Source organism: Polyodon spathula, chromosome 2 (assembly GCF_017654505.1).
Source record: "Polyodon spathula isolate WHYD16114869_AA chromosome 2, ASM1765450v1, whole genome shotgun sequence".
Lineage (NCBI taxonomy): Eukaryota > Metazoa > Chordata > Actinopteri > Acipenseriformes > Polyodontidae > Polyodon > Polyodon spathula.
In genome coordinates this window covers 81,820,933-81,965,111 of record NC_054535.1, presented here as the reverse complement: position 1 = coordinate 81,965,111, position 144,179 = coordinate 81,820,933, and the positions used below count along the sequence as shown (strand labels likewise).

Genomic DNA, 144,179 nt, shown 5'->3' with positions numbered 1-144,179 from the left:
GTGGCACAGGATATGTTTGCTTTGCACAGGTAAATGTATTACTGTTTTGGTTTTTATATCTGATTTCAAGTGTTTTCTAATGCATCAGTCTTCTTTTAGTTAGAGGGTAAACGCTGAGGCAGTGCTCTGGAATGGAAGGAGTCAAGGGGTTCGCTTTGAACACACATGCTGCACTCCATCTCCTAACAAAAAAAAGTTATCCTTCTTGTAATTATACTTAGCACCCCCAGCAGTGTAATGTGTATTTAGTGTTGAATTTCAAGTTCTAAACTACCAGAAAGATATCAGTGCATATACGTAATGATAATGCCCCATCCATCGAAGGGTAAGCAACCTTTCTAGGCCAAATCACTACCAAATTGAGACCCCTTAATAATCCCTTTTGCCATTAACATCTCTGTGTCAGGCACCCATTCTGTAAAACACTGGAAGTCTTCTATTACAAAATTATTCATGTTTTAGCTAGAGAAGGGGACCTGTGGTGCTACTGGTGATAACCACTGGGGTTACAAGACTTAATTCCAAAAAGTGGTTGATGAACAGGTTTTAATCAGATTCCTGTATTTCTCTCTGTGTGTCTAAAACATGACAAGGGATTGAAATAGAAATGTGTGTTCTTAAGTACCTTCTATATCTGATTAACCCACACACAATCCCAGCTATTCTCCTAACTACCAGGCATGGCACGTGACTCCATATTATTTATTTATAATATGACCATCTTTTCTCTTTGAAAAGACAATGTACACTAGTGGCCTGTGATGATGAACTATTTTTGCCTTTAATGGAGACCTATTTTCAATGACATGCTGAAGTGGTAGTGGGAATGCAGGTTTATTTTAGGACAGCACGGCTTTTACTGATCTTCGTGTCCATAAAAAAAGACAATTCAAACACAGGCATAATGAATAAACATCCTCCCTGCCACTAGGGGCTGTACCTCTCGGTAATGCATGTAAGGAATGGAGTCGGGATATAAAAGGTATTGTGTTTTCAAAGATAATAATTTTTTTCAAGACTGCAGCTTTAACCGAGAATAAGAAACCCAGTCCTAGTGTAAATTGTGTGTGTCAAAAACAAACTTATCTTATACCATGTTTTTGTGATTTCTATAAGAAAATGTCTGATCTACAAAATTCAGACAGTACGTATTAGATAAGATTTACTGGATCTAGTTTGTGTGCTCTAAGCAGTTATAATGATAACAACCCACGTCAGGACCACTAAGCACTTAAATTACAACATCAGTATGCAAGTTAAAATTCAACCAGAGTGAAGGAAGATTTAATTTAGAACCATCATCATCATCATCATCATCATAATAATAATAATAATAATAATAATAATAGCTTTGGAGGATTATGTTTATTTATTAATTTTAATATATTTAATTGTTTCTGCATATGATGTAACACCAGTCCAGATCCATTGCAATTTAAACCCACTTAAGTATGCCACGCCCCTATAAATAAGACTCAGATAATCTTTACTACAGTAAATAAACAAAAACTGAGTTTGAAATAAAAAACAAAAAACAGCAGTTAAAATTGGAAGAACTCTGTGTAAACTTAGATTTTGCTCCAGTAGTGTAACACTGCAGTCTGTATTAAGCATCAATGATATAAAAGTCTTAAAGTTGCATTTATGACACATCATTGAGCTTAAAAAGTACCACTTTGATGATTATTTGAATGTTCAAAGTATGAAAGAAAATCCCCATATGTTTCTTGTATTCAGTGCCTATTCAGTGTATAGGAGATAAGAACAAAAAGGAAACTCCTTCTTATGAAGGTGGCTAATGAAAACATTTTAACTGAATGCCCTGTTAGCAAACACAGCATATTCTCGGTCGCAGCTGTATTAGCTAAGTAAAAGGTTTAAACTAAAAAGATTAAACAACCTGCCTGCCCAGCTGAGTCAGCTCTACTCTAGCCCTTTTGCATTCAAACCACAAAAAGGCGGCCCTCTGAATGCTTGTTTTCCTTAATGCAGTAAATGGAGTTTGGAGTAATAACAAAGTTTAAGCTTACCAGTTTTTCAAACTTCTGTGAAACAAAGGTTTGAAGATCAAGTACCTTTCAAGTAAAAGAGGGACAGGGACTATATAAGCTGATCAAAGACTACGCTCTAAAGAACTATTTGAAGGGTAAGAAGCTTCAAATGCCATTTTTATTGATTTTGACATCCCATTACTTTTCTATGGTGTTTGGCTCGGCTTCCTTTGCTCCATTACTGAGTTACAGTACTATCATTTTCTATAAGTCTGCCTTGGGGATTGTTGCTTATCTGGGGTATTCTAAGTAGCTGGACTGAACAGCCCACCTCAATCCATTCAAACCATGCAACAATTTGACCTTTAAACTCTGCCTCAGTACATTTCCTTTTTGTTTATGAAAATACAGTTTTTGCAATGCTGTGTATTAACTGAGGTATGGTATACTATTAGTTATCATGATCTGAAATGGGTGTTTACTTTGGATAAGGGCCAGGCAATACAAATAATCTTAATGGTAACTCAATGTTGTCATACACGAAAATGTAAAAACATATTATGCTTTGAATTATTTGAAAGGTGGTAGTAGCTGAGTCTTTAGTGGTTTGTACATAGTGCTGGTTCTGCCTCCACCATCGTTCTGAGTTGACATAACAAACTGCTGTTTACAGAAGACAGGCACATTCCCTTCAGTAAAACAAAACAATACCTTATTGACTGGTTAATTGTTGACCCCAGCAGTTACACTGCATCTGAACTGGTAACGATATCTTTCACAAGAATTCAAAAACATATTATGACAAAAACAACAACAACCAAATGCAGTTTTGACACATTATTAATCTAAGGAATGCACAACCTTACCAGACAACATTCTTGTTAATATTGTCCTTCTGGGGCAAATTTATGTTTAAAACAAATGAACATTGGCAGGATTCTGTGAACACAAAACTGTTTTAATTTAATTAATGTGATGTGATAAACTTACTTTCTAATCACCCTCAATATCAACTTGTCCCTTTTCATTTTTCAGTTTGAATAAAGTGAACCCATTTATCCTACCTAGTGTAGAGACTTTGGCGTCTCAATTAACCATTTTCATCCACCGTCAGTATAATGACTTTGTTAATGGATGCTGTCAATTGCAGTCTTTCATTTGATTAACAGTACCTACTGCTAATAACTGTTGATGGACTGTGGAGGTAGATAACAAGGGACTGACAATGGTTGAGAGGGTAACAGGATAGGGGCTGTATATGTGCTACGCATGTAGTGAAAGAACTGATGTTTGAACTTTATGAAACCACAGAATATTACATTTGAAGTGGACTCTGAAGTTGTGTGATTGTAGCGCAAGGAAGTATAGAAAGAGAATCTCCGCTGGAGTTGAAATCAAGGAACACCGATTCTGATTTGTTGAACTCTATTGCTGCTAAGCTGAAAGCTTGTTAAATCACTTTATGTTCTATATACCAGATTGGTAACGTTGAACTTCCTTATCACTCTACCTGCAGTGTCCTGAAACAACTGGTTTGCAATATCTTGTATACTGTATCCTGTCCTATATTATTGTATGCTTTCTAACTGGGGGAGGGGCTGGTTTTAGCTATATACTGTGGGTGGATCACCTATACTCTGGAGGGAGGGATAACGTACGACAGTGTAACCCTAAACTACGTGTTTCAGTGGGAGGCTGTATGCTTTATTATTTGACTGTTGATTTGCCACATTTGATATCTGTCTTTATTGATTGAATTGAGTTTTGTTTGTGTTATTAATTAGAGTTTTGTTGTCACATTTATTTTGCACAAGTCACTTTAATCACCCCAATGAAAATACCTACTCTAGGGAAATCTGGCTGAGCTCGAGTGCCCCACCCCACTAATTGCAATTGTAATAACATTTCTTGTTGGATTTTAGTCTGTGGTATTTTGCTTATTTATTGGGTTTTTAACTATTTATTGTAATTTAATAAAAGCTTTGAATTATTACTTCTGCTTCCAGACTGCTATAGCCATAGGACAATCTATCTACCTATTGTTAATAGTTGCACAAGCGCACCTAACTCTATTCCGGACCTTACCGTATAACAAAAATGGTGGCAGCGGTCACGCTACTTGGACCCCAACGTGGCACTCACACTGATTTAGATGGGTTTGTTACACTAGATTCACACTCTCTGAAGCAGGTAATAGGATCTCACCTAAAGTCCTGCTGTACGTGTATGTGCAGCAAAAGGAGTTTCATGTTTCTGGTGGGTTGCTAATTCATGTTTAAAGGAGCCATACAGTAGTCTCCGCATATAGGAACACCTTCTAAGAGAACACTTCGGCTAAGAGAACAGCCTTGTGGTGAAACAGATTTGTTCCCATTGTAAATACTCTGCTTAAAGGATCACAGACTTCACTTAAAAGAACACCTTTTTGGCACTGACAGCGATTGGTTCACAGTTGATACAGTACTGTTTTGTAACCTGATACATCATTAAACTTAAATTCAAATGGTTTATTCAATCTTTTCAAAAGTGTCTTGAGGCACACTGATTGGTCTTTCTGCTGAGCTGCTTTACCATTCTTTTAAATAATTGTATGCATGTTTTGAATATTGATCCTGTACAGGTATTAATAATCTAGAGTTGTTGCTGCATTTATTAACATGCGTAGCAGTGCAGTTGCAACCCCTGTACTCAGTCACAGTTACATTTACACATGTATTCCCCCCCACCCCTCCAGGATTGCTACAATATTGAGTCTGGTGGTCAACTCTGTCACATTTCGCTTGCTTCCCGAGTGTACTGTACTACAGTGTGTTTGCAGGTTAAATGGGATTCACTAGAGATAATATCTGAAAAATGAAATGATCTGCAGAAGAATGATATACAAACTGTAAGAAAGTTGTTATGCTAATGTAACGCACAGTGTTGTGTGCTACACTGCCGTTACAGAAGGAGGTGTTGTGTGCTACACTGCCGTTACAGAGGGCAGTGTTGTGTGCTACACTGCTGTTATGGATTATGTCCCATGGCTCTTTTGCGTGATTTAGACGTTTGTTTGCGGTGTGCAGGGTCACCGGTTCACTGAGGTATGACACAGCCTCGGTTTTTGGGATGGAACCACATAACAGTCTAGCGTTTTGATTGGTCCATGTCTGTCATATGAATATGTTGTCACACGAGTGGAAAAGCTCTCAGGCATTTTTAAGATTGCGATCAGAGAGAGAAAGAGAGTGAGAGATCTGCTTTCCACAACCTTTCAATTAAAATATAATGTATGTATATTATTATATGTATTTTAATATCAGATATATACACTATTTTGATAATGTCCCAAATTCAGGGCCGATTTGGTTTGCAGATAACGTCCCAAATTCTGGGCCGCTCTGATAACGTCCCAAATTCTGGGTTGCTCTGGGGTGGGGTTCGAGCAAAACTGTGTATGTTACATTTAGGCTGGTCCCCTGAGTCTAGAACCATTTGTATAGTGGTTCTAGGTGCTTCTGTTTCAGAAATATGCACTAAAAGTGATGACTTTAAGCATAAGGCAATCGTGTGATTTGTACCACCTAAGGACAGGTGCTTCTGGAGTCATTATCTTCATGTACTACAGGTGCTCTGTAGCAATTTTCAGCCTCGCGCATGTGTTTGTTACTTAAATAATTTAGGGTACAGTTGTGTGTGCGTGCAGGGGTTGCATGGTGGGTGCATGCATGCAGGGTTTGCAAGGTGGGTGTATGCATGCAGGGTTTGCACGGTGGTGTGTGGGTGCAGGGGTTGCATGATGGGTGTATGTGTGCAGAGGTTGCATGATAGTGTGTGCGTGCAGGGGTTGCATGGTGGTGTGTGCATGCAGGGGTTGCATGGTGGTGTGTGCGTGCAGAGGTTGCATGGTGGGTGTATGCATGCAGGGGTAGCACGGTGGTGTTTACGTACAGGGGTTGCATGGTGGTGTGAGTGTGCAGGGGTTGCATGGTGGGTGTATGCCTGCTGGGTTTGCATGGTGGTGTGTGCATGCAGGGGTTGCGTGTTGATGTGTGCGGTGGGAAAGTGCAGGTTTGGCGGAAAAGAGGGTACGGGAGGCGAGGGCATATAAGGGGGTGCAAGGAAAAGACTGGGAAGGGTAGGGTAAAAGAAAAGCTACTACAATCATTTATTTTCACTTTTGACTCCCAGTCCCCTTTTCTCACTTTATGATTTTATTTTGTGTTTATTTAATTATTGTCAAAATAAACAGCCTTCATTGCAGTCTCACTTCTGTCCCAAAAAGAACCCGAAATGCTATAATATATTGATGGACATTACATAAGCAAATGTGATGTCCTTTTTTTGGAATACCATGTTCCTTCTCAAAAATGTGTTTTAATATTAGCCTTTAATAAAGCAAAACAACTGCTTTAATTAACATGTATCTTTTTCAGTGCAATGTAGTTTCTTCATTGTAATAAGAAATAAACTTTTTTAACATTTACATTTTATTTTAGTTTTTTCATAAAAAAAAAAAAAAGTTTTCTGGGCCGAGTAAAAAATACATTAACTCTGATTCATGTACTAAAGGTTACTCTTTACTTCGAGATCCAGTTTTTTGTAAACTGTGCATGCATGACTTAAAAACTTGGTTGTTTGCTGAGTCCCAAAAACTCGGCTGAATTCGAAAATTATCTAAAAAGCAAAGTGGCCCAGAATTTGCGACGTAAATGAAAACAGGGGCAGTGTGATTGGATTAGAGATAAACTACTGTATCCTGTAACAAAACTGCAATAGTGTATATATTTGATATTAAAAGACATTGCACAAACGATTATAGATATATAGTATTTGGAAGACAAAAGTACACCACTACAGAAAAAAAATATTCTTACATTCGTGTATAACATGATAATTCATATAAAGTAATAACCCATAGTTTGTTATATTAGTACAGCCATGCGACTCTGATCGCAATGTTAAAAATGCCTGCAAGCTTTTCCACTCGTGTGACGACATATTCATGTGACAGACATGGACCAATCAAAACAAGAGACTGTTATGTGGTTCCATCCCAAAAACCGGACCTGTGTCATACTTCGGTTCACTCCCAGCCTCCACCCTGCTACACTAATTAGAGGTAAGAATATGTTTGAAAAAGCTTTGGTTATACAGTTTTAAAGATAAAGCTTAATATCTACATTGCTATCAGTTAAAACATCCAAAGTTTTACTTGATGACAACTATCTTTTATTTTGTCTGGTACCAAGGAAGGCATGCCATAACTTCAAGAGTGTAGTAAATAGAAAAACCAGCATAGATAATATACATATAGTGGCTTCCCCAGTAGCATGTAAAAGCTTATAAAACTGATGTCAGAAAAACTGTGTGGTGGTTTAAACAAACAAAAAAAAAGATTATAAAATGGCTTGGATAAATTAAATGGTGTGATTGGCTGAACAAGATCACATGACCATGCAATATGAATTTTCTTATGAACGGCAAGGAGTGAATCACCGCTGAAGATGAAAGCTGCCATTCTGGTAGTTAAGGCTAAATAGATATTCAGCATTTTCATGTTGTTGTTTTTTTTTGTTGTTTTTTTTTTTTTATAAAATAAACATAGCGCCATTTCCTGACGTGTGTTAGCTTACTTATTCAACACATCAAGGGCAATTCAGCAGGCTTTCAACTCTGACCTCAACCTGTACTATAGCATAGTAGGATCACTCATAGAAAAGAACCCTTGCTATTTTATAAGATTCATTTAAATCAACAATTTGAAACAACTGCAGATGCATCTATTCTCTGCAGGAAACTTTCAATAAACATTCTATCACCCTGCATGGGTGTGTCCAGGATATCTCAATAGTATGTAGATCAGATCAAAAAACAGATCTAGTGTTTCAGAACAAGAATTAACAAGAGATAAAACAATATGATGTTGTGAAGTTCCTAACTTTCAAGTCGGAAAAGACAGAGGTAGGTGATTTTTTTTTTTTTTTCTGAAGTGTAATGTATATTGTACATAGTTATCTGTGTAAATATATATCTTTATTTGTATGGCCACACACTAGTGTCTGTAGATAAAAAAAAAAAAAAAAGTATTTTTTTGCCTTAAAGGAATTCTTCTGCTCGCCATACCCTATGGTGAATCTTTTGTCATTACTGTGGTAAACCCAAATAGACTGAAACAAACACAGTAGTTTGTGGTTACAACTTACAAGTAGTAGAATACCACCTGCACCTCCATAGAGTGCTATGAGACACATTTTACCCCAGTGAAGAGTGCTCTCCTTTGCAAATGTGCCAGAACTAACTGAGAACGTTACTGTTTGCTTTTGTCATCTGTAACAACTGTACTGAAATGTCAGTGTCTTTTACACGTACAGGTAAGAAATATAACTTCTGTATTGCCGTATAGAAATTTGGACTGTGCTGTTCACACATGCATGATTCATTTCAAATAAGACACTTCACTGTTAAGGTGTGTATATATATATATATATATATATATATATATATATATATATATATATATATATATATTTTTTTTTTTAATATAAAATGTAGTCGTCTCCAATTTTTTACCCCTTTTTTTTCTCCAATTTTAGTGTGCCCAATTGTTGTTATCTGTATCCTCGACTCAACGCGCGCAAACCCTTCTGACCCCCCCTACCCCCCCTGCCAACTCAGGGAACAGACTCTGGAGCACGCGTCCCCGGAAAGGTGCTCCTGCCAAACTGTTATTTTTCCACAGCGAGGCCACCAGACCTATAGTGCCAGAGGACAACATAGATCTGGAGGCTCCACTGCAGAACCCCAGGCACCCTATCTCCCTGTCGGCCGTTGATGCGTGGTGAGCCGTGGATTCCCCTGCCGATGTAGGCCCTCCCTACCTGGGCAGTGCTCGGCCAATTATGCGCTGCCCCCTGGGAACTCCCAGTCACGGTCGGCTATAGGGCACATCCACGTGGAGCTCCTTTGCCTGATGCCCCTATAGTGTCAAGGTATTTTAGCAGGTTTGCAGTTAACAAAGGAGTTGACACATCTTAATGCTGTGTGAATGTGTTCAGGTTGCCCACTTACACGTAGTCAACAAAATGCAAGTATTGCTAAGCACACACTTCACCCAGTGAGCAAAACAATCTACCTCTATTTACAAATAATTAACTTTTTTTTTGTTTTGTAAAATTCACATCAGTATTTATTTATTGTCATTACCTCATTTGATATAGTCATCTGTAAGCTCATGCTTATGCCCTAAAGCCATTATTGTTTAAACAGAGAAGAGACAAACGTCTCCTTGTGTTTTACTATATCGAGCATTGTTTCCACAGACCCTGAAACACTTTAACATTGTCTAGTGGTATCAAAGCAAGGCATTCATTGAAATAATAGATGCACTGTACTCCAGACAGCGTAACTTGACTGACAGTTACATTAGCTCACACAACAGGCAATTTCAAAAAAGGAAACTTGCTGCAAAATAATCGTTTACATAAACTGACCCAGATGATAAAATTTCAGCTGCTCCTAAACAAGCTAAACAGCAGACACAACAAAGTCATCTCAAACAATCAAAGGGTTTCTTCTCTCTTTCTTAGTTCTCCTTGGCTACTTTGACAATTGCTGTAGTGCTAAACGTACAGTAGAATGATTGTTTATTGTTTTCTTTCTGATCCAATCTAGCTTGTGTTATCAGTCAACTGAAAAGTTCTGTTGTGCAACATAAACCTGTCCAATGAAGGTTCCATTTCAATAAACAAAGCTCCTTCTTTCTGCCAGTGCTGTCAGTGTTTCCTTCCCTACATGAGGACTTCCAGTGTGATGTCATCCACCAACCATCAGGTGGTTTTGGTCAAAGGGTTGATTACTTTACTGCCTTAAAAGGCTACAGTATTAGGAGATGAATGTACATTAGCACCTGTTTAGAATAGTGAACCCATTAGGGGAAAGCAAATATATATATATATATATATATATATATATATATATATATATATATATATATATATATATATATATATATATATCTGGTAAAAGTTTCAACAACTGATTAATAATGATAGAGGAACAGCTTATTTCTTGTCTGTTACCTAAAACTTCATTTTTTACACCTGGGTACAACTGATCACGCTGGCTGAATGTCATGTATTTTGATTAAACTGAAGTGGTGCAACTGGCCTCCATCAAGGCAATTCCTGGACTTAAGTAGTGTGGTACTCAAATCCTCCACTCACAAAAAGAAATGCTAGCAATCTGAAATATCAAATATAAAAATACTTATTTCTCTCACTTGTCAAATATACCACATTAACTACCTTCTTTGATAAATATTCCTATAACTGAATATTTCACATGGTTGATATATTTCACATTTAGCCATTGATTTTAAGTGATAATAGGCATTGGTATGGGGAATGTAGCCCAGTCATTGTTTATTCCTGGTGTGTCAACAAAATCTTCACATGTGTTTCAGTTTCATGTGAAGGATGACAAGCCTGGCTTGTCTATCATTACATTATAAAATTAAGTGAAATTCAAACTCCTTATAGCAGCTGTGGATGATCAACTGGTAATGTTAGAAAAGCAACTGCACTTATTGAACATGGCTTTAGAAATGCTGGGGAAAGACAGCTGCCTTAGCTTACAGTCACTCTATGGCTCACATATGGTGCACACTGCCAGCAAAAAAGGAAGCAAAGAAGCTATCTGCTGTGGAAATTTGTTTTCAATTACCGTTATGTGAAACTTGGGACCTTGTGACTATACCGCATTGGAAATCGAAGAAAGAGGCTGCAAATATGTATGGAATGCTTGTGGGTGGGATATGTGTATGCTGGACAGCAACACATCCCTACCTCTTTCATGTGGAACAGTGTTCAGAACATTTAATATTTCTTCATTTATCATTGCTTCATTTTTTTTTGCATTTCAAATAAAAAAGAACCAAGTGCTATATGTACACAGCTGGCAGTATAATATGTGCATTGATGTTGCCCGATTCAAAAGAAACTGGATTTCCCCAGAGAAGGTGAGAATTAAGTCTTCAAGGTGCACAGGTGGAGTCCCCACGAGATTTAATATCCTGTTGAACATAAAAGGGCAGTTCAACTAAATACAGAATAGAGATAGGAATTTAAAGCTGAAGTGCCATATTTTAGAAGATTGTTGGCATAGTGGCAAGCAGGTTTGATGGTTAGTTGAAGCTGGTGTTCTGGGGATGTCAAGGTCTACTTTTTATTAAAGGAGAGAGCACCGAAGGCTATACTTTGCACAAATTCAGTAAACAGACTTGTTTATCTGTAGCCAGGTGATGAGCAACTTAGTAAATGAAAGTTTATTTTTGTGTTTGTTTGTCTGAAGTACATATTACCATGGAATACCATGCTACACTGTTTCTGACTTTCCTAAACTGTTTCAGTATGTTCCTCCAGTATGAGTAGAATTCATAATCCGATATGGATCTTTTGTATAGTTACCCATGTGGCAATTTGCCTACAAGATGAGAATTCTGCCTATAAGTAATGGCCAAAAAGGGAACATTTACTATGGAAGTGGTTTCAGTTTTAATAGAACTAAAATACGATATATTGGCAGAAATGCACCTGCCACATTCTTATCTGTCTTTGTGTATAGAATCCTACAGTGTGTAGGCCCAACTGTGCAATTCTTTTAAACTTTGCCTCCATTTCTTTCATGTGGGCAACATCTTTCAATATTTTCACCTTTTAATAATGATCACTTCTCATAACCCTAAACAACAAACACTACTGGTCAAAAGTTTTAGAACACCCCAACTTTTCCAGTTTTTATTGAAATTTATGCAGTTCAAGTCCAGTGAGTAACCTGAAATGGTACAAAGGTTAAAAAAAAAAGGTTTATGTTACCAAAAACTGAAAAATGATGTACATTTCAGAGTTATACAAAAAGGCCTTTTTCAGGGAACAAGTAATGGGTTAACAACTTACAACTGTTCTGCAGCAATGGAAGTAAATTAAGCCTTGAAAGTTGGTGCTAACAATTCCTACAGTTGTCCCAACTTTTGTTGATTACTTTCAAACCCTCTGTCTGTAAAAAAGCAGTGTTGGAAAAGACTGTGTTACTACACCCTCTTAAGCATTATTTGGACAGTATTGTACTGCAGGAAGTAGTATATTGCTATCATAATGGTGAGAAAAAGGCAATTAACAAAGGAAAACAGACAGACCATTATAACCCTTAAAAGTGTAGGTCTTTCCTTTAGAGAAATTGCAAAAAAAGCCAAGGTGTCAGTGAGTACAGTTTCCTACACCATCAAAAGGCACTTGGAAACTGGAGGAAACTCTGACAGGAAGAGGTCTGGCAGACCCAAAGCCACAACAGAATCAAAAGACAAGTTTCTGAGAGTCAACAGCTTGCGTGATAGGTGGCTCACAGGACAACAGCTTCAAGCACAGCTTAACACTGGTCGAAGTAAGCAAGTCTCAGTTTCAACTGTGAAGAGAAGACTTCGAGCTGCAGGTTTGACAGGTCGAGAGGCAATAAGAAAGCCAATGCCAAGATGGCAAAATAAGAAAAAGAGGCTTGCTTGGGCCATGAAGCACTGCCAGTGGACTACTGAAGACTGGAAGAAGGTCTTATGGACCGATGAATCAAAATTTTAAACCTTCGGTTCATCACGCAGGGTTTTTGTACGCCGTCGAGTAGGCGAAAGGATGGTTCCTCGGTGTGTGACACCAACTGTCAAACATGGAGGAGGAAGCGTGATGGTCTGGGGCTCTTTTGCTGTGTCCAGAGTAGGCGACTTGCACAGAGTGAGTGGCACCCTGAACCAAAATGGCTATCACAGCATTTTGCAGCGCCATGCAATACCCTCTGGTATACGCCTAGTTGGTCAGGGGTTCATCCTACAGCAAGATAATGACCCAAAACATACCTCCAGGCTATGTCAGAACTACCTTAGAAGAAAAGAACAAGACGGTAGGCTTCAAACCATGGAATGGCCAGCACAGTCTCCAGACTTAAACCCCATCGAGGTGGTTTGGGATGAACTGGACAGAAGGGTGAAAGCAAAGCAACCTACAAGTGCAACACATTTGTGGGAACTTCTGCAACAGTGTTGGGAAGAACTTTCCGATCTATATTTGATTTTCATTATAGAAAGAATGCCACGAGTGTATTTGGGTGTTATATCTGCAAAAGGTGGCTACTTTGAGTAAAAAATTTAGATAAAATTTTGTTAAACAAAATGATTCCATGATTTCTTTTTTATCTCCAATTGTTTATTTGTTCTATGCTTTAATTTCAGAGTACACTGAGACATTAAACTGCATAAATTTCAAGTATTTTACTTGGTACAGTATCATATTACAAGGCAGGGTTCACTGATGATTTTGCAAAGGTGCTTAGGCTGCTGTTCTAGTTTTCTTTTCGTGTTTCGATGCATGTTTTAGAACAGTGATTTCATGTGTTTTTTTTTTTTATCTGATCTGTCATTATTACCAATTGAGCAAATTGGGCTAGTAGCATGAATAAAAAAATTAAAAAAAGATGTATTTCATTCAAAATCCTGGCCCTTGGTTACTGTAAGTGTATGGAATGTTTAAAAATCGGGAGATGCAACAGCCTGCAATTGGTGTCTCGTACTGTACCAAATAATGTCTCAGTCTCTACTGTCTCAGTCAATGATGCTTACGGCTGAGACATGTAAACAACTGTGAAAGCAGTGGTATAAAATTAATTTAAAAGTTATTATTCCCAGTATTCATTTTAATCATTAGTACTACCTTAGAAACTCCACAATTTTCTTCATTATTATAATACTGTCACGGCACCAATGTAAAGTCATCTCTGTCTGAGAGTTGGTGACTATTTCACAAGATTTGGTTGTTAGCACCAAAAGAAAATTCAATTTTAGAACGCTTGAGCAGTGACAGCCAGACAGACACCTCAGCAATGAATAATCAAACACAATGCAAAGTGAAAAACACACCAGTTACACATAGATAAAGATAAAGCTGTCAGAAAGTGTTTTTCGTAAACTAAACATACTTGTTTTATGTTAATTATAGAAATAGTCACTCCTATCATTATTTAAAGGGTTTTTTCCTTTAATACTTTGAAAATCATTACGCCTCCATGAAAAAACTAAATCCAAACTGGTGTGTTTGGATTTACATGATACATTGCTTTTAATTAGACCTTATTCAATTCTGGTTTAGATGGCTATACTTGTATTCTCAAAACAGTGGCAGCAAGCATGACACATTTTTCAGTGATTTATTAACATGATACCTGATTTACGACTGACTGCCTATTAAGTCAAATCACACACCCAGCTATTGCTCTTTTAGAACAGACCTGTAATGCTGACAAAAAATGTATTGAAGTTGTATTAGCTTAAGTGATTTTGTCACCCCAGGTGTCCTTTGCATCAGCAATGCCACAGATCCAGAGCATTAGCAGTAAACATCTAGATTAAATAAGCTGTGTTTCGACTGACAAGCTTTAACCAGTTCAAAAGTTCAAAACTGAAAGGTGCAAACTGGTATTAGGCTATCGTTGTAGTTCACTGAAGCTGGCCCTGCCCTATAACATGAAAGAAGCATCAAAGACAATTTCAAAGTGGGATTTTTCAGTCAGCTTATTTTATTGGTATCACTCCAGCTTTTGCAGATGAAGGGTAACTGAGCATGTATGTGCAACACCTAAATAAACAGAAAACCACAGTACAGGAAAAGATTTGCTATACTGAACTTCATTTCCTGAAGAAAGACCATTGTTAGCTTTAGGAAAGGTTAAAAAGATGAAAAGCGGAGTATCCTTTGTAAAACCATAATGCTGAGCATCTGAACAAATTGATAATACTGCTGACCTGGTGCTTTAAATGAGCTTTACAATTAGTCTTTATTTAATATAATGGTAATGTGGTGCTATGAAAATTAACTTAACGAAGACTTCTTTTGAAGAATATTATTGTAATCCTTATGACTGTTTCTTACTATCTTGTATTAAGTAAATGCAACTGTAAAAATAGCTCAATGTTAATTATTCCCATAGTTTCTTTTACCAAAAAAAAAAAAGTTTTCCTGCAAGATTGCATGTCCCCTGGCAGCTAACATATTCAAATATATTTCATTAGTTACGCATGGTTTCATGTTGAATTTCCAAGCACTTTTTCAAGCATCGTTTATTCATGTGCATCTAATGGAACTCTTTAAAGCATTACCATCTGCCATTATAACATGTTGACAATAGTGGTGTTGATCATATTGTTTATTCATAGCATACCTGTCATGTTTGGTGCATCACATTGTATGGTTTTGAAATGTGCAAGCTTAATGTTTTGAGACAAACAGCAAGATGTTTGATTTTCTGTTTAGATATTGGAGTTTGTGGCACAATGTACAAAGTATGCGTAAGCAGGCTTCTTATCAATCTAGGATCATTAACTACTTATGCACAGAGGTAGTGTTGTTGTTTCACGTTTTAGAGAACTATTAAGTTGCCTTCAATTGACAGAATAATAAGACAGCATTATTATTAATGCAAGTTTGCAATAGCAATAAAAACATCAACAGCACTGTAGCATGGACAGCAGTCAGTCAAATACATTATGAATCATGATTGAGATTTTATTATAATGCCACTCAAAAACAAACAGGTAAAATAGGTCAATACAACATTAGAAGAGCTAGTACAGTAGTTTAAAATGTCATTTCAATGTCTGTTTTTTTTTTTTCATTTCCATTACTATTTTATGATTTTTGCAATCATTCAGAGTGATTCTGGATTTTGTTGATACAATAGCCCCAACTACCCTATACCCACACACAATATCTATCTATCTACACACACACACACACACACACACACACACACACACACACACACACACACACACACACACTCCAGCCTCACTCCCATGTCATTCTGGGGGATGTAGTCCTGAATTTCAAGGACTAGACCTTTCTTCCCCATACTCTGCCACATATATACATACATACATACATATACTGCACAACTTATTCATGTTTTGTCAAACAAGAATTTGCAATTCCTATTATCTTTACAATATTTTTGCATAGCAATCCTATTATGAACAGGTTATTTTTTGTTGTTTGTAGGCAAACAACACTTCCTTCAGCCTTGATCTGTGTCACGGATAGCTTCATGGTGACGTCAGACCTGAAAGAGAATGGACGAAGGCAGTCAGTACTGCAGGGTATGAAAGCGCTGATGCGCACGTTTAATTATAAATTAATTTTAAAAAAGGTTTGAACAAACAGGAAACAACACACTAAACACACACAAAATGGCACGATGGCCAAAACAGACATGGAACAAAACAAACAAGTATCATGCTTGTGTCTAACCAGCACTCATAGCAATTGTTATTTTCAAATTCTCTTGCTCCTTACCTCCTGACTCTCGTTCCGCCTCTGAACGCACCAACCCCCAAGTGAGACATTCGTGCTGCTTTTATCTACAGCTGTGCCGAGACTCGATTGCTAATTAACCATTCACTTGAATCCCAGCACAGTCTGCACGTGAACTCATTTGTGCAATCTCTGTGCCCACATACAAATACACACTTTACTCTGTATGTGAATTGATTGTTGAATCCCATGCTTAAATACAAATTTACATTTTAAATTACCCATGCTACATAACCCACACTCCGCGCACCACTAAATACATACATATAACATCAAATACACAGGGGCAGGTGTACTCCGCCAGTTTGTCAGTGTCCAGAGTGGGCAGCCTTCAGTCCAAAGTTACATACATTAACCCACACAACACAACTGTGCTTATTCTTTTTCATAACCAAGATAAACTTAATTTTCTTTTCAAAAGTTAAAAATTACAGAAAATATTTGTGATTACATCTGGTATGAATTGTAGAAATTAAGCCTTTTTTTACCTTAGCTGCTGTATAGACAACTTATCCAATCTCTATTGTTGTCTTATATGAAAATGTGAAGTGGTCAACATCACTAGCCATGTAGCATTTGAAAATGGACATCTACACCCCAACCCTCAAACTTTAAGACACACTTTGCATTTTGATTATCATCACCAGGCAAAGATTGTAATTATTGGAATGGACTACTTTGGAAGAGCTAGTACATCACATACTCAGTCAAAGTATCCCTTCACAGAGACCCCTTCAAAGGATAAGTAGGAGCATCTGTGTGTACATCAACAAAAGTAGGCCAAGCTTGACAATGCAATTAACTAGCCTAAATGAATATGTGTGTTTTTTTTTTCTTCTGTTTACTGTCTTGTGTCTTGTAATAGCCAGTATCCAGAAATAGGCAATTCTCTGTGAATCAGTTCCTTGGGTTTGCTGCTGACCTATAAAACGAATACATTGTTTTGTTATAATGTCAAATAAATAGACCTCTTTTCATAATTACTAGATTGGGGTTTAATGTCATTTTTTTTTTAAATGATGGAAAAGGTTATGTAACTTCCAAAATCCGTGTCAGATAAACACAGCAGGGCAAATGTTTGCTGACATTCAGATATTAAAAGTGAAAGGAAAACATGCTAAATCTATCTATCTGTTTGCAAAATAAAGAGATTACATACATTCTAAGAGAAAAGATTTATCAAGGGCCATTGTTTGATGCCTATACTTACAACAAGCTGTTTAAATATATATATATATATATATATATATATATATATATATATATATATATATATATATATATATATATATATAGGATCCATTCCTAATCCATTTCTGTTTGCATTCATAACACAAAGCTAAAGACAGATTGAAATCTGCATGACTAGTACAGACTGGAGCCCTGTTCATTTTTATTTCCTGAATCTTTTTGCTTGTTGCTAAATCACACTGGCAGACTTCTTGCTGGAAGCACTGCCAACAGAAGCCATTCTGGTTTGTGCTAGAGAACTGGGTTTTGGTAGTCAATAACTCTCCAGCCTCAGTCTAGCAGCAGCTATCATCATGATATTGATCAGGATGAAAAGGAATTCTTCACATTAAACACAGTGTGTTTTGGAAAATCTGTCATCTTCAAACGAAAAACATAAAATAAGTTTTTTTTTTTTTTTTTTTTTTTTTTTTTTTGTTGCTTCTAATTATAACAGCCAGCTACTATAGCTGTGCAGTGTGGTTCTGGTAAATAGCTTCAATAAAATAAACATCAATCGTTTTCAAAGGAGAGCACCTACTAATCAGCAATGTTTCATTTATTAAACATTTTAAATTTCTACTAAATAATAACCTTGAGGACATTTGGTTTGTATCTGCAAACCTTATATTAGTTTACTGTGGTATACTATATAGTAATACACTGACATACACTGAGTGTACAAAACATTAGGAACACCTTCCTAATATTGAGTTGCACCCCCTTTGCCCTCAGAACAGCCTCAATTCGTCGGGGTATGGACTCTACAAGGTATCGAAAGCGTTCCACAGGGATGTTGGCCAATGTTGACTCCAATACTTCCCACAGTTGTGTCAAGTTGGCTGGTAGTGGATCTCTACTCCAAATAGCCTGTTCCATCTCACCCCACAAATGCTAAATTGAATTGAGATCTGGTGATTGGGCAGGCCACTGCAGTAAGTTGAATTCACTGTCATGTTCAAGGAACCATTTCTGGGCAATCCTAGCCTTATGGCACGGGGCATTATCCTGCTGAAAAAATCCATAAGCAGATGGATACACTCCTGCCATGAAGGGATGCACCTGATTGGCACTGATGTTCAGATATCCTGTGGCATTCAAACTTTGCTCCACTTTTATCAAGGGGCCTAATGTGTGCCATGAAAACACGCCCCACACCATCACACCACCACCACCAGCCTGCAGTGTTGACACGCAGCATGATGTATGCATGTACTCATGTGGTTTTCTCCATACCCTAGTCCTCCCATCAGCATTAAACAGCAGGAAGCGGGATTCATCAGACCAGGCAATGTTTTTTCAATCCTCCAGTGTCCAGTGTTTTCGTTCCTTAGCCCACTGCAACCACAGTTTCTTGTGTTTGTTGAAAGAAGTGGAACTCTGTTACGTCGTCGGCTGCCATACCCCATTCGTGTCAAAGTACAACGAGTTGTGGGAAACTGGGAAACTGTTGAGCATGACAAACCCAGCAGCGTTGCAGTTCTTGACACACTCAAACCAGCGGCGCCTGGCACCTACTACCATATCCCGTTCAAAGGCACTTAAATCTTTCGTCTTGCCCATTTACCCTCTGAATGGCACACATGCACAATCCATGTCTCAATTGTGTCAAGGCTTAAAAATCCTTCTTTAACCTGTTTCCCCTTCATCTACACTGATTGAAGTGGATTTAACAGGTTACATCAATAAGGGATCATAGCTTTCACCTGGATTCACCACATCAGTCTATTTCATGGAAAGAGCAGGTGTTCCTAATGTTTTGTACACTCAGTGCAGTCACCTACTGTATCCCAGGCTTTCATTCCAAAAAGATGACCAGGCAATATTTACCACCAATATTTATGATTGCTATGGTTAATATATTATACCATTTTGTGATTTGTCATGCTTACACTAAGGATTGAAGTGCTTCACTTTGGTTAAACACCATCTTAACATACTTTATCTATTGTTAAGCATTCTTGACAATGGTTCAACACACTTTGTTTTTTTACTGTTTTTAATGTGCTTTACTACACAGTGCTTTATATCACAGTGATGACACAGAGAAAGCAATCATTAAGCAAAATTATAGGTACGCATTCATAGCATACCTATCATGTTTGGAGCATCACATTGAATGGTTTTGAAATGTGCATGCTTAATATTTTCAGACAAACAGACAAGATGTTTGATTTTCTGTTTAAATATTTGAGTCTGGGACACAGTGTACATTGTTCCATTGAAATGTGTATGAAGAATGAGACGTTCTAATGACACAGCAACCTATGGGACTAAGAGTCATATCTTGTGTTGAATCCCCATTTTCAGATAATAGTTGCATTAATTTCCTTGCTGTGCAGCCTTATTAAGAAAGTCTGCAAACTATATTCATGCTTCTTGGCACGCATGCCTCCATTTACAGAGTTAAACTGCTGAACTACAAGACCCTGCCTTTGCCTGCACTGCCCTATGAGCAGTTTAAAAAACAATGCAGATCGAATTACTTTCTTTAGTAACACCAAAAACATCAAATGCTTTGAACTCCAGAAAGCTAGTATACCTGTAGTTTAGTGGTTGGGCAAGTTTGACAATTTCTTCAGAATATATGTTCTTTTTCTTTGCCTTAGCATCTTGGATCAAAATGGTGGAAAAGAGGGGCTGAGTTGGTTAGACTTCATACAGCTACTGCACAGCTGATCATGTGGTATGTTTACAAACTGTTTAATTTCAGCATATAATCCCTTCAGTGTTTTAGAACCTTATTTATTGGCTATGTGTTTATTTTATTTTTGTGCTAATACTGAATGCCGTTGTGTGATGTTTAAGTGATTTGTTTGTCAACAGGACACGCTTTAACTGCTAGACCTAATAATTCTTAATGTTTCATTTGTTTTGGAGAATATGATGAAGTCCTTGACAACGAATGTAACCAAAGCCTATCATGTATCTGTGCTGACATACCAAGAAAGGGATATTAGTTCAGTTCAGGGAAACCCCCTCTTGGTTCCCAGGAAAAAAAGTGGATTCACATGGGGTGGGGGGCTATTGCTGGCAACCAGGGAGACTTATGGGAACCCTGCGGGGTGAAAATGTGACCATGGCCTATGTCAGGACCATTTAGCACTTAAATTACAACATCAGTATGCAAATGAAAATTCGACCAGTGAGACAAACCCAGAAATCAGAGACAAACCCAGAAACCCAGAGTCCAGCCATTTCTAGTAAGGGTGCACTTCAGTTAGAGCTGTTGCAGTGTGCATTCAGGACTGAGGCAGGACTGAGATGACTTCACACACTTTATTGTCAGTCAGGAGAATAGTTATATATGCTGCTAATCTTTCCTGCCTTGTTTGGATACCCTGTCGACGGAATCCTAGGGGCTTGACTGACACTTAAAAGTGGTGTACTGGTGCACAGTATTGAACTTTAATCTCTGACTGAGTTGTATGTCCATTTTATTACATCAAGGATCTTGGAAAGCACGAGTGGTTGCCCCCCTTTGCATTTGCATTAAACTGTTCCAGATGGATGATTATGTATTAGCCTAAAGAGTTTCAGGGGACATTTTTACATCCTTTTTACAAAGTGAAACAATATTTATTAAAAATCCCACATTCAACTAGTTGCTTAAACAGAACAGCTAAGGGGAAACTATACTGAAATGAAAGACCACAGACTGTGTTTCAACAACATATATACAATAGGCAATTTCAACATGTATGCGTTGAACAGATTTGTTATATTTCATAAATACAGCATGTGTCTGGTTTGAATTAGTCTTCCCTGCCTTTAGGAAGGAACATCAACTGTGTAGCCTTACAATTCATCATACTAGATAAGATTCTGTATGTATGGGTTCCACTGCCAGACTACACCCCACACGCAGGGGGGCAACAAGGGACCTTGTGGTGTGACGTAGATGTTAACACCGGTTGGGGAAAATTGTTTCCTTCAGTGTGTTTGTGGTTACTCGCATACAAACCACAGGGGCTGACCAGGACTGTTCTGTAAATTCTGTGTGTAAATTCTGTCAAACCCATTTGATTTTGTAGAAATATTCGCTGTTCATGATACCCAATCTTGTATAAATCTTGTGTTAAATGTTTTCATATTTACATCATCCAGATTTCAAAGAGCTTTACAAAAGTTTCACTGTTTTGTTCTAAAATGAGAAAATGCTGGTTTATGTCACAAATCTAGAAATGGACAACCCTGAGGCTAGTTGAGTATAAAAAAAGATCATGTTTCACAGACAAAACTATCCACATTAGTTAAACTTTGGTCCAGTTTCCCATCAGTTTGTGTCAGGAAGTGGGCTTTTTTTGTGTATAGTGGCAGCAACACTACCTGAGTCTGTGAGGCTGACAGTCCTATAACCCCTGGTCGCTTTCACAAAACAAGAATAAGGGTGGTATAAATCCCTTTAAGCTATCTCTCTGCCCTAATAACATTTTATATTAACCCCATTCCCTACCTATAATAAAATCTGGGTGAGAATCTACTTGCCAGATACTATATTTCTTAAAATCCTCAGTCCCTGTTAACCCCCCGACCCCCTTGTGGCTAATAGTAGCAGGAACACAGAATGCCATCTGTTTGTTACTGTAATCCTGACCATGTTCACAGTTATTGCAGTTTGTGCATTTTTTTGTGAATGTAAAGAAAAGTGATAATGTTATAATGACTATTAATGAGAACGTTTGCAAATTTAACATAAGGACCCTGAGGCCCTCTGTATTTGTTTCATGTACCAAAACTGATCTGCTTTTCATTTACCAAAACATCACTGATCATTAGGGTCCATATGGATGAACATATAATAAACTATGTTAAGTAGACGCACATTTCAGCTAATGCCTTCATCACTGTTGTGCATTCCCTTAACATTCGATTTAGTCAGTGCCGCCCACAGAGACTGTGGGGCCCGGGACAAGTTTTTAAGACAGCCTCCCCTAACTAACATTATAGAGTTACTGTTACTTAAAATACTTCTCGTCCTTTGAAAACCCTAGGGGATATGTATACTCGGAAATGTACGTGTAAATCGCTGTGTACCTCTAACTATCAATAGTTTCTGAGAAAGAGAAAGTGTATATTAACATACAGTAACAGCTAAAAGTTTTAAATAGAAACAGTATTACAAGGGACTGTACTATTTACATTATAAATGTATAAATGCACAGGCCATAAGAATAAATTATGTTATCTGTTATTTCATGAATGAAATGTACATCCAGTAAGACGACGTGCAGTGAAGACAGTTCATATAAAAAAGTACAAACGCATGTGCAATTCATAGGGGAGGCATGGTCCTGTGCCTGGGACATAATTCCGTGTTGCAACCCCCCCACCCCACCCCCGGGGTTCGGCACTGGATTTTGTTACTAACAATCAATTCACATTTGAAAGGTTTCATTTATGGTATTTGAAAGTCGAATGCCTTTCAGCGTGATCCACTGCCAAAACTGCTCTTTTACAAAGAAAATGTGTTTTATAGCATTTTAATTGGTTTAATTATTTGGCCTTGCTAATTAATGATTGAAGCGGGTGAACAAATACTCCTGCCATGCTTCATCACTGTCTGCAAGGCTGATATTTGTTCTTCAGCCTAGCCTTGCATTGAATGGCTGTCTGGATCTCTAGCAGATGCAGATGGTATGAGTTCACCTGCTCACTGCAGCCAGAGTCTACAAGAAACAAAGGAGCCCAGTCTCAGAGAGACGGATACTATCAGGCTGTCTCACTCCTGCTTTCTACCCACTCGGTGACAGGACATGCTAACTCTCCAGCGATAAACGACATGCATCTACATTAACATTGGGAATAATTGCCTCCTTTCCACTGATCCTGTCTGGGAGGAGTCTGTGGTTGAGCTTGTGACTGCAGCATATACAAAGAAGGCTTTATAAGCAGTGATAATAAAAATAAAAATACTGTGTTATACCAAAGATAGATCACCTAAAAACAGCTTGTCAGCCACCACCAGTGATCAGACACTTGCTCTAAAAATAAAAGTTTTTTATCAATATCATCATCTCTCTGTTTGACATTTCTCTTGCTGTGTGTAGTTAATTGATTCACTATTTAAAATAACAACTTGGTGGTAAACTAATCTGTTTTGTGGTATCTTCTGCAGCTTTCTTCTAATAGTGCAAAGTTGTTATGGTGGCTTCTCTAACAAGTATTAATGGTTACAAAGTGGGCAATACTTCATGGTACCTACCCCTAGAAAGGAAACATAAAACCCAAAACTCACATGGCCTGGTTGCCTCCCCAGGCACTGGAGTGCCAATTGCCATCAACCCGCTGCCAGCATTGACATGCATGCTATCGTCACCTACTGGCCTGTTGTAACATTTTAGAAACATAGCTTAAATAGTTTTTTTTTTCATTTATCTACACATCCCTCTCCACAACTTCCAAGTGAAAAAAATATTCTAGAAATTTGCTGAATATTAAATAAGAATAAAAACTGAAATAGCTTGGTTGGATAAGTGTCAACAACCCCTTGTAATAGCAATCTTAAATTAGCTCAGGTGTAACCAATCGCCTTCAAAATCACGCACCAAGTTATGTGGCCTCCATCTGTGTTAAATTGTAGTGATTCACATGTTTTCAGGATAAATTCAGCAGTTTCTGTAGGTTCCCTCTGCTGGGTAGTGCCCTTCAAAGCAAAGACTCAAACATGAGCACCAAGGCGCTTTCAAAAGAACTCTGGGACAAAGTTGTTGAAAGGCACAGATCAGGGGATGAGTATAAAAAAATATCAAAGGCCTTGAATATCACTTGGAGCACAGTCAAGACAATTATTAAAAAGTGGAAAGTGTATAGAACCACCAAGAACCTGCCTAGATCAGGCCGTCCCTCCAAACTGGATGACCGAGCAAGAAGGAGACTGCTCAGAGAGGCTGCCAAGAGGCCAATGGCAACTTTGCTAGAGCTACAGGCTTTTATGGCCAAGACTGGTCAAAGTGTGCATGTGACAGCAATATCCCAAACACTCCACAAATCTAGCCTGTATGGTAGGGTGGCAAAATGGAAGCCATTACTCAAGAAAGCCCACCTTGAATCCTGTTTGAAGTATGCAAAAAAACACTCAGGAGATTCTGTAGCCATGTGGCAAAACTAAAATGGTATTTTTTGGCCTAAATGCAAAGCATTATGTTTGGCACAAACCCAACACAGCGCATCACCCAAAGAACACCATCCCTACTGTGAAGCATGGTGGTGGCAGGTGGGATGTTTCTCATTGGCAGGGACTGGAGTACTTATCAGGATAGAAGGGAGAATGAATGGAGCAAAGTACAGAAAAGTCATTGAGGAAAACCTGCTCCCCTCTTCAAGAAAGCTGAAATTGGGATGGATGCTCACTTTTCAGCATGAAAACGACCCAAAGCACACAGCCAAAGCTACACTGGAGTGGCTATGGAACAAAAAGGTAAATGTCCTTGAGTGGCCCAGTCAGTGCCCCGACCTAAATCCAATCAAAAATTTGTGCCATGACTTGAAGATTGTTGTCCATCAACGCTCCCCAAGGAACTTGACAGAGCTTGAACAGTTTTATAAAGAAGAACGGTCAAATATTGTCAAATCTAGGTGTGCAAAGTTGATAGAGCCCTGTCCCAACAGACTCACAACTGTAATTGCTGCCAAAGTGCTTCCACCAAGTATTAACTCAGGGGGGTGGAGACTTATCCAATTATGATCATCATTTAAATGTATGAAACTCTGAGGCACTGACACAACAAAATGTGAAAAAAGTTCAAGGGGGTGTGGACTTTCTATAGGCACTGTATATATATAATATATATATATATATATAATAATTATATATATATATATATATATATATATCATATCATGATTTTAACTAAAGAAGTACAAATATTTTATAAGACAGCTTACATGCAAGTAGTTGAAACCATATAAAATTACTACCACCAATGCCATTTTAACACCTGGGGAATACATTTAAATTTAACGTGCCACTATACTGTGATAAAGATAATTGCAAAGATGCTACAATAAAAAAAGAAAATTACCAAAGCAGGAATGATTTTATTTGTTTGTTTGTTTATTTGTTTGTTTTTTATTTTTTATTTTATTTTGGAACATCTTTCAAGTTGCTATGAGTATACAGAACCCAAATCTACAAAGGGCCAGAACTGCAGGAAAGAGTCCAGCTGTTGACATTACATATCTCTTCATTCTTAAAATAAAAGAGACACTTCTATGTGGGATATGTGTACTGAGATTCCCTCTGGTGGTGGTCAACAAACACACCCCCAGGTATTGAGATGTTTCACTGTCATCCTTCTAGTTTAGATGGATGGTCCAAAAACACATCCATGCATTTATACTATCACACTGTTGGGGAACTGTAAGAAAATTCAATACGTTGCTGATTCCAGGCATATTGCTAAAAGCCGCCTGTCGTGCTTCGTATCTGTAAGCTTTCAACAGTATCCTGAATGTTGTTGACAGCAATTTACTCACCATGAACAAGAGATCTTTGATTTCAACCCATTAAGAAATGTAAGTAACCGATTTAAAAGGAAAGCTAATGAAAGCAATTTGTATTGTTTCTTTACCCTGTTGGACATGGATTTGCATTCCTGAAGTTTGTTAAATCACAAAGTAAATGTTGAAAATTTGAACAACAAATAAAACAGCCAGGTCCATATGGGTTATGATTAAATTCCACTGTGCTGTGATAGAGCCACACACATAAATTGTTGTGTCTGTTAAGTCAAAATCTATGCAAAGCACGGCACCCCCCATCCTCCTTTTCAATTGCAAAGCAGGCATCAGGCAAAGTGTGCCCCCCACCAACATATACACCCCCTCCTCTCTCCACACACACCATTCGTATCTAAACTGTTGTGTTTGTGAAAGGGAGCGCCTCAAATTTCTTTTGCAGGAGCAGCTGCTGCTGGGCTGAGCTGGGCCTCTTTAGACAGCGCTCCCCTGCTTATTCCTTTGTCTCGGCCTCACTGAGAGCCCCCTCCCCTTTAACCCCATCTCTGCAATGGGCCTGCTTCCTTTGTCAGCCACTGCAGACAAGCTCCACTGTGATTCAGGCATTGTTCAGGTCTCAAGCAGTTAGCACGTGCCCACATCCTACTAATCTTTTTCATTTCACCCCAGGATGAGGCAGCTGTCAGTGACACAGGCATAGCACAGCTGTCGAGCTTGGCCCCTTGCCCACCAGACTCCCTTATTCAAGAGAAAATGTCTTGGTGAAGGTGTGTGGAGGGGGGGGCAGGGGGTCGTTGAGGGACTACAGAATTGATATATCTTTTTTATGTAACAGTTGGCAGCACGTGGCATGTGGAAACGATGGCTCCAGCTACCATAACACAGGATAATTAATCAAAGTGATATGACCATTGATTAAACTACTTTCTAACATTATTATATTGAGTGTAAAGAATGGTACTGATTAATTCATCATTGATATAGCAAAACATGTATCAAAACTCTTAAAACTGTACTTAAAACCAGGGGTTAATTTATCTCTATGGTTATAGGACCTGTCACCTGTAAAAAAAAAAAATTAAAAAAAATGCATTGCATATGATAAATACAATGAAGTTAACATCTGCTCAAAACAACATGCTTCGACATATAATGTTATCGTCAAAATGAGTTTCTGCTTTCTGCAGAGGTAGACTGAGCCTTTTTGTTGGCATTGACACCTCCTGTTGAACAGGAGCCCCGCGGGTTGCTTTCGTCTCACCTGGCTTGTTATATACAGAAATCAAAAGAAACTCTATACTTATGTGGAGCATATGGTAAGTGGTACACCTGACTTGTGACTAGCACCTGCCGTGCAGGCTGAGTTTGTTTTCTCTAGTTTTACAGACTAGAGGGCAAAAGCACTTACACAATTTGCATACTGAGCTGCAGCCACGTGCCTAAGCTGAAGCTCAAACTGAGATCAAGGCACCGGCTTTTGCATATGAATACTTGTAGAGGGAAGCCAAAATGTCATGGGTCTGCATGACAGAGCAGAGCAGGAAGACCTATTGACCCTATGAAGGATGACAGCAGGCCAGCATTTAATGAAGAATCTGAAACTGATAGTTCACTGAACACAACTGGAATTGAAAAAAAAGACCATAACTTGGAATAGTTGGTTAAAAGAATAAAGGGAACATTTTATTTAGAAACTTTTTTTTTTTTTTTATGACACAGGCATTTTGATACAATATATTTATTAGCTACACAGATATATTAATCTAAAACTCAGCTGATACTGTTCTGACTTGGTTTCTTAATTTGTACCTGACAGATACAATACTTTATTTTATTTGTTTTGCCAGATGATTTAGTTTGCTATAGTTGTGTCAAAAGATTAACTGCAGCTTCTAAGCCAAAAGTGTTTGTGCCTGGTCGTGCACCCATAATGCAATCTGAGGTGAATGGAGTTGTCAGTGGTAGCCTCAGGCAGTAGCCTTAGCCTCCCAATAACCTAGCTCCATCTGCCACAGTTACTGGGGCATCTTTGCTGCATGAATGGCGCTGCAGGCTTGAAAAGACAGCTTGAGAAGGGGCCATGTGGCAGGCAGCCCTGAGTTCGGGGAGGGGTGCGTAGATAATGAAATATTGTGACAGCACTTTTAAAGCCCCAGCTAATCAAAGCAGCTGCTGGCTGGAGAGGACTATACATCCTCTTATATCAATCAGTGCATTCCAGCCTGCCTACTCTTCCATCACTAATTTAGAGGAGCCTCTGTAATTTTATGCAGGGATTAAGGTCCTCCCTGTTTGGCCTATTGTGATCCTCCAGGCAACAGGCAGACCCTTTGTTTGGCCATTAGCATGCAACAATAGAAAGTTAAAAGGGTGATCCAAAGTGAATGGAAGAATGAAAGTCGGCTTGTGCCAGGCCTGTTGCCCCCTCCCTGACTCGTTATGTGAAACAGCAGATGGAGGAGTGTGGCCTGGTTGCTGGGCAGAAATCTGGAGACCTTGGCTCTGCTGCCACTGCTCTTGCTTAAAGTTTTACTTTGACAACAATGGAGCAACACATGCTGTCGGCATTGTTTTGTGTTTTCTTAGACCTACCAATCACAAATGCAATGAAGGTCTCTGGGTTAATTGAGTCCTACACTACTTTCCAAATAACTGCATGCAAACGCACACATCCATATTCCTCCTCAGACAGACATTGGAACATCTGTTCAAATGATGGATTTGTAGTACAACTATTAAGATCAAATGAAAAGACAACAAAACAAAACAAAAAGATTTGTTAATCTATTTTTTATGTGCAGCTACGTTATTGGCATAAACTCATAAACTTGTTATTTAATGCCTGATTTTACCTACCTATACCACTCATTCAGCTAAAGGATAAACATTTTGTTTGCACAAGAAGACTTACCAAATGTTAAAATGATTTGTGTTTATTGTTAAAGAGAGCACACCATTATAGTAATTATTGAGGAAAAGGCACAATTCAGTTATTCAGTGTAATGTTCTACTAAATTCGAAAGCCCACAACACATATAGTAAAAGAGTATATAAAGCATAAACACGTGGCCAAACACTATAAAATGCTACCCACCCATGAATGGATGTTACTCCAGTCAAAGACAGCTATGTTGCTTTCTGTTTCAAGGTAGCAAGTGAGCTGAGACAGCTTGCTTTGATGAGCAATGATGAGTAAAATTGACTGTTGAATAAATAGTGGTAATTTCGGAAAATTACACACACTTCTGGGATGACTGTAAAAATAATTATAATAATGAAAACAAGGTGGCTGAGCTGGCTAACCCACAAGTGCTATGCAACTAGTAGTAAAATAGTTTACTATATAATATAGCGTGGAATTGTAAATTGCAATACTTCAGTGATTTATTTACCTGGCAAACTGCATACAGTAAGTACAAATGGGTTATTGAGGTTTTCTATGTGTGTAAATTAAAAAACAACAATAATGCACAGTTGCAGCATTTTATTCGATTTGAATCCTTTCAATATTCCAGCAATTCAAATGAGGAAATATGCTGGACATGAAATAAAAGTGTGAAGGAAAGTATCACCGGGATTGTGCTTTAACTTTGTTGCTTTTATCTTATCTCTTGTAGATACACTTTTAATAGTAGTGGCACTTATGTACAGCTACAGCTGCATAATCACACCGGAAAACATTGTAAATGAATGCTATCTACGATTGAAGAATTTCAAGGTTGAGGGAGCTCGAGGCTATGACTGCTGAATGACTTCACATCCTAATATAGTGTGGCTGAATTATTTTGTTTTACAACTCTGTGTAAAACAGCTTCAGGTATGCACAACAACCTTAAAACAGAGTGCAGACATTAAAGATCAGCTATTTTTTCTGCATTTGTTTCATTTATAAAGTATTTGTAATATTATTATCATTTGTTGTTAGTGTTTTTTTTTAATTTTGACTGTAGTTTGTAAGTTCAGTTCTTCTAGTCACTGCATAAGGTTTTATATTCATGGTCTTTTCTAAGCACATAATAATAATAATAATAATAATAATAATAATAATAATAATAATAATAATAATAATAATAATCATCATCATCATCATCATCATCATCATCATCATCATTATCATCATCAACGACAACAACAAAAGACCTGTTTTGCACGTGTTGCAAGTCATAGTCTGACTTCCACTTGTTGTTACTATGGGTAACAGTCAAAATTCACCACATTTGACCCCCATCTCTCTTCTTATTGGCTGCATCTGAGGTCATTCTCTTATCACCCAGAGTGATGTCATTCAATCTCCTGAGATTAAAGATATCCAAACTAATGTGGCTTATGTTTTTTTTTTTTTTTTTTTTTTCTGGTAGATTCTGGGACAAAAATAAACACAACAGACACACATATGCTACCATTTCTATTTGGAGCATAAACATTGTGACACAGAGACAGAGAACTAAAGGTATTTCATTTAGGCCTACTGATAGAGGATTGTCTCAGTAAACACTGTTTCTGGTGTATTTTCATTCATTCCGTACGTCACAGTATGAAAGCGCATCTGATCGTAACCATGCACAGTTTGGTGAACTTGAGCAAGTAATGTTTTACAACAGTAGTTGTAATATTATGTTTCCCAACAACTTTTTTCCTGAATGGCAGAGCACTATCAGCATACAATTTCCTAAGTTTGTCACCAATACATTCTTTAAAATAAAGAAAGAAAGGAAGCTTTAAACATAATTTAGATGTGCACATCATATAATACAAGTATGTAAATCCAATGTCTGCTGTGAAGCTTTTGTGTATTGCTGTTAAATAAAATGCATTCCTAAGTGACATAAATAGCCACCTATTGTCTGTTTCAAATATCCTCTGTGTTCTTTTCCAACAGCTCATTTTATTTACAAGTCAGCCTGTGCTGCTTTAACCAGTAACAGAATGCTCTGTGCCCCAAATTCCCATGCACTGTAAGAACTCCTGTGAGGTATGCCTATTGTTTGTATAGCGCAAAAAATATGTCCTGGAACCCATTACAAACAAGCACTAAAAACATTATTTCAGAAACTCCACAAACAGCTCCTTACCTCCCTTTCTTGAACCCCCTGCATTGCCACATACAATCTATCAGCTAGGTTGTAAAGCAGCGTGCTGAAACAACAATGTGCCATTCAATGGGTTATTATGGGTCACTGTAGACCAATACACTAGTGTTTTACTTCTGGGGGCCAAGGTTCAAATCCTGGCTTGAGAAGATGACATTTGGTGTATTTTTAATTTGTCTAAATCACAAAACCATCACATATTCCATCACAAATTGTAGCCCTGGTTAAGGTGCCTAGGACAGAGTAGCTGGGTTGGAGGAATACTGTAGAGATCCAGTAGTATCCTCCTGCACTCTGACAGTAACTTAGGGTTTTACTGACATTCCCTTTATAAGCACTAACATCAAAGGGACAGTGCTTTGAAGAAAAAGTGTAACAGAGAGGAGAGTCATAACCACTGTTCAAACTCTTTAGGTTATGAATGTGTTTCTGGCTGCAGTGCATAAATCATTTTGCAGTACAATATTAAAATGTTACATTATTACATTTGTAACACATAGTCAGTGGTGGAAATGGGAGAATAATTTATAAAACATTGTAGACTGACTACGCCACAGGGGAATTGCACCCCAGAAATTATTTGGGCCAGAGGAGAACATACAATACTAATGCCAGGGATGCAAAATAATCACATGTTTATTTAAAACACAATTTTGTTTCAGTTCTCATATATTGTACATTTCCAGGCAGCAGTTTACTTTAAAACTAGAACACATGTGATTACGGTTTCCTTTCAGTTCGAAGATGGCCACCAAGACATCATTTATGGGATATACACCTGCTTATTGGTAGGTGTCACCGAGCTCTTTCTGTCAAAGCTGCCAATAGGCCCCCTTCCCTTGATGACCTCCTCGGTCCCTCCTACCAAGGGTATATAACGGTCACACAGGGAAGGATCTGTCTTTTTTCGCTTCTCAAGATTGGTACGGTAAGATCTTTCTGTGTTGCATTGAGCCCTTTTTCTTACTTAAAAAGCACTGCGTTGAGCTTGCTGCTAGTTCCCCTGTACTTCATGCGGAAAGCTGGCTTGCCACTTTTCCCGGAATCAGTAGCTCCTACATCATATCCTTTTTTCTATTTCTTTACTGTCTTCAGCACCTGCTCGCTACGCGTGTCAGGCTGCTTCTCTCCTATCTGTTTTCTGTGAGTCGACTGCCGGTAAGCAGTATTGTTAAGAGCGAGTGTGTGTTTTTCACCCTTTCTCGAAAAGGTCCAGTCAGAAAAGGCGTCAGTTCTCCTAGTGGCCCCCAGGTGGCGCAGAAGAATCTGGTTCTTGACCCTGTGCCAGCTATTGAACAGCCCACCCTGGGAGATCCCGCTTCGCCTGGATCTCTTCAGTCAGGTAAGAGGCACGCTTTGGCACCTGGAGCCGGGCAGGCTCTAGCTATCTGTCTGGCCCCTGAAAGGGACTGCTGGTCAGCCTTATGGCTGACAGCCTGAGTTGTGGGTACCTTGCAGAATGCTAGGGCGCATTCCACTAGGTCTCTATATGCCTATAACTGGAAATAGTTCCAGGATTGGTGCCATACTAATGGTCATGACCCAATCTTTTGTCCCATGACTGTTATCTTGCAGTTTCTGCAAGATCTGCTTGAGACTGGTAGATCATCTTCCACACTGAAGGTATACCATAGTGGCTATTTCTGCTTGCCATGCCCCCTTTGACTCAATGTTCCCATGCGGGAATTTTCTGGCTACCCAGTTATTCCGAGATGTTCAGTGGTTGTGCCCTCCTAGGAGGGCTACTCTCTCCGAGTGGAGCCTTGAGGTTGTACTGGAGGCTCTCACGCAGGCCTCGTTTAAGCCTATATACTCCATTGAGTTGAAGTATCTATTTATGAAAACAGCCTTCCTCTTGGCTATTACCTCTGCAAAGCGGGTTAGTGAGCTGCAGGCTCTGTCTGTGCATAGCTCCTGCATGCGTATTTGGGATGATCGTAGCAGAGTGTCACTGCGTGCAAACCCTGCTTTCCTCCCCAAGGTGGTTACAGCCTTCCACATAAATCAGTCTGTGGAGCTGGAGTCCTTTCATCCTCCACCATTTACTTCGGAGGAGGATAAGTTGTTGAATTTCCTCTGCTAGGTTCGGGCAATGAGATGTTATGTGGATAGGAAGAGAGCACTGCGTCATTCTGACCAGCTCTTCGTCTGCCACAGGACATGAATCCTGGGACAGCCCCTTTCGTAGCAGCGACTGTCGCCTTGGATTGCAGACACAGTCTCGACTGCGTATGATGGTACTGGTTTACCCCCGCCTGGACAGGTAGCCGCACATTCCACGAGAGGTGTGGCTACGTCATGGGCCCTCTTTAGATGTGCCTCCATGGCTGAGATTTGTGATGTGGCTAGCTGGACTACCCTGCATATTTTCCAGGTTCTATCGTCTTAACGTGATAGGTCCCTCATTGCCTTCAATGGGCACAAGGGTCCTTGAGGTTGCACGCTCGCACCGCTGACCGTTGGTCAGGCAAGGCTAAGGCGTCCCTCGTGTGCTGCCATCCTCCTCTCTCTTGCAGACTCTGGTATTTGTTTTCCCATAAACAATGTTTTGGTGGCCATCTTTGAATTGAAAGGGAAAGTTAGTTTACCTACCGTAAACCTGGATCCCTGAAAGAGAAGATGACCACCAACCATGAGGTTGCGTCGGTCGTCATCATTGTCTGGTCACGAAAAGAGACAGATCCTTCCCTGCGTGGCGGTTATATACCGTCGGTAGACGAGACAGAGGAGGTCACCGAGGGAAGGGGGCCTATCGGCAGCTTTGATGGAAAGAGCTCAGTGACACCTACCAATAAGCAGGTATATATCACATAAAACTATGTTTCGGTGGACATCTTCTCTTTCAGGGAACCAGGTATATGGCAGATAAAATAATGTTCTGTAAAACTAGTGCTGTTCGTGTTGTCCTTAGTTACAGTTCTTTTTCAGTCAAATACTTCAATTCGTTACATTGTTTCAAGTGTTCCATCATTCTTTCTCAGGCATCAAAATGGTTACATAGTTTCAGTAACAGCAACTTGTTTACAGTGTTCAACATAAAAGTGACGACAAAAAGATAAGCTTGCCCTTGGAGTCAGGGAGCAGAGCTTTCTCTCAAAACCGAGTTTCTCAGAAAAAGGGCTGTCTGCTACAGACATCTCACCGCTATGGATACCCAAAATGCACAACATCTCGCAAACGGGTGCTTTACAACTCAGCGCATACATTACTTCTTAATCACTCAGTTGATTCTCTGCAGCTGATCCGCTCCAACCGTGACTCCCAGGGCGAGTCTAAAACACAAAAGGGGACCACAAATCTTTTCCCTGCCAGCTTTTAAAAGAAAGAATAAAGGAAGTTACGACAAACATTGATAAAATCACCCAATCACTGAGGACTACCAAACAGTCTGGAGAACAGGCTTTTCCCACAACACACCCACTCCTGATTCATCTTAAAAGGAAATATAATTTCAGCAAATATGCAGGGGAGGGAAGGATGTACATACACAGAAATAAGGTGCTAAATTATAAATCATAAAACGTAAATGAACAAATAATAAACTAAAGTGCAAAATAATATAAATATGCATAAGTGAAAATTCAAATCAAACATGCTTACAAATAAAAAGAAATCCACTCTGTTACACATTCTTACCAACCAGTATTGCTGACATAATCTTATAAGCTAGATAATGCATTGTTTTCCAAGTGGCCATTTCTCACTGTGTTGAGGAGTTAGCTGCATTTGGTACATATATTTGATATAAGACTAAGCCTTTGAAATATATTATGATATACATGCTGTATATCTGTGGCACTTGCAGTCTTGTGGTAATCATTAATGTATTTTTTATTTTATTTTATTTTGATGCATGTGACTTGTAGCCTAATATAATTTTAACATACCGTAACAAATAAAGAAATAATAAATACTACAGGATAACTTCAAATCCTATAGCATCAAAGATCAACCCTTATCAAATTATCTGAATGGTCTCTAAAGGGCTACTACACATGATAGGTCTGCTGATATTATAATGTAGCCCAAAGGTACTGTATTTTGCATTTTTAAAGCTTTCCTGTAATAAGAATTTTATTTAGTAATAGACTTCACTTCTATCTGCTTTGCAAGTCAAAAATTCAAAATAAATTCCAGTTTACAAAAAAAAACCTTTGGTGTCAGACCACAAAAAGTTAATTTGAAAACGGAATTTAGCACACAACGAATCCTATATTACAAAATGAATAATTAGGGAACCTATTTAGTCAATGCATTACCCATTTGTTCAAATGATTACCAACAAGAAAATAAATCATGTACATTTTTTGTCATATACGTATCTGAGAATGAGACTGCTTCGACCAACAATGAAACTTTCACATTACTGAGTGTGAAAACAGTAGTATCAGGTTAAGCTTTTGTGGGTCCTTGCATGTAGCTCTCATAATACAAAGTTTCCCTTTTTTAAACAGCAATTTAACAATGTAAATAACAATTGAAAACATTAATTATACAAGTAGACAAAAATAACACATCATGCAGCCAACTGCTAAAATAATAAACATGTTTTCCATGGTGTTGTGTGTAGACACCCCTCAGGCCCTTATCTAACCAGTATCACAAACAAGAATACATTTCACCCTTCTGTACTCACTGTACCAGATCACAAGTGCAGAGAAAAATAACACTTGTTTGTGAAGTTTGCAGTTATGAAACACTCAAGCACAAGTCGCAAGACCCTGCAGTATCAAAACATAAGTAATGTGCACACACAAACAAGGCCCTGTCACTGGGGATCAAATAGCATTGCCACATATCACTTCCAACTGCCTCATTCCAGTTTCACATTAACTCTGGGAAGGGGGCATCTTTTGCATCTCAGTTGGACTGTTTACTTAAATTGTGTTTGTGCGCTTTTTGTACTGGTCAGCTAGTGTGTTTACTCTAACTCAGGGCAAATTGTTTGCTTGGTGGTCTTTATTTATGTGGAGTTTTGCCCAGAGGCCAAGCTGGAAGCTGTCCAATTCAAATCTGTACTGAAAGCATTGCTAAATGTAATAGTATCACTAAAGCAGCGACACTAGTTTTTTTCTAGTTTTTCAGCAATCACTTTTGTGTACCAGATATTATTGTCAGAGGGCTGGCAAACAGAAAAAAATGTAATCCGAGTAAATAATGGACTGTAGTAAACTGCATAGCTGTGTCTTTGTGTTGGCACAAGATGTTCTGGCTGCCTGTTGCACCAGGACCTCACTGAAACTGAGATACTTTGTGAGTAACCCTGGCAAGTGAATACAGACACATAGAAAATAGTATTATATATGATCTATCAAATTTTTATTTTTAAATATATTCTTTATGTAACCAGCTGGTAATTATGGAGTAATCAAAAATCAAAAGAGGTTATTATGTGTAGTTTTCTTTGTTAGGTTAATGCAATGAAATATTACAAGTTTCAATCATATTATTGCTAATGTCATGTTATCAAAGATTGACAGCAACACAACACAGACCTGCCTTTACAACATAATATATAAAATGTTTTTTTGTTCATTCGACTTAATAATAATAATATTATAATAATATTATATAATATTAATAATAATATATATTAATAATAATAATATAAAATATAGGACCTCCTACACATATTAAAGCTCTTTACTTCTCATTTTAAAACATTACCAACTGTTTGTTATCTTTTAACTGGAACAACACTGCCTGTAACTGTGTTTTTTTTTAGATGTATTCACCCTTTTTCAGATTTCCTGTAGTATAAAACCAAAGTGTAGTATATTCATAACAAAGAGAAAGCATGTTGATGCATGACAAGTTTGCTAGCTAAAAAATAACTGCACTACATCAGCTAGATAGGTCTCAAATGTGCAGTTTTGTTTTTTTTTTTTTTTTTAAAAAGAAGCACATTTTCTAGAAAACATGTATTTCATTTTAATGGAAACTATGTTATGTTTTTGGAAGGGAGATCCACCTCTGTTCATATATGCAATCAGAATGTTCCTATAAAGAGCCCTGTGCCCATGCCTCCTTGTCGCCTTGTCGTTTCTTTGTTTGGTCCCCCCCCCCCCCCCCCGCCTCCACCTTGCAGTGTGCCTTATCCAGTGCGCCTTTTGCTACCCACTGACTATAGCTGGCAAATAGCTATCATACTCATGCAGCCACTTCAGCAGGTCAGCCAGCTCTCGAGAGGGGGTAACATCTCGTAGAGTGCCACTTGCCCTGCTGCTGGCAATAACTGCTAATAATCATTACATAACACTTCAGGACCACATGGAGAAGGTGGCACAGAATGCCACTGGTCCTGCTGCTGGCATTAATCAATAACCATTACTTCAAAATCAGCCAGTACATGGGGTGGGGGAACGTGGCCCTTGCCTTACCTGAAGTCTGCTTTACTTCCTCGGCCATTTTACCCCAACAGTATCTTTAGTGTCAAAGCATGTTACTGGCTGAAAGCATGTCATTCAATAGAAGAAGCAGCTGTGAAGAGGATGGGTACAGTATAAAAGCATAGCTAACAAGCAGAGATTTATTTTTGCTAAAACAGAACATTTGAGACCAGGGGCTTAGCTAGGAATGAAAATTTGGGTGGGCCATATATTGTAATAACTTGTTACCTCTGCAACTCATCCTGCATAAGGATCTCTGACAAGCAAAGAATAAAAATCAAGCTACACTCCTGCTGCCTTAAAAACAAAACTAAAATCTCAGCTGTGTGAGAATACTTAGTTTCCAGCTAAATATGGCTGCTTTCGTTTTCACTGCACTCAGGTACAGCTAAACAAAGATATTCCGTTGGCTGCAAAAAACATAAGCAGCCAAATAGATTTTTTTAAAACAGCCTTGAGTGACAAATTCAGCAACATTTTCAAGTTTTGTAAACCTTTTAAAATGATGTTGACAAGCTAATGAAAAGGAATGTGTAATTTCCCTATTTTGTGAATGGAAAACCTTGAATGACAAAATCCAAGTTTTTGTATTTCTTTACATTTCAAATACTACGTAGAAATAATTATGAAGTTTTAAATCCACAGAAACCTTCAAATTATTAATACTTTGTAACATCATACATGCCACTGACTCGCTACAACATTAATATGAGTCGAACACCAATCATGAAGTCGGTATTTGTTTGACTGCGTTGCCATAGTAACCAAATGCACGTCGCTGATGAAAGTATAAACTCACAGTGTGAAATGCTGTAAGGAAAATAAAATGCCTATTTTTTACGTTAAATTGCAAGAAGCTGAAACAACTTATTTTTTGCTTACGAAATCAGCTCTCGATTAGCTGGAAAACTGTTTATAGACAGAATACTCCCAACCACTATATTACCCATGTAAACCATTTAAAATGTTTTAAGTAGACAGAAAATAAATGTACTTACATATGTTTGCAGTGAATGCATTTTAAAAAATCAAACAGGCAGCGTCACCAACCAAGCAAGAACACAGTATTACATTTTAAGCAATTACCATTTACCATTTACTTACCATTGCCTAGTTAGTATCCTCTTGTCTCCGCTCAACCTTACACAAAATAAAGTGTCTGGGCTTGCAGTTATATAGTCATGACACTCTAGAAAACCGCATATATCTCTTCAAAGGTCAGGATTTTAAGCTATTTGTCAGCATTTGGCCAGCTGTCTTAATCCTGTTCACTCGAGACTTTCTACTAAAATTTAAAAGCGTGTGCATATTTATTTTGCCATGCTGACCGCCGCACTACTGTACTAACTTACTTTGAAAATGCACCTTCAAATAAATGTCTGGGATTTTTCAACAGACTTTTAACTGATCCACGCCAACTACCTCCCAAGCTGTCAATTAAACATGGTTTGCACATGATTTGTTGTGTGAGAGGAAGATTCAACCCAAATATTGCATCACAATTACTACTTTGACCCAAACTTAAGCACCCACCTTTGGGGCGCACAGTTGACGTCTATTTATTTATTTATTTATAAATGTGCTTAAACTTGGCATTCACAAAGGCGCAGATTTGGGTGTGTCTGGGTGCAAACTGGGTGGGCCGTGGCCCACCAAGGTCCAACCGTGGCTACGCCACTGTTTGAGACTTATATAATGCATGAATGTGATTGGTGGAGAACATTTATGGAACTGTTTTGTTAGTTACAAACACTTTAAATAATGTTTTATTTTACTGAAGCTTTACTTTAAAAAGCCAAAAGGCAAACTGTACTGCTGGATTCAACAAGCTAGTTTATCTGTAAAGTTCATAAGATCAAGATAGCTAAGGAACAGTATGACATTACTCAACAAATGTACCATGATAAACATTAAAATAGCATCATTTGGTTGCATTTATAATAGCAGTGGATCGTTAAGAACCCACAGATATTTTAATGGTCCACATTCTTAAATACACATGTCTGTGTTTATATAAACACAGGAAAACCGAGTAACTGCCCTGGGCAACACTTCACTATCTCTAAAACAGGCTGCCAATGATATTGAAGCAGTGCCTAGTATGAAACCCAGCCCTGGGTGGAGCATTGGCTTTGGCCCTGATTTCTGAAGTCCTGACATTACCCTGTCCTGTTGTGTCATGCTGTCATCTAAGGACTAGGCAAGGTTTTTTTTTTTTTTTGTTTGTTTTGTTTTATAATGCCACTGGGACAGCGAGTATCTGTCATAATTGTGAATCTGATACCTATGCAAAATGCATTTCTTTCTTTCTCACTAAAGAATGATTATGATGATCTAATAAAAAGCAGCAGAACTGCAAGCTGTTGCTTTTGATATTTTAGTATGTGGCTTGGCTGCTGGTAACTCTTCTTTGACAACATACAGTGGGGAAAATATAAAAAGAATATGCACAGTGGAAGCAGTTATGGAATCCTGACTACATATATTCATGTGAACTGCAGTTGCTTGTCCTTTAAATCTGTCACCTCCCTTGACAATAAAGGCATACTACAGGATTAAATGACACCTTTCAATAAGTATGATATAAATGTGAGCTATTATAAGGACCTGCAAATCAACAGTGACATTTTAAAAATGACACCATGCGGCATATGATCTCTAGAGGAACACTTTGCTCTTTTTTATCAGGCTCATATTCCCAAATAGAAAAATCTCCATCCAGTCACAACCTAGGAATTAACACCATCTAAATCTTAACCCACTGAGCTAAGCATTCTCTGGCAAAGTCTCAGCAGCTTGGCAGCAGGCTCAAGACTTTGACAGAAGATGCAAACTTTTTTTTTTTTTTTTCAAATACCTCATGGCATATTTTTAGGAAATAGTTAATTATGATATGCAAGTGAAACTGTATAGTGCAGCATGAAAATAGAAAGTGTCTCTTTTTATTAATACACATATGCTAGTTATATAAACAATTCCTCAAAATATTGGGTGTTTTATAGATTAATTCAGGAAAAACATGGATTTCCATGTTGCTAATGTAGCTTATCTTGCAACCAAGCAAAGAGGCACAAAACTGTTTCCTGAACTAATCTTTTATTTAATGGCCATTTCAATGTATAAATTTGTTTTGCCAATCCTGTTTTTTAACCCTTTAAAGTACAAGTGTCCACAAATAAAATGGTGCTAACTTTCTTATTTAGCAATGAGGTGCACAGAACAGGATTTAAAGGTTACTGACAGGTTGGAGCTGGTCATCCAAATTGTCTCTTTCCTTGTGACACTTGAGTCACTCTCAAATGTATTTTAAGAAGAAACCATTTGAACAACCGCTCAATTCCTTCTGTACTTTAAGGGGTTAAATAACAATTGCCACCAAACACTGAAGATTAAAATAATGTACGACTAGCAAGAACTAACGGAAAGTGTCCTAACATGTTCCTTGCAGGAATGAGGGGTAGCATTTCAAGTATGTGCATGGAAATGTTGCTTTCTCCACATGTCCCATTCCAGTGGCCAGTGGTAACACTCGTTACAATACCAGTGCATTTCCTGAGCCAAAATGTCAAACATTCTGAGCATGCAGAGTAAACGAAGTGCCTCTGATATAGTTAGACCTTAAAAGTGTTCTTCATTTAAATGGGATTTTAATTTTGCTTCATTCAATACAATCTCTCTGGGTGTTTTTGACAAAAGTTTACCATGGTAAGAACCATAAACAAAAACAACACACATTATCAACATGAAAGACAATTGACTCGACACACTTGAATGAGCACTAATAGTCAAAGATTGTCTCTGCCTTGTAAATGTTACAGTTTCTGATGCTTTTCCCAGAACTCTAATATGTTCTTACCATAGTGGACCACAGTTTTAACAATGCTTTGCCATACTTATGTCTGTGAACAAATGAAGAAATGAAAATGTGAAATGACACAGAACTGGTAGTGTGCAGTGATGGTCTCAGAGCATTGGTTTCAAGGTTTGACTCATTGAAAATGAGCTCCTACAGGACAAGAACTGGCCACCTAATGTCAAGAGAAGTGCATCTGACTGGGTGAAGCTGCCTACTTCTTTCAATTACTCAACTTGTAAGATTAAACTGTGGCATCAATTACACATGACCATGTCAATTTAACACCATGGTAAACTTTTCTAAGGGTTGACACTGCAGTTTTTGTTTGAATTCTGTACCTGCATGCATCAATTACAATACACAGAAATTTGCCTTTTCTCAGTGCTATACAAGTGCCATACATGTGTTTTATATAAGGCTCTTGAAGTAATAGGTCATAAGAATCAGTCAGCGAACATTTTAGTGGAAAGTATAAAGCCATGCCAAAGCATATTCCACTGCTGGCTGTACAACTGCCATGCAAATGCATGAGGAATAGATAGCTTTGTGTTATGGAAGGCGATTGACTGTCGTCTCTTTTCTATAAACTTACCTTAGAGTACAACATGTTCTGACCCATACTGTTCTGTAAAGTCCCACTATAATAATGTTCTAAAGACTCAAAAAACATAAACACAAAATTCCGTCCAGGCCAGCATTTATTTCTTTCTGCTGTAGATAAACCAGCTCCGATGCTTTATGTGTCATTTACTGTGTTCAGTTATAATATTCAATTATTATTTTCCAGTTTGTCTTTTTCTTTTTGTTAGTGCTGTACAAAACAGTCTGCATGAATCTTTTTTATCTTTCATGTCACTTTTCCTCAGCATTCAGTAATTCTAAATGGATTAACTCATAAGATGCTTGCTAGTACATTCGAAAGACAGCAAATCAGTTAGCTCCTTAACACTCCACTTAAACCAACCCCCCTCACTCTGATAACCACTAGAATGATGACTCAAATAGTTATCAATATTCTTTGTGTACGGAGGTGAAGAAGATCACAGGATTGAACCACAACAGGTAGATTTCTAATCCTAAAGTGTGAAACAGCTGTGGTGCCCAGTGCACCCACAGCACAAATCAAGCTCACATTTTGTATTTATTGGGCACTTTTGCATAAAGTCTTAGAGACATAAATTGTATGCACCGAGAATGAACTATCTTCTCGCAGCTAAGAGGGGAGTCCTTGAGCATTGCCACAACTCATCCTGCACCGGCTGTGTGAATATGTTGTGGACACTAGTTTCCAGTGCCCTCATTATAAAACTAAGATTCATTAAAAAGCATCTTTTCCATTCCTACCAGCTGTCTTTCTATGTGTGCAGGTCCAGCAATCTGCATAAACATGTTCCAATAGGATCCATCAACCAAATCTAATACATAGCCCGTCTTTATAAGCAGCAACAGCAAACTAGATTAGATAAGTATCATACAGTCATCCACGCCAAGACTCAAACCGCATGTTGACTAGCCCAGATCAAATGGAAGCTCAATAAATATCTGCATGCTTGTGGCAATCCCTGTGTTCTTCCCCTGCCTTCAATGCTCACTGTGGCTGTTTAAAGCAGAAACTGTACACCGCTGGTTGCCGACGGGGCTGCAGACATTTGATATATGGTTCCAGCCAAGCTCTTAGATGACTGGTTTCCTGCAGATACAGCACACATGCCCATTACAGTGAGCTGTCAAAACTTGCCTTCATGGAGGACCATATCAAAATCCCTTGGTGCTGGCAAATTATCAAGTAGCACAATAAAGATGTTGAAAATAAAACAAACGTCATTGTAAGCAAACTACAACTACTTGCCTTACGCTTAATCACGTTTTAATGCTACCATACACACCTTAAACGTAATCATTAGGACACTGATGAAGACATTAGCCAAATGAATGCCTTCATCAGTGCTTTTGAAGTGTATAAGGCTAACTTCAAAATCTAATTGAAAGGTGTATTATAAAGTTTGTGTATCCTTTCATTAAATTGGGTCCAATCGACTTATTCAGAAAAAAAAAGCACTTGAATGTTAGTGCTAATGTAAGTGTGCCAAGTTAAGAACCTGCACTCTAACACACCATGCTTCAAGGGTCTTGTTTTGATCTATTGTATGGCAATATACCTTAAAATTTCTAGACATTGGAAAACACTGCTAAACACATCGCTGCATAATCAAAGTCAAAAACTCATGTGGACCCTCTTTAAGTTTTCATTTTATATAAATACATGTTGCACCTCAAAGATTTGAATGCTGATGATTTATTTTACTGAATCCACTCTCAGTGGCCAAATTAAACAAAACAACGTGGAGGGATAATCTTGTGCATTTTAATTGCTTGGTTTAGGGCATGAATTTGCCCTAAATGCTTTGTCCCAGCTAAAAGTATCATTGAACCGACACAGACTCTTCTTGTGTAACACATTATCAAACCATCTCTCTGAATTGATTCAAACAAAAAATCCTTTATTCCTCAACTTTACTTTGGCACAGTCTGTACGGAGCAAAATACAAATAAATAAGATAAGCTTAAAATGATAGTAGATCATACTTATGTTTTACGGCTGGTAATCAATAGAAACTTCTAGGAACTGTAAAACAGTCAGTGACATTTCAGAATACATGCACTTGCATAGCTTCATGTAAAGCAGTGAGGGAGTAGAGCAGCACCAATAATGATCAATGAAAATGCAACTTTAGCTAAAACCTAACTTGTTACTCTACTAATATGGAAGCCCTGACCATGCCAGTAGGATCTGATGTGCTTTTCTTGCCCCGCATAGCATATAGTACCTTCTGTCTGCAGTATTCCTTCATTGGTGGAAGCAGGATTACAGCTGGGGGAGACTCTCCTGTGAATTAGGCATGCCAGTGCAGACATGTAATTAGGACCCAGTTGGCAAGTTGGTTAATAAGATCCAATCTCCCTTTTTGACTGTGAGCACACCTGTGGCCAGGTGGGGGGGGGGGGGGGGGGGGGGGGGGGGGGGGGGGGGGGGGGGGGGGGGGGGTATGGTACGATAACATGCACTTGTATCAAAACAAAGAAACCTCAGTATTTCAAATTCTATAACCAAGACCTTCTGTTCAGGTCATTGACACATTTTATATAACTGTACCTCCCAGTCCATGTTAAACTCTTAATGAGAATTTTATTGAGGTACGCAAAGAATTACTCTACAGATTACAATAATTAAGCAAAGTTGAATCAGATGATAGCTCAATGGAATGGCTGTGTCTCATTTAAAGTTGCACTGCTAAAACATATATGGTTGCTTTGTTTTGCTTTTTAAAAACATGTAGTTTAATAAAAATAAAAAAATAATAATTGTGCATAAAAATGCTTTGATCTTAAGCTGGGCTGCAGTGGTGTAAGTGATAAGTCAACACAATCAGGTACAAGTTTCTGTTTCATGGCAAGCATGTCAAAATCAGCTCATAGGTAGTCTTACAGATTTAAAGTGCATTTTTAAAATACTACCACAGTTTAACCATACCTCAGTGAAGGTTCGAGACCAAAATAAGGCCTCCTTTGAAAGCTTCTAAAGGAAAAGGGTTATGGTATATACAAAGACTTAAAAGGCAATGCCTGAGAAAAATTCATTAACAGCTGCACATCACAAGATACTGATAGACTTTTGAATATATTTATAACCTGCACATTTGTACGAGGTCTGTTATGTGGTTTTCAAATCTAATAACTAATGTAAAGGAATAAACAAGACCCACGCATATTCCCTTTCAGTGCACTGTGTTGGAACTATGGTTACAGACAGACTTCCCTTTGCTTGACGTAGGAAGGAAGTCATACCTCAAAAGATAATAACACCATATGAAATGTATGAAAACCAGAGCAATTTATTTTGTACAATAAATGGAATTTGTATTTCTGAATGTACATAGATATCAGGATAAACAACATGTGGTGTGGATGGTTTTAGAATGGAAATATTGACCCCCCCTTCCCCTCCAGAGCAAACAAGTGTTACAGTATAGGTTTGGTTCAGAGCAACATGATGCACTATTCGATACAGAACTTCAAAGGAAACTACAAACTTTAAACAACAGCTGTTTAGTTTCTCTCCTGCACTCGCTGACTCCACCTATCACCCATCGTTTTGCTACAAACCAGACTTGCTATGTATAAATAAGGCATGTTGGCGCAGCTGTGTCTACCTAGCTATCTAGCTTTGATGCAAACGTTGCAAAGAAATATTTGGATAGATGCATAATACTCCAGCTCTGCAGAGCTTAGATGAGGCTGTGACAGACCTGGAACAAACACATTTAACAGGAAACATGAAAAAAATGCTACTTCTAACAGATGCCCTCTTAATGGTACTCTATGAGTGCAGTCTTATTTTCAACCACAATAGAAAGTGGATTTTCCAGCAGTCCTCCCTTTTATAATATCTAGGTTAAGCTTCAATATATCTCTCAAGTTGCAGTCAAAATTGAGGCCAGGTTTTAGTCTCTTCGGCTACTATTTTTGTACCAGTTGTGTTGTGGATGAATGCTAATTATTTGGGACAAAAGTGTTAGCGGATGTAATTTCTGTGCTCAGGGGGGAAAAAAAGTGCTTTTGCCATTAGAAATGTATTCAGGGTGAATTGGAAGTCTTGTGAACAGGGAACAAAACATGAATGGCATAATTGGGTTATTCTACATGTGCCTGATTTTATCCAGGCCTCTCTCTACCACTTTTTCCACAATGCAGCAGACAGTGAACACTGAAGACCTATCTGAAAAGAGACTTGAACTGGTAATTATAACTATGGACTCTGCTTAACTGGGTTAACTGGGTTCGTTACAGTCATTAGAGGTAGTGTTATTCATGTCTCCTTCTACAAAACTGTTGTTAAATATTTCCCAGTTCTAAATTAAGTATATCTACTCTGTTTTACTAAACATTAGGACATTTCACCATTCTGACCTGTAAAATAAGTTTTAAGTTTAGTTCTGTAGAAACTAACCGAGCTTGCCCTATCAGCATGTTGTGTCAGGTGATATGCTACTAAGAGCCTTTTATTATTATCATCATCTTCATCATTATTATTACTGAATTATGCAGGTGATGTGTATGTAAAAGGGCTTTATGTCCTTTAATAAAGGCACTGAATGTATCCATGCATTTTTAAACAATATTGGTATAGGAACAGTTTGAATGTGTGTTTTTAATTTCAAAATGATACACATATTTCAAACCATATACCATCTATTGCAGCAAAATCCAAACAGTAATAGATTATATGCAGGCCTATAAGTTGATATATTTAAAAGTCAATGACAGTGGTAACCAAATTCCAGAGGTAAAGGACAGGTTAGGAAAATACTGCAATGTAGAAATGTGCATTATGTGAATTCTCTTTGTAGAGAAACCATCTAGGTCAGTCCAATTTCCAATAGAGTGTGCCCCTCCTGTTCTTAGTAACATGCATTCTCTAATCTTGTGTTGTGCAAGTTCACCATTAGCTCGGCATTCTCATATATTCAGCTGTGCTCACAACCCAAAGTCCAGTGTTCTAACCAACACCTTCCAGGACAATGCTGATACTGTACCTGGTTTATAATGTGTCCCTGTTTATATTGATATAACTTTTGCTAAGTACTGTTCGTGTTTAAGATGGGGACAAAGGCTACAGAACACTGATTACTTGGAAGTGAGAAAACAAAAACTAGGTTGTACAATTCCTGGAAATGTGGGCGTGTTTGTTAATGGATGTTTTAAGCAGTCAGAGTAGTGCCTTGGTTCACACAACATGATATTAACTTTTGCACTGCCAGTCTAAAAAAAACACAACTAACATTTTTTGTTTGATGCAAATATTTATTGTATCTCCTTAAAACTGACATATTGTAACAGTTGATTGTTATATCAAATGTGGTATAAATGCATGCGACTCCCTACCATTTATAATGTATTAACAAGGATGAAGCAGCAGCATTTCACTTGGCCTAGTTTGTTAGAGCACTAAAAGGTGTAACCCAAAACAGTAATTGTGAGCACTGCAATGATTCACCTCTTTCAGAAAGAGATGTTCTGTGCAGCCATGAGTGATTCAATTTACTCCCCTTCTCCTAGGTGTTTGTACTACAAGGTATGCAAAGTATGAGTAATGATTAGAAGAATCTGACACCAGAAATAGGAAAGAAAGTTTCAGATATGTTTGATAAAACATTTAAACTTCCCCCAACGGTTTCCCCTACACAAAGGCCACCTACTACAGCAGGGAAACTCATTCTGCATGCATCTCATCAGTGGTGCAAGCTGTTGTGTTAGGCAGCTGGTGCATAGGCAATGAAAGGTCAAATCAGACTGAAAAGAGTGCTCGCCGTCAGTACAGAAGCTAACTATTGTGTTTAAACCTTTTCATTAGTCAAACTGCAGGCAGGATTTCTTTGTGTCTAACTTTCAGCATCAGCTGTTGTACTTCGCCTGTCTGTGCACTTCAGTAATTGATGCATTTGCTGAACCAATATCGAGTTTGCACTGATTTTACCAAAAGCTGTATATATGTCTATGTATATAAAGAAGGAATATACCCCCGAACACCATCCACCACTTTATTTGTATAATGATAGTGAAGTTATCATACACTGACATTTAAAAAAAAAAAAAAAAAATCTCACAAGACATGACAAAGATATGGTTCAAATATTTATTGCAAAAAACTCAAAACAAAGTTTTAACATGTGATATTTTCTTCTCCGTGATTTAATACACAAAATAATGACAGTAACAAGCCTTATTTTTAGTCCCGTTTCCTTTGGCTTGCACAGTATACATACACAGCACATCAACCATTTCTTTGTTTCACCAGTTCATTTCAGAGTTCATAAACTTCGATTCCACTACTTCCCGTAGTCTTTTCCAAACAGATTCTCTGTATCAGTTTGTTCTTCCTTGTATCCCTCTGACAAGTCTTCACACAGACCCCAAACTCAAGGATTACTCCCCCACTCTTTTCCATGGTTCACCAGCCCCCCCTCCATCTGGACAGTGGGGGGCACCTTGGTATGAACCGTCCAACTGCAGATCAGTCCCCATACTTTGATTCCTCATCGCCTCAAGGACCTTCAGCATGCCTGCCCCGACGATTCCTCAATAATCCACAGATTTCAGGAATATGGTGGCTTCACCCATATATTCCTGGATGATAATGCAACAAAGGTTAAGCACCTCCAACAGGAGTTGACGTGTCTCAGTTCAACGCTCAGGGAGTGTTATGGCAGGGACCCATTCATTGAAGCTGCGACTTTCTTCACAGAACAGGCTCAGCTTTTCCAGAGCAGGATCTTTCCATGAATCTTCACTTGGATTCTGTAGTGGAAAAACAAAGACATGCATTTAGTACTTGTTGCAGAACCAAAAGGCATAGCACATGCTGCTTAAAGTTATACAGGTTAAAATCTTACAATGTGAAAAGATACATACCGTGACAAGAATGCAATGCACGTCTTCAGGTTCACCACACTCCTCAGCAGTGCCCAGAATCTCAGCCAGTCGCAGGGTGTCATCCACCCTCACTATGTCGATGCCGTTGTCAAAGCAGAACGCTTGGATTAAGGTGAAGTGGATCTGCAGGGCGATGTCGCATTCGTACTCTTCATCAGTTGCCAGAACACAGAAAGCCACGCAGTCTGGATCACTGCACAAAAATATGAACAAGAACAATATAATTAGTAAATGTTGCTAATCCAGATGTCGAAATGATGTTTAGTCGTTTGTAAAGCAGTGCTGTAAATCAACAAGTACGATAACAATTCATACTTACACATTCATGACTTTTGCAGACTCGTACACTCCAACAGTCAGACATTCTTGGGTTTGTGCGGAGACCAGAAGCTTCTCCAGTGATTTCCCAGCACACTGCATCCTGAAAAAAAATACAAATAAAAACTGATAAGATTAAAGTGTTCTGAAAATGTTTTACTTGTACTGACTGTCGTCAAAATTAAGTTTCTGTCGTTTAAATTAAGTTTAACTGATTCAATTTTGTTTGTAAAAAATCGAATCCTATATCTGTCTGCACGAGATTTATAATTCCGCACGTGGAATCACAACTGAATTTATTTAACGTATTAAAATATATTCATATATTATAACCACGTGTGTTGCTTAACAGTAAAACAAAACAGATCTGTGTCTCAAAAGTAGGATTTGCATTTACCTGTCAGTGATTTCAGTTGTGATTTCTTGTCCCTGTACTTCTTCAAGAGTCATAGTTATCCGAATTGCCAATTATTACTTCCAAACGTCACCTACAAGTCTGTGCTACTTGCCAGCTGTATGAATTTAGAATCTCCGGTCTGTGAGTTTTTATAGCCTGCAAGCTCTTCCCAGCAATGGGCGGGTGCCCCGCAGCTGCGCGTGCTGATTGGCTATCCAGATAAAACATATGCTAATACTTTATAGTATTTTTTGCTTTTCGTTTCATCAACGCACGTGTGGGCGGGATTACAATGCTTGACGTATCTTTTGTTTTTTTAGTTGCTGGGCAGACTGGAGCCGGCAGATGTAGTCATTGCAGGAAAAAAAAAAAAAAAAAAAAAAAAAAAAAAAGACTTTAATCATTACAAAAGTAGTTTGTAATCTTCAGAAATTGCATTCAGTTTTAGTTTTAAAACACAACACTTTTACATTTGCATTTTTTAAATTAAACAAATTAAAGACGAGACTGCCGAATAAACAAGGGCGCATATACTAAAAACAGCCTTTTCAGCCTTATCAACTATATATATATATATATATATATATATATATATATATATATATATATATATATATATATATATATATATATATACACACACACACACACACACTACTCATACTCTACTCTTGTCTGCACAGTTAACATTACACATAGTTTGTAGAAAGTTACATGGTAATGATAATGCAACAGGGTGGGATCGGCACACGCAGCTACTTTGCATTTGTAAAGAGAATACACAATGGCCAGACTTTGGCGTGTGGCATCTTGAGGTTTGGACAGTTGATTCATCTTTCTTCATAGCAGCACAGCTCCACCTGCCACTTGGTCTTTTTGTTGAAATTGGGGGAGGGAAACCTTTGTACCGTCATTTGCCATCTCCTGCTTCTAGTCATGTGTTACTTTAAATGAATATCTGCAGTAGCACGAGTCTGCAAATGCAACTGAAGTTTTGCATTTAGATTACTTTGATGTGCTGAATGGTTAAATACTTGGTATTCGCTTCTAGCCTGTCTGACAAATCTGTCTAAACACCATCATTGTTCGACGATGATGATGATGCTGCAGACCCTTTGTTCGGCAGCACTTCATATAAAAAGCTTCCCATTTACATTAAAAAAAAAAAAAAAAAGTTATATTAAACTAAACACAGAAATATAAAGCAAGCAAACAGAAGATGCCAACAGCCAGATAAAAACTCTGTACAACTTCTTTCAGCCTGCAGTTAGCCCATGATAGCGTCATTTCTATCTTATGGACTACCCACCCATGCTGCCCAATTTCTTCTAGAAATCTACTGTTGACCCTGCCCTGCTATATATTTAGTGCAGTTGTGAATAAACACTGCACATTACTAAAAAAAAAAAAAAAAAAAAAAAAAGGCTGTTTCATATTTTTATTCCAGTACTGTAAGCATGCATAAACCAAGCATGCACTTATTACAAACACATTAATGAAAAATGTATAGAGCCTTTATAAGGAACTTGTTGTTATGATCAATTTGAGCATGAAAAACAAATATCCTATTCAGTCATTTCTTTTAGAAGAGTGTTCATTTGTCTGTTTAGGAATATCAAGATATTTTGCAATCAAGCAATGATGAGGTAAAAACAGGCCATACCCCCCCCCCCCCGCCAGTACCATAAACCAGCACCAGTAGTTATATATTTTTGGTAAGCTATAGTATACAAGAGGTATATGAAGATATGTATTCTTCTTTGCATTTTTTAGTAACCCTGCTGCAGTATTTGTTAAAAGGCAAAAAAACTTCAGTGGTAATATGCTGGTTGTTTGCCATACTTCTTGGGTATACTAAATTAATATATGCCCTAAAACATTTAAGGATGAGATTCTATGCATGCAGTTCAATCATATATACATGCTGTAACTTACAAACCAGATTTGTGTTGTGTCCTGGTGCAGTGGCTACTGCAGTTTCTTTGTTCTTCATGTGTGCCATCTAGTGTCTAGATCTGGTATAAAACAGTGATTTCCCTTTATTTATTGGTAGGGTATAACAGAAATTGAATTTATAATGTATTTCTGCTGCTCACAAAAGGTTGGAAGTCCATAAAACCACTGTCTTTGAATGTAAACACACACCAAGCAATTACATTTTAGAGTAAAACTTAACATTATTGTGAAGTTTTTCAGATTTTTTTTTTTTTTTTTTTTTGCCTGCATACAAGAGGAATATCTTGTTTGAATCATAGTGATCACCTTTTTTATACAATCACCTTTTTTATACAAAGAAAAAACATTGGCAAAACACATGACAAAGATCATTTTAAAAGATTTATTTTGTTTCACAGTAATTCAACATCAAACTCATTCCATTACAGTACATAGCAACACTCTGTAAACGTTTGTTTTACTTTGAAAGTTTTGTATACAGTAATGTTACATCAGGCCATCTGCTTCATAACCATATTGTAATCTGTTTGCTTTCTTAAAACGTAAGCGTAAGTCTTTTCTAATAGATTTTCTGTATCCCTCTGAAATCTCCACACTGATCCCGAACTCAATAAAACTCCACTCTTTTCCATGGTATACCAGCCCCCACTCCATCTGGAAAGTGGGGGCACCTTGGTATGAAACGTCCATCTACCTCGCAAGGCTCTTCAGCACCCCTGTTCCAGCCACTTCCCGATTCTGAATCTGATTCCTCAACAGGATAATCCACAGACTTCAGGAATCTGATGGGTCAACCATGTATTCCATGATGATAATTCAACGAAGGTTAAGCATCCCCAACAGGACGTATCTCGGTTCAACGCTCAGGGAGTGTGATAGCAGGGACCCATTCATTGAAGCTGCGACACTCCTCACAGAACAAGCTCAGCTTTTCCAGAGCAGGGTCGTCCAGAGTATCTTCACTTGTATTCTGATGAAATAATAAGAATTAAAAAATAATGTAATTAATACAGGTAGCAGAAACAAAATAAAACATACGTTAAACTATCTTTATACCAATAATAAGATCGGGTATTCAGTAACAAAATGTAAAATCGTTAACTTTTAGTGCAGGTCACAAAAAGAACAAAAATCATATTAAGTTGGCGTTAGAAAACAAAGATCAGATTTGAAATTAAACATACCGTGACAAGAATACAATGCACATCTTTAGGTTCGCCAGACTCATCAGAGTTTCCCAGAATCTCAGCCAGTCGGTGGGTGTCATTCACTCTCACGATGTCGATGCCGTTATCAAAGCAGAACGCCTGGATTAAGGTGAAGTGGATCTGCAGGGCGATGTCGCATTCGTACTCCTCATCAGTTGCCAGAACACAGAAAGCCACGCAGTCTGGATCACTGCAAAATAAAAATAGCAAGACGTTAGCATATAGCGATCTATAGTCGAGTGCCGTTGTGACTGTGCAACAACTAGGAATAATGCAATACTTACACATTCATCACTTTTGCAGATTCGTAGACTCCAACCGTCAGACATTCTTGGCTTTGTGCAGAGGCCAGAAGCTCCCCCAGTGCTTTGCCAGCAAGCTGCATAGTGCATCCCTGTCCGCGAACTTCTTCAAGAGTCATATCTACACCAAGTTCTGGTTTAACACAAGCATTACACAAGTTCTCAAGTTGTATAAACTGAATTAAACTGGTCTGCGTTTTTATAGCCTACGGTTTCCTTGTGGGCGTGTGGGCTACGTCTGCCGCTGCTGATTGGGTACGCTGAGGTTTTGGTACGTGTCAGGCTTGTACAAGGGGCGGGATAACAATGACTGTCCTTCTTTTGTTTTGTTATGGTGCTATATATTGGACATACTTGAAGTTAGAAAATAGTTGTGCAGTTTAAAAAAACGTTGTCTTGCAAGCTGCTTAATTTTGGCAACGCAACCTGAAAATGTTGCATTTATTGCATGTACTCCAGTACACGAAGCAATGAAATGCTGTTTGTTTTTAAGGTCAGCGACAACAAAACAGATTTTATTATATAAACCATATTTACCAGTACCTGTGCTATATATTCAGATATTTAGAGAAATTATGTTATCACAAAGTTCCACGGTATTTTTTCTTCTTCTTTTCTTTACTTGAAATCTCATCATTTGTACTCCCTGACCTTGGCATCTCTTATATGTTCGTATCTTGTAAAGTGCTTTGTAATGGTGGTCCACTATGAAAGGCGCTATATAAAAATAAAGATTGTATGTTGATTGTGAATGGCACGCGACGCTGGTTTGCATTTACCAAGAGAGTAGAGAATGACTAAGCTTCGGCGTGTGTCATCTTGAGCTTTGGACAATAGATTGGTTCCCCTTCATAGCAACACAGCTGCACCTGCCACTTGCATGGGGGAGTTCTTGAGGTTGGGGGAGGGTGGTGTTTGCATTGGCTACTGCTATCTCTCCCATCACGCAATCTGTTACTGCAGAACTATCCCTTTAGAAGCAAATGCCGGTTCAAGTTTTGCATTTAGATTACTTTAAGAGGCTGTTCCAGTATGTTTTTCGATTCAACAGCTGTTGAATGTTGTATGTTTTGCTTTTGTTTGTTTTTTTTTTTTTTTTTTTTTTGTTTTTAAGTGATCTGTAATTGCTTCGCAGTCCAAAGTGTAGCCAAAGCGCCCCCTAGTGATTCAGTGAGTCAACAATGTTAACATAGCGGTATATTTGCTGTAATTTTGCAGCTGTACAAGCTTTCCTCATGCTGATGTTGCGTATTTCGCATTTGTTTATCCCCATTTGTTTAGCTTTTTTTTCTTTTTTTTTTTTTTTTTTTACAATGATCTTTATGGGTTTGCATGTAGTTTACTATACTTTGGTTTTACCAAGGTATTGCTTAACAATAATTTAAACGAACTTGTCCAATCACCTTTTTTCATGTTTATATTATCGTGTCCATTGTGGCTACATGTTCCAATATATGCTCAGTATGTCCGATCCGAACTGCTTAGCACAGCGATGCTATAAAACCAGGAGCAGTACTTCTAAACTCAGTTTTTTTTATTTGTTTGCAAAACGGATTTATTTAAATTATGAACAAACCTCTCGTAAATGAATTCATTTTGCTGCTTATACTACTGACAGTTAGACAACTTTGTTAACGCACAGAGCCTACAATTTTTGCACTAGTACTATTTCAACTAATTTATCGTTGTAGACTGTTATAAAGTTAACGTTATAAATGTGCAAAAATTCGGTAAGGTCAGGTCAGGGGATGTGCATGCACCGAGCTCGGCACACGCATCTATAGTGCTTTGAATTTTTACACAGAATGGTCCCACTTCGGCATGTGGCATCTGGGAGTTGAAGGGTTTTTTTTTTTTTGTTTTTTTTTTTCACTCAGCAACACTGCTCCAGCTGTCACTTGGATTTCTTTTTGAAGTTGGGGGAGGGTGGCTTTTGTATGTTAAAAAGTTAATTTAGATGTATAGCCCTGCCTGCAAAATGATTACTATGGCATTACCATAATATCATCCCTGGATACCCCATGAGTTACCATACAGCTCTGTTATTTCACATTTTATCAATGATTTACTATTTTAATACACGAAAATAAAATAAAATAAATTTAAAAATTAAAAAATAAACTTCTGGTCGATTACATACTTTACTTTGCCAAAAATCTTGTTTGTAGCAGCCTAACCACGTATCCTTACCCAGCATCTGCATGATTTTTAATCTTTGATTATTGGGTCTATATAGGTCATCAAATTTTGCCACCTTGGCACAAGCCACAACAATTACATTTTGTAGAAGTCACAACACAACTGTCTGATAAATACATTCAATTTTAGAGAATCTAGGTATGCATGTACAGTATGTACTGTATATTGCTATATGAGTGTGTCTGTGTGTGTGTGTGTGTGTGTGTGTGTGTGTGTGTGTGTGTGTGTGTGTGTGTGTGTGTGTGTGTGTTGGCTTTCAGGACATATGTGAAAATGTGCTTCCTTTTGTAGTTATGCATGATTTCCTCATGCTTGTGCTCTGTATGTCTATTTCTTTATCACAATGATGATCTTTACCTGTAGTTTACTACACAATGGCGTGCTTTTACCATGGAACACTGTGAACTTTGCAAGGCATTGCCTTGTAATAATTTAAATGAACTTGTGAAATCACTTTTTATGATTCCCTTACTGATTGAATCAACCTGCTCCAATAGAATGTGCTCAGTAAAATCAGCTATCATATATTTCTCTCCAGTACCCACTTGGGATCCTGATCCTACCTGCTTAGTTAGCACAGAGAGTATAAAACCAGCGGCAGTCCTTCTAAACGCTGCTTTATTACCTTTTCAAAGCATGTTTATTGAAAACAAACAATATTTCAGAATGCAATGCCCCCGGGGAAAAAGCTGAAGAAGATTGTGGTCTCTGTAAATAGTGTAGAACAGGGGTGACCTAAGTTGTCCCTTCCACTCCTGGTCTTTGTTCAAACCCTTGAAACCTTAATTCAGACCCTAAAGTAGTATGCTCTCATTTTAAACCTGCAGAGTACTGGCCCTTCAGGAATGTGATTGGACGCCACCCCTGGTGTAGAAAGTCTCCGCTCATGTTTGTGATGTTTAAATATTGCGCAAGTTCGCCATCTAATGGGCAAAGTTAGCATTACCACAAATATATTTTAGAGTAAACTATTATTGGTTATGACAGCAATAGCATACTCGTCTTTTGTAAATAACATATTTAGAATTCTTCTTATTTAATGCATAATTACGTAGAACCATATATATACACCATATATATATATATATTATATAATATATATATATATATATATATCTATATATTATCATATACGTCATTGTAATTGTACATTGTACTTGTCTAGACATTAACATGAACAGATCTATTTATACAATTCATTTTAACATATTTTGTGGAATCATCCCTTACAACATTTTACCATGGTAAATTATTTATTTATTTATTTTGCACTTTTCCCATGGTACTGTATGTGCATTTAATTGGCTTTTTTGTTTTGTTTTGTTTTTAATATGCTTTTGGTATGTCTTATTACACTGTGCGATGCCTTTATAATGTGGAAGCATTTTGCTTTGGCCTACGAATATATTGTACTTTTTTATGTCTTATCATCAAGATGCCAATTACTCTTTTCCTTCCCTAATGTTTCACACCACTGTTTGTAAGCTGATGCTAAACAGAAATGTCAATACCCCAGACTGGTTTGGGGGAACAACACCCTAATAAATATTAGGCTACTTCATTGAGTCTTCAAGACAAACTGTGATGCACCTGATTTCTGTTAAATTCAACATTTTATTGTTAACAAATAAACCTCAGAAACTCCCAACACAGGATACAATATGTGTTTATTTTTTATTTCAAAGTATTGAAAATGTTTCTCAAAATAACTGCAACCTTTTGCAGTTTAGTAAAATGCATTTTGTTTCTCATAGTCTTACAACAGATATGTGTGTGTGTGTGTGTGTGTGTGTGTGTGTGTGTGTGTGTGTGTGTGTGTGTGTATATATATATATATATATATATATATATATATATATATATATATATATATATATATATATAAACTACCTGTTCAAATCATCTTATTTCAAACACATTTCCCAACAGAATTGTTCTTCTTTCACAGCTACTTGCTGAGGTATGTTACAAAAATAGCACCAAATAGACCTCCCATTTTAAGAGCAGTTTTTATTTGCAAACTTTGCACCAGTTCATTTCAGCTAAAGAAATGACATTGGAATTTCCATTATGCTCTTTAGCTTTTCCTCCTGTCCAAGCTCAAGAGCAGCGCCACCACCTGGTATACCAGCCCCCACTCCCTCTGGAAAGTGAGGACACCTTGGTCCTTGAGTCTCAAGGTCCTACCGCACATCTGTTCCAGCGACTTTCCGTTTCCTCATCTGATTATTCAATAGGATAATCCACAGATTTCGGGAATTTGACGGGTCACCCATGTATCACATTATGATGATTCAATGAAGGTTAAGCAACCCCAACAGGAGTTGACGTGTCTCAGTTCATCGCTCAGGGAGTGTTATGGCAGGGACCCATTCATTGAAGATGCGGCTTTCTTCACAGAACAGGCTCAGCTTTTCCAGAGCAGGGTCGTCCAATGTATCTTCACTTGGATTCTGTAACAAAATGTGAGACACATTTAGTGTTTGTTACATAAAAAATAAACACACACACACACACACATACAAAACATTATAATTATATAGAAAATTGATAAAGAAAAAGTTCCAAAAAGATCCATACCGTGACAAGAATGCAATGCACATCTTTAGACTCATCAGTGTTGCCCAGAATCTCAGCCAGTCGCTGTGTGTCATTCACTCTCACAATGTCGATGCCGTTATCAAAGCAGAACGCCTGGATTAAGGTGAAGTGGATCTGCAGGGCGATGTCGCATTTATACTCCTTGTCAGTTGCCAGAACACAGAAAGCCACACAGTCTGGATCACTGCAAAATAAAAATAATAGCAAGACGTGTTAGGGTTGTATGCTAATCGATTTATAACACAAATAAAGTTTCAACATCTAAATGAATACATAGACCAGACAAACAAGTGGATACTTACACATTCATGAGTTTTGCAGACTCATACACTCCAACTGTCAGACATTCCTGACTTTTAGCGGAGACCAGAAGCTCCTCCAGTGCTTTGCCAGCACACTGCATTCTGAGATGATTAGCTCGTAATATACCCACAAAGACTTTCAGCGAGCAAGCGTGCCTGGCTGTATGGGGTTTAGATATCTTGGTGTTTGAGTTTTATAGCCTGGAAACTACTCTCTTCAGCTATGGGCGGGGTGCTAGCCCCCTTCTCTAATAGGCTACTAGAACGATCGTCTGGAGCTGGGGTTTTTTTTTTTTTTTTTTTTTTTTTTTTTTTTTTTTTTTTTTTTTTTTGTGGCTCGTGCCTGTGAGTTAACAAATGACACAACCCCGAAATGTGTTTATTTTATTAACAGTTGCTGGGCAGACCGCTTAACATCAAAATACTTCAAATTCCATTGTGATTGTCCCGTATTTAATGTAAACTATTTAAAGCAGTAATATTATAGATCTATTTCTTTAAATTGCATAATGTCATTGTTGTGTTTAAAAAATAAATAAATAAATAAACACGCCTTTTAGTTTATTAAAAACAATAAACTCTTACAAAAAAACGCATTTTTCATATTATTCCAGTCAAGCAATTAATTTACAAAATAAAAATATATAACTATAAACAGATCTTATACTTTAGTACGCAGATAGTTGGTGAGTGATGTGCCTGCACTGTGCTCGGCACACGCCTCTAGTTTGCATTTCTAAAGAGTGTCCGAACAATGACCCAACTTCGGCGTGTGGCATCTGTGTTTTTTTTTTTTTTTTTTTTTCAAGTCACCCGTGTTGCAGCTGTCATCACTTGAATAGAATTTGGGGGAGGCTGATTTTTGTACCGTAAAATGTTACTGTGCAGCCTACATGTAAATGCAAGTGTTCCTGCGATTCTTCTGATTAAAAAATAACCAAACCCCTAAACTTGAGCATTTCAAAAGAAACAAAGTAATCATATGTGAACCAAAAGATGTTAAATTATAATTTATATAGCTTTCTTTACAAGTATAAATTGCTTGTCCAATGTATCAAAAAGGTTATATTCATGTTTATATTCGACTGTTTTAGAATTTTGCTAGATATGATGAAGTGAATTGTAAGCCTATTCTTAATTTGCTTTGTAAAGTTCCTCAATGAGGACATCGAATTAGAATAATCCTAATATTTTTTTTTTAGCTGACCTGAGCCTTCATCTAAAAGAAGAGCATGCATTTACGCACTGGTCTCACCTAGAATAATTATTGTAACATGCATTAGCATATGCTTACCTTGTGTAGCCGATAAACAAAGCAACTACCAGACAACGTGTATGCCAGCCGCATTTACTGTTAAGATTATGTTTATGGGTCCTGCAATACAATTCTAGACACTTTATTTTTTAGACCAGTGACAACAAAAAATACTCATCTGAAAAAAAATATATAAACACGTTCCATGTTAGAAAATCGTATGTATGCAGCCTATCTATAGATCTATTTAGCCATGCATGTGTGCATGTGCAGTATGTATTATGTGTGTGCTGGATTTCTGAGCTGTGAAGTGCACACGTGCTGCTAGTCTATTCTCTTTAAAACTGCTCCCCCTCCACTGGGAACAGAGGATGGGGTTTAATTGTGGCTACCTTCCTTTGTAGTTCGAAAACCCAGCAATCTTTTACTTCAGATGGATTGCCTCAGATAAATGGGTCTGCAAATGTTGTTTGGAAAGCACTGGAGAGACTTTAGCACATTATGTTATGTTTAAATGCTGTGCAGTTTCACCATCTAGTGGGTAAAATCAGCATTACCAAAATATGTCTTGTTACATGTACATAGTATACAGTACTTACATGGAAATAAACATGACAGCTTTATTTGCATTGGTTTTCATTTGCTCTCTGGTAGATGTTCAGTACACTGAGATCTAACGTGTCATTGTGAACCAGATCTCTGTGTTTCTTATCAGTTGTTACTGTACAAATTGTATTTTGTCTGTGAAGTAAAGAGACATGTTTTATGTACTCAGCTTTATGCATGGACCACTCCAAAACTGAGTTGTGCTTTGAAATATATAACTTTCAATTTAATACAATAACTTTTTTTTCTAAATTAGAATTCAATATGTTGCTATAGGCCTATAAATATGTAGCATTTTTGTTTCGAGGTTTCGTTAAATTGATCATACAACTTTGCTTTCCATGGTGTTTTTAGTAAATTGATGCTAAACAGAAATGCTGATATTCCTTGATATTAGACTGATACTGGGGATTATTGACTAACACTAAATGGTAGTACATCTCTTAAATACTCTCGTAAATATTAGGATAAATCATTGATTCTCCAAAATATACTGTCATGTCACTTCTTCCTGTTAAATTAAACTTTCTGTCATGAATATAAACCTCAGAAACTCTTAACATGTGTATTCAAAATGTTTTACAAAAGCATTGCCATGTTTTGTATTTTTGTAAAATATGCTTTGTTTCTCAGTAATACAGGCTTACATTAAAACATGATTACTATATAAATATAGAAAATAGTAAATCAGGCATTTTATGCTAACTATACAGCAAACAACAATAGGTTCAAGATGTGAGTGAATGGCTGTAATCCAAACAAACAATATAGGTAGGCCTTCACATTCCTGACTGCGGAGACCAGAAGCCCCTCCATGCTTTTCCAGCCCTGTAGAATAGGATGATTGGCTTGTTCAGGGTACTCACAAATATGCGCAGCAATAAAGTGTGTCTGTATGAGTTTAGAAGTGTTGATCTACATTTAAACCCTAAAAACCTTGCTCCACTATGGGCAGGGTGTCCCTTATATCTTTTTCCTAGCTGATTGCTTTAAATAAAATTGTCACTCGTGTCTGAACATTCCGCTGGTGTAGAGTAACAATATCCAGTCTCTTTGCTTTGTTTTCAGTTACCTGGCAGACTAATATTTAACATTGAAATACTTTTTTAAAAAAGTGTGTTTGCAGAATGTGTCTTAAGTTAAACCACTTCTACACAGAAGACCTTTCTATTCAGTAGAACATGGTATTTTATATTGTTACAGTTTTCTGATTATGTCCTTTATTAGCGATTCTCAGCTCTTGCAATTCAATGCATTATTATTCCTCTTGAAGCGAAGAAAGAGTCTAATACTAGACTAAGTAATAGGAGTATTTAAACTCATTATTCTAGGCTGCTATATATTTTATTTATGATTGTGCAGAAAGTCTGCAAGGTCAACGTATGTGTGTGCTCGGTGCACGCCTCTAGTTTGCATTTCTAAAGGATGTCTGAACAATGACCCCACATCTTCGGAGTGTGGCATCTGGGAGTTTGGACAATCGCTTCCTTTCCTCGGCAACACTGCTCCAGATGCCACTTGGATTTCTTTCCTGAAGTGTGTGTGTGTGTGGGGGGGGGGGGGGGGGGGGGGGGGTGGGGGGGGGGGGGGGGGGGGGGGGGGGGGGGGGGGTAATCTTACATTGTTAACATACGTGCATAGCATATCTGCAAAATGCTAAATATTCATCTTGCCTTTTAATTTCATTACGCATTTACTATATGCATTTACTGTGTGTTTTATGTAATATATTTACCAATAGTTTACAAGATGTTTACTATGCTTTATTACAGTTTAAAATGCATCAAATGCCTTGCAGTCAATTGAAATAAAATAGTTCCAATCTAATCTGCCTATTAATCAACATATCAAAAAAGTTTTGAACTCTGGCTCCACCGCAATATTATTTGCAAAATTACCTCATACGATAGTGTAGTGCGCAAATGTATTAGAACACCTCATTGCTTCTGTTGTTTTACTTTGTTGTGTATATGAAATCAAACAACTGGAACTGCAAACTTGAAAAATTGTCAAAAATTGGAAAATTAGTGATTGTCCAATTTAATTGATGACTTTAATAGGCCATACTTGTAATTAATTTATACAATAGTATATTAGGAATACATAGCTACAAATGGTAAAATGCATGATATGTTTTATAAGTTATTTAAGATGCCTAATTAAAGCAGAAAGTGATCTAACATTTTCACACGAGTGCCTGTTGTTTCTACACCACTGATTACTGACCAAAATTGTAAACTTGGTTGCTTTTCTGGAAGGAGAATCCGCCTATAACCAATACAGCAAGCGCGTAGAAGCTTGTGTACTATTCATTCGTGTCGCTTCTTTTTTGTTTCGGCTGTTCAGTCAAGCGCTGGGAGATCGAAACGGGAGTTGACCGCTTAGAGCCTGGAGGAAGGGCGCCCCTCAGGCACGGATTTCATACTGGGATGTATGGATCTGTTCGTGTATTTCCAGCCGGCCCCGCGCAGGTAGCCGTTGGGCACCTGCGGACGAGATTTCCGCTCAAATATATATTTCGGTCGGACCCTGAGCGCCCTTCACAGTCATAAATCATCTGCAATTGCAATCATTATCATCATCACTCATTCACTTCCATTCACTTATGCGGATTTTCAGTGCTGAAATGTAAATTCTCACTCCCTGAGGTTTTCCTAAAGGTAGGTATATAAATGATACATATGACAAATCTTGAGATGTGCCAATAAAGTTGCACACTACTGTAGCCAGTTAATTACTTTGGGCTATAGTCACAACAAATATACTGTTATGTAAAACGTTTCATTTTAGAAAAACCTATGCATGTATGCTTGTATGTATATGTGTCTTGGCTTTCAGAATTTGTAGGACACATGCTGATAAAGGAAATTTAACTTGGTGAACTCTTATGGATTACTGTTTTCATTTTTTACTGCAATCTTTACTGTTTTGTCTGAGGTTTATATACAGTTTGCTTTTACCATGGAATACAGCACACTTTGCAACTTCTCAAATCACATTTTATCATGTTATATTCTACAATAGAACAGGCTAAGTAACAACACAATCAGCAGTCCTATACTTTAACCCAGCCCAACCTTTATCCCACCTGCTTAGTCAAGGCAGAGTCTATAAAACCAGTGCTCGTGCGTTTCATCTCAGAAAGCATTGCAAGCTTATGTTTGCTGTAAATAGTTTCGCTGTCCCAACACTTTATCCTGTACAGATTCACCATTTAGTGGGTAAATTCAGCATTAATACAATAATCTTGTAAAGTAAAATGTTGTTTTGAGCATTTATTGGACAATAAATGTTTCATTTACTTTATTTTGCCTATGTGTAGCGGACTTCCATTTTCTTTTTTTTTTTTTTTATATTGCCATAAAGGTATTATCAGAGGAGGTTGTATGGTCCTGTGGTTAAAGAAACATGCTTGTAACAAGCAGGACACTGGTTCAAATCCCACCTCAGCCACTGACTCGTTATGTGACCCTGAGCAAGTCACCTGTGCTCCGTCTTTTGGGTGAGACGTTGTTGTAAGTGACTCTACAGCTGATGCATAGTTCACACTTCCCAGTCGCATATCTTATACGGCGCTTTGTGAAAGGTGCTATATAACTTTATTATAATGTCTGTGAAATATCTGTTGCATAATTGTTTAGGAGGATAAAAGTTCTAATCCTTAGGTGTACCATCTGTATTATTTTCATTTTTTGTAATGTTTCATGCAATCATAATAGCCTATAGTAGTATTGTCCCTGCATATTCAATCCCAGAGTCATTTTGTTTGTGATGCCGGAGGATGGAGTGCTAATGCGTTATCGTCTCACTCCACAGGTCATCCTTGACCTCATAGCTGAATTGAGGGTGCTAGAAATGTGAAATTGCTGTGTTTTCTGCAGTACTTAGCCTGTGGTTCCTTTCAGACCACAGTTGGAATGTTTGAAGGGATCGCCCAATCCACTCCAGTGCTAGGCAAATTTATGGATGTCATGTTAAAAAGGGCAGGTCAATACATATCATTTCCTAAGGATACTATCATAACTGATGTTGGCTGACGTTTTTGCAAACAGCTCAGTTTCATGCTGTAACCTCATAAAACTTTTCTTTTCCGTGCACCAAGAGGACTTTGCTGCCTTTCTGACATATTTTTTTTTTGTTTGTATTTTAGTCGTCCACAAATGTCATACAGCGACTCCTGCTCTCTGTACTCCTAACTGTGCAAGCGCAGCCACTAAACAGACTGATGATCTCATTGTTTGTGTGTGTTGAGTAATTTGCACTGCTCTTAAGCTTACATTGGGTGCAGTGCAAAATAATTGCCTGGCTGCAATGCAATTTTAATTTTGCATCCACAATTATTTGCATTGTGCCTATATTTACATCACATACATGTCAATAAATCTATGAAAACACCATCATAACAACAAGGGTAAATCACTGATAGTTCAAGAACAAAATGTGATGTCACTGATTCCTGTTTAATTCAATATTTTGTGGTTAATGTAAACCTGTAAAATTCTTAACACAGAGTTTTAATTATTTATAGTTAACACAGTTTTAAATATTTATATTTAATAAAGAATTTCAACATTTTTCACATTCTTAAACTATGCTTTATTTCTAGTTCATTTGATAGTCTTACAAGAAAATATGACTGTGTATCAAAAGCTCTTGATGGTGTACATCTTCATGTTCACTACTGTCTCACTTCAAAACTTTTCACAACAGATGTTCATTTCATCACAATAAATTCATTTAGAACTTCCCATACTCATATATGCTCTTTATCAGTCCTCTTTTCCTCCCTTATAAGTCTCCACACAGACCCCACTCAAGAGTACTCCCCCACTCTTTTCCATGATATACCAGCCCCCACTCCATCTGGAAAGTGGGAGCACCTTGGTATGAAACGTCCATCTACCTCGCAAGGCTCTTCAGCACGTCTGTTCCAGCCACTTCCCGATTCCGCATCTGATTCCTCAACAGGATAATCAACACATTTCAGGAATTTGATGGGTAACCCATGTATTCCATGATGATAATTAAACGAAGGTTACGCATCCCCAACAGGAGTTGACGTGTCTCAGTTCAACGCTCAGGGAGTGTGATAGCAGGGACCCATTCATTGAAGCTGCGACACTCCTCACAAAACAAGCTCAGCTTTTCCAGAGCAGGGTCGTCCAGAGTATCTTCACTTGGATTCTGTAACAAAAGGGGGCAGCATTTAATGTTTGTTACATTAAAAAGAAAAACATAAAACGTTACATATTATAATCCATAATAAAATTTTAAAAAGGTTATAAAAATATTATATATAGTATCTCCAATTGGACGAAAGAAAAGAACATTTAATACCTGTAGCAAAAACAACAGTAAACTATCGTTGCACTGACAATAAGATCGAGTTTTAAAAGATCCATACCGTGACAAGAATGCAGTGCACATCTTCTGACTCATCGGTGTCGCTCAGAATCTCAGCCAGTCGCTGGGTGTCATTCACTCTCACGATGTCGATGCCGTTATCAAAGCAGAACGCCTGGATTAAGGTGAAGTGGATCTGCAGGGCGATGTCACCGTTATACTCCTCATCAGTTGCCAGAACACAAAACGCCACACAGTCTGGATCACTGCAAAGGAAAAATAACAGCAAGACATTAGCATTTTATACTTCTCGAGTACAAGCAATATCATGCTTTAACATCTAAACGAATAGGTGTAGTCAAAACGAACAACACTTACACATTCATGACTTTTGCAGAATCGTAGACTCCAAGAGTCAGACATTCCTGACTTTTTGCAAAGACCAAAAGCTCCTCCAACGCTTTCCCAGCAAACTGCATTCTGAGATGATTAGCTTGTTCAGGGTACTCACAGACTTGTGCAGTTAGCAAGCAGCTCTGTAGAAGTGATGTGTTTCTGAGCTTTATAGCCTGGGTGCACACGCTGCTAAACTGTGGGCGAGGTGTTCCTTAGCCCCTTGTCTAATTGGCTACTTTTGTGGCTCGTGTCAGTGCACGCCACTGGTGAATGATAACAATACAATACCCGAAATCTGCTCCTTTGTTTACAGTTACTAGGCAGACTTGAGCCTTCCCATTTAATCCTCAGCATTACAGTACTTCAAATAAAAGTTTGATTGATACATTTCAATATAAATCATTTTAAACAGATATATTACACTTGTATTAATTTTACCAATTTCAAAAGTGTATTTCTTTATTCGTTTTGATAGGATGACATTGTTTTTTAAAATGCGTTTTCGTCTATTAAAAGTCCAAAACTCTTGCAAATAAATGCCTTATGCATGTTATACCACTGCAAATCAAACCGTTTATTTTCAAAACTATATATAGGTCTATTTAAAGTCATTTACTACAAAGTTCGAAAGTCGCAAGGTCAGAGGATGTGCTTTGCACACCCCTCTAGTTTGCATTTCTAAAGATTGTATGAACAATGACCTAACTTCGGCGCGTGGCATCTGGAGTCTGAACACTTTCTAAATATTGTTTTCCCATAAAGTCAACATTGCTCCAGATTACTTTCTTGAAGTTGGGGAGGGTGACGCTTCTAAATTTTGACGTGAAGCCAACCTGCAAATGCAAATGTTCACTGTTTGTGTTTCTGAAATTCTAGCTCGGGCTCAAAAATAATCTATTTGAACATATTTTTACAAATACAACTTACGTTTAAAATGAAAAAAGACACAATGATTATTTATTTATTTATTTTGTAATTAGAATTTGGCGGTCTATGAAGGTACATGCTCATCTGTCAGTATGTTGAACATATGAATAATTTTAAGTGGATATATGTATGGTGAACTACCGTTTTCAAGTCACCGATAGATATAGAGGGGTCCAGTCACTGTTGTGTTTTACCTCTTGTATATTTTACAGCCTGATCATTTTATTCAAACAGCACTGTTTTGGCACCATGACGCTATCTCTAATAATTAAAATGACCATAAAATTAATTAGAAGACCCTTCATTTGTGTAGCTAATAAAAAGGCAGACAGCATCAAATGAAACCAGCATGCCAGAGAAATTCAGGCCAATGTATCAATTATGTTTAATGGGTCTTGTAATTCACACATTGCCTGAAGTATTGTTGGACTTAAAACATATGTTATATCCCTAGCAATCTGCAAATGTTGTTCGAGTTTATGGTCCAAAGTAAACAAACCAAAAAGTAAATCGTTACTTGCTTGTATTTATATATTGCTAAAGAAAAACAGTATTATAATACATTGCTATTTGCTCCTCTGAATTACAGTGAATTATAATTTATATTTCTATAAAGACAAAATATGTTAATTACATTAAAAAAGGCAATCAAAACAGCTCATCCTTCATTAACTTTCAAACGTGTCAGCGTGCTGTTTTTATATTATGCAGCCTTGCCCTCTAGTGGAAAAAGCTAGTATTACAATTATATTATTTTTACGAAGACTTACGGGCACATGTTGACTGCTTAAATTGAATTCCTGCAATAAACGTTAAGAAAGCGGTAATACAAAGCGGTACTAAATTACTTCAGAAACACACCCAGTTCATAAATTGTTTTTTTGTTTGTTTGTTTGTTTTTTTCAATGAAAGTTGCAGGAGAGTAACAGGGCGATTGGTTAGCTTCTACACAGCTTTGCTTAAGGATGACTTTGAAGTTTTTTTTTGTTTTTTTTTTAGATAATTAAGTTTTAGATGGTGTCAACGACTCAATTTTTAATTGCCTATCCATTTCATCTTATCCCATATACTGAAAAATCTTAATTATGATTAATTAATAAACTTTTTTTTTTTTATTTACACTGGATGAAAGTTACACCAAACATCCTTAAATAGCTAATGCAGAAAGATTTACTGAACATAGTATATTTTAATGTAGTATTTTGGTACATTTCTTCAAACTATAAAGTAGCCTACTGTTGAATTCTTCCAATGGGGCTTAATTAAGCTGTTGCTGCGTGTATGCTTTCCATAGCTTTTTGTACTAAAAACACTATAAAGTAAACATCTTAAAACACCCTCGCAAACAATTGTCTGGTTCGTGTTAAAATCAAACTATCGTGTAAATGTCCTTATAGATCAACATACGACATAATAATTTCACAGCATTCAATAGTGTTTACACACGCTTTGTTTTTCAATAACTTAACAGGTATATAAACAAACATAAAACATAATTTAAAAAAAAAAACATGACAATTGATTGATGTGTCTAAATATCCTAAATATCCAGTGTCCTAATAGATTGAAAAATATGTTTTCTGTATTTCTTAACGCTTTGCAGTTGTTTTACTTTCAGCCCATCTGCATCTTCAAAGCATGTTTTTGTTTCAATCAGTTCCAAACAAAAATGGTTAGTTTGATGCTTTAGAATTTACAAAAGGCTTTTTTGTGTCGTTTCTTCCTCTCTGACGAGTCTCCTCAGGAGTACTCGCCCTCTCTTTACTATGGTATACCAGCCCTCATTGCACCTTGCAAGTGAACCCTCCACCTGTGTCGCAAAGCCCTTCAGCACGACTGTTTCAGCGACTTCCCGATTTCGCATCTGATTCCTCAACACAGTACACGATTTCGAGAATTTGACGAGTCGCCCATGTATTCCATTATGATAATTCAATGAAGAAAGGCATCCCCAACAGGAGCTGACGTGTCTCAGTTCATCGCACAGGGAGTGTTATGGCAGGGACCCATTCACTGAAGCTGCGGCTTTCTTCACAGAACAGGCTCAGCTTTTCCACAGCAGGGTCTGTTGACTCCAACTGTTAGACATTCCTAATTTTGCGCAGAGACCAGAAGCTCCTCTAGTGCTTTTTCAGGAAAGTACTGCATTCTTGAACTTGTTCAATTGCATTAGTGATTAAAATGTTCCAAAAAAGTGCTGCTCCGGTCGAATGCTTTCGGAAAAAAACTGTTTTATAGACTGGAAACTGTTCACGTTACCACTGCCTCATTGAGGCTCGTGTAAGGGTGGACGTCCGGCCATCGTCGGACTGAATAGCAACATTGCTCCAGCTGCTTCTTGTTAAAGTAGAGGAATGATGTCATTCATATTCTCTTGTGCTATCTCCACCATCACACATTATGTCTCTTTGCATGAATACCCGTACCAGTGCAAATCACACGTGTGTGTGTGTGTGAGTGCTGCGCGCGCGCGCGTGGGTAGGTGGGTGGATGCGTGCTTGCGTGCGTGCGTGTGTGTGTGTGTGTTTTCCTTTTTATAAGTAGTTTAAGAATTTGGTAGTACTCCTCAACAATTGCACTAGTAAATGCCCTGGTAAACTCTGAGGCGATCAATAAAACAATATTGACAAAAGTTTCAAACTAACAATCAATTTATTATTGGAATTATTTGCTTTAAGTAATTCATATCAACAGATACACTTTTGTTTTCTATCAGCATGTTTTCTTTTCAAAGCAGTGCATTTATACCATAGTAATGCTACAGTACCTTATCACAGATTCTGAAGACACTCAGTGTAGAATACTGTATGTACAACAACAAGCTTGGATTTGCATATTATGCTATTCGGTTATTTTTCGACTGACCTTGACATTATGTTGGCTTAATGGACAATTGGCAAGTGAAGCAGATTGCGCAAAGCACATACTGCTTTGCTTTTGTAAAGAGTAACCAAATAGTGGCCAGACTTCAACGTGTGGGCTAGGCTAGGACAATAGAATATTTTTACTTTATTGAAAGCACTGCTCCACCTGCCACTTCATTTGGCTTTTACGTACGCTGAAGATAACTCAACCTTTTTTTTTATTCCTGAAGGGCCTCTGAGATACATATGATTAACCAATTGAATATCTGCATTTTCTCTGCAGTAGCCCAATCATAAGTTAGCTGGGTGGACATAAATTGAGTCTGTTTCAGTTGCAGGTACTGACAGTAAGTTTAACCAATAGGAGAGTCAAATATCTCCCAAGTTTTACACAGCTGTCCAATCATAAGCAAGCAGAGGCCTTTCACAGTATTCTGCATGAAAATTGAAAGCAAGTGAGTAGCCAATGGAAAGTGAAAGATCTCACAGCTGTCCAATCATTCGTGAGCAGAGGCGGGGTGTTAATATGCAGGGTAAGCACTGAATTTCGCTGACTATTGAGAAAAATAATACATTTCTATCTCTCTCTCTCTCTCTCTCTCTCTCTCTCTCTCTCTCTCTCTCTCTCTCTCTCTCTCTCTCTATCTATATATATATATATATATATATATATATATATATATATATATATATATATATAGTACTGTGCAAAAGTTTTAGGCAGGTGTGAAAAAATGCTGTAAAGTAAGAATGCTTTCAAAAATAGACATGTTAATAGATTATATTTATCAATTAACTAAATGCAAAGTGAGTGAACAGAAGAAAAATCTAAATCAAATCCATATCTGGTGTGACCACCCTTTGCCTTCAAAACAGCATTAATTCTTCTAGGTACACTTGAACAAAGGTAAGGATTTTGTAGGCATATAGTCAGGTGTATGATTAAACAATTATACCAAACAGGTGCTAATGATCATCAATTCAATACGTAGGTTGAAACACAATCATTAACTGAAACAGAAACAGCTGTATAGGAGGAATAAAACTGGGTGAGGAACAGCCAAACTCAGCTAACAAGGTGAGGTTGCTGAAGACAGTTTACTGTCAAAAGTCATACACCATGACAAGACTGAGCACAGCAACAAGACACAAGGTAGTTATATTACATCAGCAAGGTCTCTCCCAGGCAGAAATTTCAAAGCAGACAGGGGTTTCCAGATGTGCTGTCCAAGCTCTTTTGAAGAAGCACAAATAAACGGGCAACATTGGGGACCATAGATGCAGTGGTCGGCCAAGGAAACTTACTGCAGCAGATGAAAGACACATCATGCTTACTTCCCTTCGCAATCGGAAGATGTCCAGCAGTGCCATCAGCTCAGAATTGGCAGAAAACAGTGGGACCCTGGTACACCCATTTACTGTCCGGAGAAGTCTGGTCAGAAATGACCTTCATGGAAGACTTGCGGCCAAAAAGCCATACCTCTGACGTGGAAACAAGGCCAAGCGACTCAGCTATGCATGAAAACACTGCTTGAAAACACAAACAAAATGGCAACAGGTGCTCTGGACTAATGAGTCAAAATTTGAAATATTTGGCTGTAGCAGAAGGCAATTTGTTTGCCAAAGGGCTGGAGAGCAGTACACAAATGAATGTCTGCAGAGAAGTACAGGCAGATACTTATCTATCATGCAGTACCATCAGGGAGGCATCTGCTTGGCCCCAAATTTATTCTGCAGCATGACAACGACCCCAAACGTACAGCAAAAGTCATTAAGATCTATCTTCAGCGTAAAGAAGAACAAGGAGTCCTGGAAGTGATGGTATGGCCCCCACAGAGCCCTGATCTCAACATTATTGAGTCTGTCTGGGATTACATGAGAGAGAGAAGCAACTGAGGCGGCCTAAATCCACAGAAGAACTGTGTTTAGTTCTCCAAGATGTTTGGGCCAACCTACCTGCCGAGTTCCTTCAAAAACTGTGTGCAAGTGCACCTAGAAGAATTGATGCTGTTTTGAAGGCAAAGGGTGGTCACACCAAACATGGATTCGATGTAGACTTTTCTTCTGTTCACTCACTTTGCATTTTGTTAATTGATAAATATAAACTATTAACATGTCTATTTTTGAAAGCATTCTTACTTTACAGCATTTTTTCACACCTGCCTAAAACTTTTGCACAGTACTGTATATATATATATATATATATATATATATATATATATATATATATATATAGAGAGAGAGAGAGAGAGAGAGAGAGAGAGAGAGAGAGAGAGAGAGAGAGAGAGAGAGAGAAATTCTAAATACTGAAATGTATTATTTTTCTCAATAACAGTCAGCAAAATTCAATGCTTACCCGGCATATTAACACCCCACCTCTGCTCACAAATGATTGGACAGCTGTCAGATATTTATATACCAAACTATTGAAAGGCCCCAAATGTATTTCCACAATTCACTTTTAACCAATTCCACTATATAGGCAATGAGACAAAGTTTTCAAATATTTCTGCATTTTAAACAAACAACATAAGAAACACATTTTACATGTTTGTGTGTGTAATGATGTTTACTACAGGCACCAGTCTGTCCAAACCTCCAGAACCAAAGGGCGTTGACATCTGTTTGGTTGGGACTCCAATATTCAGCTCCGATGCTTTTTTTCTGTGAGTCTAAAGTAAGGTTAACACAATTAAGTAACCACTAAAATAGGTTTATAATTTGTCCTATAATATTTATGTTTAATTCTTAAACATGTGGTTCAATAGCATGGGCTACATCAGTCAGCACAAGACTATACAAAGGAAAATGTTTAAATCATTGCAATCAATCAATCAATCTTTATTTTATATAATGCTTTTTATAGTGAGATTATTTTATTAGAAACATCCACGGCAAGGCTACGCTTAGCCAGTTCGGCTACTCTAAATTCATGGTCGACAGCAGTTGATGTCATAGCTGAGCATATTCTCAATGGAGTTTCCCACAGTTTTACGATATGTTGTATTAATTTCTTTTTGTCTGTATGCATTTGTATATTTATTTTTGTCATCATTTATTCTATTTTTTTGTTTCTTACTTTTTTTTTTTTACAATTATGTCTATGTTCTTTGTTTTTTTTTTTTTGCTAAGGTTAAAACAATAAAAAAAAAACTGTTCACAGAAAATGATATACTGTTACTCATGGGTTTGGGGTCTGTCGAGAGACGTGTCACAAAATTTGTTAGGAATTGTGAAATACAAGTAACAAAGAGAAAGTTTATTTTTGAAAGTAGTAATGTGCAAGATTTCTAATGTACAAGATAAAACCAAAAAAAAAAAATACAAACTCAGATGGTGTATTAAATTGATGTGTTTTTATTTTGTCTGTTTGAAAAGCTTTTTATTAAATTAAATACATTTAGTATAAAATAAATACACCAAATATCCAAAAATGAGATCAATGGTGTAATCTGAATTCTTGTATGTGATATAATATATATAATTAATATATATATATATATATATATATATATATATATATATATATATATATATATATATATATATATATATATATATATATGCTAATTCAGAGAAGAAAAGGCAATCCTTAGCTGTATCTAATATTGACAGCTCGTTTTAGGAGACCCTATTCCATTGTGCTGCTGCTTAGCCAATACTACTAATCATACTAAAACCTGGTGAGATACTTGACTGTACCGCCAAGATAGAAGTACTATGATATATGATCCAAATATTGTGCACAGCTAGTGTGCATTTCTAAAGAGAAAACACAATAACCAAAGGTCGCCCGGTGACATCTGCAGATTAGGACAATTGATTCATTTCCTTTACCAAAACGGCTCCAGCTGCCACTTGGTTAGGTTTTTGTTCAAGAACGGGGAGAATGTGCTTTCTGCAGTATTTTCTAGCTCCACATCTTACATTACATATTGTAGATAGCTGTGTTTATAGGTTATTATATAAAAACATGTATAGCTGAAATGCAGATGCTTAGGCTCAAGACGTGGTATTGACACTTGTTTGCAGTTAAAACACATTGTATGTATTGATACTCTATATGTAACTAAACAATTCAAAATATACTGTCACACTCACACTCCACAACGTGGCCTTTATCACATTATTGTGTATCAATCAAGCAGCAGATCATGTCCACATAAACCTACTGGACTGGATTATTGATGCTCAGGAAGGTGAGGAAATTGAATGACTGGTCTGTCACTTAACCGATACAACCAAACTCTAAACAACTTTTGTGGATTTTTTTGTGGCACCAAAAAGTTCAAGACAATATACGTTTAGTGCACAGTTTAAATGAAAATGAAACTGAAACTGTATACATTCTCTCCAGTGTAAATATATTTGAATACGATGTATACATGTTACATATTTTGTTAACTTTTCTGGGCCTATTATCAGAAATAGTCTACATTTTTAAGTTTAAATATTATATATTTTAGCATTATAAAATGAATGCTTAATGCACACTTCTACAATCTACTATATTTTACATTAGCCTGTGACTTATTTGAAACATACTATATTTTAGTCAAAAATATTAATGTAAATTATGCATTCAAAAAAGTGTGATGAAGGTTAGACATATAATGAACATACGCAAACGTGGACACTACAGGACACAAATGTGCATTAAATATTTATTGCAATTTACAGGCACAGAAAGTCTCAACATTAAATCATGACAGATAATTCTATTTGTTGTCTGCTTTCTTTTTACAGTAGTGCTGACAATATAATTTCATTCAAGAGTTCACATGTTACTTTGTGTGTTCACATATTCTCTGCATTAGTCCTATTTTACTTGTATTCCTCTGACCGCTCTTCACACAGACCCCAAACAAGAGTACTCCCCCACTCTTTTCCATGGTATACCAGCCCCCACTCCATCTGGAAAGTGGGGGCACCTTGGTATGAACCATCCATCTACCTCACAAGGCTCTTCAGCACGCCTGTTCCAGCCACTTCCCGATTCCGCATCTGATTCCTCAACAGGATGATCCACAGACTTCAAGAATTTGATGGGTCATCATGTATTCCATGATGAACGAAGGTTACGCATCCCCAACAGGAGTTGACGTGTCTCAGTTCAACGCTCAGGGAGTGTGATAGCAGGGACCCATTCACTGAAGATGCGACACTCCTCACACACAGAACAAGCTCAGCTTTTCCAGAGCAGGGTCGTGCAGAGTATCTTCACTTGGATTCTGTAACAAAAGGGGGCAGCATTTAGTGTTTGTTACATTAAAAAAAAAGTTACAAATTATAATCCAATAACAAAATAATAAAGGTTTTTAAAAGATACATACCATAACAAGAATGCAATTCACGTCTTTAGGTGCGCCAGACTCATCAGTATTGCCCAGAATCTCAGCCAGTCGGTGGGTGTCATTCATTCTCACGTTGTCGATGCCGTTATCAAAGCAGAACGCCTGGATTAAGCTGATGTGGATCTGCAGGGCGATGTCGCATTCGTACTCCTAGTCAGTTGCCAGAACACAGAAAGCCAAGCAGTCTGGATCACTGCATAAGAAAAATCAATAGCAAGACGTTAGGATTATAATAGTCTATATCCATGGCAGTAATATAAAGTTTTAACATCTAAATGCAATGTTAAACTAAGAAACAGAAGTGATACTTGCACATTCATGACTCGTACACTCCAACTGTCAAACAGTCCTGACTTTTAACGGAGACCAGAAGTTCCTCCAATGCTTTGCCAGTACATTGCATTCTGAAGTTATTGGCTTATTTGTTTAATAATATTCAAAAAAGCGCTGAAACCCAAAACAAAGATTATGTACATCACCTCAGCACTGGACCCCCTGCTTTACACTGTAGACTCAAAACTACTCCACACTCCATGGGCGGGGTGCCCCAATGCACAATTTGTTGATTGGCTCCCAGCAGATAAAACCCAAGCAATTATTGCGGCTGGTGTCACGGATTAGCATATCTGAAGTCTACTTCTTTTGTTAACTTTCTGGGACGTACTTGATACAGAATATGTAATCATTACAAAATAGAAGATATAATTTAAAATAAAAGTTTCCACTTGCAGCAAATATTGCATTGCTACACAATCAACGTTTCTGCATCAACACGTGTGCCTCTATTATTACGCTACATCACATATATTGGAGAATGTATGCAAATAGATTGTCCTGTCGTCTGGTAGTCTGCAGGTTGCACAGCAATGAGATGGATGTGTGTGACAAGGACAGTGGCACAGGCTAGCTGCTTTGCATTTGTAAAGAATAAGGACAATAGTTAAAGTTAGGCGTGTGGCATCTGGGATCCCATTTTTTTTTTTTTTTTTTTTTTTTTTTTTTTTTTCAGCAGTTATGCTCCACCTGTCACTTTTTCTTGAAGTTGGGGGAAGGTAACATTTGACTCGTTTTTTGTTGTAACAGCAGAACAATCGGCATAATCAAAAATCCACACACACACAAACTGCATAACAGTCTAATTATAGTACGATCAATTATTAAAATAAGCTCTCCAACCACTTATCACACACACACACACACACACACACACAATAACGTGATAGCATGGTGTAAAAAAGAAACCTGCTAACCACACCTGAAAAAGAGAACTTTGTTCAATACTGTCCATAAATTTATAATGTAAACAACAACATAATCACTAACCATTAGCCTTTGTGATGACCAAATGAAAATACAGATCCTGATGACATTTTTAATTGTAGTCTAAGAGTATATTAAGCCAAATTATCATTTAGAGATATCTCAGATTGTATTTTAAGATATAACTATATAGCCATAGTCGATAAGTAGCTTTAACTTAAATTATACAGAAATTAACATGTACGTTTTTTACGATATAGAATTTAATTTTAAATCTATATATTATATATATACATATATATATATAATATATTATATCATATATATAGATATATATATATATATATATATATATAGATATATATAATCTTATATCATTTTTCAATTAAAGATATCAAAAAATGAAATAAAATGTCTTACATTGATTTACAGATATCTTTAAATAAATCATGTTGATTTTGCTAGCATGGTACGTCAAACTGTCATTTAGAGATCTCTTAAGATTGCAGTTTTAAAGACATCTCGAAATCATTTCAAGATATCTCAAAATTATTTCCTGTTCATTTAAAGATATAGCTAAATCATATGAAGATATCTCGAAATAACTATATCTTCAAATATTTACAGATATCTGGAAATTATTTAGAGATATCTTTAGATATTTAGAAACATCTATAAATTAATTTGAGATATCTTTAAATTATCATTTGACTTGAAATATAAGAGATGTAAAATAAATTTTAAAATCTTTAATTTGTGTACACTAATTGTTTAAGCCTATTTAATGAAGTCCTCATAATTCTATCAAATTCTATACCGCGGCTTTTTCCATGGCCAAGCCAGCCCTAACTATTGTATTGCGGTTTAAAAAAACAGATAATCAAAAATAAGAAGGGGCATTCTTTTTGGTATAAAGCCCCATATACTTCCAATCACAAAACACTCAATTTACTTGAGTTGGACCTCATGTATCTGTGGTTTAGTTCTGCCATCTAGTGGTAAGAACTATTACAATCGCAATTAATCAATTCAGACCGAAAAAATGACTGCAGACTCATCACATGCAAAATTCTGCTGCTTTCAAACACCACGAACATATGTCGTCCAAGGGGTGTGCCTGGTTTAACTGCTCAGTTGGTATCAATACACATATAGGCTATATATTTATTATATACATTGTTTCGACTTGCTTATAGCTTTAACTTTTTTTTTTAAATTAGCCCTGACACAATACAGCAGGATTCCACTTGTGTTACATGAGGCTGTTTCATATATTCTCTTCCACTGAGGCACTGTATCGATCATTTACTATATATCCATCCTGGGATGCTTTGACTTTAACATGATCATTTTCTTATCAGGCATGTACCCACCCACCCATCATATAATATACGTGTGTGTGTGTGTGTGTGTGTGTCTATATATATATATATATATATATATATATATATATATATATATATATATATATATATATATATTATATATACATACACACACAATAAAATAAATAAATTAATAATATTAATAATTATGGGTGACTGGACCCCAGTAAAGAGGTCAAGATTCAAAGGTGATCAATTATAATATTAATATAATATAATAATATTATTATATATAATAAAATACTGGGTAGTGTAATTCAGCACAATACTTCAAAACTAAACATCTGAAATAATAGGGCAGTTTTCCTCTGTAACCTGTTTCATAGTGTAAATGTTATATCTGAATAATTACTTAGCTTACTTAATAAGAGAGCAATTATCTTATTTGTTCAATTTCTAATTCAACAATATAAGACTACTAGATTCTCTAGGCAAGAAAGTCAACATATACAATGATCATTAGTTCATTAGTTGTATTTTGTGGAAGTTGTTCCTTTTTTCTAATAATAATAATAATAATAATAATAATAATAGGTATCTCATTTACCGTCAATATGCATGATATTTTACATAGAAAAAAGAACCGTTTAAAAAAGAAAGTTGCCTATATCACATCAAGTATTGTGCAGCGGATCACATCCATCTATTCCTAATAAGCCTGGCTGACACAGTTATGTATATTCAAGTTTCTCACCATCTCAAGCATCAAAAAAAAAAAAACTTGCCATCCCTTTATCTGCATTATTTCACGTACCTTCTTAACTCTCCTATTAGGATTTAGGTCTATTTAACCTGATTCTAGTTTCAAATTAGCTTTAATGCTATTTTACTTTTCATGTTCCTTATAATATTTGATGACTTTTCCTAAGTTGGGGTCATGAACTTATACACAGAAAACAGAACCTTTGCGTTGTTTATTTTTTTAGAACAAGTCATGTATACAAATAAGATGTTTCGGGTCACTGTGACCCGTGGCATTTATCTGTGTAGAGTTGTGTGCAGGAATAAAAGAAAAAAACATTAGATTGAGCAACTAATCCTGTCCCTACAGACATAATAAAACAACTTTCCATGTCGACAAGTTGTGAGAGACTAAGATGATTACACCAAAAGCCCTCTAACATGTTTCTTTAAGGCGTGGACTGACTTCTCTTTCAGTTTGCATATTGCCCTTGACATTTTATCATCCTTTCACATTATTGGACATTATCAGCAATGATCAATACCACTTGACTTCTGTAATGACAGATACTGTGAAAACGATAGCATTAATATGTGAATTACAACAGTAACACCAAGCATTAATACCTACTTCCAGTTACTTCAAGCCTCGGGAATACAGGCTATATGGTATCTTAGGATGAGGAGAAAGAATGGGAGGCACGCAAATGTTTTGAAATGATTTAATGCAACATTTTAAAAAGGACTTTTGACATTGTACCCCCTTTCTATTGAGCAGTAGGCTTTCTCAAAACAGGATCACTTTGGAAACACTGTACTGTTAATAAATATGATTACCCACTGAAGTCTTTCAAAATTAATGATGGACTTTCGTTATTGCTAACCAGAATCGGCAGAGAACCCAACTAATTTACATACTGTTGAAGCAAAGACAAGCTAGTATTAGGATATTAATTTCAGTGACTTCTTATCAGAAATTGAATAATGTAATTTACCTTGCAGTTTGTTTTTCTCTTTTTTTTTTGTGATGTGAATTATTGTACTATATTTAAACCATGTTGCCTGGATAAGGGTCCACTAGAGGGTGCTACTTTATCAGAATCCAAAACTTAAGATGGGCAATATAATCAAAATGGTCTGTGTATTTGCTCTTAAATATTTATTTGGTTTATAAATGTATTATTACACATATGCTGTTAAAATAAATCTACAGAATGTTTTATTATTATTATTTTTATTACTGCAGGTCTGTTTTGTTGTGTAAATTCAGTCAACACCTTGTTTACAGTCCTCCTGCAAAAATTACGAGAAAGTCAGAAATAAAAAAATAAATAAGTAGTTAAATATCAAATACTGTACTGTACGGTCTGTGCGCAGGAAACTATGAGGTCTGACCACTAGATGGCCTCCTTTCCATTTAACATTCACATTTCTTTTTGAAAGCCTTTTGAAAAATCTGGAACTCTAACAGCACACTGTAGCTAAAACAAGTGATCAAATCTTTAGTTTTTCACAAGAACTATACTCACCTATGTGAAAAATAGTTTTGTTGGTGTCTCTACAATAGTAAATAGCAACAGAAAACTGGAAGTTTTTACATGATGTACAATGGCTTTGCTTCCCCCAGAAGGGGCTGGTTGTAAATAGCTTTGTGTATGAAAGGTGCTACGAAAACACAGCTTCCGTTCTGTCGAATTCCAGTCTATTGAATAGTGCTTAAAACAGTACTAAGTTATGGAGCAGAACCAGCATTAACAAGTTCTTCATCCACCACTGTTTTATCATGCAGAGTCACCATACCCACTTTTGAAATTCTGGAACTTCAGCTTTTCAAAAAGAAACTATGCACCATATTAGTTCCCCTTTTAGTGCAATTGAGGAACTTAATCTGCCAATGACCTCAGAGTCATGTTTGAAAAGGGGTGCCATTGGCAGACTATCAGGAAAGTATCCCGAAACAGTTTCACATTAACATCCAATCTCTCGGAAAGATTATCTCACTTTTCTGATATCATATGCCCTTGTCACCTCTGCTGTACTGGAAATGAAAACGACTGTTTACAAGCACTTATTGAACTGCAGAAAAACAATACCAGTACACTGTGTGTAACACGGTCTAATAAAACCAGCATTCAGGAATATTCACTCATCCACAGTTGATCTGGTACTAGTTTACATGCTCATTATTCACATATGCTTAAAACAGCTTTTTTTTTAAAATTATTCTTAACCTGTTAACACCATTTCACTAAAAACTAGTATGTTCATCTACACCTATACAGTATAAAAGCAAATCACACAAACAGTCCTGGATATAAAATGTCCTTAATATTTGAAAATAGAATATGATGGGTGTTTCTACCTAGTGTAAAGGAGAACGTAAAAATCATAAAATCCAAGGAAGTTTCAAGCGAAAGACTGTTAGAACAATTTTATGACAAGTGTTTTGTCTATCCTTTTCAAGGCCCAGGATTTTCATTGTGAAAATGTGCTGCTTCTACTCAATAAGTTATGGTATGGTAGGTTGCCATCACTATGGACCCTTCATGACATTTCAATGCATAACATGCTGTGTCATCGAGAGGATTTGGAATCCCAATGAAAGTGTGACAGAGATCGAATGATTATTGGTGTTAGAGTACCCTGGACTGGTTGGCCCGACAATTCATTCCCACGGTTTGGTGGAAGTTGGCCAACTAGAAAGGGGGCGGAGCTACGGTACACTAAACCATTGACCCGGAAGGTTACCGGCGTTGCATCGGCGGATTGGAGGAGCAGATGTGCTAGTTAACCAAGAGGTCATGGTTGACGGTATAAAAAAGGGAGGAAGTGATGTGATCTTTTCCGTTGTAAATGGTTATGCAAAAGAACTGAAAGGACCCGTGTTTGTGTTATTATAAATGTGAGTGTTTTGTTTGTCTTTGTCAGTCTGTCTATATCGTCTAGTTTGTCTTGTTTACTTAGACTAGACGGCTAACACGATCCGGAGCTGTTGCCCACAGCCAGCACTAAACCTTGACAACACTTCACAACTTGTTCATCATTGTAGCATGTATTATATTGTACTTCAACACAAGCACTAAGAGCACTCACTTTGGACTTGTGATCATGTGTGTGTGTGTGTCATGTGTGTGTGTGTGTGTGTGTGTGTGTGTGTGTGTGTGTGTAAGCACTGTGCTTATTACTTACGGGACTGCAACCCTTTTTCACCACTGTGCAATACACATAGCTGGGTATTGCAAGCTCTGTATTACTTACTGGCTGGTCATCAGACAATTGGATTATAAACCATTAAAACAACCCATTTCACCTGTATTTTATTGTCTGTTTGTTCTTTGGACTACTGCACCAGCACTTTACCTGCTATACACCCGCTCTACTCATTACCACTTTGCCACACAGAGAAATCCCACTTGTCATAAAATAAGGAAAGTATAGAATTCACTCCACATGCTACCTGTAGTACAGCCAAAAAGTTGCTATGTCCTGAGTGTGCTCTGGGATTTGCATCGACAGAACACACACTTATGAGGACTGAAGTATTTGAGAGCAGAGGCCACACTATGCTGACACCAGTTGTTGGCTGTGTAGTCATATCTGAGATGCCACAGATAACTCTGACCCAGTATAACTGTCTATATTAATCCATATCTGGCGCTGCATCCCATATGCATATGAGACTCATTGACAAAAAATATTAGAGGTGCAGACCAATATAAGGCAATTTATATATTCAAAGTGTCAATAAAGATTGAGCCTGTTGGCAAAGGCTTGTAGCTTGATAGTAGACCTTGTACAGACATCTTGGTTGCATTATAAATCTATTGTTAAAAAGGGAATCATACTGGATATTCACATTGAAAAAAAGTATGGACTCACACGGTGAAAATGAAACCTTAGACCGCTGCCCATATTTGTAAGAACATTTTAACATGTGAATGGATAGTTGCCAAGGTCTCTTTAGTGAAAAAAAATATAATAAGTGATTTTTTTTATTTTTTTTATAGAAGTCAAGTTTTCAGACAAACTACTTTAATTGCTGTTATTTAGAAAATCAGGTGTTGCAGCAATCGAAGTTTCTTTATTGAAGTGACCTGGTTGCTTGTAAATGGAGTTTTTCGATTGTTTTAAAAAAAAAGGTAAGCAAGATAAATAAAGTATTCTTTTTTTTTATTTATATGATTAGATAAGCATACTTTGCATTATAATTAATGCTTTTAAATATTCAATTTGCTTGTGTGACTATTTCTTGTATTGGAAGATTATTGTGTTTTGTAATAGATGCATTGCTATTTTACAACTTTTTTAAGTTTGTGTAACTGAATCTATTAATTGAATAATCATTTAATTAAGAAAGATGATACATATAAATGGGGGTTGTTTCAAAATAGCAAGCACTATACACCTGACGAAGTGTGTCGAAATGTGTTGTGGTGTACAGCTATCTGTTTATATCCTGCTTTTGTTTTTAACAGTAAAATTAATAAGTAATTCATTATTATATTAGCTATATGATGAGTGTGCAACCAAGACCTCTCTCTCTCTCTCTCTCTCTCTCTCTCTCTCTATATATATATATATATATATATATTGCATTGCTGGGCATTAATGGTAATTGTTTGATATTTGCAATAGATAAAAGCTGGACATTTTATAAACTTTTTTTTTTTTTTTTTTTTTTTTTAATTACACAATTTAAGTGACATGCAGATAATAGGCACCTGTGTATTTCTACTGTGTTTACATTGCATTCATATAGCTGATTGTGGATAAGCGAGCAGGGGAACATATTAGCTTCGTGATATTCACTGACGCTCAAAGGTGAATTGTTGGTCCAGGTTTCTGTTCAATGAAGCTGAAAGAGTTGTGGGTATCCTGTAAAATTCCCTGCTGGATCTTTAGAAACAGTAAAAGAGATTTTAAAAAGAATGTGGAGCAGTGTTCAATACGTTGTTTTTAAGATTACAGTCACATTTTTAGCCCAGCACTTGAACTCATTTTAGCTGTCAACATAGCAAAAACAGAACTGGGCACAATTTTCACACAACAGCCTTCAAATTGGTTTTCCCCAGTTCAAAGTGACTACTCATTATAACCACCCTGCAGAAAACTTTCAAGACTCATTTCAAGCAAAATGTATTGCATACATGTATTGTATACATTAGAAACACAGTCAACAGTTCCCATTGCAACCAAATTGATTAAACTTAATTTAAATTGATTAATTTCATTTGCATTTTACCTCCAGGTCCAGGTTATGAAAACAAATGTATATACGGTAACAGCGCATTTGATTCTTACAGTATTTTTTTGACGATATATGGTTGTTGATCCTTAAAATGGAACCCTTGCGATAAACCTTCTCATGGCCACAAGTGTCCTAGGAGACCGCACAAACAGAATCAGAAATGCAGCATCAAACCTTTGCACGACCATTCGATCAGCATCAATGAACTGAAGTGTACTTTACAATTACAATATCACAGGCGGTACAGCTGGGCAGCTTTACCAGTTACAGAGACTTGATCACGTGATAACCATTTATTTAGGGTTTCAAGGAGTTATGCATCACTGAAACTCTTATATTTTCCGTTGATTTCCCCAGGTTTCACAAAAGCTATTTAAAAAAAAAATTAAAAATTAAAAAATTACTTTTTTCACACAATATTTGACAAACTCAAGTGCGTGAAAATGGTCTGTTACACGTGTTACAGTTTAGAGCACACCCTAGTGCACTGTAATGAAGGCTGAAAATTTGGGATTCACATCCCTTTAAAGTTATATTGCCAAAAGCTTCCCAAAAAGAAAAATTCTTGATACATTTTTTGGAATGATTTCCAGAGTCCTTATAGAGTATGGTAAGTAGTGGGGTTCCGAAAAAATATATAAATAACTTGCATGTAATTCTTGTTTTCATTGTTGATACCCTGACTTTTTACACTTATAACTTTAAAGTCTGTTTCAAAGCGCTTTTCAAAATGGCCGCTTTAGTCTACTGGGGTTTGAGATCTGTCCTCTAAATCACTGCAGGAAGAGCATATATATATATATATATATATATATATATATATATATATATATATATATAACAAGTGCTCTGGCTTTTCTGTTCAGTACCACATCATGGATTGTTATTGCTGTGTTACCTGTTTGACAATGTAGGCAATAATCCTTACACTATCAGTGCACTACAGCGGAGGTTTTGAAAAGAGTTCGAAAGTTGTCAGGATATTAACAATAAAAAGAAAAATTACAAGTACGTTATTTAAACAGTTGTAGCAGCATGTGGGGACTTATAACACTACATTTTTTTTGGAACCCCACTACTTATTTGTTAAGGCTGCTACTCACCAGATACGGTGTGGCAAGCGAAACTGTGCAGCGATGCGACAAAATGAATAGAACATATAATTTTGAGAAGTTTCACACCACTGGCGACACGACAGCAGCACTAGAGCGATGCAAAATACATAGGAATTGATCCTATTTTATGCAGTTTGAAGCGTGTCAAACTAGGGCATTGAGCAATCAGAGAACACCTTCAATGCCCATGGTCCAGCAGGGTGAAACAGTATCCAAAATGACAGAGGAAACAATAATACTTGCCATTGCTTTAGGTCATCACAATTGTAAAGATACAGATTTGAAAGACAATATATGGGAGTCCATTTCAAAGGATATGCATGATTTAGTGCCATATTTGTTGAAACACCATCATAGAAGGCACTCAATTCCCACCTCATGCTGACAAATATGTACCAGTCTTGATCATAGTTTTGTCAATAGTAATTTTTAGCAGTTGTATAGATCTGGCAGTTTTCAAACCTGTCGCATCGCCTCTGTGTCGTTCTGGCGTGCATGGTCATGTCACTGCCAAAGTATATCAGCGTCAATTCAAAACTGCATCGCGTCTGTTGTGTGGCAGCCTTTAATGTTGCTGTAACACATGTGATGCAGAATGGTTCAAATGCCGAATCCTACCAAGATCTTTAATGGAAAATGTTGTCTTCAGAATCCTCTTTGATGAACCCCGGAGATTATCTTCACCTGTTACCAGGGACTAGAGTCATGGGAAAGTGACACCAGATTTTGCGCAACCACAGATCTACAGACAAAACGCACACTGGTGTTAAAGTAGTTTTGGTTGATGTCTGTAGCATCTACTGCTATGATACTTAAGTCATAAAATAAGGTTATGCTCCTTTTTGCAACTTTATGCTGTGCATTTGTATGAGAAAGCACTGTAGCCAACACTCTGGTGTGTCAAATTGCTTGATGTGGCCCCCACTAGTCTAGAGAAGATAACATTATAAATGTTGTTTTCAACTGCAGCCTCTCTTCGACTACAATCTGTGTTTTTCTGTTCAGTGTTGAACAAAGAGTAGTTTTGTGTCTCAACGCTGTCAGGCTTTGTGAGTCGCTCCTCCTTTAAGAAAAATAAGGCATAACCTTTACCCTACCTCAAATGGCTTCATATCCTTGGGTACTGTTTCATATTTAGAAGAGTCCCAAAAGTGAGAGCTCAGCAAGACTTTAAAATCACATTTCTTAATTGGGCTTAACATCTCCTTAATCCAGGATATTAATTATTTTCAATTAGTTATTGATAAATATGTTTATATAGCTTCTTCCTGTTACCTGATCAAGCCCAGTGTTGTATGTCACATGGTCTGATTGCAGCTACAGCATTGGAATTAAACTGAGCTACAGCAGCTAAAGTGAACAGCAAAAAACAGCAACACCTGCATATCCCAAATTAAAGTAAAAAAAATATATATCTTTAAGGGGTCCCCCGAGTGGCTCACCTGGTAAAAGCACAGCTGCGTGGTATGCAGGGTGTATTACAGTCAGGGGAGCGCAGGTTTGTGTCCTGGCTGTGTTAAGTTGCCAGTCTTTGCTGCAGATTCCAAAGGGAGGGTAAAACCGGCAGGGACTGTTTCTCCTCATCGCGCTACTGTGAACCCTGCTGGCCAGGCGTCTAGTGAGCTCAGGAGGACACCTGCAGGGCTGGCCTTTGTCTTCCAGGGGACAGAAGCTCACTGACACCACTCTCGAGTTCCTGGGTGTAAAAGAGGAAGCTGGCTTGGTCGTGGGGTCGGAGGATGCCCACTGAATCTTCAGTTCTCCTGAGCTGTGCGGGGAATTGCTGTGGTGAGGGGAAAAACTACTGGACAGTTAAAAAAAAAAAAACTGGAAAATTGGACCTAAAATAATTGGGCACCCTAAATTAAAAAAATAAATAAATAAAACTAATAATCTTCAGCAGTGTAAATGTTGTTAATGGTAATCAATATATCTATCTATTGATGTATACACATTGGTCACTTCTTTAAGCTCTGCAACACAATTTTTGCATTATCAACCAGAGCAGTGCTTAAAAATCATCTCCCCTAGAGATACAACACTTGCCCTTTCACCTGTGCCAAGCTCCCTTTTATCACTGCAGGGGTTTTTCCTGATGGTCAATCAGCTGGAACGTTTTTCATCCTGTGTATTTGTTTGTGGGTTTATGGTCTAAGAAGTGATAGCGTAAAGTAGCATACAGTAGACATTAAAACCTTTGTTGCATACTCGGAGGAACATATAGACCCCATGGAAACTGTGATTTGATTTTAGGAGTGTAGCTGTAATCAATGTTCACACAATGTAGATTCAAATTCCACTCAGAGGTCAGATACTTGTTTATTGACCTATACTACTCACCAACTCTGTGGAAGCCAGTAGACATTTCTTCGGAGGGTATTATACTGACACATCATTTATTTTGTTTTTCGTTTAATTCCACTTAAAGCATTTTAAAAAAAAAAAGTATGTTAAACAAAATTTTTTAACAAATTCTTATGTTTGTTTAATATATACAGGGATTTGGAAATCCATAGTTGATATGCTAATAATATATAGTGGTGGCTCAAGTTTTTTGTGAAAAAAAGACAATATATTTCACAAACGTGTTTCATTCTGAGGTTTACCACCACTGGAGAAATATATACGCTTTTGTATTATCCCGCGTGGACAGATAGCGTGATGTCCATCAACATTCACTATTAACAACAGGAAGTAATAGTATTCTAGAACGACAATCCTTTTCATTTGCATATGTGAAGTGTGTGTTAGTTTACCAAACTTAATAGCCTCTCAAGGTACTGTGCCTTGTTTGTGTTTCTCTCTCTCCCACCCCTCCTCCCTGCCTCCAGATTGATATCTTATGCAAAGGACTTTTTGAATCTGAGTTGCAGCCGCCATTCTGGGAAAGACAAACCTGCTACTCATTTGCACTACCTCCTGAACTCAAAACTTACCTTACCCAGGTCCAGAGAAAGGCGAATTTCTCCTAAAAAAAAGAAAAAAAAAAAAAAAAAAAAAAAAGGTAAGCTGTGACAGCGACGTCTCCGTAGTTTTAGATTCATTGATATGGAGTTTAGTTGCGATATTTTTTTCAGGAAATTGGTTTATGTTTTTCTTAAAAGTCTATATGTGCGTACAACCCCCTTGAGTGCTGTTGGCTTGCGGTCATGGTTTTTTAAATGCTGGACATTTGCAGCAGTTCATGTGTTGCACTTGCTAAAAACCAACGTATGCACGAACAGGTTTGAAGCTGCAATATGCGAATTACAATGCCATTCCTTACAAATTTCCAGTACCGTTTAAACTACAATGTTAAACGTTCGATAGAGCTGTTTTTTTTTTTTTTTTGTTTGGTTTCAGATTAAACATTTTACTGCAGCAGTGTTCCGCTGTAATTACTGCTAATTTGTAGTTTAAGCTACATTTTTAATAGACAAACGCTAAAATGCTCTTGTATTAAAAAATTCCAGAGCGGTCAATCGAACAACCCGTTACTTGAGGACCCGTGCTATACTTCAGAGATCGAGAACACAGTTTTGATCGCGTTCTACTTTTGTACACAATGCTAGGCTATTTTATATTATTCACATCGAATCGTTTATTTTCTGAAAGAATCGCTAAGTGATGTGTCTTTATTATTATGTTTTGTATGGAATTAGTAAATCTGGGCTGGCTGGTTGCAAAAAGCAATGGGTAGTGCGGACAAATTGTTTGTCTAACCTATTGTGGAATGGTTCGGGTTAACCAAATCTTTAGAATGGTGCTGGAGGCTGAACTGTTCGACATGGGATCGATTCGTTTTGAATTTAACATATTGTTAAAAGAAAAAAAAAACTAAGATGTATATTACGGTACTGGTTAATAATAACTAAATGCGTGTTGTAATTTTCTTCGTAAACCGGTGTATCCGTGGGACTTGATATTTGTTTCTAACCCTTTTCTCCATTGTGATCCCATATACGACTGAAACGAAACAAAAACAAAACTCACTTCTAGTTTTTATATGGGGGACATATGAAAGACGCACATTCATGACGACCTTATATAAGAGTGCACTTTCCATCATAAAGCAATAGCTTTTTTTAAAATGTCAATGAAGGATATATTTATTAATATTATGTGTCCAAAACTGCTTCAGCTATATTCAAAATGCCATTCATGAAAGGATTAATGATGACAAGAATTACAGAAATTCAAAGCACTACGCTTTTTCTAGATTTCATATTGTGTGCATGTAAACTGCAAATAACATACTATACAATGACACCGCCCACCCACTGCCCCATGACGCTAATTTGAACCAGTTACTTGTGGGTTATCCAAGGCCTGTGCATTGTTGGAGTAAACATTAATAAAGCATCCGCACTCAAATTTAAATAAGTTGTCTTGAAATTGTGGGCAAAGTCTTTGCATTGTCAAATAGGTCAGTTAATTCAGGTTATTACAGATAGGATGCAAAGATCAGTGTATTTTAATGGATCCTTTTCATGTGTATCCTGAGAGATCCCATTGAATATGATTTGGAAGATAAGTATGCTGCACAAGGGTGTCTGATGTCCCTTCAAGAAGTGATATGAAATATTTTAAAATCAGCACTCTTTTTTTATACTTTAGTTCAACTATTCAATTCAGATTTGTTGCTGCTTCTTTTGTGCTTAATGAATTTTCACTCCAGTGGTTTAGCTTCAATCAGACCCAACACGGTAGGGTTATTTGTAGTGTTGTACTTGCATAGTAAGTAGAGTATTTGGAGTGAAAATCGCAACATATTTGTTTTCACTCCACTGTGTCCACATTTAATTTTAATGACCATGTATGGATCCCATGGTAGGTCAATACAGTACATTTTGAATGAACTTGGTTAATATGGTATTTTACTATAATATTTATGTACTTGCTGGAAGAGTCTGGATTTGATTCCCTGTCCAGTTACAGTACTACTCTGTTATAACTGCCTAGGCAGAGAGTCCTGTTTTTTCAAAGGTGCATCTGAGCAATCCTGTTAAAACTGGCATAATTTTGTCTGTATACAAATTTTATTGTGGTTTGTTCTTTTTTTCTGCTATGTACTGTACAGTGCTTTGTGGTACTTTTGTATAAAAAGCGCTATATAAATGCAATTTTATATTTATATATATCACACACACACACACACACACACACACACTGCTGTGCAAAAGTCTTTAGACAAAGCCTTGTTTTCTATTATTACAACGACCTTGACTTGCATAAAGAAGGAAAAACATTGAGTGCAAATACTCGCGTCACTTGATTTTCAGGGTGTGGCATCTGAAGCATAATCAACAAATACAGAGAAACATCATGTGTAATTGACAAACCCAGGACTGGAAGACACAGTCGTAAGTAGTAAGTGTTATTTCCTAATTGCTTATGCCTCAAAAGTATAGAAAATGGCTATTATTCCCCACAAACTTTGCTTTTGTGACCAGGTCAGTGATATTTTGAAATTTACCTATTTCCAATGAGAAAACAGGCAAATTTGTGTCTTTTCGTTCACATAAAGTCAGAAAAAAACAACATATGAATCCAAATTAACATGTATTTATACTAAAGTAATACAAAAATGACTACAAAAGATTTAGAAGCGAGTAGTTTTTCGAGATTTACGATTATACTGTAAATCACTTTCACGAATCAGCCCCCAAATGTAGTCTCCCATCATGTTCTCGTTATACTGTCCTTGGTAGCGGAGTTCAAAGTCCAGTATATCCTGGTGGAAGTGCTCGCCTTGCTCCTCCGAGTACGCTCCCATGTTCTCCTTGAATTTATCAAGATGAGCATCAAGGATATGGACTTTGAGGGACATCCTACAGCCCATTGTGCCGTAGTTCTTCACCAGAGTCTCAACCAGCTCCACATAGTTTTCGGCCTTGTGATTGCCCAGGAAGCCTCCAACCACTGCGACAAAGCTGTTCCAAGCCGCTTTCTCCTTACTAGTGAGCTTCTTGGGGAATTCATTGCACTCCAGGATCTTCTTTATTTGTGGTCCGATGAAGACACCGGCTTTGACCTTTGCCTCAGAGAGCTTAGGGAAGAAGTCTTGAAGGTACTTGAAGGCTGCCGACTCATTATCTAGAGCTCTGATAAATTGTTTCATAACCCAATTTGATGTGCAGTGATGGCATCAGCACCTTCCGGGGCTCCACCAGTGGCTCCCACTTGACGTTGTTCCTCCCCACAGAGAACTTGGTCAGCTGTGGCCAGTTCCAACTGTGGTAGTGCGCCTGGTGTCCCTGCTGTCCCAAAGGCAAAGATAGCAGGGAAACTTGGTAAAACCGCCTTGGAGACCCATCAGGAATGCCACCATTTTGAAGTTTTTTATGACCTCCCCGCCATACTCATCATACTTCAAGGCGTCCAGCAAGGTCTTGATGCTGTTGTAATCCTCTTTGAGGTGCACCGAGTGAGCCAGGGGAAGAGATGGGTACTTGTTACCATTATGGAGCAGCACGGCTTGGAGGCTCCTGGATGAGCTGTCAATGCAAGGCTAGAATCGGGCAGATTTGTCTTTGTGAAGGGCGCATGAATCAAGCCAAGTACAAGGTTGTCCTGAAACAAAACTTGCTTCCTTCTGCTCTGACAATGTTCCCCAACTCTGAGGATTGGTTTTTAAATGCTCTAAATGACAATGTCTTTATTTGGAATTTGGGAGAAATGTTGTCAGTAGTTTATAGAATAAAACAAAAATGTTCATTTTACCCAAACACATACCTATAAATAGTAAAACCAGAGAAACTGATAATTTTGCAGTGGTCTCTTAATTTTTTCCAGAGCTGTGTGTGTGTGTGTGTGTGTGTCTAATTATATATATATAATATGTTAGGTCAATTATACTATTTTCTTAAACCTCCAGATGATACGGTGATTTGTTAAAATAACTCAATGAAGGTACAAAGTATTCTTGATCAGATAGAGTAATGCATTCAGACAGGGCTTCCTGTCAAAAAGTTAAACATTTTAAAGTGAAACGCAGGCATACTTTCAGATTTTATGCAGTCACATTGCGAGCTGTAGCAGCGACAACATTATTCTCTTCTCGAAGGCTTATCAGTTTGAATGCATGATGGTGCTGCTGCTGAAGATAAAATTGAAGATTTACTGGAGGGTCACTTTAGTCCTTAGTTTTGTGATGAGTATACTGTAGAAAGCTACTGTATATGGTAAAGGCCACAACACGCCATGCATCAAGCGAATATGTTCAGCGATGCATCAAAATGAATAGAACCTGTACTTTTGATAAGTATCTTTCATACCCCAGGTGACACAACAGGGCGACACTGGAGCAATGTAAAGTAAATAGCTGAATCCTATTTTTTAAATTTTTTTGCGATTTCTTTATGCAATCAGAGAACAGCTTCAATGCACATGGTCCACCAGGTTGAAGCAGTATCCAGAATGACTGAGGAAAAAATAATACGTGCCATGGAAAAATACCCAGAGCTTTATGACCAAGATTATCTACTTTGAGTTATTACCCCAGGTGCTGGAATTCACCCAAAGATTTTTTTTGCAGTATTTCATGCAAAAATCCCGGATGTGTCATTTTTGACATCTACAGAGTAACAGCAGTATCAATAACATTTGTGTTTTTGTAGGACATACAATGTGTTTTTAGATAAGCTGCAGTCTGTTTGACAAGTCAACTCTAAACGTGGAAATTCAAGGTGTGTCCCAACATCAATAATAATTGCCATTATTGTTGCAGTTAACATACTCTCAAGTGTATTTTGGCTTTGCTGTGCTGTAAATTGCAAGTTTGATCAATTTTAATACCGTTAAACCGAATTAGAAACACAAGACTTCCATTGGACTGTAATAAGATTGATGGGGGTAAGTGTTTTTTTTGTCATTGTATATGAGTTAGCTGTTTAACTGAATCTGAACAATTTAGCCTGAGCAGTGAGCATACAGTATGGTACATGGTTCTGTATTTGAAAACACAAGATTGAACATTCTTTGTAACTCGTTATTTGAACTGTAGTAGTGTGCATAGACAAAGTCTGTTTTGGAAGCCTAGGACTGAAGCTCAGTTGGCTGTAGTTACAGTAGAACACTTCGTGAGAATTGTGTCAGGTGCGATCAAATGCGTGTGTTTGTCTATATATAATTTTAAACCAAACACAAAAATCAGTGACACCTTCAAGAAAAGCGGGTCATTATTAGTATATAAGGTGCGTCCTGAGTGTACTGTAGCTCAACATAATGCTTGTAAAAGGTGAAAATAAAATAAATAAATAAACAAATGTGCAGTATGTCTGATGCCCTGGACATTCTGGGTCATATTGCAAATGGTAGCTGGTCACTTAAGAGCTCCTTCAGAGTGAAGGGTTTGGTGCAGTGAAGTGCTGCTGTCCGAGAGGGGATTTGGTAATTATTTGCAACAATTGAGAGTGAGTTAGGCATTTAATATTTTCTGTGAGAGGAAATGTTCTATAGGAGTTTTCCTGTCTTGGATGTTGAGTCAGTTCAACTACATACATGTATTGTGGTAGATTCTGATCAGATTTCCTTTGGGAAGTAACATACGTTTTACTTCTAACTATAGCTTTAGCGAACACTACTACAGGTATTTTGATGAGAAATGTTATATTGTAAATAACATCTTGGTTTGCTCTACATTTTTTCATTGGTAACCCTGTATAATACTTCTGCATTACAATAAGTCTGTTACCTCTGTCTGCATGAAAGGGTGTTTCCCTAACTGTAGCAGGTGCCAGTAGCCTTTCTTTAAATCAGCGAGACTAGAGTATGATTCAAATAGGAGCTTTCTGTGACAATCCAGTTCATTTGAGTTTATATATAATCTGTCTGTATGCTTCTGTCCAAGAGGTGCATCATGCTGACACACACAAACACACACATATAGACTAAGCATCAAAAGAAACTTATCACTATTATAACACATTTATTTTTGAAAAAAAAATAAGATATATAAACGATGGACATTGACTAAATGTTTTTGGTTTCTTTTTAATCACTTGATCATTCATCCTTGACCATGACACACCTGAGTGACTATGACTGAAGCATATGCACTTAATCACCTAATTAGTGAGGCAGGTGATTGGACAGATATTGAGTGATTTCAGCTGTTGAATTGCAAACTTGAATAAAAGCAATAGAGAAAATCACAGAAAATAAAACAATATGCCATGTCTTTCAAGAGAACAGCGCCTTCGTGCAATCGGTATGTTGGAGGCTGGACTAGGGCAGTGTGCAGTGGCTCACCGTCTTGGGTGCTCATGGTATAACCAGACACACTCTGTCAGTGCCTGGCCACGAACTGGGAGACCAAGAGTCACAACACCTGCCCAAGATCGACAGATCATTTTGTCAGATCAAAATAATCTCTTGCACCTGCGCTTGTTGGCATGATTACTCACTGTTTGTTACGCTGTTGTTTTGCATTTCTTGCTGCCTGTCAATTTTATATATTTCTCAACCCTGGTAATTTTTATTGAATTATTTCACAAGCCAGGTAAAGAACAAATTAAATTATATTGTAGCTGGTATGTACTGTACTTAACACATTATACTATAGTGCTCTTATATTAAACATTGTCACTGAAGTTTATGTTGGGAATTTCTAATTTTGTACAACAATAAACTGGTGAAATAATTGCAAATTAGGCAGAAAACATAATGTATAGTAATAGTGAGTAATTTTACTAAACTAAAAAAAAAAAAAAACTTGGTTGTTCATAATAGTAGCCAAATGAACATAATCCTAAAAATATTATTGAACTTCCTCACAGGGAGCTTTGAGCTGTTTTTGATAGTGTACAGTGCCTAGAGTAAGTATTCACCACCCTTGCACATTTTCAGATTGCAACCTGAAATCTTGATGCATTTAAATGGGATTTTTTTTTCTTTGATTTTACACAGCCTACTCAACACTTTCAATGTGTGAAAAAAATTGGGGGGGGGGGGGGGGGGGGGGAATCAATTAAAAATTAAAACCTGACAAGTCTTCATTAGATAAGTATTCACCCCCTTTGCTAAGACACTCCTAAATAAGCTCAGGTGTAACCAATTGCCTTCAGAATTCACACAATACGTTAAATGGAGTCCATCTGTGTGCAATAAAAGTGGTTCACATGATTTCAGATTAAATACACCTGTCTCTGTAAGGTCCCACAGTTGGGTAGTGCATTCAAAGCAAAGAGACTACCATGAAGACCAAGGAGCTTTCAAAACAACTCAGAGATAAAGTTGTGGAAAGGCACAGATCAGGGGAGGGGTGAAGATTTCAAAGGTATTGAATATCCCTTGGAGCACAGTCAAGTCGATCATTATCCCTTTGTAGTCCATTTATTCAGTGCTTGTCAGGCACATCAGGTCAAATTTATTTTCACATGTTCTGTTTATTTTACACGCACTGTTTAAAAGATTTTTTTTTTTTTCAGAGTATAAAACAGGTTTAAAATGCATTGCATGGCAAAACGACATCAGTACTGCATCTCCAGCCAAGCCCCACCCCTTGTTCGCTGTATTTTTCACATACCTCTTTATCAACGTTTATACTGATCAGCCCTCTCCTGATCAGTCGTTTTATCACTAAACTCCTCAATAATGTGATCAAAGTCATTCTTTTATTACTGTAACATCTCAAAAAGCTCTGCAAATGTCTGTGATATTCTTTGAGTGCTGGATGTGGAAGCAGCTATCTCTTTGTTTGTGTTCATCATTAGCTCTGTGGTACAGCTGCTAGCTCTATTGCTCACACGGTCCCCCTTTTTTTTCGGCTTCATTCGGCTCCTGTCAGTTTCACTCAGCCATTGAGTGGTTTTCTTGGATTTATTCTGGAGAAAAAACAGCTAGAGACCTGTGCTCTGAATATAGGACGGCAAAGAGTGAAGAAGAATCTGATTAGAGTAGGCCATCCTCCCAAACTGAGCAGCCGGGTAAGAATGGCAGTCAGAGAAGCCACCAAGAGCCCAATGACAACTCTGAAAGACCTAGAGTGTGCCATGGCTGAGACGGGCAAAACTGTCCATGTGTCAACAATAGCTGAGGTACTCCAAATCTGGCCTGTAGGGAAGAGTGGCAAGAAGGAAGCCATTTCTGAAAAAAGCCCACGTAAAATCCTGCTTGGAATTTGCAAAAAGGCATGTGGGAGACTGAAAAGACAGCACATCACCCAGGTAATACCATCCCTACTTTCAAGCACGGTGGTGGCAGCATCATGCTATGGAGATGCTTTTCAACCGAAGGGACTGGGAAGCTTGTCAGGGTAGAGGGCAAAATGGATAGAGCTAAATACAGGCAAATCATTGAGGAAAATCTGCTTCAGTCTGCAAAAGACCTAAGACTGGGACAGAGATTCACCTTTCAGCAGGACAACGACCCCAAGCACACAGCCAAAGCGACACTGGAGTGACTTGAAAACAAGAAAGTGAATGTCCTAGAGTCACCCAGTCAAAGCCTGGGTTTGAATCCTATTGAGAATCTGTGGCAAGACTTGAAGATTGCTGTCCACCAACGATCCCCATCCAGCTTGACAGAGCTTGAACAATTTTGCCAAGAAGAATGGGTGAATAATGCGTGATCCAGATGTGAAAACCTGGTAGAGTCTTACCCCAAAAGACTCGCAGCTGTAATTGCTGCTAAAGGTGGTTCAACCAAGTATTGACTCAGGGAGGGACGGAGGGCGGGGCGAATACTTATCTAACCAAGACCTTTCAGTTTTTTTTTTATTTTTCATTAACTGTTTCACAATAAAAATCCTCTTGCCTCTTCAGAAGTGTTGAGTAGGTTATGTAAATCAAAGGGAAAAAAAATCCAATTTTAAATTTAGGGTTGTAACACAAGAAACTATGAAAACATTCAAGGGGGGTGGATACTTTACTCATATAAATTGTAACTGAAGAGCAAAGTTGTGTGATTTGTTTGTTGATCTTAGGAAATGTTACAGGTACATTGGAAACATAATGAAGAATTTTAGCAGGTGCATTAGTTTCAGTAGTTGCTATCAGGGATGTGTACTGCCCAGTTTTTACATTTCATTAATTCTTTTTATAGCTGCACTCTTAAATTAGAACATGTCAGTTTCATTTTTGCATGTCAAAATGAATCCTGTCAGATTCCACATTCTTTAAGTAGACATTTTGGTTTGCCTAGGGATGAAAAGACAGGCTCAACTGGCTGTGGCTGATAGGCAGTGGGTTTGATTCTCCGTGCTGTTAAGCTGTTGACATGCTGTTCCTTGCCTGCCCAGCATCATTTGTTCCTCTAACTCGCATTGCTCCTCCTGTCCCCTCACATTTTTGCTGCAGTTACTGTACTGTACCTCATGAAGTTCTAAATAGTGTTTTAAACATGAAAATATGAGTATTGCCAGCTTTTAGCGTTCATTTTAGCTTGTAGTGTGTACAGTAATTCAGCTTCCCTGTATTTGTTTGCAATGTCTGGGGCAATTTGATTTCTGGATAATGAAGATCTGTAACACATTAAGATATTATTAACTTTGAAATATTTTCTAGTCTAAGTTCTGTCGTGGGTATCGCACGAGAAAAAATATTTTTGCTTCAGCAGTTTAACATATATTAGCTGCCATGCAGCTATTTATTGAGGTTTTATAGCTTGAGATTTCTTGAGTAAAGTTACACCATAGCTTTTACATATCTATGATTTTTTTTTTCTCTGCAGTGTTACACTGCCACATTGTTTTAATCAATATACAGACCATCTACTTTATATCCAGTGCATTTTTAATGTTTGTACATGATTATCCTCTTCACATATCAATTATTCACATTTTTTTCACTATTTATTTATCTTCATATCTACAAGCCTTTGGGGAAGCCTTTTTATCCCCCTATAAACTCTGGTTTCTAATTTTTCTTATTATGCTAGAGAGGGAGCCCTGCTGGGTACTGGAATGGAACACAACAATGGATGCTCCCTTTGTGCACTGTATCAGTCTACTGTATGTAGACTTGCAAACCAAGTACCGTGGGGGTTGGGTGTCTGGTATGGACGATTGGTAGATTCAACCTTTTGTTTAAAAACAGAATTCATTAAAATGAAAGGCCCAAGTGTTTCTGTAGCTGCTGTGCATCGTACAGTAGATCTTGCATGAGAGCTAATTCTCCTCTCAACAGAAGCCCCTGAAATGTGATTTACTGTAGATGTGCAGCTGATCTCCAGTGATGAGCTGGGTGGAAGAGCTTCAAATAAAAGCTCTCCACCAAATGAAACATGTGCTGCCACTGATGCTGACCTGTGAAAGAATGTCTTTATGTGCATGTTTGACAGCCTTGGCAGAAACCAGATATCCTATATGTGATTGTCTTATGTTACCAGGGAGCCGGGAAGCCTCCACCAACCTCAGGGTAAGATCATTGACGTGATGTGTTTGTGTGTTTACTTCTTCCTTTAGAGACACAGGCTTTAATAATTAAATGTAGGCAGGGAAGCCTGACAGTACTTTCAGTACTATTGCACTTTTTATTTCATTCTTATGTGAGGTAGGAAGCCTTGGTTTGCCAAGCCCCTTTAAGTTATTGTTTTGGGGTTTTTTTTGTATGTGGAATATTAAGGATTTCATTCTCCATGGTAAGTCTGTTCTCTCAGAATTGCAGCTTGAAATGCTTTCTTGTGTTGACAGGGTGGAGAGATTAATGAGGCATTTAATAGAAGGTTGCACAGAGAAAGGAGGTTAAACCACAGTTTTAAACACATTGTTAACTTAAATCTGGTCAGTGGATTTTGTAGTATCTGCTCAACAAAGGCACTACTGCCATGTGTTTTCTGTTTAGGTATGTTTGCAATAAAATGCATACAGAGTGGTTCATGCCAGTGATTTTATTTTGTCATTCAGTTTTTATCCATTTTAGAAAATTGTTTTGTAAGAATCCATAATGGTTATGTGATGCATGAATGGGGTTGACTGTGCTATAAATTATATACCTTATTAGTCTAGATTAACCCATCTAGAGAGATCATCAAATAATACACTAATGAGGCTAGGGTCACAAATAAGTTAATATTTGGCTGGGAAAAACAATCATTATGTATGTATGTTTAATTTCTTACAGATGTTTTAATCTATTCAAAATAAAATTGAAAAGTAATCCTCTTTAACACGCTCATTTTTTTATTTCCTAAAATGCTTTTTCCCCCCATTAAATGTTAGTTGAATTGCGCCTTAAGCCTGATTCTCTTCGTTTACCAGAAATTAACTTCAGAGTCCTATAAAGTATGCTAGAAACTACTGGTAAGGATAAACCGAAGCAAAGCAAAACACTAACAAAAAGCTATTTATTTCAAGGATCAGGTTTTTAATAAACAGTCCTGTATGTAATCATTATTTTCAGGAACACAAATAGAAGATAACAAAAGCATGGATTAGAACACACCCATCCATTGTTTGAGTTTAACAAGTATACCATCGACTTCAGTAGATCTCATTTTACTTCCATGTTTAATTACAAACCTAAACTTGTTTTCTGAAAACCTGCCTGACTGCTGGATTATACACAGACAATGATGGAAGTACAGTACTTTTTTTCTTTCTTTTTCTGTGTGTATTTATTTAAAGCTGCAAAAAATGTTTGCCAGCTTCTGAACTATTAAAATGACCAAGTAATAATCATGTGGCTTTATTGTTAAAAACAATTCTGTGTAAATACCAGATCGAATATCACTTATTCTTGAGCCTCTAAGCCTTTCAGAAAATGTCTTGTGGTCATGTACAAAGACAGATTTCCTCATTGAGATCAAAGCTACTTAACATGACTTTTCAAGTGCTATTGTTGAACATAAATGCCTTTAGCTGTTGTGCTTCCAACCCTTGTCATAGGAGTAGTGTTCTTTTGGCGTGGAACCTTGTTATTACAGACACAGCAATCTCTTAATTATGAGTGTATTGATTGTTTCCAGTCCTGTGGTCCCTTTTTAAAAATAAAGAACTTTAAAGTGCAGTACAAATTATAATTTCTTATCTCGGCTCATTCCCCATCCTGAAAGAGAGTTGTATACTAAACATGTTACTCCATGAAAACAAATTGCAGTGTTAACTTTCCACTTTCTAATTAATTTTGCATTGTATTGGTTATTGTGCAAACTTTAGGAGCCTATAGTGGTGAAACATGTGTACAAAATCTTACGATAATGCTTTTAATTGTTATTTTTGTCACTTGTGTCCAGCATCACAGTCATATTTTACTGTGCTTGTTAGTTTTGTCTCTGGGTGCTAGTGCACCCTACTGTATACACTATAGTTCAAGAGTGGAGGAATGTTGTCTTTTTACAGTACAGCACTTCATTTGATGTTGGACTGTGCTCTTGTTTGACAAGATGAATGTTCTGAACAGTGGTTCACCCCCCTCCCTTATCTTTTGAACTGTAAATGTATTCAAATTGCAAGGCCCTTGCTGTTACTATACTCGCCTGTGTCTCACCCCTTCAACCACACAATGTGATAAGAGTAACAGCAGCAGCAGCTTGGTATTGGTCTTGCCTCGGTGCAGTTTGTTAATGTTACTGATGTGTAAAATATGTGCATCTGTATGGTTATGCAAACCAGGGTAACCAGCCAGTGCTGTTTTATTTTCTGACTCAAATTGATCACAGTATTTCAATAGTCACGTAGAGGAAACTAAGCAGGGTTGGACCAAGGTGCAGGAGGCTCACATTTGTCAGCTGGTCAGTATATTTTACTGTACAAAACTTTATTGTGGTTAATATCTGTTAACGTTAATTTTCAAGAATGCGTGATCTAAGATAATGATTTACTATTCTGTGCATTTTCTACTAAGGCACTGGGTGGTGGGGGTACCAATAGTAAAACCTGACACCATTAATAGTCCTCAAGGCAGATAAGTGGTTAATACAATATTATACATTTTATTTAATACAATAAATAATTTTAATTAATTCTGTTATCCACACAGTTTGAGGGAAAGTTACTGTCCTTATCACACTTAGTATTGTATGCTTATCTACACATAATAAGAAATATGGTAATCATTCCGTGTGCTTTGAGCTAAAATTGAGCCCTGAATTTCCACAGTGTATTCTGATTTACATCAATATAACATTTTCAAGTGGTGTGCATGGTATTGGTCTCCTTTTGTAAAGTCTTACAATCTAATTAGTAATGTTTTTACTGGATTACACAACAATTAGTGTTTTCAAGGGCCTTATTAACTTTAGCCAGTAAATTGTATGCAACAAAAAGTCTTGAATCTACTGTGAGAATTCAAGTGTGGTGCTTCTTTTAGGAAGAACGTTGCAACACTTTCCTTAGCTTGGTGACTGTTTTGTGTAAAAGCAAATGCAGAAGTGGTGTTGGTGGTGACGTCGTGTCTGTAGTGTAACAGCTGACTGCTAACTCAACTCCACATGTTCCAGAGTTAAATGTGTGAAAATTACCCTCTATTACAGTAGGTAACTTTAGTCATCAACCTTACTGGAAAATCCAGGGTTTGTAACATATAGGCCTAAGTCATGCTGAGAAACTTTTAGTTTTGTGTTCTGGTGTCTTAACTGTTACTGTAGTTTGTTATGTCTGACTGGCTTACTTAAACCATAAAAATTTTAATTTATTGTTCCTCTCCTAAAGCAATGTTGGAAGAAACAGTACCCAGGAACTACAATGCTATTCTCTGGCCTTTTTTCTTTTTTTACAGTTATAAACAACAAAAAAGGAAGGACTGACAAGGGTACACTTACTATAGTTTACAACTACTTGAACAGTGTAGTATTTTTGTAAAAGGTGTGGTTCTCAAACAGGGGGGCCCAGAATGTATCGCGGAGGGGGGGGGTTGGAAGGTACAGGAAAAAATGTTTCTAGATGGTGCTGTGCGTCTGACTTGTGTCTTTTTAAGCTTGCTATTGTTGGACGAAGCCCACTGCCATCTGGTGATGGATATTATTTGCCTATGTGGTGTGCACATTAGTAAGCATTGGACACAATGGGGGGGGGGGGTGACCATTGCTGACCTTTTACCACATGTTAATTTGATGTTAATTTGGTATAATTTTCACGCTTGTTTCAATGGCTATTCACCAAAAATAATAAATTGATGTAAGACATTGGCATAAGAGGTTGGGAGCCCCTCTACCAGTTTCACTTGTGCTGAAATGGCCCTTTCTAGTTTCTGGATATTGACTGAACGCTTTGAGAGATTTGTTTTATAGTTGGAGTACATAATAATGATACCATAAAATTGACTGTTTTATGGACATAACTCGCACTGATTCATGAATTCACGCAACCTTCTAATTTGTCATTTTTTTTTACTATAACACATCCCTGTAACATGAGAATCCAATATGCACACAGTGTTGACTGTTATCTTTTGTTAGCTTTGACATTCTAGCGCAATGTGTCTTCATATTCAGTCATAAAACCTATCAAATGCAATCACTATTACAGCTAAAAGAACGTTTAGTATTCATACATTAACAATAAATGGAGTAAGTGTATACTTATAGTAATCGGGAGGAAAAGAGAAATGTACTTGTTATTGGTTGACCCACTTTAGATATCCTCGTTTTTCAGCTTTAGAGTTTAACTGCCATCTGATTCTTATTCTGTAATTGCATCTGGATAATAGCTAATTGTGTGCAGTAACATTTTATGAGAGAATGATGCCTATCCCTGCAGCCTAATTACAGATTGTCCTGTTTATCGTGTACCACCAATTCAGTGAATGTTCAACTGCCTCTATCTTTGCCAGTAGTTATTGTGGCTCCAGACAGGCAGTCATTGAAAAGTCTGAGGTAGTTTCTGACACTTTATAAAAGGCACACACATTTCAAACGTTTATTGGTTCCCAATGTGTGAATATCAATCCCTAAATATCCACTTCCTATGTTCTGGCCAATGTGACCCCACCTGAGATTGAGACGACTCGCATTCCATGCTTCCCATTGGAAACTTTCTGTGGTCAGGTGATGGTCCTGTTAACTAACTCAGGAAGGATTGAGTACTTCCATCAACTGCGTTGTGCCACTTAAAATCGACATCAAAACAAAAGGGACTCGAGAATCCTGTGCTAATTTTGAAGTAAGAGAATTTTTTTAAAGCCTTGAAATGAAACCAGTTTGACCAGCGGCAAACTTAACTTAAACGTAACCTATCAACAGCTGAGATCTAACCTTGCAGAGTTAGTGCTACAATAGTCACAGTATAACACCGTGTAACAATTTATTTTTTTTGGTTCCTGGGTAGTAAGTGTTATTTCCTAATTGCTTATGCCTCAAAAGTATAGAAAATGGCTGTTATTCCCCACAAACTTTGCTTTTGTGACCAGGACAATGATATTTTGAAATTTACCTATTTTCCAGAACATTCCAGATAGATTCAATGCTGAGTAAACTTGGAGTAACTTCTAGAACTTTCCAGTAATATAAATAGTAGTATAAATACAGGGGCCTTAAGCCCACCAGTTCAGTTTAGTTCCAGCTGCCTAAGTGAATACATATCTGCATTTTTCTGAGATGGCATCAAGAGGCTGCAAGCATCCGGCAGACGCATTTTGCTATGTCTGCGGCCAATTTATCAAAACAAGAGCGAAAAAGTACTCCGTGGAAGCATCTGCTAAGATATGTGAGGCCTACAAGGCATATTTCGGCATGCCTGTCGGGGATCAAGACAAACCCTGGGCACCCTCATTTCACCTGCAAAAAAACTCTGGAAGGTAAGATGGACAATTGTTGCTCGGAATTTTATGTTATAAAATTTGTTAAAATTTGTAAAATTGTAAAAGTTTTTAATTTTAAGATGTTTTACAATTTTCAATGTTATTGAAAAAATATATCCTATATGAAAAATGTTGCGAGAATCTCTTACACATTAGTCGTGGGTGAAATAAATGTATTTTTGTAGGATGGTACAGAGGGAAAAAGAGAGCCATGAAGTTCGCTATCCCAAGAATTTGGCGGGAACCCACTGACCACTCAAGCAACTGCTACTTCTGCATGGTGGACCCTTCCAAACGTCGGACTGGCAAGAATGCACCTGCTATCATGTATCCGGACCTTCCTTCATCCATCGCCCCGGTGCCACACTGCCATGAGCTCCCCGTACCCACTCCTCCGGAGACAGAGCAGCCGTCTTTAGAAGAGAGCAGCAAGTCAGAGAGCGAGGAAGACATTGTAGATCCAGATGACAATTTCAGAGGTGTAGCTGAGGAGAGAAACCCATACTACCCCAACCAAAAAGACCTCAACGACTTGATTAGAGATCTTGGTCTCACCAAGTCCAATGCCGAGCTTTTGACGTCTAGGCTCAAGCAGTGGAACTTGTTGGATGAAAGTGTGCAAGTCGCAGATCAGAGGAAGCGTCACCAACCTTTTTCCAGCTTCTTCACCCGTCAAGATGGGCTCTGCTTCTGCCACAATGTGACCAGTCTGTTCGAGGCAATCGGAATCGCCTGTAACCAGAATGAGTGGCGCCTCTTCATTGACAGCTCATCCAGGAGCCTCCAAGCCGTGCTGCTCCATAATGGTAACAAGTACCCGTCTCTTCCCCTGGCTCACTCGGTGCACCTCAAAGAGGATTACAACAGCATCAAGACCTTGCTGGACGCCTTGAAGTATGATGAGTACGGCTGGGAGGTCATAGGAGACTTCAAAATGGTGGCATTCCTGATGGGTCTCCAAGGCGGTTTTACCAAGTTTCCCTGCTATCTTTGCCTTTGGGACAGCAGGTTCACCAAGGCGCACTACCACAGGCGGGACTGGCCATAGCGGACCGAGTTCTCTGTGGGGAGGAACAACGTCAAGTGGGAGCCACTGGTGGACCCCCGGAAGGTGCTGATGCCACCACTGCACATCAAATTGGGCCTTATGAAACAATTTGTCAGAGCTCTAGATAAGGAGTCGGCAGCCTTCAAGTACCTTCAAGACTTCTTCCCTAAGCTGTCTGAGGCAAAGGTCAAAGTCGGTGTCTTCGTCGGACCACAGATAAAGAAGATCCTGGAGTGCAATGAATTCCCCAAGAAGCTCACTAGTAAGGAGAAAGCGGCTTGGAACAGCTTTGTCGCAGTGGTTGGAGGCTTCCTGGGCAATCACAAGGCCGAAAACTATGTGGAGCTGGTTGAGACTCTGGTGAAGAACTATGGTACAATGGGCTGTAGGATGTCCCTCAAAGTCCATATCCTTGATGCTCATCTTGATAAATTCAAGGAGAACATGGGAGCGTACTCGGAGGAGCAAGGCGAGCGCTTCCACCAGGATATACTGGACTTTGAACGCCGCTACCAAGGACAGTATAACGAGAACATGATGGGAGACTACATTTGGGGGCTGATTCGTGAAAGTGATTTACAGTATAATCGTAAATCCCGAAAAAATACTCACTTCTAAATCTTTAGTAGTTATTTTTGTATTACTTTAGTATAAATACATGTTAATTTGGATTCATATGTTGTTTTTTTCTGACTTTATGTGAACGAAGACACAAATTCGCCCGTTTTCTCATTGGAAATAGGTAAATTTCAAAATATCACTGTCCTGGTCACAAAAGCAAAGTTTGTGGGGAATAATAGCCATTTTCTGTACTTTTGAGGCATAAGCAATTAGGAAATAACACTTACTACCCAGGAACAAAAATTGTGTTACATAGTGTAATCTTCATTAATTACCAGTGGGTGGAGTCTACTGTATTGCAGCACTTTTGTAATTGTTTTTACGGCTTTAAATTAGCAGCTGCTGTACCAGAAACATTAATATGTAGATCACGATGTACTGTGCATCCTGCAGTACTGCAGCTACATGCATAATACATGTATTATTGAACATCTGCAGCCCTGTGTGCAATAACATTATCAGTATTTTTTTGATGCATACTGTAACACGTTTTTGAAGCAAAAGTTTACTTTCAGTATATAAAATTTGAATATTGAGTTTGTTCCAATTCTGCTTGCTATTGTATGTTTAGATGCCCTTCAATTAAATGCAGGCTTAATTACAGTGCATAGAGAACATTTCTTGAGGAGAGCACAGTACAGGAACTGGCATTCTCAGATCTATAAAATAGTGGTGACTGTCTATTCCAGAGATTTCTCATCTGTAATTTAGAAAAAAAGAAGAAAAAAAAGATGGAAATAGCATCCAACTGTCTCTGACTTGAAATGAAATGTCCTGTTTACGGTGGTGAAGCTTAATCTTACTCTTTGGAACATGACTACTGTGTAAGTATTAAAAGTGAAATATTAAAATTGCTTAATGCCTCTGTATTTTGGCTACTATGTAATTAATGCGATGTGTGTACTCCTGGGTGTTATTGAAGCAATGCATTTAAAAAAAAACAAACAAACAAAAAAAAACACAGTGAAATTTAATGTAGGGTATGGAAATATGTACTGTAGAACAGCCTCTGAAGACCTGCCCCTTTAGGAAAAATCTATCTGTTGAAATTCTGTTACTGCATAAAGTATTGATGGAAAGTTCTGTTCTACACTGGGGCAGAGGTTTTGTGGTTGCTTTTAGGTTCAACGCTTGATTCATTTTGAGTCATTCACTCAGTCACAGTGAGTGGGCAAATTAAGTGCGTGTACTTGGATTCCCTCCAAACCTCCTGAAGTTGCCTTTGCTGTTTCAGTAAGGCTATTAAAAGAGAATACAAACACTGTTCGAATTCTAGTATCTCCTGTTCTCTTCAGTCTTCATTTGGTATCCTATCAAGACAGGTGCAGGGGCAAGGAGCCCAGTGATACCAGTTTGCACGCAAAGGCCCATGTTCAAATCGCTGTGCGGTGTTTACATCTGCACTTTCAGCAGTCATCCCTGCTAAATTATACAGGAAAGAATGTTGCTGACAAGATTGCCATACGGCTGTGTTGTTGGATCGTGCTCATGAATAACCTGAACTGTCTCTTCTGAACCATCTGCTTGCCCCATAGCGTTGGGGTGCCGTGGTGCCTGTGAGTTGTCACCCTTCAGATGACACTGATAAAACCCATATACCACCCTTCTTTGTACATTTAAAAATGTTAATGAGCTCTTAGCCCCCCCATAAGAACCTCCAACTTGAACCCATTCATTGAAAGGATTTATGTGTAGCAGAAGGCCACTTGGAATAACTGAGTAAAAGTGTATGAGGTGAGATGTTTGGTCGTGGACATGAATGTACAGTACTGTGTGCCAAGCAGAGCATTGATTAAAGGCTACTAAAGTGTTTTTTATTTTATTTTATTTATTTTATTTTTTTTCTAGTTTATCAACAGTGGTGGCCCTGGGAATATTGTTTGTATTTTATTTCAGTGGAAATAATATTGCAGTAGGGGACAAAGGTAGAACAACTTGTCTGCATTTTGAGACTGCTGTCCTTGTAATTCTTCGGGCAGCAGAACTGCATTTTGGGAGAATGACGGTTGGGCTTCACTTGCAGGCACTTTGTTCTCAGTAACCATGGTCACAGCATCTCCCACAAAGTTTGAGACTACTTATTCTCGCTTTACTAATTGTGAGCAAGTCCGACATAAATGCCAGCAACCCTGGTTCTCTACTGAGTGCCTTTTAGAAGTATGTAATTGTGGAGCTGTGGTTTGAATGTTTAAGAAGCCGGTTATAACATGTGTGGACGTGGGAATAAGGAAGCTGCCATTCCTAAATGTAAATCTGTCAAGTTTATAGTTTTAGGATGATTTCAAATAGAATCCATTGGGTAGGTTTTTTTTTTTTTCTTACTGGTTTAACAAATTGCAAGTATTAAGGGGAAGAAATATTGCTTAGTATTTAAAGAACAAACTGTTTTGCTGTGATTTTTATATTTATTTACATTACATTTAACATTATTTTTTATGCATTTATTTACCTGTAGTATTGTAAGCATTTAATCAGACTGATCCTTATTGCAAAGTCGCAGTATTTCTCATAATGATTCAAGTTCTATAATGTTCTAATATATGCAGTGGAACTTCCTAGACCTTTAGAGAATATGGCTCATTCCTATACTAGTGGTCACTATTTAGACAGTATGGTTACTGGTGTTTGCTAACTTTCTTCCAGGGTCTGCTCTAATCATCCTGTTTGAAGACAGAAGAGCATCACGAGCAAACCTATGAACCGAGTATTTTCACAACTGGGACTATGACAGGCAGGTGGGTCATTGGTTTACATTTCTTTTTATATTAGTGTTGTACATAGAAATAAAAAAAATTAAAATTCTATTGGAATTCTTTAAATTGTGCATAGTGGGAAAAGAACTATGTAGCTTTTATCCCTTATCACCAAAAACACAATTTTATAAAATAATCACAAATAGAAAGGCTATTTTTTTTTTTTGTCTTATGTTTTCAAAACCCAAGCCTCCATGGTTTTCTTTGTGGTTCATTTGCATCCTCATTTGCTCTGGTATGATTGCAATTGCTGCTGGCTGTCTTTTGTTTGCTTCTTATGACCATTCATCTGGAAATGTTGAACCAATGCTACCAGCTCACTGCTCAGGCCCTGAAAGTTCTCAGAGCAAACAATGAACAAAAAATAGGCCACAAAAATTAGTGCAAACCAGAGCCTAGTGTTGTTTAGAGCTGATTGGGTAAAGTACAGAATACAGTATGTGGGGACACATTAATGCTGGCCAATCCGCACATGTTGCACAGATCATTTTTAATGTATGGAATACTGAAATACCATATGTAGACCTCCTCTTTTTAACCAAAAACATACTGCATATTTTGAACTTTTTGCTAGCACTGGAATACAGTACCACTTTTAGAATCACTCCATAAAAGCAGATTTGTAGGTGTTTTGATTAGTGTTTTTGAAAGCTTTTACATTTTTAAGAAACCAAACAGCAAATGTAAACCTAAAGTAAAGTTTGCTTCCTAAACACATACAAGGCTATAGTCGAATTGTAAGATGCAGTGCCTTAAACTTTTTTAATTAATTAATGTATTTTTATATGGCTTTTGCCCGACAAACCTATGTTCAATATAAGCTTCATAAGGGTTTCTTACTCGCTATACAAATATCTATTTTTTCATATAATTGTTTTGCTTCATTTACATTCATTAAAGATCTGGAAGTCAACATTTAAAAACATTTTCATGGTTACATTGTAAATAAGTAGTAAGCTTTGACAAGCTGTGTAAAGGATCAAAAGTGTCCTAGCAACCAAAACTAGAAGTGATGGAGGGCCAGATTTAGTTGTCCATTGTTTTGCCTGTGCTGGTCAGTGTTGGAGTACAATTGTTCCCCTGAAAAGAATGATAAATGTTCTGCCAAAAGGAAGTGAAGAAAACTGAGAAATTGACCCTGTCACTGCCACGAAACAAAGATCCCCTCTGCTTAATATTCATGCTGCCTAGAGTCTCTACTTGCTGCTTAAAATCTGCACGCAGTCTAGCAAATTAAAGCAAAGGGTTCCTGGCACTACCATTGTTTTTTCCACCCTTTTCCTGGTTTCTCCTTTAGTTTCTTATTTCACTTTAAGACTCCTAATTTGTGTTTTTGTCTCCATTTGGTCCCAGCAAGCTAATATTACATAGCAGCGCTTTAATTGGTTCTCCTGAAAGATCTTTCGGAATGAAACGTGCTAGGTTAAACTTTTTAAATGCAGAAAGCAACTGAGTTGTATGAATTATAACATATTAATACCAAAATTGAAAATGTATAGTTTAAACTGTACAGGTATACAAAATGTTAAAGTGTATTCTGTTCAATGTAGAATTAGTCTTGGAAATAATTTCAAAACGTTACTTTGCTTGAGGGTTGTGGGTGTTCAACATTTTTTTCTGCAAGGAAAGGTTTTTAATTATTTTTTATTAAAAGAAAAAACAATGATGGCGTGCCAAAAGAAATGGTGTTTCAAGAGTTAATTGCCCATTCAGTCACAGAGGAGAGAAAAACCTTCCCCTCCCCCCTCCTTTTGAAATCTAGAAGCTTCACCAACAATCCGTATGCCGACTAACTATATCCCAAAGTGACAGTTAGGGCTTGGATGTAACGTCAGCTGCTTTTAAGTGAGGGGACATCATTTAAGTTGACTTGTGCATCAATCAACCATATATATTGGTGCTTGTAATTGCCTGTGATAAAGACACAGCAGGTTAAGTCTAAGGCCACGTGTCCTAGAGGGTCATGTTTGAAGTGACTTGTGAAAAGTGACGGCCTATTCTAATTTCTAGTCTAGCTTCTCTGAATCTGAGCCCCTGCCTCCTCTCCCTTGCAAGTAGAAAGGAATTCAAATAAGTCAAGTCAGCCTGTAGACATATTTCATGTAGCTGCTTTTGGTTGCTGTCAGGCACTACTCTTCTGGGATGTGCTTCTAAAGTAAATAAGAGAAAACAACTAACATATTTTGATGATGAATGAATTATTTACAGTGGAAAGCCTCAACAATAATATTGAAAGTAGCCGTAGAGATTTGCTTTTTACATTTTTCTGTGTTGTAATCTAATTCTGTACGGTGGTATAAGAACTTTGCCCGTGAAAGACAGTGTTTTTGAAAGCATTGCATGAACAATTACAGATGTACCTTTTAAAAGACTGACATAGTCGTGGTTGTCAATTCAAATTTGCCTGGTTTGTTCTTGACTTTGTGTAGAAAGATTGGGTGCCATTCAAAACGCCAGTGCAGTGTGCTACTTAATTTTTTAAAACCTCTATCATCCATAAAACTGACAATATTTTAATCATTTCAAAAATTCAAACCTGTACTTAAACTGTGAAAAAAACTAATATAGAAAGAAGTTTTATTTTTGTATGCAATGCAAATAGTAATGTTTAAAAAAAAATAAAATAATAGTAATGCAGTAAACCAACAATGTCATTCCTCCAACATAATGCAAGGGATGGACAGCCACATTTTTTTTATTTATTCAGAAATCTTTACTACTACTTCAGCAAAAAACAAAAAAGATGCAAGTGGACACAATCTGTTCAGTTTATCCTGGTTCAGATGGTAAAAGATTAGGAACAGTATTCCCCCTCTGCCTGTTCAGTTATTGTGTTGCACTTGTGTATGTGCTTGTAAGACATGCAGGCCATGTTACATTTATGTCATTTGAAAAGCAAACAATCCTGTCATCATTTGTATAAAGCCCACAGCTGGTAGTTGCATGGCAGGTGCAAAGTATCAAATAGGCTGGCGTTGACTGTCAAAAGAATAGACCATCTTTAGGTATAGAGCCATCTTTCACCATATAAATCAGTATAATTTTATTATAGGAGGCAGTGTGGTCCAGTGGTTAAAGTCCAGGGTTGTAACTGGAAGGTCACCGGTTCAAATCCCCTGCCACTCACTGTGTGACCGTGAACAAGTCACTTTACCTCCTTGTGCTCCATCCTGCGGATGAGATGTTAAATCAATGTCTTATTGTAAGTGACTCTGCATATAATGCACAGTTCACAGCCTACCTCTGGAAAGTGCTTTGTGATGGTGGTCCACTATGAAAGGCACTATATAAAAATATTATTATTATTATCGCAGCAGGCCGTTGCAAACAATAGTGATGGCATTAAGATGCAGGGATTAGCCTGTGTATAGAGTGTGTACCATGTTACCATCTTAATGGAATGTTTTATTGGAAGAAATATATCCTTGTGTTCTTCATTTTTTATATGTAATATACGCCTTCTGAGTCATAATGCTATTTTTTTTTTTTTTTTTAAACAAAACCTTGCTAACATAAACCTTGCAAAGTCGTATTTGCTTTCAGTGAGAGAAACAAGAAATGGAGGGAAAACAGACGTCCATTTAAAAAACAAAACATGAGAACATGCGTGTCAAAAATGTTCCCGCAATAACGTATCTCTTGTTGGGTTTGGACTGGTAAGACGCAACAAAAAAATGCTAAATGTGTTGGCCATCTTGACATTGGCCTCTGACCTAATTTAACCCTAGTACTAGTGTTGTCCAGTGAAAATGACCTATTTTACAGCCAAATCCTGTAGGTACAGTATTGTAACCTCTGGCTAAATAGTATTTGAAGTTTTATTACATGTGGTGTACAGTTAACATTAACTGTTTCAGTGATACATTGTTTTAACTTTTGTGTTTACAAAGCATTCAATTCTACAGTATATGCCTTTTGTTCACAACAATCGCTAGTATTTGGTTGTTTCAATAACTGCTATCAGTAAAAAAGGTAATGTCCTGTTAAAAAAATATGGGCTCAGGAGCCCATTCTGTTGAACATTGTAGACAGTTCAACAGTATGTATTGAGACCTCATAATCATTTTACTTCCTCACAGGAAAAAGATTAATCTCTTGGCTTTTGTTGATGCCACAAAGATAAACATTGAAATGATGAAGGGTTATAAGCAGAAAAGTCTAGCAGTCACCCTCTGTACTGTTTATCAGCCTTGTCATACCTGGACATCTTTGAGGTATCAAAGTTTTGATCTTGTAGTTTTGTGTTCTCTTTCCAGCACTTAGAGAAAAAAAAAAAAACATTCATCTGTGTACTACCTACTTATTCTATATAAAAAGAGCACAGTATATTTTATAAAATCACTTGTACAACAAAAAGGCATGATTCATGTTTTCTGTTGACCTCCCTTCCACCTGTCAGGCATTCTAACCTCTTGCAATCTCATATGTTGAATACTTCCTCCCAGCTGAACTGATGCAGTTTTGTGACCTTCATATGTATCGATTCCTTTGTCTATGAAGATAATTGTTTGTGAAATGATCTCATAATAATATTGGTGACACCTAGTTTCAATTTAAAATTGTTTTCAGAATATCATCTTTAGTAAAAGCACAGTAAAATGTACAGTTCCTTTATTTTGGAAGCTGGGTAGTAGTATCATATTTTCAATTTCACTGTTTTTGGTTAGAATTTAAATGTGCAGTTGTAGCATTCTGCTTGGATTATTGAAAAGAGAACGTCAGGGCTCAGATCATTTTAAAACTTTAAAAACAACTTAAGTTACATGGATGACAAGTTCTTAATGACTTCGAAGAGAGCCCCATTGGCTGGTGGTGCTTTGTTTAAAACAAGGCACTTTTGCATCTAAGTTCATTTTTTTGCCCTTGATGGCATTTTTGGTTTGACCTGTTTTTATTACCTGCCCACTCATTGTCAAAATGTGTATTAGGTTTTAGTAGTTACAATTATTCAAGTAGTATGGTTTGGTATATATTTACACACCTTTTGAAAAAACAAGTTACCTGTGTGCATGAATAGTCTGAGGCAAAATTACATCGTGTGCCTTTTGACTAAGAAAACTAGACTTTTAGTCATGGGACCGTCTGTGTTTGCAGGAACTTTTCAGGATATAACTGGTTTTTAAAGCTTTTCCACCTCCATAGCAACCAAGTAAGATTAAGTACATCATGGTCATATTCACTGTAAATGCAAATACGTTAACCTGATTTACCAGATTTTTAATTAGACCCTTTTATCTCCCTGGGTCTAACTGAGTATATTAAAGACTCTACCCCACTACGTTTAACATAAAAGTATATACGTGTGTGTGTGTGTGTGTGTGTGTGTGTGTGTGTGTGTGTGTGTGTGTGTGTGTTGATAGATAGACATATATAGTAGATCTATATATATAAGATCTATCTAGATATATAGATATATATCAATAGATATATATGATATATATAACATAGTTATCATATATATATATATATAAGTATATATTTTTATAGTATAATATTTATTATATATTGTATAAAAATAACAAGCCAGCTTGTTTTCAATAGTAGTCCTAATTGTGGCTAGATGTTCAAAATAAAAAATACGTGGAAAAATAATCTGCAACAATATTGTAATATGTAATGCTTTTTGTATGGAGTTAGGAATTTATGACTGTTTTAAAGTTATTGTTGAAAACCTATGAGCGGTACCGGGCAGTTATCAATTGGTTTAAATGTTGAAACAACTGGAGCCTTTGAGCTTTTCATTAAGAACAATGTTTTCTAATTTTCAACTTTTTTTTTTTTTTTTTTTTTTCACTTTAACAAGTGGTGTGATCATCATGTAGCAAGAAACATTTTGTTTTGCCTAAACTACATTAAACCATTAAATTAGTAGCACACAGAGGATATATGACATTCACGCTTGGAATCCTTTCTAGTGGTGCTGTGAATGTGATTACATGAGACCATGGGTTTGTGGGTACATATTTGTTTCAGTATGTGGAAAGTCACTTGTGATGTAACTACAGTACAAAACAGTTGTGCAACAAAAGAAAGACATGTTGGATTCAGAGTTTTATGATTTATTTAAATATATATATATATATATATATATATATATATAGGATTCGTCTTAAATAACGTTTATTATTTGCACTCATGCTTTTTGGCTTTCACTCCTCTTTGATTGTAATGTATTTGTTCATGTCAGCTGTAGGAGTCGTGATCTGTCTTCAAGTATGCCTATTTATTGAAATAGTTCTTACTCTAGGGTAACCGCATGACATGCTAATTAAACTGAACATACAATAGACTGCTGAGACACAGCAGTTTATATACAGTTGTTGCAGTGGCAGGTGTTTAACAGAAACGTCAAAGAAATCAGATTTCATATTTCATACAGAAAAAGAATCTGAGCATTGGGGAAAATTGCTGCAGTTCTGTATGCTGACTCTTTTTTGAGTTGTGGGTTTGTGCTGACTTCAGTACCCCCAGAAAGCACAAATGTACTGTGTTCATGAACTGGTGTAGCCTCTTTGTTTAATGGGAAAGTACTGTAGCATTGACTAATGCACAATGTGACCCTTTTGAAGTGTTTTTTATGAGTAATGTAAGAAATGTGTGTTTGCGATTAGCTGTATTTTAATGTTTTGCTCCTGTACATTTCTAAACTAATACCACCTGGCTTTTGAGCATGATAGGACTAAAATCTCTGCCGTTCCAATTGCACCAGTTGTATGTTTTTCTTTTATTTCAATGTCTGTTTGTGTATTTTATTTCAGTAACAGTTCAATGGGTGTGGTGTTTTGAAGAGCATTGCATCAGCAGCAAAGATATTGTTTAAATATGGCTGACCTTTGGTTCTTGTGGCCACTTGGGTATTCTTTGAAGCTCAACAGAAACGCTGTGTATAGTAATTACGTTTAAGACTATCCATTTTGTGTTCTTAATGTAATGTTTCCATTGCCCAATACTTATTGCTTTGATTCTATGGTCTACAAGGCTAGCCTACCAGTCAGGGTTTGTGTTTACATATACACTGATTTAAATTGGCCCAGAATCTTTATGATGTCATCATTATGTTTATTTACTTTAACTTGAAGCCTACTAAGCACGGACAGACCTTGATAAGGTTATCTGAGAAACATTGATACAAAATGTTCTCAAAATGACCTTCAAATACTTGCAGTAGGAAAAACAAAAGAACACACATAGAACATCCATCACAATGGACTATTTCTTCATGTTTCGTAACTTGTATCCGTTTTAATGTTCAAAAACATTTCTATGGACCAAAATATTGTCCACATAAATTACCAGTGTTAATCTTCAGATAAATATTGATTGCAATATTGATCTGACAGTTACTTAAAATCTTATATTCTATGTTTGTTAAAATTACATAATAGGCTATCAGTCAACATACTATAGACTTGCCAGGAGGGCTACAGTGGTTTGGAATTAATGGAGTGAGGAAGTGTCATTTAGTGTATTGATTATTATTGCAAGGCTTGAAACCAAGTTTTATTTTCTGCCACTGTGTTTTGTCTGTTCACAAAATGTTGAATTAACTTTTTAGATTATTTATTTATTTATTTATTTATTTATTTATTTATTTATTTATTTTTATGTTATACTATAATGCAAACAGTATGTATTACAGCAGGGGTGCCCAACCTTTTTGCATGGGTGGACCACATAGACCTAAGGGCAACCTTGCGTGGGCCAAACAAATAAGATATTTTCATAAGATTTTAAAAGAACCATAAATACAGGTTTCAGTTTTCAAAGTCTGCCAATTTAAAGCCATCTGTATTTATTTATTTGCGTTTAGCTTGTTATTAAATTGCCAGTGCTTGTTTCTGTGCACAGGACTATCCCTTTCAAAATAAAATAAATAAATAAAAGTTAAAATGTCACACACCACACTACCTGTCAAATAAAACAAGAGTGAGATTGCCAAATATAGAAGGGGGAAAAAAAAACTATAAAAAAAACACGTAACTCTCTAATTGCGTATAAACAGGGAGTAAAACTTGACCAATTTCTTCTCGGGGGAAACATATCCTTTAAACCTGAGTTACACTGCAGGTCAATAAATTCCATTTGAAGAGAAGCACGGACATTATCCACCTCGGCAGCAAAGGGGTTTTCAAACGGGCAGGTGTCGTTTGCATGTTACTTGAAGTTGGAAAATCTGTAGAAGCGTAAAGATTCAGTTTTTAAGTTTAGATATTCATGTTTTTTTTCAGCTTTATTTTACACAAAACATACGGCAGAAAAAAAAAATGTCAACTGCTTTTTTTATTATTTTGTTCTCTATTTCCTGTAATCAACTTTTTTTTTTTGTACTGGACAGCATTTCTTTCAGCTTCACCCAAAGTTTTTATTTTATTTTAAATCTTCCTTCTTGTCATAGTACAGATATTACAGTGCAGTTACAGTATCCTACGTAGATGTTAAGAAGTCGAAAGAAATGCTGTCCAGTTGATTACAGGAAATAAAAAGGTCGGTGTTGTGTTTTTTTGTATTTCTTCTGTAAGAGTTTTGTGTAAAATTAAACCCATGGCTAAAATAAACTTAAAAACTTCACCTTGACGCTTCTACAGTGAGAGTTATTACCATGGTTACCACAGTTAGCCTGCCTCCTTTTGTTTGTAATTGTGGGGACAGCTTGATGTGTTTTCATTACTGAGCAGTTTACGTGGCTTGCGTGTGGAACACTAAACAACATTGCAAGTACCGTATGTGAAACGTGAAAACTATAATATAAAACCTGTGAATCGCTGTAAGTTATGCTGTGCTAGCAAGGAGGTCACGGGCCGTATCGGGCCCGTGGGCCGTAGGTTGGGCACCCCTGTATTACAGTATTTCGTTTTAGTTTAGTCAAAGTTTACAGGTGTTTTCTTCCTTCAAAATATTCCTTCAGATATTATAGACTGGTGTACAGTGCTCAAACACTGACCTGTATTTTTCTGCTTTGACTGTGTGTATTTTGTGTATGTTGTATATTATGTCGACCTGTATTTTGCATGCCTTACGTATAATTTTTGGGGCTGGATCGATTTTTCACTACAATGTCTCTCCAACTCTAGTCTGCACTTGTTTTTGTTTTATTCTTTGACCTCTAGAACATGGTGTTAATTTTAGAAGAAAGCTGAGTCATGTGAAGGTATTTCAAAGGCACTTTTGAACCTTCAACCGATGTGACGTCACACTGTATCCAGTGTATTGTACATCTTAGAAAAGTAAACGCAATTCCACGTTTATTACGCCCCATGTGGAAACCATGCAAACATAATTTTAAAATAGGTTGCGTCATTATTACTGTAAATATTCAAACTCGTCTTGCACGTGTACTGTTGTGCAGCACATACATCACAAACCTGTTTTGTCAGCCAGATCGCCCTCTGTTCCCGTTCACTGACACTGCTTCCATCAACACATCCCAGTCTAGCTCACCATGTTCTACAGCTGTTTATTCCTTTATCGTATGAAAACATTTTCCTGTCATCTTCAGAATGACGTTTTTTTCCCCATCAAAATGGAAGTATTACAATACTTTTAATATGAAGCTACTGTGGTAGAAACTGTAACTGATACAACAATTACACATTTAAAAAGCATAATAACTGGTAGTGCTCTGCTACTAGTCATTCAGCATGAACAGTATAGATAAATATCTCAGCTTTGTTTTGATGCTTGTGTCAGGCAATATTTGGCTTTATTTTTTGAAAATATTATTTTAATGTGCTCTCAATTCTTTTTTGACTATTATGACTGTAAAATACTGCATTATAGTAGCCAGTGATTATTCAAACATATTAGCATAAAGACTTTTAACTGTTTTTGCCATTACAGGGTTGCTGATATAAGCACCAGGTTGTACAGATTTTGGAGAGGTGTGGGAAAGTCTTGTTCATGCTTTTTAATGTATATTTTTATTTATGTCTTTTCTGGTTTCTTAAAATATGTTGCCAGGGTGTGTTAAATTGACCTATCATGTACCATGAATGCTCTGCTTCCTTGGGAAAAGACCAGTGAAATGTGGTGCAGAGTGGACTCTGCAACACAGCAGGTTAAAGCAGTACATGCCAGCTCTCTGACCTAATTTGAATGTGGGCTAAACCAATGTCAGTAGGAACTGACTAGTGCAATGGTTAAGCACAAAATGAAAAACAGCCACTTTAGCATTATACTCTTTACAAAAAGTGAATTGAAAATACGTTTATTTTTTGATGCGAAAGCATTCTTCTGTAAGTTGGCACTTTCTAAGTCTGTCTGGATGTATAATCGAGTAGTTGGGTCAAAGTTATTGGCAAGCTGTGTGTAGACGTGTAAACTACTGTAGTGCACAAGTGTCCCGACTCCCTCCTGCAGACAAGCTGACAGGCCCTTAGAAATGTGCTGTGATATGAAATGCTGGTAGTTTACTGTTGCTCCTAATAAATGTAATAATGAAGGTAAAAATCTGTCATGCACTGTAAACATGTTGCAAACCCAAACCCAAACTTTTTTTTCTTAATTGAGCAATTCCTGTCTTCCTGAAAAAGTGTTGCAGATACTAGAAATGAGGTAAATGTGGCTGTAGATTACAACTTCCTGGCTTGTTCATTTTTCTTTTTTTCTTCATGTCCAAAAGTGAAAAATTGTGAAGATACAAGTAAAGATTTGCATGTCCAGTCCCAGGGAAGCATGTGTAGTTTATTTTCCAATAACCTGCCTTGGCATTCACATTTGGAAGGGAAGAGAACATACACAGTTTTAGTCAAAAGTTTACATACCCCAGTGGAAATGTATAATTTCTAAAAATTTCTTGAAAACCAAGAATTTTAGAAAAAATCTTTGGTAGCAAAAGTTTTGACTTTGTGGTTGAGGAAGAAAAGTTACCAGAAAAAATGTTTACAGTTATTTGTCAACAATTTTTTTTTTTTTGCAAAACTCCAAAAATGCTAATTCAAAAGTATGCATACCCTTTGATAATATGATGGTATTGTCTACAAGGTGCTAGAAATTTCAATATGATAATGCAGAACCTAATTATAGAAAAGTAAAATGCTGGATTGTAGGTGAACATTCTTAGAGTATAAAAGGATTGAGTATAGGATGACTGCTGTCATTAACTGTAAGTCAATATGGGGCAAAGTAAAGAGCTATCGTTATTTGTCATAAAGCTGGAGAAGGATGCAAGGAGATTTCCAAGCATTTGAGTATCCCAATTTCAACTTGTTTCTATTGTCAAGAAGTGCAAGACTCATGGTACTGTCAGAACTCTCCCTCGGTCTGGAAAAAAGAAGACTCTTTCACCAAGAACAAGCACAAGTATTGTGAGGAAGGTTAATAACAATCCGAGATTGACTGCCAAAGATATTCAAAGTGAACTGGCTGCAAGTGGGACTGGGGTTTCCATTTCAATCACAGGTCGAGTATTGCGTGGCGAAGATCTCAATGGTCGCAGGCCAAGGAAAAAGCCACTCTTAGGAAAACATCACAAGCACAATTGCTTAAAGTTTGCAAAACATTATTTGAATGCTATTTGGTCACATTGATAGCCATTACGTTTGGAGAAAGTCTGGCGATTTGTACAAAGAAAAGAACACCATACCTACTGTCAAGTGTGGAGGTGGTAATATCCTACTATAGGGCTGTTTTTCCTGTAATGGCACAGGAAATTTAGTTCCAGTACATGGTAAAATGAATTCCATAGCATATATATACCAAAAGGTACTGGCCAATCATCTGAAACCCTCCGCTACAAAACTTGGTTTAAAGCACAACTGGACGTTCCGACACAGCATCGATCCAAATCACACGACAAAATCTACTTCAGAATGGTTAAAGAAGAATAAAGTCAAGGTTCTGGAATGGCCTCGTCAAAGTTCCAATCTAAATCTGATTGAGAGTCTTTGGCATGAGTTAAAGAAGGCTGTGCACAAGAGAAGGCCTCGGAATTTGAATGAACTGGAACAATTTTTGCATTTTGAAGAATGTTCAAAAATCACTAATCATGCCAAAAGCTCATTCACAAATATCCTAATCGTTTAAGAGGTTATTATTGCTAAAGGTGCCTTAACGAGCTATTAATTTAATTTTCCTTGTCAGGATATGAATACTTTTGAATTAGCATTTTGGTCATGCTTTATTTTAAGGTTGTTTATTAGCTATTAACAAACATCTAATAAACATGTTGTTTTACATTATTTATTTTCTGTTATCTGTTAGTTAATAATATATAATAGGCCAGCTAAAACTGCAAACACCAGAGCCCTATCAATGATCAATACCCAACCAATAATATGCTTGCAATCAGTTCAAATTGTTACTGTAGTAATGTTTAGCAAATTAAATCAGGTTTTTATTAACCTTAACCTTAACCCTTAGCTAAAAATGAACAATGTTTAACAGTTAATAAACTAAAAAAAAAAGAAACAACGTCCCTTAAAGTAAAGCATGACCAGCATTTTTGGAGTTTTGCCAAAAAAAATGCTGAAATAATTCATTGTAGACCTCTATTTCTTGTAAATTAAAAAAAAAAAAAATTACCTCATCCACAAACTGTTTGTTTGAGAAATTTCTAGAAATTATACATTTCCATTGGGGTAACGTAAAACTTCAAGTCGCCAGTCTGCAATACTCACCGGTCTCTAATAGGTGCCGGGGCTGCTGGGAAATATGGTAAATAGACGCCGGGTCTCTCTTAAACGCCGGTTAGGAATAATAATATAATGCGTGTCATACTGAATGTTCCAGCCAATACCCACACATTTCTGTTTATCAGTTTGTTTTTCATCAGCGATGAAGAGACCCTGAAGCTCGGGGTGAATGATAAGAAAACTGAATTTAATTTAGTTTTAAGGTACACGTAATGCATAGTTTGTTTTTTTTTGAATGACGTTATTAATTTTAAAACCAGTTGTGAAGCTTTTTTGAGCATGCTGAAAGTAAGCCAAACAGAAACTTGTTTTCTGCTATTAACAGGGTTTCATTTCAGTGTATTTGTATGTGTTTTTTTGTGTTGTGTTTTTTTTGTATTAACAGTATTTCATGCATTGAGTCTTGCAATGAATCTTCTTATTTTGCTCCTTTTCCAGCATTCTTATTTCAGTGTACACGTTATAAAACAAATTAGTCACTTTAGCTTTGATTTTGTAATCACACTGGTACTTGTATTGATTTTATTGTTAATCTTTAAACAGTTTGAAGCATTTTTGAGTGTGTTGTGGGTCAACAGTATGAACTTATTTTTCAGTATTTACAGGGTTGCATTTTTTTCGTATTAACACACTATTTCATGTGCTTGTTTTGCAATGAAAGTTCATTGCTGGTTAATTTTAAATCGATTGTCCATACTTACCAGTGTACACGTTTTGAGGGTGAACAATGAACAGAATATATGTTAAAGAGATGGTGGTACTTGCTGTTATTAGTTTTAAAACCATGTTTTTTTTTTTTTTTTTTTTTTTTAATGTGCTGCAAGCCTACTTTTAGTATATGCTTGTGTTCCGATATTTACAGGGCTGTCTAGTGGATTTTACTGTTTTTATTATTATTACAATACAAACCTGTTAATATGTTATTACCCTCTGACACATTCTTTAATGACGTTGCTGGAATGTTGTAATTTACTTATGTCGTTTCTGTAAGGTTGTGTGCAGGCAGCTTTTTCATGCTAGCATCTGAGGTATTTGAAGATGTTAAGCTTTGAAAAACATAAAATGGCAGATTTTATTACAAGAATCAGTGGGTTGACCAAAGTTACTTAAAATGGACTTGAATTTATTGTTGCGTGCACGGAGGAAGGCAGCAGCAGGGCTGGTAGGTGACGTAATCACACACAGGGACATAAGCCCGATATACGCTCCTTGCAACTGAGCTGGCTCTTTCGTAGAGCGGTATCTGCTCTCTTGTGAGGGGTGCTACGTTAGTCATGCAAGTGCAGAGCTGGCGTCCTTGGCTGGGTCCCATTTGGACCACTGCATCTGCCTTTGTGCTCCCACAGGATAGTGAGGAAAATCATTTGGCTCATTGAGCTGCAGACCAGACAGATGGAGCCCTGCCTCTTGGCAGGTTTTTTCTTTCTTTTTTATTTTAATTTCTTTAGTCCTCTTGGTTGGTGGGCTTGTGAGTTGCATTAAAGGAAACTAGGTCAGAATATTAGCTGGCGGTTTTGCCGAAGTCTACTGTAATGGTGTGTCTATATAGAACATAAAATACACACTACAGTCAATTCTCACTGATAAAAATTTTAAGGGACCGGCAAAATTAGTCATATGAGAAATTTGTAGTTTCAGGAATCTAAAGCCAAATACATACTAGCAGTAAAACTGAAATCAAAATTAAATTATGAATTTGTTATTTAGCAGACACTTATCCAATGCAGCTTAGAGACTCAGGGTGAACTGTGCATCAGAACGGCTGCTCCAGAGTCACTTACAGTAGGACATCGATTTTACATCTCATCTGAAGGATGGAGCATAAGGAGGTTAAGTGACTTTCTCAGGGTCACACACAGTGAGTCAGTGGCTGGGATTGAACCTGGAACCTCCTGGTAAGAAGCCCCTTTCTCTAACCACTGGAGCACCAAGCATCTTTACAGAGCAATGAAAAGTATTATACGTTTTTAAAAGTGTTTGTTTTATTGAAAATACAGCTGTCGGTGAATTTTTAAAAAGTATGCATTGCAAATGAACTGCACTTGAAACCTGCATGTCCCACTCTGATCACAGGCATTTTTAAACCACACAAGCAAGGTGTCCTCAACATCAGGGTATTGAGCAAATCAGAAACATTGGTGACTTTCATCCACAGTTTGCTGTATCCCACATTTTTTTAATGGTTGACATTGTCTGTGGGAATGTTGAAATATGTAGCAATGTCTTTTTTTTCTTAAGAACATAAGTTTACAAACGAGTGGAGGCCATTCGGCCCATCTTGCTCGTTTGGTTGTTAGTAGCTTATTGATCCCAGAATCGTATCAAGCAGCTTCTTGAAGGATCCCAGGGTGTCAGCTTCAACAACATTACTGGGGAGTTGATTCCAGACCCTCACGATTCTCTGTGTATAAAAGTGCCTCCTATTTTCTGTTCCGAATGCCCCTTTGTCTAATCTCCATTTGTGACCTCTGGTCCTTGTTTCTTTTTTCAGGTCGAAAAAGTCCCTTGGGTCGACATTGTCAATACCTTTTAGTATTTTGAATGCTTGAATTAGGTCGCAGCGTAGTCGTCTTTGTTCAAGACTGAACAGATTCAATTCTTTTAGCCTGTCTGCATATGACATGCCTTTTAAGCCTGGAATAATTCTGGTCGCTCTTCTTTGCACTCTTTCTAGAGCAGCAATATCTTTTTTATAGCGAGGTGACCAGAACTGAACGGTGAAAGCGGTGGTGCATTATCCACCGCTTTCAACACATGCACTTTCGTCTGCAAGCATAGTGCATGTTTTTGCACGAGTACTATGCCAATTCGAAATGCATCATAGGATCTCTAGTCCTCAAATAGCACAAAAATACAGTACAGAGGCACTATTATGAATGCAACAAATGTTAACACATTTCCCTTTATCCTTTACACTCTGGTTTGAACTGTGGCTCCAAAACAGTTAGCAGTAACAGGGAATTTCTGTTAAGTGAATTCGTCTTATAAAAAGTAATTGCTGGATTTTTTCAGAACATTCGTACCACTGTATCAGGAAATTTGTCTAATCCGAGTTCGTTTTAACAAGAATTGACTGCATAGTAAATTATTGATATTAGTGTTGCATTCAAAGAGAGTTGCGGTAACTAGTTCAGATTTTTTGTCATCTTATATAAATTCCACTTTTCTACTGCAGTGTATTCCACAGTATTACTGTATTCCATACCCATCTGTCTCCTACACCTTGCACGGATGCCTGAAATGCTTCTTCATCTGTAGAATTTAAAGTGGCTTTCCATATGATCTTTTCCCTCATCATATGTTTTCCATCTTAGGCTTAGTTACGCTGCACTTATAAACTACTTCAAAAGTGTATTTAGTAAGTGACATCTGCAGGACCTGCCAACTCGTTGGAGATTCAAGCAAAGCAGTTTCTAACAGTATTTAAAAAGCTGTTTTATTACCCTTACACTTAATAATCAAGTGTACTGTATAAACTATTGTAAAACTTACAAAATGCTTGCTTACAGTACAGAATACAAAGTAACTGACGCCTTTCAGTCAACCCCCATGCGCTTGAACAAGTTTAAGAGAGTCAGTAACAGTGTGACGATCATTTAGAAAACTGAAGGTCTGCACAGTGTCTTGGTCTGGCACTCACTAGGGTTGACTTGGTTGTGGGTTGACATTTTATTTGTCATAGCTTCATTATGGCCCAGCAGAAAAAACAATTCTTAATATGAATAATAAAGTTTGCTTCTAAAATGTTCTGTTGCTATCCCATGCAGAGGAAGCAGTTTTACTGTGCTGTGTAATGATCACACATTTAGTCAGGTGGTAGTCTCAAACTGATTTTTTTTGTAGAATTAGTTATTTAGTTATTACAGAATGTAAAAAAAAAAAAAAAAAAAAAAAAAAAAAAACTCCCCACCCCTTCCAAAAAACAGACACGCGCACACACATTGGATTATCACCAGCCTTGTGAGAGTCGCTGTCAGCTTTCATCTTGCAAGAGGGTTCTTATTTCAAGAGAATGTGGTTGTGTTCAGGGGGTTTTCTGAATTTTTTTTCTCCTTTTTTTCACTTCCTGCATTATAAATTATGCTCTTTACGTTAGAGCTCTTTACGTTGCCGTGTTAGTGTCATGAATAATTCTTCTTGTAGCATTTTCTTTTTTTGAGTGTGTGTTGAGAAGTTTTTGTTTGGAAAGATGCAAAGGCTCATATGCACTTGTATTATAATGAATAAAGCAGTTCAAATACCGGTACTGTATGTTGTTCCAATAAGACTTTCCACTTCTGAATGCTAATTAGAGCCCTGGAAAAGCCACAATGTATTTATTGAGTTGTATATACGGACGTGATATTTTTAATTCATTTATTTATTTTATTCTTGTACCACTTCTTGCTTTCTCCTTTTTGAGAAAACCGGGATATTGCTTTTTTTATACTCAAGTAATTTTCTTTGGTTGACCTGGTTTTGAAAGTTGAAAGAACAGTGTTTGGAAATTGAATGGTGAATACTGAAACATTTTTTAGTCTTTTTTGTTGAAAGTATAAAGAAATATTGTTAATTTTTGACGTTCTAGTTTATGTATTTTTGTTTTCATAGCACATTACAGTAAATCTCAGCATATAGTATGTATGTTTAAACAGTGTATAATAAGAATATGGGTAATGTGTGTAATATAAGCTGTAGACATTTCAGTTCTACAGTATGGAAACTATCCACCTCCCCATGCATGAACAGTAAATTACTGTATGTTAATATTGTGGGTAGATGAAAATATGGTCACATGTACACAGGAAGAGAAATGGAGGGGAAAAAAACGAAATACTTTTCTGTGAAACTTTATAGAACCTGTCATTTCCTCCTCTGATTCTTGTGTCACAAATGTATTTTGAGAGAAAACCATTTGAAGAACCACTCAATTCCTTGTGTACCTTAAGAGGTTAGGAGAGTGTTGTGCTGTTGAAATGTTTAGAGGTTGTGGTGGGAGGAACACTGCCTTTCCTTTAGTGTGTTCATTGCAGTGTCTACCCTTCATCTCTATTGATATTAAGTTGGAGATTGATCAATGTCTGACCCCTGCCACGTTTGATTGATGTATTTCTATGGGGGATGTGCTGTAGAAGTTAAGTACAGTAGAGATTATTGTTTTGCTTTAAAATAAATCTTTGACCAGACAAGCAAAATGATTGAGCCTTTGTTAATATCATTAATATAACTAATCATAAATAAGAAGTTGTTAATTTATTCACCAGGATTGTGTGGTAAATAACATCTACTTCATGCCAGGTTTATTTGCTACTTGATGAGCGATTCTCGGGCTGTAGATTATACAAGTGAATGCATAATGCAATGCAATGTGTTTTAGATAAGGCTGTAAACAAGTAACAGGAGTCTCAAAACGTTTTGTATACAAAAAAGGGTTTAGATATACAGTGTACAGCACTACCCCCATCCCCAAGCATGGTCCACTTCTTTGGATGTAATCCATAACATTTTTATATGCATGAGGTGGTTTGGTACTGCAGTAATTTAAAGGAACACTAGATTCATTTGAGTAAAATATTAGCGCTACAGTATATTTTATTAAAAGCTGTAGGAGCACTTTCTCTCTCTGGCTTGCATTGTTGAAAATGTTAGGTGAGATAAGAGTGGCCGGGCTGCATCAAACGAGTGCCAGTTTCCGACACGTATAAAACAATCTGTTAGTCAACAAGGAACAAGAGCCAAGCTCTGAGGAGGGAAAGCACTGCAGCTCACACTGGAATGTATTTCTTTCCATGAGACTAGGAAGATTTTATGTCAGGTTTTGGAAGAAATAAAATGCTCCATCCTTTTTAAGATAAGATAAAAAAAAAAGTTCAAACACTGAGCTGTCTTTCTGATCAATTCTACTGTTACTTTAAAAGAGGTTCTGAGTAAGTTGGTGTTTTTTTAGATGACTGAGTTGCTGATGATTCTCTCTTCCTGACAGACAGTAAAGAGGAAGTGTGGAGAAAAGCTACACGAGATGCGAGCTGTGGAAACCTCAGAGAAGATGGTTACTAACTGTGCACGCTGATCATTTACAGTGTGGATGCAACAGCAAAGAAAAAGAAGCAATCTCAGTGCTTTTTTCCCCTGTTTTTTATATTGTTTTTCAAATGCAGAGGAAACATAACAGTTTCTAAGGTACCAGAGTCAAATATGGCCCTAAGTGTTCTCAGCATATTCTTGGGGTTACTTCTTGAAGTTTCGACACATGGACCAACGGGTATACCCAGGACTTCTTGGAAACATCAAGGTAGGATTTACAGTTTGATTTCTTCTTTTTGTTCTTTATTTTTAAATTTAGTTTTCTTTAAAGATGTTCGATGGTACTGAAATCTACTGAAAAGAATATGTAACCCTTTCTGGGTATTTATAAACTGTACTAGATTTAAAACAGATTTTTTTTTTTTTTCTTTTTTACACATAAATATTTTATACGTTTGTTTTCTTCTCTACTGAAAAATGTAAATAATTCATGCATTGTCTTAATAAATAAACTGGTCCCCGGTCTCTTATCATAGCATGAATAAGTTACAGCTGAGTCTGAAAGTTTACTAATAGAAGTTGTTCATGCAGCTTTAAGGAAGGAACAATGTGTTTAAAAACAGGTTCCTGGCACGTTCCTGCATTCTCTACAATCATATTTTGTGTACTGTACAAACACTGGTCTAACATATGAAGCACCCGTTAAAAACTATAGCGTACAAGAGGAAAAACAACCTTGTAAGTTATGTTTGATACCGAAAAGTGGGTGCTGGGCTAGTGTGTGTTTTCAAGCCGTTATTACTTTTTTAGTAGTATTTCATTTAGTATGACTTCACTTAAATTTCTTGATGCCATGACTATAAAAATAAAGACCAAGCAGGGAGTAAGCAATACAATAATGCCATTACGTAAAGCTTAAAATAAAACTTACAGCTCTGAAGTCAACTCTTTTTTTTTTTTTTTTTTTTTTTACAAGCTAAAATATTCTGATAGTTTGTCACTGTAATCTGATAAGAATGTCATTTTCAATTCCATTCAACAAGCAATTAATAAATAATGGGATGACTGTTCTGAACACCCAACAATCACATATTATATTATTAAAAGAATCTGATTATAAACTTCTTGACAATCAGTAATTATTATCTGTCATAAATAGTATGTCTTAATGGTTAATGCATCCAATACGTCCAAGGCAAGATGCATTTGAAAACGTCGTCGTCAGCCTCTAGCTGTACTCTGTCTCAACCCAAAACTCACACAGAGAGTTTGTTTCAAATAGCAGGTCAAAATGAAAAAAATAAATGCATTGAGTTTGTCTGGTTTAACACACACAGTTTTTTCTGTTCAACTTTTTTTTGTGTGTGTCATTCTCAGAATACTTTAAATACTTTTGATGTTATCAGGATATTGGGAAATATTACCAGAAAACAAATGTGTGAAATGAAAACCATGTGAATAGTTCACATTCACAAACTTGAAAACAGATACAGAGCAAGTACTGCATAAGGAAAACATTAGGTTGAATTTGTGTTTTAAGTATAAAATAAGTGAAAATGACTTTAATTTATAATTAAATAGCAACGTTGATTACTGTATCGAACAGGAATGGGTAACGTTAAAGTCTATTGGGGTCCAGGTCTTTGTACCAAGCATACATTATTTAATAAACGATTTTGCAGAAGGTTCTGTTATAAACGGCCAGAGCATATACTGACAATCCTGACTCAGACAGTTAAACGGGTTAGCTATTGTAGTATCCTGCTGGGATTCTCAACGAGTATTGATGTGCCATAAATTGGGCTTTAATTTCTCAACAAACCAGGGGAGAATCTTGTGTTTTCAGATGACAGGGCGAGGTATCAAACACACATACACTTCTCTTGATTTATTGTTCCCGCTGCCACAACTAAATTGACTTCAGTAATCTCCACTTCATTTTAATGTACTCCTCTCAAAAGGGTGACTTCTGTGATTTACTCCACTGCTTTTAACCCTTTTGGTGCTTGATGATGTTTAATATTTCAAACAGGTTTCATTTCCTTTTGGTTTTTCTTGTACATAACTTCTGTAAACATCTGGATGTGTATGAGCTGAAGCATACAAACTAACCTTCCAGTGCACCACTTCTAGGCAGACCTGGGGTTTAATTTTAATTACAGCAGCATTGTTTTACAATTTATATTTTGTTCAATTACAATTATGCTGCAGTAATTGCAATTATAATTACACATTCACTAAAAAGTAACATAAATAGCTACACACAGGTGTGTAACTGTAATTAATCAATTATGTGGTGTAATTATAATTGTAATTGACTCCGGTCTGCTTCTAGGGAAGTAATATTCTGAATATCAGTGTAAAATGTATATTTTGAACTGGTAGGATGGACCACAGCTAACTCGTGACTCTAATCCCTCTTAAATAAGACAGTAAAAACACACTTATGCCATAAAACAAGTTTAATCCTAACTCTGCATACCTTTCTTAAACCACTGCTTCAACACCTGTCAATGGTCACACCACAATGTTACTTGTATTTTGAGTTCAGAATAAACTGAGGAAGCAGGAAAAGTGGTGTAGAAGAAGTTGTGGGATTTTATCTGTTTCTGGTTTTGTTTTGTTTTCAAGTCTATTCAAGCAAACAAAGTAAAGAGGTCAATGGAGCTGCCCTTAAGGTAGGGGTTTCTTGACAAAATACCTGACATGTGGTCATTGTATACTATCATGACACAATTCATGATGCAGTTCTGTGATTCACACAATCCCATTCAGCTCATATGAGGATTAGCAGTGCATGTTCAGTTCTGTCTAAGAGTAACCATCTGATAGGACATGCACATCTGAATGCCACAGGTTATCTGGATAGCAAAGGAGTACTTTATACAATAGTTGACTGCAAATATATGCTACTAACTTTTCTTTTTCAATTTTATTTACAGAGGTAAATCTTATACAGTTCACTGAAACAGGAATATTCAACTATTCTATATTATTGCTAAATGAAGATACAAATGTATTATATGTGGGAGCAAGAGAAGCCATATTTGAACTAGACATGGAAAATATTTCTGTTAAAAAAAATGAGGTATGACTTCTGTTTTCATCAAATAACCACCATCATTTTATACACCTACATTATCACAACCCCATGTTATTATTTTGAGAGATTGTTTATTCAAATTCTGGAATAGCTGTATGTATAAAATCTAAACACACAGCATGAAATATCTGCAGGACAATCTGTAAGGTAAACACAGAATTATTTGAGAAAAAACAGAATTGAAAGCATTGTATAAATATCTTGGCCCTAAATAGGGCTGAAATAATCTGGTTATTTATATGTATCTTGGTATTGAATATGTATCTTAGGATCCAAATGCATTCAGGTATTTCAGATTCTGTGATTCTCTAGGTGAGCTTTGAATGTTGCATTGTGTCAGGGAAGAGCAATCTAATCACACAGGGGACCTTATAATCCCTTGAGGGCTGCACAACCACTGATGACACAACTTGACTAAAAAGATGAATTCTTGCATTTTTTTTTAAATAAATTTGCTCATTTAGATAATAACACTACCTGGGCTAAAACATCTGTTTAGTTATAATTTGCCCAGATTTTCTTTTGAACAAAAAAACAAAAATGAAATAACCTTTGCTTCCTTGTATTACCTAATCAGAGAACCCTGTCTGTTGGGAGGGCTTATAGGTAGAGGGTTGAGGTGGACACCGGGGCTAAGGTCGTGCACCCCTGCATTATGCTGTTCTGCATGTTTCTCATTGTGAACCTGCACCTGCTGGACAGACATCTTTTCTTTTTTTCATATATTAAAGGTTTTCTGGAAAGTTCCTGAAGAAAAGAAAACTGCTTGTGTATTGAAAGGCAAATCTAGAGAGGTGGGTTGAAACTGTAAAGTATGTAAGAATGAATACACAAACTCATTTAATCCAAGAATGTAAAATCTCTTTCCTTCTGTTGTGTAGTTTTGGTTCTTTAGATATACAACATACTTTACCACCTTTTTGAAATATTTAAATATCCTGAATTAAGTAAAGAACCCGAACATTGTAATCCATAAAATAAAAAGGACAAACAATAATATACCTAATAAGGAAGTATTGGTTACTAGTTCTCTATGTTGCGGTACAAGGGTCCACGAATTGCAAAATCTGTGTTACTAATTGACAAACAATTGAAGGAACTGATTAGCCAAACAGTGCACCTTTTCTTCATTTGCAGAAATCTCAGTGTTATACTGACATTGTAAATAATAGACATTTTAAATTATTATTATCATAAGCCAAAAGATTACAATGCTTGCTGTGCAAAAAATACATGTTCAGAGGTGAGAGAGGTGAAAAGAAGCATGGGTATCACTCCATGCAAGGGATGTATATCCCCAGGGACTGGGATATTAGTGAAGCCACCTGTATGTCAGTATGTACGTCACATGTCTTTTTACATAGCTAGAGAACCACTTCTCCAGTTGAAATGAAATTTTCTAAGAGTAGAATGGAATCGGAGGATATGGTGGTGCCTGTCTATCCAGCTGTGGCTGGGGGTATAAATATCACTGACATGCACTTTCTCCCTCCAGTGATAGTGTTACAGCTGAGCGCACTTAGAGTTAAATTCATGTGACCCAGAGGCTCTCCAATTCCATTTAAATATTTCCCATGTACTCATTTGTGCATTCCAGACTGAGTGCCTCAACTACATACGAGTCTTGCAAGTACTGAACGATGCCAGCCTCTATGTTTGTGGAACATATGCATTTCAGCCCACATGTGATTACCTGGTGAGTATGCTGCTATTTTGGCTTTATTATAAAAATGATCCATTTCAATTGACGAAGTAAGGATTATTTTTGTTTTCATTTCCTCCGCACTCCTTGTTCTAGTCTCTGCAGGATTTTAAATTGGAAAATAAAAATGAAGATGGCAGAGGGAGATGTTCGTTTGATCCAGCTCAAAGCTTCGCATCAGTAATGGTTGGTAAGTGTCCCTTCACAGGGCTGCTCAGATTCAGCTTGACTCGTAATTCTTTGACACGGTTCTTTTTAGTTTAACTTGCTAAAAATGAAAGGTGTGTTTTTATTTTATTTTTTAGACGGAGACCTTTACTCTGGAACAGCTTTCAACTTTTTAGGAAGTGAGCCAATTATTCACAGAAGCTCTCTACAGGTGTCCTTGCGGACAGAGTATTCAATATCTTGGTTGAATGGTAAGAATGTTCACTGCAAAAGATACCTTCAGAATATCTGACATTAGAGTTCTTTGTGCACCAAAAGGTATCACTAGGTGGGAGCTGGTTAACAGGGAGATCAGGTGCTTGCACTAAGGAAGCAGTACATCTGCAGTAGCATCTGATCAGGGATTGGACACAGCAATCTCCTAGCTTGGCATGAATTTGTTTGTTGAACTGCTCTGTTGTGTCAGTTTTTTTTTTTTTTTTTATTACTTTTAAAGGTGCAGAATATAATGCTGCTGGTCACCAACCTCTCATCTTGTAAATATTTCCTACGAGGGGTTTAAGTTGAAGCATTTAACTAGAAATCATTTTAAAATGTTTTAAGAATGATTTTTTTTTTTTTTTTTAAAGACAGCTACAGAAATTGCACCAATAAATGCCCTCTGTTGTATGTGGGGAAAATCTGAAATTCGCATGTTCTAGGTAGAAAAACAACTTTGGGGAATCTCACACTTTCATACTGTAGATTATGTTAGTAAAATTTGAGGAATTGTGCAAAATAATACATGCTATGCAGCGTGGAGTATGCTTAAATACAAACGGCGACTTGAGCTATGATAAATCCACAAAATCTTGTGTATTTTGTCGGAAAGACAGTCGGAAGCAAGCATTTGTTGAGTGCCTAAGTGATATAAAGCACACTGTGTTCTGTATGTCAGTGTAGAGTATTTTAACATACCCATTCATAAGTTAGCAATTGTGATTTAGCTGTAACTAACAACTACCTGGACAAAAACAATTACTTTACCACTGTTAAACAGTATTTTTTCGTGTCTGTTTTTTACAATGAAATTATTGCTATTATACTTGTCAGATCAGATACCTGCTAGTTGGATGTGAAGTCTAGTTTTGTGTATTAGATGTGGTCCTAAAGGTTTCAAAAATCCATTTCAAATTTTTTAGCTTCAGAACCATTTTCATCAATAATTGGCAGTTGAACTTTGCATTTCAGATACATTTTCTTTCCATTTAAATCCCCTGACAAGCTGTGCTGTTCTGTGTATTGAAACTTTGGGAGATACAGTTAAAGAAAAGGGAACCTGAACATTGACAAACGTTTTAACATTTTAAGAAAACTGGTTGAACAAAACTAGCGTAAGAAAAGAAACCAGACGTAGTTAACATATCTGTAATTGCCACTGCTACTTGTTGCTGTAGCTCTTGGCTAGTTTAAATTTACACATGGTCTGTAAATTAGCATTTTTGGAAAGTGCAATAACCCAAAAAAAGAGGGTGTAGAAAAGGCTAATATTTTAAGCTCTTATTCTTTGTTCTGCTGAAGATGCGCAGCTGCAGGTTTATTCTGTTGTAGCGCACTTGAGTTTGGTTTCTAAATAATTGACCTCTGGGTTTAGACAGTACATGATTTCAGATGTAATGTTTTCCGGGTTTATCACTGCCTTGTTCTGCAGAGCCCAGTTTTGTTTTTGCTGATGTGATCCGAGAGAGCAAAAACAGCCCAGATGGTGATGATGACAAGATCTACTTTTTCTTTACGGAGGTGTCCGTCGAATATGAATTTGTTGGCAAGCTCTCTATTCCCAGGATAGCCCGGGTCTGCAAGGTGAGAGAAAGTGACTGTCTCTTCCGGTGCATGGTTTATTTCATGTTTTTATTATTTTTAGAGCCTCCTTTGCATGCTACGTTGTTAAGTACTGGGCTAACCTAGATTTTAAAATCAATTTTCTTAGTGGCATTGTGGGTCCTCATTTTTTTTTTATGTTGAATGTAATTTTATTCTTTGCTTGTCAAGGAAAAAATCCATCTATTCAAAAAGACTCATCTCTATTTCCTACTTCTTTTTAAATTGCCTGCATGATGAAGCATGCCATCGTTATAGTTGCCAGCATCTGAGAACTCATTTTTTCTTATGTTTGTTTGGTTTGTAAAAGTGTCACTATGAACTAATATGTAAAATAGCCTCTGAACTAAGTAGTGTTGTGGTTAACTAAACTGAATTAAATTAATTTTGCGGTGTATATAGTATTAACAAATAATCAGATATAATTTAGGTAATGATAGATAGATAGATACCACTGATATATTTACCAGTAATTGATTTAGCTGCAGTTAGAATGCATTTGTTTGGCCCTGCAGTGTATTACATATTTTTCTCAACATAATTATTTTATTTATTTATTTATTTTTTAATTCTCATTCAACCTTTTTGATCTTTTTAACCCTTTGACAAAAAAAAAAAAGAAGCTTTTGTTGGATGTAAATTCTCATAGCGGTTTTATTTTTGTTAGGGTGATTTAGGAGGACAAAGGACCTTACAGAAGAAATGGACGTCCTTCCTTAAGGCCAAACTTGTCTGTTCCATGCCGGAGTTGAACTTTGTCTTCAACGTCGTTCAGGATGTTTTTATTTTGAAGACGCCAGACTGGAAGGAGACCGTCATTTATGGTGTTTTCACTTCCCAGTGGTAAGTGTCACCTGTTGTGAATGACCTTTATAAAGCCTGGGTGTTTCAATTGTAGTTTTTGGAATGGTTGTGTGATAGCTGTATATATGTTTATATTACATTCCAGGGGGAATGTTGGATTATCTGCAGTCTGTGCATACACGATGACTACTATAGATGAAGTATTCTCGAAAGGAAAGTACATGCAAAAGGCCTCTGTTGAACAGTCTCATACAAAGTGGGTGAGATACAATGCCATGCCTCCTAGTCCTCGCCCTGGAGCGGTAAGTGTTTGCTGCAGCAAATTATGTATTTCTAGAATGGGTAGTAATGATTTCTGATAGAAATAATAGACTTTCATATAATTTATTCAGCAAGGATAGGTCACACAGTCACCCGTTTTAATACAGGGCCCTAAATTGACCAAAAGAAGGCAAGGCCAAAATGGCCAGGTCAATTAATGTGTAGAGGGCACCAAAGCCCTATTATTCCCGCATGTAACATACGAAATGCTGAGGCGCTGAGTGCATTTATGGATGAACTAAAAAAACATAAACTTATCTTTTATTATAAGATGGATAAAAAATGATAATAAACACTGTAATACCATTTTGGTTTCACTGTAGTACAAATAAAGAAATTACAATAAGAGAATAACAGCAGTTGAACCAAAAGTCAAGTTAGTACAGTAACAAAAAAACAAACAAAAAAAAAGCACTTCTAAGTATCTTAAGCATTTCTAAACCACTGACCTGAAGATGGTGGTTTTGTTAATTTGTTTGCAGATTGTGCAGCCTTCTACTTTCTATTCAGGGCTCTTTTCTGACTTGGCATTATTACGCGCAGTAAAAATCCATGTGATTGAAAGGGCAGTGTCCATTGGCTGGTTGTTTTTCTTTTCCTCCTTGCTGATGTGAATTAACAACACAAATCACATAATCATGTTATTGTTTGGATCTAACCACTTCCTAACTGGATGTGTACAGGCGTCTCTAGCTTCAGTAGCGAAAAGGACACTGTGGTCTTTGCCGCATGGCCGCTTTTTAATTTCCAATCCTAATTTTTACCCATTTTATTTCTATGAAGCCTTTCTAACAGTAAAGTGATTGTTTGCTCTGGCTAAGTTAATCTGTTTTGTACTGTCAAATAATCAGGAATGCTAAGTACAGTTATTATAATGAACACCTTATATAGTGTGGTTGTTTTATTTCTAATTTGTTTTTTTTAATGAAAATCTGTGGATTTAGTATATCTTGACATTTGAACCAAAATGAGATGAAATGATGATTTCACTTCTGATTTGTTTTGTCGTGATGAAAGCTGTAAAGGGTTTTGGTAGTCAGAGGTGTGTGCTGAATTTTATAGAGTGCAGATGTTACACATGTTGCATAGCTTACTGTGCAGTGATGAATTTTGGAGCCACAGCATTGTGTTTAATAACTTGTTGCCGTTTTACATTTTCAGTTGTCTTCATTCGATGTCCCTTTCTTTTGTTCCTAGTGTATAAAAAACATTGACCGGTTACAGAACATAAGCGACTCTCTCCATCTGCCCGACAAAACACTGCAGTTTATCAAAGATCACCCTCTGATGGACGATCAGGTGCTGCCAATTGGGAATGGACCAAAACTCATAAGAAGAGATGTGAACTACACACAGATTGTAGTAGACAGAGTTCGAGCACTTGACAACAATGTTTACGATGTTATTTTTATAAGCACTGGTAAGTGTATTTTTTTAATAAGACTTACTTGGCCATTGTTTAGCAAGTTATTGAGAGTAATGGTGCTGTATGGTGGGGGTATGAATTTAACATGTATTGTTGGTATCTTCTGTTTTGCTGAGTCATCATTCTGTTGGCCTGTAGAAAAGATATGCTAGAATTATTTAAGCAATCTACATGTATATATTTTTTATATACAGATAAAGGAGTCTTACACAAAGCCATCATTTATGACGATGAAGTACATGTTGTTGAAGAAATACAACTGTTCACACATTTTGAACCAATTAAGACGTTGCTTCTATCATCTCAGAGGGTAAGTGAAATTATAGTTGTTGGGAATATAAACCAGGCCATTCTTAAATGCTGAAGCTTTCCAATAATTTCTGTAAAGTGCAAGGAGCCCGTAAGTCACATTAATAAATTAGCAGTTCAATAGTGTAGCTTTCGCTGCATTTTCTACTGATTTTTGTTAATTTTGTGTTCTTTCATCTTGTTAATTTCAATTTTTATTCTAAGCTCTCTTAAGTTGTTTCTATTTAAAGCAGTTCTGAGAATAGACAATTAGTCATTTTTGTTCACTTTCTATTGTTCAAATTTAGTTTTATACTGGTGTGTGTGTATGTATTTGCATGTGTGTATCCATCTGTCTGTGTGGTGGTGGTTGGGGGGGGGGGGGGGGGGGGGTTACCATTTAACCCCTAGCAGTCGTTAAATCTTGTTGTATTCTGACAACACTTCACTGTTGTAAAGTTGTTGTTGTTTGTTGTTATTATTATTATTATTATTATTATTATTATTATTATTATTATTATATTATTATTATTATTATTATTATTATTGTTATTCATTTATTTATTTGGCAGAGACCTTTATCCATGGTGACTTAAATGTGTTACAGGGCAGTACTGTACAGGGTTACAATGCACTAAGTGCAAATAGTACTAATAAAATACAATGTGAACTAGAATGCAACAGGTTAGGATTACAGCAAGTTATATCTACAATGACATATTAGCAGTGCAAGTATAGTGCCACCGCTGAGGATCCAGTAACATGGTGCTTAGGTCAGGTAAGTCCAGTGCATAGTAGTAGGAGGGGTAGAGCAAGAGCTCTAGAAGTGCAGTAAACATGTTTTACCCCAATTCAGCAGTTAAACACATTTTCTCCTCCTAGCCAACAGAGGAAAGAAAACAGTAGCCCATTATAGTTTATTCTAATAAATGTGACTGTTACACACTGCCATTGTATGTCTAAAAATGCACTGTATACAACATTGATACACCATTCAGATTTTAAAACATACTTTGCATACAATATTAAGGCAGGAGAAAGGCAGACAAAAAATCAAGTACATCCTACCGACTTAATTTGCTAAACTTATATATATGACCAACAAAATAATTCTGTACCATACAGGCTAAAAGAGAGTGAACGAGCTATCCTGCATAGGGGAAAATAAGCAAATTCTGCTGGGGAAGGGCTAAAATACTATACATATGACTTCCAATAAACAGTAACAGTGAAAAAAAAAACAACAACTATATTTGTTCCCAGAGAAAGGAAGTGGTATCATAATACGAAACTTTGAAAATATGTCAGCTTAGTGACTCTACCGGTCTCACAATGTATCTTGTGGGAATAGTAGTTTATCTGGTACGTGCTGAAAGGTGTTTCCAATCAGCAGAAATGCAGAGAAAACTATAACTCCCATAATCAATGCATTTCAATAAAGCTGGCTTCGATTTAACTTTGGTTTAATGGGATAAACAATCAAGGGATTTTCCACGCCAACAAGCAGTGACACAATTTATTGTCTACCATCTCAGATGTTTTTAAAATGATGGATTTCTTATTTTTTTCTGGTAAAAATCTTGTTACACCTAATCGTCCAGACTCGGTAAGGCCGTGCCTCAGCAGGGAGCGGGGGGATTTGAGTTGCTCCTCCAATTAAAACAAGGGAATCGGACTACGCCATCTGCCAGTGCTAGTCCTGTACTGTGTGTGGTGGTTATCACAGATAGGCATTTGTAATGGAGACTTGTCTCCTCCTGATGGAAAAAACTCTCTGGACCCCTCCAATTAAAACCTCTACTCTATCTGACCCCCATTCCAATTAAACACCTGTGCTGAATCATGTGATCTGCTACTGCGAGGTACTGTGTGGTCTTAATCGGCGATGACGATAGGAAGTTCCATTTTATAAACAGAGCCTTGCCATTCCTCTGAGGATACGCCAGGTCTGAGCGACACTTGAATCTTGAATCTAGGATTTAGGTTAAAATGTCAATTTTTTCCTTGCATTTTAGATATTATTTTAGTTTTAGTTTTATTGAACATTATTATATTATTATGCTATACAATATATATATATATATATATATATATATATATATATATATATATATCAACTGTTGGTATAAGGTTTTGAGTTGGTATAAGGTTTTGCCAGACACCCTACCAGCGAGTGACAGTTCTAAGCTTTTTCCAAGACCTATTCCAAGCAGTGGAAGTCAAGCAGGATTTAATGAAACAAGTATCCTCCCGTTGCATTTCTGAGTGTTTTAACAAGGAGTATTTGCTTTTTCAGCAGAAGTGTTTGTATGCTGGTTCAGATGCTGGAGTTGTTCAGTCACCAATTGCATTTTGTGAAAAGTACATGTCTTGTGCAGACTGCATTTTAGCCCGGGACCCCTACTGTGCCTGGGACTCTGAAGACAACTCTTGTGTGGTCCAAGACCATGAAAGCAGAAAAAGGTATATTTACAGTATTTGTTGCATTTCCCTGGCCTTGCTATGTGCAGTACAGTTGTTGGCCCTGGAAAACCCCCATTTGGATAACCTGAATTGCATATGATTGATTTGCTTCATAGTTAATAGACCAGCAAAAAAAAAGGCAAGTTGTTTACTTTGTTTAAAAATAATTTACTTTTTTCTTTCAGTAACCTTATACAGAACTTAAATGGAGATGCAAATGTCTGTCCACCAGGTATGTATGAGAAGGAGACTTTTTACAATTAATGTTTAATCTTTGTATATATTTCATATTTATGGAAATATAAATTTGGATTTTTTTTTTTTTTTTTTTTAAATGTAGTCGGCAACTGTTTTTTTTTTTTTTTATTTAATCGTTTTTTTCTCCCAGTTTAATATACTAATATTACGAATGCAGTAAATGTGCAGCTACTGGGGTAATGTAGTTATTTAGCGTAAGTAAATCACTTGTCACACATTAAGAATGTAACCTTACAGTTACATCCAAGTTGTAATTAGCGTACCCCAAGTGAACTTTAATAATAAACTCACGTTTCATTTTTTTTCTTTCTTTCCAATATTCAGCAGTAAAATATGTATCCAGTGACGATTACCAGAAGATTATTGTAAAGCCTAGAAATGTAGCCGAACTCCAGTGCCAGCTTAAGTCCAATCTAGCCAAAGTAGTTTGGAAGTTGAATGGCACCGTTCTGTCTGTTGAAGACTCCAGGTATCACCTGCTTCGAGGTGACAGTCTGCTCATTTTGAGTGTCTCTGAACAGGATCTGGGTAACTATGAATGCTGGTCAGAAGAGCAAGTGAAAAGCAGTAGCTTTGCCCAACTGGTGGCTGGTTTTGTCTTGAGCTTAGACTTGAGTGTTCCATCTACAACATCAGACCCCACCACCACCCCCCTCAGCCCTGTGATCGAGACAGAAGGTAATCCCAATATAGCAGAATCCACACTAACTTCATCACCACCAGGCTCTACTACTCCCACCACATTGCCTTCCCAAACTGAAACAAAATTAACCCCAACGTCAAGCACCACAGTACAAACATTCCGGACGCTTCCTATCCCTATATCAGATGCTCCTAACCTTGAAACTAAAGATCCTTCCACTGAATACATTAAGTCAAATAATAGCTATGCCCTTTTGTTACTGTTTTTGCTCTTCTTTATTCTTTTCCTGGCGTTAATGGCTTACAACTGCTACATGCAGTTCCTGCCACCCCCCTGCCTTAAGCTGCGTGCTGCTATGTTGGGGAGCAACAAGAAGGCCAAGCCTGAATACATGGCTTGTGAAGCAGGCTTGATAGAGCCAGTAGTGGAGAAGACTGTGCAGAGTGAGGCACACAACCAGAACGGAGCTCAGCAGAAGGGTTTGCGGGACACAGGTTATGAAACGGAACCCGACTGCAACAATGGCAAAATCCCAACTGCTAAACACCTGGAAGAGCCTCAGGAGAGCAAAGAGAAGCCTTTCGATGTCATATGTGAATCTCAACCCATTGAATATGCTGATGCAGATGTGCCTTTCTGATGAACGCTTTGCTTGCCAGAGTTTTTACATTTTTTTGTTTTATTAGATTTTATTTAATTTGGGGTTTTTTTTCTGCTGTGCTTACTGGCTCTTTCAGACCCATGCTTAATCTGGGTTAGAAGCACTACTTTTGTTCTTTTATTTTTTTTTTGGGGGGGGGGGGGGGGGGGGGGGGGGGGAGACAACGTGTTTCTAACTTGTGTGACCCCGTCTTTTCCATTCTAGTAGTAAATCCATAGGTTTATATTGTATGAGATTAATTATTATCAAGGACTCATTTCAAATGTTGTGTTTTTGTGTGTGTTTTTTTTAATTTCTACAACCTGTGTTACAATCAGCAATTTCTTTTTTTTTTTTTAAATTTGCCATTTAATTTGAATTCCAAATTGGAAACTTAGTTTATCAAATTGGTAACTAACATTAATGTTTTCCAAATTGGAGCATGCTACTTTTTATATTTGTAATATATTGGTTGTCACATAGTTTTTTTGTATACTGAAATGTACCTGTGCGTCGTGCTGTATTTGATGCAGGTTGACTGGATTAGTTTAGTTTTTTTCTTCTTTTTTATGTAAATTCTCAGGGATGTTGCAATGTTTCTGTTCATGGCTTGCTACATACAGTGCTGTTAATAAGCTGCAGATGCTGTTGCTTCAGTGCATCCAGTCATTGAAATCACAAGGACATGTTACATGGGATGAACAAAATCGCATGCTAAAATAAAGAAAAAGTAGCCTGGGAGAATACAAGTAACAGCAACTGATTGTGAGCCAAAACCATCATGCAAAGGTTCTTATCCTTTGAATGTGAAGATGCAAGTCAAGCCAGTGGTACAGTTCTTCCAAGCACTGGAATAAACAAGTTTGAAACCACTACTGTTGGTTGCTTTGGGAGTTGAATGTATCGTACCGGATATTGCTATCCCTTCTCATTGAGGCAGATGGTCTTCATTATGATAATCTGTGTTTTGTGTAGACTTTGAAAATGTGTAGCGACATGAGAAGTACCTCTGGACTAAAACACTGGAGATAGACTGCAGTGCAAAAAAACAACAGGTGTGTAAACTGGGCCTTGCAGAACTGTCAGTCATTGCCCACATTTTGTCATATGTTTATTTCCCAGTGTAAAGGTTTTGTATTGTGAGAACTAACTTGAAGAAGGTAACATTTCATGACATAAATGTTCAGACATCCTGTCATGTACTGGAGCTATTTGTCTAAATCGGTGTATATAAAAGAAAGCTGAAATGTCTAAAATAAGTACAGTAGCTACATGCCATGAATACAATAATTCTGTCATGCGAACAATAATGTTGGGTGTTGCATTTGACCCTGCCATGGAATAAATATGAACATATCTTAGGGTTTTGTTTTTGTTTGTTTTTTTTGGGGGGGGGCGGCAGGGGTGTACACATATATAGTAAATACTTTTAACAAGCTTAATAGAAGAGTTGAGTTTTATTTAATGTGAAAGAAATGTTTTTGATACAAACTTTGTTACAGCATTTCTATACAGTGGTACTGTATCAGCCATAGGGTTCCATTATTGTAGTTGAAACTAAGCATCTTATAAAAGGGTTCAGATAGCTGCAAGTTGCTCATACACTTTACCGGATTCCTTCTTTCCACGTGAATGCCACACCTCACTCATTCTTTTCTGCTCTGTCCTAAACTTTTTTTGTAGTATGTAGTTGATACCATTTCTTCTTTGGCCTGCATCCTTAGAGCACTCTTATTTTTTTACACCTTTGTTTCCCGCAGCCTCTCCCTTGCCTTTCTTTGCTGTTGACTCTTCATCCTTGTCTTCTGTTGGGACCGATCCTCCTCTTTCACCCACTACTCCCCCACCTGAGCTTTGGTCTAGTGCAGAGAGTTCAGTAGTCCGGTTGTTGCCACCTTTGTTAAGTGACCAGGCGCAGACTGTTCATAGCCACGGAACATTCCACCTCTGCTGTCAAGCCACTGGTGAGTGAACACATCCATAACTTTATATTTCCTGTCCTTACAGTGGTCTAATTTAAATGATATTAACCTTGAAAATGTTGTTTTGGGCAGTTCTTGTAGTAATTGTTTCATAAGTAAGGATGGGGGATAGGAATGTATGTATCTCTTCAAATGGCATACTTTAGGGGTTCTGGCTCTGGTACATGTGTGAACTGTTTTATGTCAACTAATATGCTTTTTTTTTTACACTATTGGTCTAAAATGGAATTCAGTGGAAATTAATTTATATTAACAATTTTCATGGCAAAATTACTATTACCACAAGAATACAGAAAATAAAAACAGCATTTATGGAAGAAAACTTCTGCTCTGTTATAATTACAAGATTAGTGAACAGTACAGCAGAGAACTTTTCAATTATTTATCTATATCAAATTAGGACTTCATCACAGTTAACGTCTGCGATTTAACGCATACAATTTTTGGAAGGTGATTTTTTTTTTTAACGCACGTTAATCGCACTCTGTCTTGTTCCTTGAAACATACCGTAATTCCTTTCCTGCGGCACGATTTTAATACTCAAGTACAAGCCAGGATTGAATGACCGTCGTCATCTTTAGAATATAAAATTAGTCACAGAACTGCATTATGTAGCAAAGCATGCAAAATGAAGGACTTTTGAATGAGAGGTTTATTTTATTTTTTTTAAACTTTCTGACAGTTCATTGGATAGAAAGAGGTTTACATGTATCCACTGTCAGTGAGTTCCAGCATCACAGAAGTGCAACTAGTCTGCTGTACCACCTGCGTGCGAAACATGCTTTTCACTTCTCAAAATACACTTTCTAGCAGTGGTTCCCTTTCAATTCGAAAATAACCATTAACGTAAAACAAAGCCTCAATGTTCAGGGGGGCAGCAGTCGGTAGCTATCCAGCAGCACTGGATATAGTATTGTACTGAGCTTGATTCATGGCTTTGCAGCGAGCCTGAATTTCTGCAGAACGATAGGTTGCGGATGCAACCCTGGTTCCCCTTCAATTCGAAAATAACCATTAACGTATGGGACATTGCCGTCAGGCAGTAGGGATTGGCTGAGCTTTATAGCAAAGCTGCCAATAGGCCTCTGTGCGAGCTGCCGTGTAAGCCCGCTCCCCTGGGAGCTTACTATACGCAGTGCGCAGAGACTCTCTACCTCTTTTGTCTTCAGCATCGGTAGCGGTAGGTACTAGAGCTCATATTGATTGTACTCACAAAGCTTAGGCTTGAGAAGCTGGTTTTGGCCCCTTCTCTGAGTTTATTTCAGTACGTTTATTATTGGTTATTGGATTATATAATTTTGTTATATATTTTATATATTACTTTATACATATCCTTCACGCTTTGCTTCGGCATCGCATTTTGTTTAACCTCGTGGTCTCCGTCTTCTCCTATTATTTATAATGTTATTATAAATATTATTATTATATTGTATGTTTTTGGGTTGTATATATTTCTATTTCAGATTTATTTTGACGTGCGTCGTTGGCTTTGCCACACGCATATTGCAGTCGGTCTTGCATGACTAGACCGTGTGTGTGTGTATATGTTTGTGGAGTCTGCTTTGCAGTCCTCTAGAATCTTCCACTGCTGTGTGTTCCCCACCACGTGGTAGCTGTACGGCTTGCCCTACAGTCCCTTCTACAGTACACCAAGCACTCACTGCAGCGTTCCAGAATAAAAAAAAAAAAAACCCTTTTCACCAAAAAGATGATGACCACCAAGCACATACTCCCATTAGCACCTAGGTAAGTATTAACACCAAATAAGACACTGTACCAGCACCAGCATCTCCACTCTGCGGGTCAGCTGACGCTTAGGCGTCTTGTGCTAGCGTCTCAACGCTCGGTACTCGCTCTGCGAGGTGTCAGCTCTTCGGCGCTCAGTGTAGCGCTTGGGACTCAGTGCTCGGCGCTACACGCTTGGCGCTTCGACACCACGTGCTCGGCGCTCGGCGCTTCGACGCCACATGCTCGACACTCGGCACCTTTGCGGGCTCAAGGTGTACGACTGCTGAACTATCTGGACGACTGGCTCGTCTGCGCGCAGTCAAGGGAGCAGCTGGCACAGCACACAGTGATGGTTACAAACCATCTTCAGCGGCTGGGTCTGAAGGTCAATTCAGAGAAGAGCCGCCTCGTGCCAAGCCAACAGACCGAGTTCGTGGGGTTGCATCTGGACTCAGTGTCCATGGAAGCGACTCTG

At 37.2% G+C, this 144,179-nt stretch overlaps 4 protein-coding genes and 1 pseudogene across 8 annotated transcripts; 1 reads left to right on the top strand and 4 right to left on the bottom strand.

Moving 5' to 3' along the window:
• Window positions 1-48,080: 48,080 nt before the first annotated feature.
• On the bottom strand, window positions 48,081-49,757 carry LOC121302141 (growth arrest and DNA damage-inducible protein GADD45 gamma-like). Its single transcript, XM_041231965.1, has 4 exons — window positions 49,607-49,757; window positions 49,211-49,312; window positions 48,871-49,084; window positions 48,081-48,756 (listed from the first exon to the last, which is right to left on the bottom strand). Exons 1-4 carry the CDS (start codon window positions 49,657-49,659, stop codon window positions 48,643-48,645), a joined length of 483 nt encoding a protein of 160 aa, XP_041087899.1. The 5' UTR covers window positions 49,660-49,757; the 3' UTR covers window positions 48,081-48,642.
• Window positions 49,758-51,930: 2,173 nt separating this feature from the next.
• LOC121302100 (growth arrest and DNA damage-inducible protein GADD45 gamma-like) lies at window positions 51,931-66,015 on the bottom strand. Of its 3 annotated transcripts, XR_005947683.1 has the most exons (4): window positions 65,757-66,015; window positions 65,440-65,644; window positions 64,916-65,219; window positions 51,931-52,233 (listed from the first exon to the last, which is right to left on the bottom strand). XR_005947683.1 is itself a non-coding variant. In XM_041231931.1 (3 exons), exons 1-3 carry the CDS (start codon window positions 65,855-65,857, stop codon window positions 52,419-52,421), a joined length of 429 nt encoding a protein of 142 aa, XP_041087865.1. In that variant the 5' UTR covers window positions 65,858-65,872; the 3' UTR covers window positions 51,931-52,418. The 3 variants fall into 3 exon arrangements, 2 of the variants coding, with proteins under 2 accessions (XP_041087865.1, XP_041087858.1); XM_041231931.1 differs by lacking the exons at window positions 64,916-65,219; window positions 65,440-65,644 and adding an exon at window positions 52,747-52,960 and having other exon boundaries at window positions 51,931-52,532; window positions 65,757-65,872; XM_041231924.1 differs by lacking the exons at window positions 64,916-65,219; window positions 65,440-65,644; window positions 65,757-66,015 and adding exons at window positions 52,747-52,960; window positions 53,055-53,253 and having other exon boundaries at window positions 51,931-52,532.
• On the bottom strand, window positions 57,265-58,323 carry LOC121302121 (growth arrest and DNA damage-inducible protein GADD45 gamma-like). The gene is made up of 3 exons (XM_041231945.1): window positions 58,175-58,323; window positions 57,852-58,056; window positions 57,265-57,724 (listed from the first exon to the last, which is right to left on the bottom strand). Exons 1-3 carry the CDS (start codon window positions 58,273-58,275, stop codon window positions 57,611-57,613), a joined length of 420 nt encoding a protein of 139 aa, XP_041087879.1. The 5' UTR covers window positions 58,276-58,323; the 3' UTR covers window positions 57,265-57,610.
• Window positions 66,016-74,459: 8,444 nt separating the features above from the next.
• LOC121302132 lies at window positions 74,460-75,322 on the bottom strand (annotated as a pseudogene).
• Window positions 75,323-87,308: 11,986 nt separating this feature from the next.
• On the top strand, window positions 87,309-141,355 carry LOC121302080 (semaphorin-4D-like). 3 transcript variants are annotated; one of them, XM_041231905.1, is made up of 16 exons: window positions 87,309-87,612; window positions 107,577-107,668; window positions 126,278-126,586; window positions 129,261-129,406; window positions 130,153-130,215; window positions 131,019-131,117; window positions 131,220-131,313; window positions 131,429-131,542; window positions 132,982-133,133; window positions 133,819-133,994; window positions 134,101-134,257; window positions 135,474-135,696; window positions 135,897-136,012; window positions 138,287-138,453; window positions 138,639-138,685; window positions 139,036-141,355. In XM_041231905.1, exons 3-16 carry the CDS (start codon window positions 126,490-126,492, stop codon window positions 139,992-139,994), a joined length of 2,610 nt encoding a protein of 869 aa, XP_041087839.1. In that variant the 5' UTR covers window positions 87,309-87,612; window positions 107,577-107,668; window positions 126,278-126,489; the 3' UTR covers window positions 139,995-141,355. The 3 variants fall into 3 exon arrangements, with proteins under 3 accessions (XP_041087839.1, XP_041087847.1, XP_041087830.1); XM_041231913.1 differs by lacking the exon at window positions 87,309-87,612 and adding an exon at window positions 105,669-105,757 and having other exon boundaries at window positions 138,290-138,453; XM_041231896.1 differs by lacking the exon at window positions 87,309-87,612 and adding an exon at window positions 105,669-105,757.
• The last annotated feature ends 2,824 nt before the right edge of the window (window positions 141,356-144,179 follow it).

What these genes read in the sequence shown, in the direction of transcription:
- LOC121302141 (XM_041231965.1), bottom strand. Translation starts at nt 49,659, where the DNA reads ATGACTCTTGAAGAAGTACAGGGACAAGAAATCACAACTGAAATCACT. An exon ending in ACAACTGAAATCACTGACAG is followed by an intron (nt 49,313 to 49,606) that starts GTAAATGCAAAT and finishes ATTTTTTTTCAG; the next exon opens with GATGCAGTGTGCTGGGAAAT. An exon ending in TCTGCAAAAGTCATGAATGT is followed by an intron (nt 49,085 to 49,210) that starts GTAAGTATGAAT and finishes ATTTTTGTGCAG; the next exon opens with TGATCCAGACTGCGTGGCTT.
- LOC121302100 (XM_041231924.1), bottom strand. Translation starts at nt 53,191, where the DNA reads ATGACTCTTGAAGAAGTTCGCGGACAGGGATGCACTATGCAGCTTGCT. An exon ending in TCTGCAAAAGTGATGAATGT is followed by an intron (nt 52,961 to 53,054) that starts GTAAGTATTGCA and finishes TTTATTTTGCAG; the next exon opens with TGATCCAGACTGCGTGGCTT. An exon ending in TGCATTGTATTCTTGTCACG is followed by an intron (nt 52,533 to 52,746) that starts GTATGTTTAATT and finishes TTATTTCATCAG; the next exon opens with AATACAAGTGAAGATACTCT.
- LOC121302121 (XM_041231945.1), bottom strand. Translation starts at nt 58,275, where the DNA reads ATGCAGTGTGCTGGCAAAGCACTGGAGGAGCTTCTGGTCTCCGCTAAA. An exon ending in TCTGCAAAACTCATGAATGT is followed by an intron (nt 58,057 to 58,174) that starts GTAAGTATCCAC and finishes TTTATTTTGCAG; the next exon opens with TGATCCAGACTGTGTGGCTT. An exon ending in TGCATTGCATTCTTGTCACG is followed by an intron (nt 57,725 to 57,851) that starts GTATGGATCTTT and finishes ATTTTGTTACAG; the next exon opens with AATCCAAGTGAAGATACATT.
- LOC121302080 (XM_041231905.1), top strand. Translation starts at nt 126,490, where the DNA reads ATGGCCCTAAGTGTTCTCAGCATATTCTTGGGGTTACTTCTTGAAGTT. An exon ending in GACTTCTTGGAAACATCAAG is followed by an intron (nt 126,587 to 129,260) that starts GTAGGATTTACA and finishes TTTTATTTACAG; the next exon opens with AGGTAAATCTTATACAGTTC. An exon ending in TGTTATTTTTATAAGCACTG is followed by an intron (nt 135,697 to 135,896) that starts GTAAGTGTATTT and finishes TTTTATATACAG; the next exon opens with ATAAAGGAGTCTTACACAAA.